The following is a 135,000-nucleotide window of genomic DNA, read 5'->3' as shown; positions in this document are numbered from 1 at the left end:
TAAACAAGAATGAACAATTACCACGCTGCGCTTTGGCCCTCGATCCTTCTAACTTCCCTCCTCAGACGAGGAGGAGACAAAAGCCGTTTCAATACACAAGTCATTTTTCAACAATTGTTTACAGACACAATTATTTCACTTATAATTCACTGTATCAAACAATTCCAGTGGGTCAGAAGTTTACATACACTAAGTTGACTGTGCCTTTAAAAAGCTTGGAAAATTCCCAAAGATTTGTCATGGCTTTAGAAGCTTCTGATAGGCTAATTGACATAATTTGAGTATTGAGATGACCTGTGATGTATTTCAAGCCTACCTTCAAACTCCAGTGCCTCTTTGCTTGACATCATAAGACATCAAAAAAATCAGCCAAGACCTCTGAAAAATAATTGTTAGACTCCACAAGTCTGGTTCATCTCCTGGGAGCAATTCCAAACGTCTGAAGTACCACGTTCATCTGTATACAACAATAGTACGCAAGTAAAACACAGTGGGACCACACAGCCGTCATAACCGCTCCAGAAAGGAGACCGTTCTGTCTCCTGAGAGATGAACGTACTTTGGTGCGAAAAGTGCAAATCAATCCCAGGCAACAGTAAAGGACCTTGTGAAGATGCTGGAGGAAACAAGTACAAAAGTATCTATATCCACAGTAAACGAGTCCTATATCGACATAATACTGAAGGTCTCAGCAAGGAAGCACATGCTCCAAAACGCCATAAAAAGCCAGACTACGGTTTGCAACTGCACATGGGGACAAAGAGTTACTTTTTGGAGAAATGTCCTCTGGTCTATGAAAACAAAAATAGAACTGTTTGGCCTAATGACCATCATTATTTTGAAGGAAAAGGGAGCTTTTGTAACCAATGTAAATGGGGTGAAGCGGGTGTGCGCTAATAGCGTTTCAATCTGTGACGACACTCACTCTGAGACTTTGAAGTAGTTGTTCCCTTGCTGCGGCGGCTATTGTGGAGCGAGGGTAACGATGCTTTTGTGTGTCAGTTGTTGATGTTGTGCAAGAGGTCCCTGGTTTGAGCCCAGGATGGGTGAGGAAAGGGACGGAAGCTAAAACTTTACATTGATGCTGTTGACCCGTATCACTGGTGCTGCAGAAAAGGAGGAGGTCAAAAGGGGGTGAGTGTAACAATGTGAAATGGCTAGCTAGTTAGATGGGTGTGCGCTAATAGCATTCAATCGGTGACGTCACTTGCTCTGAGGCCTTGAAGTAGTTGTTCCCCTTGCTCTGCCACCGCTTTGTTGGAGCGTTAAAAAAAAAAAAGAAAAAACAGAGTGCTATCACAGTGAAGCCCATGTCACTTTGCTTCATGTGTGCCGGACAGGGTCTCATCCAGAAACGTCCGCAGCCCTCGACCGCGCAGCGGCGAGCAATCACTTCCTACACTTCCGCCAGCACGTCCAACCGTGAAGCACGGGGGTGGCAGCATTATGTTGTGGGGGTGCTTTGCTGCAAGAGGGACCGGTGCACTTTACAAAATAGATCGCATCATGAGGGAGGAAAATGATGTSGATATATTGAAGCAACATCTCAAGACATCAGTCAGGAAGTTAAAGCTTGGTCGCAAATGGGTCTTCCAAATGGACAATGTACCCAAGCATACTTCCAAAGTTGTGGCAAATTGCTTAAGGACAACAAAGTAAAGGTATTGGAGTGGCCATCACAAAGCCCTTACCTCAATCCCATAAAAAATGTGTGGGCAGAACTGAAAAAGCATGTGCGAGCAAGGAGGCCTACAAGCCTGACTCGGTTACACCAGCTCTGTCAGGAGGAATGGGCCAAAATTCACCCAACTTACTGTGGGAAGCTTGTGGAAGGCTACCCGAAACATTTGACCCAAGTTAAACAATTGAAAGGCAATGCTACCAAATACTAATTTAGTGTACGTAAACCTCTTGACACACTGGGAATGTGATGAAAGAAATAAAAGCTGAAATAAATCATTCTCTCTACTATTATTCTGACATTTCACATTCTTAAAATAGAGTGGTGATCCTAACTGACCTAAGACAGGGAATTTTTACTAGGATCAAATGTCAGGAATTGTGAAAAACTGAGTTTAAATGTATTTGGCTAAGGTGCATGTAAACTTCCCACTTCAACTGTACCTTAAGATGAATGCACAAACTGTAAGTCTCTCTGGATAAGAGCGTCTGCTAAATGACTAAAAATGTAAATGTAAAACCAAAACAGTCAGCGTTAACAGACAAAGAAGAGAGAACCTTTGCTTGTCAATGACATATGTTTGCATTTCAACCCTCCTTACCTGCACTATAGAAGCCCCCTGAGAATGCTTGTCCTACTTAATATGGGCATCGTGCCCCTCTCCCATGTGTACATCCAAGAACCAGGCCATATAGCCTTCAATGGCTGCATATACACAGGCAGCCCAATTCAGATCTTTTTCAGAGCTGATTGGTCAAAAGATMAATTTGTGTAAAAAATATCAGAATTGGGCTGCCTGTGTAAATGCAGCCTATGTAGGGGAAAACATATGAGACCCACCCGATGTTCTTTCAGGTAATCATCTATGGTTAATCTTCAATTGCTCTATAATGAATGGTAAAACCTACATATTTGTTGGAGCATCATCAAACTCATAATAATGCATTGAAAYCACGCAGCAGTCTTCAGTACTATGGAGAGCTCCCAGATTCAGCAGATGACATTACTGTCTTTGTCAGTTAGGCCTCTAGTCACCAAAAAATGCTAATGCATTTATCAATCCATTGGCTGTATAGGCTTATGTCATTTTACATAGGCGTCACATGCTGTATAATAGAGTAATCCTGCATAAACTAGCATGGCATATCAATATTCATGATTTGCAGTTTCATTATAATCACTGCGTGGGAGAAAACTAACAGGGCTAAATAGTTTTCCTTCCTGACCCTTGGGAGTCATTTTTGCATAATCCAACTAGTTTTGGACGAACATTCTCTAAAATATGTGGGTGTTGAGTTATATGATCAATAAAATAGAGATTAAACAAGAGAGATGTGACTATTCGGGTCACAAAATTAAAATGATTTATTCTCTATCATGTTCACCACTTTACATCATCGCCACTGTATGCATCTGTGATATGACACAAATGACAGAAAGACATGAAGAGAGCTCGTTAACCTTGAATAAGTAGCTTTATGGCAACCTCATCATTAATCCTAGCTTTGATCGTGACTGCCATACCAATGCACAGCACCGTGACTGAAAATTACACACATTTTGCCCGGCTACCTGTAGACAATGTGGTGCATACAATAAGATACAGCTGCATTTCCGCTGTCAGCGACCGCATATTCATTCAAAACCATAGATATCCTATTAAATTATATTATTATTATAGTATTCTAATTCCTAATTGTATTAACTCACCTACCTCAACGAAATAGAAACATGGCAGCAAGGTAACGCTGTCTTTKGTCACCTTCCCTTTTAATCTCTCTTTTGCAGACATGATRAACCTCCTGTCTCTCCTTTGAGAGGCCGGAGACAGAGAGTTGTATTTAATTCCGCCCGTAATTTTGGCAATGTAAGAGATTACGCTTCTGTAGCTGGTGGTTTCAGCTCCATCGCCAAGTGTCGCGCTTGTGTTGAAGGAACCGCTCCACTGCAGCCAGTCACTCGCGCAAAAAATCACTGTATCGAAACCAGCCACAAAACCAAATGATAAAATTCAAAACATTGTGCGTAATTAGGTATCTAGAGGGGAGAAACATGTTCCAAATATTGCATTACATTCCTTGTGAGTATTTAGTATTTGCAGGTGACAACAACGATGTGGAACGACTCGAGAAGGAAAATGCTAAAAAGATCGATACAAGTGACGTCAGAACAAGTGTACTAAAAACCTATTTTTCGCACGGGTGGCGCGCATTAGAGTACGCGCATACCCGAATGAATACTGGGTGCATGACAAGTGTTTGTATGTGCTACACATATAACTATTGTAGGGTCGACCCTCTAGTGTTGCACCACTAATTGTTAATTTTCATGTCAACACAAAATCAATTTTGCCTTTGTAGCCTAGAGGGGTCTAGATCAGAGAGCTGCAGGCAGAGGAACAGACAGATGCACGCACACACACGCACACACGCAACACCACACACACACACACACACACCACAACACACACACACACCACACACACACACACACACACACACACACACCACACACACACACCACACACACACACCACACCACCACACACCACACACAATCACACACACACACACACACACACACCACACAACACACAACACCACACACACCACACACAAAATACCCACCTCCAACTTCATTTGCTGTACAACACAAACACATCCTCAACTTCCCTCTGGTTTTCCCCTTTTTACAGAATGCTTTCCAATCCAGTTTTGCTGGTTTTCTCTTGCTTTCTGTGTTATTCCACTCATGTCTTTAAGTGTGAGAATCCTGCCATCTTCCACTTCTTCTTATGACAACCTAGTGAATACTGAGACAGTTAGTTGAAATGTGCCACCCCATCTGGGATTGAAACTCTCAGCTCAACCACAGTGTCTGTTAACTCCTTCATGTGGTCAGTGAGTTCACTTCATGTTCTTATGTGGTGGTGGCAGTTGCATCATCATGGTATTGTGACTGTCATTTCAGCTTTATTCATTATCTGGAAGGCATTTGAGAATTTCAGAGCACACCATCAGTTGCCCTTTCCTTCCAATAAACACTGGACAGTCAGCTTATTTATAACCCACAATAGCTTCATGCAGACAGAAATGGAAACTCCACACGCKTTCATCTCCAGTTTAACTCTCTCTTGAATTACTTCAGATATGAGACAAAAAGGCGCTTGGGGATTAACCATAGCTGTAGTGTAGGCTGCAGAAAAGTTTGATGAGATGTGTTTCACCTCAGGTGTCCAGAAGTCAAAGCAGATAACTGCTGCCATCTAATGGTAGAGCTTTAATATTACAATAGAAGGGAAGACAGCATCCCAATTGTTTTGAAAAGCTTCCTTTCCTCTCTACCTTAGTACTGTACCTACCCTTGACGACCAATTATCTTCAAGGACCTGATTAAACAATCCCCTGAGCTCTTCTGAGACATGTGAGCTGACCAGAAAAACTGTCCTTGTGATAGATTACAACTACTGCTTAACACAGAGTTTTTCCTGGTCAAGTAACATGGTCAGGAAGAATCCAGGGGCTCTAACTGAAAGTATTATTGAAAAGATTCATTCCAGACATTTCAACTGTCAGTGATTAGCTAGGAAATAGTGCTATTATATAGTACTGGAATATTGCTAATGGTGCGCTATAAAACATGTAAGGTCCTTAAAACCCACAAACTCATAGCTCAGAATAACCACAGCAGGCAAGCAGGCAGGCAGGCAGGCAGGCAGGCAGGCAGACAGGCAGGCAGGCAGGCAGTCACACGTCTCTCATTTGAACTCCCCCATGGGGTCCAAATGGGTGCTAATGGTAGGTTTCTCCATGAACGAAAATGACCAAGCACTGCATAATGGTCATTTTATAAATAAAGGGGCCAATTAGTCAAATTTTCAAAATGGTTTGATATACATTTAAATATGATTTTCTTGCAGTTTCACATGTGTAGTTACAGTCTAGATAAGCACAATGAGACCATAGCAACAACAAAACATCGCCATGTCATTTGAAATGTTATACGGAACATGGACACTGCATGTTTCTTTGTCATGCCTAGTAGCCAGGTCTGTTTGTGCTTTAGTCAACTTCGCTATCATTTATAGCCATGTTTAACGTTCCAAAAGAATGAAAAAGAGAATTTCTATATTTTTTTATAGTTGATATAATAATTGAATACAATAATATAATACAATGGGTTCTGTCAACAAAATCATTGACAATAATAATAACCAATAACGGCATCATGATAATCAGGAAACTCTTCAAGCAGTATGTGTGTGTGTGTGTGTGTGTGTGTGTGTGTGTGTGTGTGTGTGTGTGTGTGTGTGTGTGTGTGTGTGTGTGTGTTGTGGTGTGTGTGTGTGTGTGTGTGTGTGTGTGTGTGTGTGTGTGTGTGTGTGTAAAAACTAGACATCACATTCTTTCTTTTTCTGTCCTTGTTTCCTCCACTCCTTGACTCTCCTTGAAAGTGCATTGGGGCCCGAGGGGAGGAACCTTCCCTCTTCTCCCCCAATGTGCTTTGAGAGGGAGGTGAGGAATGGAGGAAACAAGGGGAGAATCTCAATTGCATTTCCTTGATTATTTGCATCAAGGAGAGGGACCCCTGACCTTCTCATCCAATGGGTTATGAGAAGAAGAAGAGGAGATGAGGATGCAACGAATCAAGGAAATGTAATTGAGATAATCTTCCAAGKACAGAATAAGCAAGTATTTGACAGCTATTACATTTTTTGGGGTAGTGCCCAGACTGCCTGACTGGCTGAGCAATCACAATACACATGGCCTGTCCAGAAACAACCCCTAGTACTTACTGCCAAGAGTCTAGACATTTGTGGAGATCTGAGAGGAATTGATGGGTGGTGACATGGTGAGAGCTCCACCTTACCCTCTAATTCTCCGTGTACACTAGCACGCGGTGCCGCACAGTGAAACACCGATTCTCATTCATTTTCAATGGAAGGATAGCGGTGAGAAGCGGAGAGGGCGTGGGACCGTTGGGCGGTGCGAACGTGGGACGGCTCTTTTTTTTTTTTTATGTCCTCATTTACAACTGCGACCTGGCCAAGATAAAGCAAAKCAGTGTGACACAAACAACACAGAGTTACACATGAGATAAACAAACGTACAGTCAATAACACAATGGAGAAATCGACCCGTAGCACTCACGTCTGTAGCCATGAAGTGCTTTGAAAGGCTGGTCATGGCTCACATCAACACCATTATCCCAGAAACCCTAGACCCACTCCAATTCGCATACCGCCCTAACAGATCCACAGATGATGCAATCTCTATTGCACTCCACACTGCCCTTTCCCACCTGGACAAAAGGAACACCTATGTGAGAATGCTATTCAGTGACTACAGCTCAGCGTTCAACACCATAGTGCCCTCAAAGCTCATCGATAAGCTAAGGACCCTGGGACTAAACACCTCCCTCTGCAACTGGATCCTGAACTTCCTGACGGGCCGCCCCCCAGGTGGTAAGGATAGGTAACAACACATCCGCCACACTGATCCTCAACACAGGGGCCCCCCAGGGGTGCGTGCTCAGTCCCCTCCTGTACTCCCTGTTCACTCTTGACTGCACGGCCAGGAACGACTCCAACACCATCATTAAGTTTGCCGATGACACAACAGTGGTAGGCCTGATCACCAACAATGACGAGACAGCCTATAGGGAGGAGGTCAGAGACCTGGCCGTGTGGGTGGCCACAATTTCAGGGGGTCCGCTGAAGGGGGGGGGGGTTGCCCAGGAGCCATACAAGCTAGAACCGCCACTGTTCCTACAGATACCTTGTAACTGGAGATTCCTTCAAAACGATTGTCTACAGTTACCGTGTAGGGCACTGCAAGGTTTGGGTGACCAGGGCCATCTAGGACTGCTCTCCTGGGGAATTACAGGCGTGTGAAGGTTACCTTCAGCCACCCTAGTCAAATTACTGTTCTCTCTGCTACCGACGGCAAGCGGTACCGGAGCACCAAGTCTAGTCCAGAGGCTTCTAAACAGCTTCTACCCCCAAGCCATAAGACTCCTGAACACCTAATTAAATGGCTACCCAGACTATTTGCATTGCCAACCCCCCCCCTTTTTACACCGCTGCTACTCTCTGTTGTTATCATCTATGCATAGTCACTTTAATAACTCTACCTACATGCACATATTACCTCAACTAACCAGTGCCCCCGCACATTGACTCTGTACCGGTACCCCCCTGTATATAGTCTCGCTATTGTTATTTTACTGCTGCTCTTTAATTACTTAGTACATTTATTTCTTAATTCTTATCTGTATTTTTTTTTACTGCATTGTTGGTTAGGGGCTCGTAAGTAATCATTTCACTGTAAGGTCTGTACCTGTTGTATTTGGTGCATGTGACTAATACAATTTGATTTGATTTGATTTGAAACCGTGTCTGCATACAGTAACTTCATGAGGCTGGAAACGAGGACCAGGAGGGGATCTGCAGCTCGACGCCGTGTGCCAGAGGAGAAGTCTGCTGCTCTGCAGGATGTTTCAAGGATGGGGTCCAACAACGCAGCAAGAGAGGCAATCCGTGTACGGGAGATCTTCACCTCCTACTTCTTCGAAGATAATGCTGTTCCCTGGCAACACCATAGACTACACTATGCACAACCAAAGGCTCTTTTAAGAGCCATCCACATTGCAATAAGAGTATTCTTCCATTTACTTAGCTATGTCAACTGCAGTTATTCAATTTCCATTTTTTCTCCCTTTGATTTCTACTTCTCAGGTGAGGGTGTTGTGTAGGCTATTTTAACTCACCCATATTGAAACAATGTAGAACAATTAGACACCCTATAACCCACACCTACACACTCATGTATCAATCTGATTGACGGATTGTGTTGTGCAGTAAGCAGGCTCAGGTGTATAACTATGACTCCTTCCACCTTCAAAGAATAGCAAGAGTGCTAACCATGGAGAATAGTAAGACACTTCATTATTTCTATAACTACGCTATATTGCTTGTCCTTGTGTGTCTGTGCATGTTTTTCAGCATAAAGTACTCTGCAGCCATTTAGTGTGGACACCAGGTGAGGCCACACACACAGATTCATGTTGAACATTGTCTCTAACTACCTCATTTTCTCAATAACAGTCTCTATCCTTCACTTCATCTCTCTCTCCCCTTCTCCCTAAATCYTCTAGGTTATATCAGCTGTGTCGGTGAACCCCTCCCACATTTGAACTGGCTACATAGARGGCACAACATGATCAGAGGTGAGAGGTCACTTGGTCGGGTCAACAGGAAGTATTATTAAAGAGATGCTTTACATAGAAATAGAGATAGATAGAGATGTAGTAGTCTCAGAGTTAATGATCCAAGGTCAGTTTTGCATCTCACCTCCTGATGATTATGATGACTGACAGTGTTAGAATAAAAAAACACAAGGCTAAATCATGCTCTCTCTCTCTCTCTCCATCTGTCTCTCAACTGCAGGTATGTTTTGATGTAAGAGAGGATCCCAACCACTGACCAGCTATAGCTAGGGGATATCTCTAGTCTTTATTAGATTTTTTGGGGTGGGGTTATATGTTTTTGTWACTTTTTTACCCCTTGTTTCTCCAAAATTTCGTTATATCCAATTGCTAGTTACTGTAGTTGAGGACTTGGTGGACTGTATATTCTGTAGRGTTAGGTTTACTTGTTCTCTTCCAGGCGCTTGTAAGGGCACAGATGACAGACCGGTAGGAATCTAGTTGAGGTTGTTTAATGACGCTGATTCACATAGAGTAGTAATGGCACAGCACAGCACATTGTATGGCTTGACAATTGTGTTAACCAAGAGTGTGTGTGGTTCTGAAAAGGGAGAAATGAAATACAATAGTAAATGGAAGGTATAGGCTTAATACAACCTCCAATTACATAAGCTATAAATAATATGGCTACAATAGGTTATCTGCTGCACTGGGCAATACAACCTAACAACATGGCTGTGACTTCACTAATGAATGATCAGAGGAGTGAAACTACACAGCAGTACTGAGGAGCACCATCATCCTCACACAACTGCATGAATTTGAATTATAATGCATTCACAAGGTCATTGTTAACAAAATACCCACACAATCTATAAAGTATACATCCATACAACCACAGGGCATATACGACTAGACACTGAAATGCTAAATGTCTGAAATTGGATGACAGAAACAACAGGGTTAGCAAGCTTAGAGTTACTAGCTCGCGGTAAAAATGCAAATTAGCATAACTAAGGAGTGCATCCAYAACACATGATTTGTAAGAATATTAACTCACATTTATGAAGGACGCACACTGGCCTTGGCTAGGTAATCACATGAGATGGATGGAACTTATCAAGGCTTGTGTACTTTCTCTAGTTTCTTCCTTCTCATTAGTTAGAGATCGGGGAGAAAAAGGGATTAAAAAAAATATTACAAATATGCGTCCTCCGAAACATGACCCTGCCAAGCCGCACTGCTTCTTGACACACTGCTTGCTTAGGTCAGCCGACCAATGTGTCGGAGGAAACACTGCACAACCGTCAGCGTGCATGCACCCGGCTTGCCACAAGGAGTCACTAAAGCGCAATRGGACAAGGACATCCTGGCCAGCCAAACCCTCCCCTAACCCGGATGACACTGGGCCAATTGTGCGCCACCTCATGGGTTTTCCGGTCTTGGCCGGGATCGAATCCGGATCTGTAGTGACGCCTCAAGCACAGCGATGCAGTGCCTTCGACTGCTGTGTCACTCGGGAGGTCCCTGATATCTCTAGTCTAGCAATAGATGCTGTTGTTTTGTCTGTATAGCCTCATTTAATAAGATTATCAATAGTTAGCTAGGTAGCTAGGATATATCAGTCAGCTAACCATTGACAGAAACTGCAGTTCATTACTAAGTCAATTAGCACTAAAATTGAGAAATCTTACCTCATCTTGGAACTTTGACAATTAATTAAATGCCATGTTTCACAAAAAATATACTGTATATATATGAGTAGTCTGCACGTCCTGACCTGTTTCTTTGTCTTTTTGTATTTATTGGTCACGGGCCGTGGAGTGTTGGGTGGGCAGTCTATGTTCTATTTATGTTGAGGTTTTGCGTCTCGGACTCGGTTATGATCTCAATTAGAGAAGGGTGTTATGTTGTTCTGATTGGAAGTCTACTTTAAGGCAGCCAGTTTCAACTGGGTTTTGGTAGTGTTTGTTTCCTGTGCTTAGCGTCTTGGCCAACCAGGATGTGACAGGTGAGTCACGTTTGTTGGTTGTTTATTATAGATGTTTGTGTGAATGGTTTGCCATATAAATCCATGAATACCTTACTCCCTCTTGGTCCGATCATGCTCCTCTCCTATCTGAGGGCGAGAACGACTTTGACAGCCGTTACTGATGAGTGCAAAATATGTTATGCATCTGAATAAGTCACTTTTTTTTATAGCTTTACAGTTGAAGTCGGAAGTTTACATACACTTAGCCCAAATACATCTAAACTCAGTTTTTCACAATTCCTGACATTTAATCCTTGAAAAAATTCCTGTCCTAGCGTCAGTTAGGATCACCACTTATTATTTTAAGATGTGAATGTCAGATAGTTAGCAGAGAGAAATCGCTTTCAGCTTTATTTCTTTCATCACATTCCTCAGGGGTCATCCAATCCTTGACTTTGTTGTCCTTAAGCCATTTTTCCACAGCTTTGAAGTATGCTTGGGTCATTGGTATTTGGAAGACCATTGCGACCAAGCTTAACTTTCGTGACTGGATGTTTGAGATTTGCTTATATATCCACATATTTCCTTCGTCCGCCGACACCCCCACCGTTATGCCCATTCTATTTGTGAAGTGGCACTAGCTCTCTCGTGGCAGCGAAGCTACCCCACAACATGATGCTACACTCCCCAACGCTCACGGTTTGGGAAGGTTGTTCTTCGGCTTGCAAGCTCCCTCCCTCTATTTCCTCCAAACATACGGTGGTCATTATGGCCAAACCAGTTCATTTTGTCTTCATAGCCAGAGGACATTTCTCCAAAAAGTACGATCTTTGTCCATGTGCAATTGCAAACCGTAGTCTGGCTTTTTATGGAGGTTTTGGAGCAGTGGCCTCTTCCTTGCCTGAGTGTGCCTTTCCAGGTTATGTTGATATGGACTGGTTTTACTGTGGATATAGATACTTTTGTACCTGTTTCCTCCAACATCTTCACAAGGTCTTTTGCTGTTGTTCTGGGATTGATTTGCACTTTTCGCACCAAAGTACAGTTCATCTCTAGGAGACAGAACGCGTTCCTTCCCTGAGTGTTATGACGGCTGCGTCGGTCCCATTGTGTTTTTATACTTGCGTACTATTGTTTGTACAGAACATGACGAAACGTGGTACATTCAGGCATTTGGAAATTGCTCCAAGGATGACCAGACCTTGTGGAGGTCTACAATTATTTTTCTGAGGTCTTCGGCTGATTTCTTTTGATTGTCTTATGATGTCAAGCAAAGAAGGCACTGAGTTTGAAGGTGGGCCTTGAATACATCCACAGGTACACCTCCAATTGACTCAAATTATGTCAATTAGCCTTCTCAGAAGCTTCTAAAGCCTATGACTCTTTTCTGGAATTTTCCAAGCTGTTTATAGGCCCAGTCAACTTAGTGTATGTAAACTTCTGACCTACTGGAATTGTGATACAGTGAATTATAAGTGAAATAATCTTGTCTGTAAACAATTGTTGGAAAATTACTTGTGTCATGCACAAAGTAGATGTCCTAACCGACTTGCCAAAACTATAGTTTGTTAACAAGACATTTGTGGAGTGGTTGAAAAACGAGTTTTAATGATTCCAACCTAAGTGTATGTAAACTTCCGACTTCAACTGTACCTTTCATCATGTTCACTGGACATGATGCTGAACAATTCAACCATTTTGTTAGTGTCATTGATATATGGAAATTCACATACAAATATTCAGTTCATAAGCATTGACTGTAATACCTCTAGGGTCCTGTGGTGAAAGACTGCAGTGCAAGGTATTGGTCAATATCTGTTACAGTATGATATGTTGGATAAAGGAATAAAGACAGACACCAATGTCAAGTTCAATAGCCTTGTTAAGCATTGTACAAATCCATACACGCGGAGTCCAGGGMACAGTCCGGCTAGTCGATTACCTATCAACTAGACTCTGTAACATCATCATTTTCAATAGAAAGTGCAAACATAACAGCATAACGTTAAGTTCTTACCAGTCAAGTCATAACAATTGAAAAAGCATTACATTTTCTTTTTACTTCAGTTGTCATCTTCCTCTTTTTTWTWTTTTATTTTTTTATAAACAGAGGAGAAGTTAACGCAGTCTCTTGCTTACAGAGTAAGCCTGTCTGGGGGCTTGCACAGCCGACCCACCTGTGAATAAGTATTGGCTCTGACAGGGGTAGGATTAGGGCCACGAGCTGGAGCGCTTGGTGGGGTAGAAGCCTCACCTTCAGTTGGCTCATGTCTCAATTCTGCACCCCTTACCCTTAGGTCTGGACTGTGATCCAGCTCATCTAGGTGAGTGTATGGTGTGTTCTGATTTGTCTGCTCTGCTACGCGCAGATCCACCTGATTGCGRCGATAGAGGGAGCCACCAACATCCACCAGGTAAGAACGTGGTGCAACTCTCTGTAGGCACGTGCCCAGCCTCCAAAGTCCTGTGTGGTCTCCCGGCAGCGGTTTCATCCTTATCGTTTCACCCACCTCCAGCTCTGGTAGGTCTCGAGCAGTCCGGTCGTAGAAGYACTTAGCCAGTTGATTTCTGTGACGCAGTTTGTCCGTGACGCCAACCATGATGCAGGGCTCAAGTAGCTTGTTAGCTACGGGGATGGTAGTCTTCAGACGTCTGGACAGGCGTTGTGCTGGGCTGCTGTCCATGTTTTCGGTGGGTGTGTTCCTCCACTGTAAGATCGCTTTCCATGGGTCGTTGCTGTCACGCAAGGCCCTGCTTAACAGGTTTTTTGCAATCTTGACAGCTGACTCTGCCTTGCCATTTGCTTTTGGGTGTCTTGGAGAGGAGGTCACGTGGTCAAACTCCCATTCTGCGGCGAAACGCTTGAACTGTGCAGTGAATTGTGGGCCATTGTTCGTGATTACCTTGTCAGGCTGACCTTGCCTTGCAAACTGCGCCTTGCAGCACTTTATGACCGTCTCTGCAGACAAGTCAGGGAGCAGTTCAATTTCCCAAAAGTCAGAGTAATGATCAACGATGAGAAGATAGTCCTTTTGTCTGTGGCTGAATAAGTCCATGCTGACGATTTGCCAGGCCCTTGTGTGCAGTTCGTGTGACACCATGGTTTCCTTTTGCTGTTCATGAGCGTACTCGTTGCATGTGGTACAGCTGCTGACAAAGTCTTTAATTTCTGCTTGCATGTTTGGCCAGTATAATGTTTCACGAGCCTGACGGTAACATGCGTCACCTCCAACGTGACTGGAGTGTATGCGGGTAAGCATCTCTGTACGTAGTGATTTGGGAATAATGACCTTCTGACCTCTGAACAAGACGCCATTTTGTACGCTGATCTCATCTCGAAAGGTCCAGTATTCTCTCACTGTGAAAGGTGTCTCCTCTTTCAGGTATGGCCAACCTGCGAGAGCCATGGACTTCAGTGACTGTAGGTGTTCGTCCTTGTCAGTGTGTTGCCTGATCTGGGCTAGGCGGTGATCTGTGACGTTTAAGTAGTCTGCCTGATTGATCTGTTGAACATCTTGTTGTTCCTGCTGTAGCGAACAGATGGCATGCCGCTGATAGGCAGTGCCTCTGCCTGTACATTGTGCTGTTGCCCTGCTCAGTGTGTCGCTGATGTACATCTCTGGTTCTGGCTTGTAAATGATCTTCAGGCTGTAGTTTTGCAGAGTCAAGAGCATRCTTTGAAGCCTCTAGGGCGCATTGAGGAGAGGTTTACTGAATATGGCAATGAGTGGTTTGTGGTCAGTTTCACCGTTGACCAGCTCTCGACCATATAAGTAGTGATGGAAGTGCTGGCAGGAAAAGACAATGCTGAGGCACTCTTTCTCAATTTGTGCATAGTTTTGTTCGGTGGGGGTGAGTGTGCTTGAGGCAAACGCAACAGGCTGGCCTTCCTGCATAAGGCAGCATCCAAGTCCCCTTTGGCTGGAGTCACTCTGGATTGTGACAGGCTTCGTGATGTCATAGTAGCGCAACACTGGCATGGATGAAGCCAGAGATTTAAACTCCTGCACTGCGGCCTCGTGCTTGGGTAGCCAGTGCCATGGTGTGTCTTTGTCCAGCAACCGGCGCAGAGGCTTACAGACTGCTGATAGGTGTGGCATGAACTTTGCAAGATAGTTTGCAAAGCCAATGAGATGGTGTACTCCTTTTGCATCAGGGTTTGGCATGTCGAGGATCGCTCTGACCTTGTCTGGGTCCGGCTTCAGGCCTTTTGCCGAGAGAATGTGGCCATGGAAGTGGATGTCTTTCACCTTGAACTGCAGCTTCTTCAGGCCAAGACGAAGCTTAACTGATCGGCAGCGCTCCATCAGTGCCAGGAGCTTCACATCGTGGTCGCGTTCTGCTTCTTCGTCGTGTGACCACAGCCTACGATCAGGACATCATCAGCGATGGGTTCAATGCCCTTGAGCCCAACCAGTAACTCGTGCTGCTTGCGTTGGTATACCTCAGGCGCCACTGAGACACCAAACGGGAGCTTGAGCCAGTGTTTCCGACCCCAGGGGGTCCAGAAGGTAGTCATGAAGCTGCTTTCTTCGTTCAGCTTGCATTGAAGCTGAACGAAGCTGAACGATGCATTGAATGCATCTCGGGCATCCACCAAGGTGAAAATCCTGGCCTTGGGAAGCTCGTATAGAACATCCTCTAGTGTCGGCATGATGTAGTGGGATCGTTTCAGTGCTTGGTTCAGATGCTTTGGGTCGATGCAGACCCTCAGCTTCTCTTTTTTTCTTTCTCACTATGACCATATTGCTGGTCCAGTCAGTTGGTTCAGTCACAGATGTCATGTGGCCATCGGCCTCATACTTGTCCAGCTGGGCCTTCACAGCCACTTTCATTGCAATGGGCACATTGCGAGGAGCACACTGGACTGGAGTGATGCTCTCATCCAATTCAAAGTGTACCTCCCCAGGCACWGATTCAACGGGACTGTTGAATACATCGTCATATCTGCTGAGTAGTTGTTCTTTGGACAGGGGTCCATGCTGGACATGCTCCACAATGTACAGGTCATTTGGTACAGTGAACTGCATCAGTCCCAGGCGTTCACATGTAGAGCTTGAGAGGAGAGGATGTTGACGGGTTTTCACAATCTCAAACTCCAGCTTGTGTTTGCGTCCCCGGATAACACATTCGGTCTCAAAGGTGCCCATAGAGCTCATTAGCTCTCCTGAGTAGAGCTTTAGTCTAGTATCGCTGGGCAATAGTTGTGTGTCAGGTGCCAGATTGATTTTGTCTTTGTAGCTCATTACGTTGCATGTAGCACTGGAATCCAGTTGACATTGTTGTGTRATCGTAGTGTCACAAACCATTTCTTGAGTGTACAGCCCCAATGGATTCATGCATGTAAATGTCACTTTCACTGTTCTGCTCTGAACATTGAGTGACATCATCAACACAGTGAATCTTGCCCTCACTCACCCTTCTTTTGCGTTTGAGACACACTTTTGYAGTGATTATTAGTTCCACAAGCACTGCATGGTTTTCCGTAGGCATCGCAGTGCTCTTTGCCACGGGTGTGTGTATTCCCACAGTATTTACATGCGATGGGGCTCTCTGTGTTCACCGTTCGTGGTGAATTACTCTGCCTCGATTGGCTTTGTCTGAATGTCTGCCTGGCAACAGCGTGAACAGTATCAACGTCGGAGCGTGGGGTTTCGATTTCCATTGCTCTCCTTCTCATGTCAGGGACTTCAGCAGTGCGGCACATTTCAATGGCAGTTACTAATGTTAAGCCTCTCTCTCTCAGTAGACGCCGGCACGTATCCTCATTTGCAATTCCCAGTACTATTTTGTCACAAATCAATTCATCTTTCAATCCCCCRTATTCACAAGTGGTGGATTTTTGTCTCAAACGGGTTACAAAGTTGTGTACGGACTCACCCTCGTCCTGTTTGCAGCTCCCGAAAACGAACCACTCGTAAATGACGTKTCTGGCAGGTTTGAAGTAATTCTCCAATGCATCCAATATAGCCTTTGCATCACACTGTTGTCGTGCTGTGAGGGTGAGATTGTGCCGGTAGATATGCCTGCATTCRCTGGCCATTAAACTCCTCAGAGTTGCCGCTTGGACCTCGTTGGGTTTCTCATGTAGACCGGTCGCCAGCGCATATTCCTCGAATTCATCCCTGAAGTTGTCCCAATTAGTTGTCCCAATGGAACGTAACTGCGCCTATACTGTACTTAGCTACAAAAATAACAAACGTGGGGTTTTCGAGCCACTTCTGATACCATGTTTCAGTATGATATGTTGGATAAAGGAATAAAGACAGACACCAATGTCAAGTTCAATAGCCTTGTTCATGCATTGTACAAATCCCTACACGCGGAGTCCGGGGAACAGTCCGGCTAGTCGATTACCTATCAACTAGACTCCGTAACAATATCTTTCTTCCCGGACCCGCATTCACAAAGCACCTTGTGGACCCCCCTTTATCAATGTAATCATTCATTGTGATATAAAAGGCTAAACTGATCCTAAATCAGTACTCCTACTCTGAGATCTAACTCCCTCTTCATCTGAAATGCAACACCATAAATATGAATAACAATTAGTCTAGTCAGTCAGTAACTTAGTTAACTAATGAAACACTAATGTAAATGTGCACAAGCCTATTCAGCCAAATTATACCAAAACAACACAACTTAATTGCAGTGAAATCAAGAGGGGCATYTTTATTTTTCAGCCACCAGTGCTTCAATGAACAGGCAGGGGAATGAAGTAGTTTGACAAAAAGTGTTTACAATAGACAGTATTATAGCTAGCAAATATATCATTATTTTCTAGAAACCTAACTTCAGTCCACTTATCTAGCTACGGTGGTGAACTCAGACAGATGGTGGGAGTTAAGTAATGTTAGCTAACTTTCCCCCAGCATTTTCAATCTAGCTAGCTAATGGCATTTATTTTCTCAACTTTATCAATCAGATGGAAAGCAAATATAGCTATAGCTTCCTGATACAGCTTGCCAGTTGCTAGTAGATTGAATAAGTCAGAAGCCAGCTAGCAATGCCAACTACATGCTTTTTACCAACAAAAATCATGTACACGAATAAAAGAGACAATTACCTTCAAGCAGATAATGTTTTGTTTTATTCTAGGACTTCAGGCCGAGGAGTAAAAGCTACTTGTTTGTAGAACCGGTATCTTCACCAGATGTCCGGAGTCAGCTCCAGAGCCTTCAACTGAAAGAACGTCACAGGCAAAATCCCAGTCTGCGTCATGCACTTGAGGGGGCGTTGCTTACTAGGGCACGTGCTTCACAAAATGTTTTCTTTAGCAGCCCAAGGAAAAAAATGGCCTTTAATAGATAAAAAGGTTCATAAAATAGAGTTACTGAAATGTGTCTTCTGCATTTAACCCAACCCYGCTGAATCAGAGAGGTGCGGGGGGCTGCCTTAATCGGCATCCACGTCTTCAGCGCYCGGGGAACTGTGGGTAACCTGCCTTGCTCAGGAGCAGAACGGCAGATTTCTACCTTGTCAGCTCAGGGATTTGATCCAGCACCCTTCCGGTAACTAGCCCAACGCTCTAACCACTAGGCTACCTGCCGCCCCAGTTAGAAAGGTGACCTCCTACTTTGAAAGGACATGAAGTGTTGGCTGTGCGTTTGACCAGGCATTACACATTTAGCCCCACCTACATTTGAACATCGAAGTATCAAGTAGTTTTTCTTTTACATGCAAAAATGAAAACATTTAGAATTTTTTGTATTTCTCGATTTCTATTAAAAACGAATAACTGGACTGTTTTTACGTTCTCAATTGCCCACATCCAACAAGAACCCGAACAAAGAGCAGGCCAAACTATCCCCCTCAGCACTGCCTGGACTGCGCCAAAATGCAAATTCCTTCCGTTTGAGTTATGTTATATTAGATTTCTATTAAAAACGAATAACTGGACTGTTTTTATGTTCTCAATTGCTCCGTTTTAACTCTAGACAGACCGTAATCTTAACTCAGGAATGTTGATTTAATGTTGTCCAAGAAGTAGGCTAATTATCTTGACCTGGTAACACCATAGACACCAAAAATGTTCTGTCAATCCTCGAGATCAACTTTAATTCCCGCACTTTGGCTGTTGTTAAATCGCGTGCAATATCACACAGGCTCTTTATCACTTGACTGTCATTCAGAAAATTGTTTCCTGAATCAGTTGATGTTGCTAGGTAATGTCCCCACATAACTAAACACCTAGATATCAAACCACCTCAAACAACTATTATGCATAATTCACTAGTGACGACCTGTCATTCAGGGCAGGTGTATACATTTTATATATACAGTATACACTACCTTTCAAAAGTTTAGGGTCAGTTAGAAATGTCCTTGTTTTTGACAGAAATGCCAATTTTTTGCCCATAAAAATAACATCAAATTGATCACAAATACAGTGTAGAGATTGTTAATGTTGTAAATGACTATTGTAGCTGGAAACGGCAGATTTTTTATGGAATATCTACATAGGCATACCCATTATCTGCAACCATCACTCCTGTGTTCCAATGGCACGTTGTTAACACAGGAGTGATGGTTGCTGATATTCCATAAAAAAATCTGCCGTTTCCAGCTACAATAGTCATTTACAACATTAACAATGTCTATACTTTATTTCTGATCAATTTTATGTTATTTTAATWATTATTTTTTTTAAACAAGGAAACGTCTATGTTTCCCCAGACTTTTGAACGGTACTGTATATATATTTTGTTTTGCATGTTATTTTAGCATTAATATCAGTTTGCAAACAATGTAAAAAAATWAATATATATCATTCAGTTAATAAAACCGCATACAAACAGGCAGCTCCAAAATGGAGGTGTTTCACCCTAGCTCAGTGCTTTCTGTGGTGGTGGGGCAGGCCAGCAGAAAATAGGAGCATTGCACCATGATTGGCTCAGCATTGCACCGTGATTGGCTCAGTGTTATGTCACCTATGGGGACACTACGTCACCCGCCTTTAGTAAGGGTAGACATAAAAATGTGAGCCCTTTTGGTGCTGCCATAGAGTTACATTACAAGTTCCCTTCCAAGAAGGCTCAAGGTCATTGGCCACAGAAATTACATCAAATCACGTTATATGTACAGTAGCTTTGACTGGACTGATCATGTCAATATCTTACTTTCACAATCTTAGCTAGTAGTCATCATTATGAATCAAGTCTACTGGCAAATCCTTTTTAATCCTTGTCATATGAAGAGAAATAATGAAGAGAAAATATAGATAAAACATATCAGTGCTCATCGGCCATTGGACATAAACTTTACACAACAGTTTGGATATCGCAAATTCAACTGAGTGGTTTGTAATTAATCGGTGACAGTGGCTAACTGCAAGCATTGCAACTGGGAAGTCTGGAATAAACAGCTCAAACTGGGAAAATATGTTTTGAATGGTCATTCAACTCGGAATTGTAAATCCGGCATCTTTCTTTTTGATGACAAAATTTGCCCACGCAGGACCGCCGCGCCACTTTCCTGTTCAAGCACATCATAACAATGTGAGTCCAAATATGTCTTATGGTGCTTCATAAATTATGTAGGATGCCAGAGAGATATGTATACTGTAGCTAAGAAAATAATACTAAGTGTATGTTGTGTAGTAAACTGTTAGTAGCCCATGTGCCTCACCTTAATAATTTGGTCTATTTTTACCAACGCGGTATTGTAAACACATCATTCGCAGCCAGTATGTGCTCGTTTGMAAACTTTTTTTGTACAGCTTTGACAGTGCTACTGATAGTAATACACTGTAAGAACGGCCCATGTTTTGAATTCTGTTGCTTTACATTTCAAAATTGCTGAACAAATAGTTATATTGACTATGTCCGTTGTCGCTCGGTCATTAATGGCTTAATCGAAATTACAGATTGCCTCTTATCCGGATTGCCTCTTAAGCTGTTAGTAGCCCATGTGCCTCACCTTAATAATTTGGTCTATTTTTACCAACGCGGTATTGTAAACACATCGTTCGCGGCCAGTATGTGCTCGTTTGCAAACTTTTTTTGTACAGCTTTGACAGTGCTACTGATAGTAATACACTGTAAGAACGGCCCATGTTCTGAATTCTGTTTCTGTCGTCCCCTTATGCCGTAGTTTGTACGTCTCAATTGTCAGTAGAAACCACATTTGGTTAAGCAAGTCAGCCATATCAGCTMTGTTTTTTTTAAAGGCAATAAATTAGGCTAAATTAACTGTTTTGCTGCCAGACAAGGCTCCGCTGAAAGCCAAGTGTTGGGACTKCTGTTGGGACTCTGCTGTTGGGACAGATTTATGTAGGCCCTAACAGTTTGTTGGGCACTGTTTGTCACCAATATAATGCAATTCATGTATTGCTTAGTGTTGTGTTGTGTGGCTTTGCTGGCATGCATCCCACATTTTGTTTTGTTTGCCCAACCAAGATTTACATGTTAAAATCGCCACAGGTTTTCACACAAGAGGTTCACAGGATCAAGGTCAATGTGTAATTCAATTGTTAAATGCTTAGTATATGATTTAACAACAAACAACAGTATCATAAATGTAAAGAAAGAAAGTTAGTGTTTTAAGTCACACGATTTTTGCCAAATCTGTGAAGACTCAAAGCATGTGAAACGGTTTAAACAGGTTTTGATTCAACTCATGAATTATGTTGAATGTATCTACAGTATGTTCCCACTTTATATCTTAATGAATGTATTTACATGGGGCAAAAAAGCTAATTATTATTAATGATTTTGTAACAGCGTCAAACAGTTGTACACTACAAGAAATGCTCAAAGGGTACATCCTGTCCTGGACCATCTGCCAATATGGTGGCCTGGTACAATTCACACACAGGGGATCGTGTTGGGACAAACTGATGAGTAGGTAAAAGTTGCCCCTAACCACTCTCATAATTGTTATGATGCAACATTGTGTAGCAGTGAATCTCAACCAAGGGGACTAGGACCAGGACCCCAATATTTGGAAGTTATGGCTGGGATTTGTTTTTAAACAATGGAGAGGTCTATTTTCCTTTGGTTCCAATTTATTTTCCCTATTATTTAYAGTTCTAAAGTTTGGATTGAAAAAGTCAATATGGCTGCACAGGCAAGAAAATGTGAGTTCGTATAGGACAGCCTTCCCCTCACAGGATTTTGGGCTTCTTATGTTTTGGTTAGGCCTTCGTGATTCTCCAGTGTGAAGTGGCTGCTCCTGATAAGGTCGCTGTACAGTACACTGTCCTGTAGTAGTGAACTTTGGAGTTGTGATTCTGCCGTTGTCCGCCTCAGTCGTTCTGAATCGCAGATTGTCGCGGTTACACCTTGTTGATTTAACATCTGACCTTTTGCATTGTGACAACAAGGTGACCACAGGAGTGTCACTAAGTTGGTAAAGTTTGAGAACCCCTGAAAAAGAGAACATAATTAGCAGTAGGGAAGTGTCTGAAAATCCAATTTCACCACTGCGACCTTCTCAGTCGGTGTGTACACTGCAAGTCTAACCACACAGAAGGGTAGACGGAGGGATTGTGTAGTTCCCTTTGGTCTAGCTAACTCTAAGTCTATGTGAAGATGAAGAATAAGACTGTTGTGTCCTTTGGTTCCTTTGAGGAACAAACAATGTTTACTCTAGTTAAAGACCAGGCTAAACCTTAAACCAGTCCCATAGCTGCTAATCAGAAGTGTTTGCCTTCATATTAACACAACCTCATTTTTATGTAAAGGCTTCCTAGTTAAATGATTCATTATTTAGTAGGATGAGACCTTTAGGAAGAGAAAGGAGGAGAATGTGTTTGCTGTCTCTTCTTATTATTATATAGTTTTGTCAAATAAATTATTCACAGTTCTCTGTCCCTAAATTGTCTCAAATCCAGTCCTGTCTGGGCCACCACCTAAACATTAGTCACTAAGCAACCGCAATAAAACAAAGCAAAATAAATCATTATCACACCAAGAGTGTCCATAGAGGACAAATACAGTAACTGAACCAAGATGGCTGTTTAGTTTCGCTCGCTGACTGAGCTACCCTGCTTTATTTTAGGCACTGTGACAAATCCATTTGTAGGCTACTCTCTGTCTCAACTCCACATGCCTGATTAGGATGGCAAGTCTCACCATCTTATACTCAGATTTAGGTTACTCTGTCTCATTGCAAATGGCCTAGGGGGATTGTATGTATTTCTTTGTCTATTGCTGTTGTGCCGACCTGAGAAAGATTCATTTAGTAAAGATATTCAGGTGTATGGCAGTGGATCTTTACTGAAAAGGTGACATTGATTTGATGTTATGAAATAGGACTTGTTTGACTGGATATGAAAAAACAGCAGTTCATCTAGTGTGTCATTCAGTGACAACGAGGTCATCAGGTTGTTAGTACTAGGAGACAAATATTTTCCTGTTCATCATATTCCACTAGATGGTGCACGGACATGCCACAATATTGTTAAAATGAGGGAACTAAAACAAATCATGATTTATTATTGTTATCAAGAGGCAAATGTTCTTAGTTAACCATTTCTACAATATAAAGTGTTACTGAATGTCTTAGATCGCCCTTCTATTAAATCTACCTGATTATCAAGGTGATCTGAATTTGAGTAGTGTCAGCTTTTCTTGGTGAATACGACAGTAGTAAATACCAGTAAAACAAGACACCTTATCAGTCTTGATGTTACTGTAGCATACAGTATTTCATTCCTCATATACATTCAATTAATTCACAGTAAACACATTCCATATCCACTGTACAATGTTTCTGTGCTGTACCATCTAAGGGTGACCAGAAAAAGACAAGACAGTTTTATCATCACAAGAACCTTTTGATCTAGATGATGGGGTGAACGACATAACAGTATCAACATCTGATTTTCGTAATCCATAATCTGATATTCATAATCTACAAAAATATGTGGCTACTGTAGGATACTTCCAATCTGCTCCGTTTTACTTAGAAAGGGTGCCTTGTTTATTATGCAATATACCAAAAGATTAAAGAAATTCAGGGTTGCCACTCTAACAATACTTGGTTTCCTTTTAAATAATCATGAGGTTGCTGAATAAATTATGGAGCATCCACCTTGTTTAGCTGAGCCACAACTTTTAGAAAGAGGGATTGTGACAGTCACAGCACATTTAGCACATTTTAGGTTGGACTATTAGGAGCCAAACTCTCATCAGATCACCATCAGAAACCCTCTCTACATCAGTGGTTACAAGGGGAACACTGTTAAAGATGATGACATCAACAGGATTTATGAGGATGGTGAGGACAGTGGCGATAACAGTGACAACAGAAATGCTGCTGCTGCTGCTGCTGAAAAAGAAGAAGAAGACAGACAGACGGATGGACAAAACACAAGATTGGATACACAGTTGAAGTCGGAAGTTTACATACACTTAGGTTGTAGTCATTAAAGTTTTTCAACCACTCCACAAATGATGCGTCAGATCACACTGGGCAAACGTCGCCTTATTATTCTACAGACATCTTATTAGTGTAGGATTTGCATTCATTGAGCACTATTACAATGATTTTCATATTATCTCCCCACTGAGCTCTGTCTCTAATGATTTGCTGTCCATGGATGAAAAGGAAGGAAGTATGCTATTCGGAAGGAGTAACTACAGTCACATTTAGTCCTACCATTATTTTCTGAAATCGTTCTCTTTTCAAGATATCTGTAGTTATCTAGCTAGTAATCAAGTGGTTGAGCTTGAGGTTACATAGCAAACCAAAAGTGGTTCTGTCAACATTCCCAGAACATTCATTAGGTTGCCCCAAAATGTCTAATTACACAAAAACTGTCCAGTTGTGYTGATTCGCCTGATGTTGCGAGAACATTCACAGAACTCATTGTGTTATTACATTACCTGGAAACCTAATAAGAACCTTAGGGGAATGTTCTGTGGTGGTTGTTAAAGATGTTGTGCACAACATTTTAGTGAATTTTAGGAGAACATTTCAAGATTTTTTTGTTTTATCTGATTTTTTAATATTTTTTTTATCATGTTATCATCCTAATGTTAGATTAAACGATAACTAGAACTTAATGGGAATGTTAGCTAATGTCCTGGGAATGTTCCCGGTTTGCTCGACTCCAGATGACCAGGTGTGTGTGTGTGTGTGTGTGTGTGTGTGTGTGTGTGTGTGTGTGTGTGTGTGTGTGTGTGTGTGTGTGAAGGACATTCTCCATTTGATTTATTTTGGCTGACAGGATGATTTATCTAAGTCAAAGACCTCATGGCCTGAAATGTACAGTATAGTAGATCATAAACATCAGGACCTTTGGTCTAGCAAAACACTGACACACACACACACACACACACACACACACACACACACACACACACACACAGACACACTTGTAAATTACCTAGAGCATATCATAGCCTATTAACACCTGAAGAGCATGAGTCATTGGTGAGGATTTGGCTGCTACTGACCTGTATACTTTTTTGACATGCATAAAACATCAAACTGATGTCAAATAATATGATTTTTTTTCGAGAATTGTGTTAGTGACCCTTAGCCTAGTATTTCGCTCACACATTAACGTTAACAAGTGTTTGGGACTACAATAAACGCAATATTGGCTCATCGTTGGCCCGCGCTGTCCTTCATCATCGCTCGAGGCGGGAGGAGGGCTGCAAGCCACGCATATCTCTCGCGCCACCGAGTCCATTCCATTCAACGCGTGCATTTTCTACCCCCCTCCCCTCACTTTTTCGCGGAGCTATTGAGTGGTGTCATGACTGAAAGCTCGCCTGTTCACCCAACACAATGTTTTATGGATTATCTTCCCTTGTAGCAACGAGAGATAGATGTGGAAGGAACGCGGAGCGAGACGGAGCACTGCCCGGGTTACAGCAGTAGCCTAAAAACCGGGCGACTGGGGGGGTTCCATTCAACCGGGCTTTTCTAATGCCCGTCGATTTCGTGGGGCTCGGTTCGCTTCACTTCTGTGATCATGCTTTACTTCCAGCTGGTGATCATGGCAGGGACTGTCATGTTGGCTTACTACTTTGAGTACACCGACACTTTCAACGTGCACGTCCAAGGGTTTTTCTGCTATGACAATGCATACACGAAGCCCTACCTTGGACCCGAGACGTCCAGCGCTGTTCCTCCTGCCATACTCTATGCAGTGGTCTGCGGAGTGCCGTCGCTTCTGGTGAGTTTTGGGAAATGGACAAATGTATGGATAAGTAGGGCATAAGTTAATGGACACACCGATTGTATAGAGATGAACAACACAAATGTCATACTTTAGGTTACAGCAGTTGCACAGCTATCCCCTTGGAAAGAGGCACTCTAACCTCAATGAGGCTACGTTGGTAAAGAATCGATGGAGATTGGTTGTGCCAGCCATATATTATTGATAAGCCATTCAATATTTCCCCTTGCTCTTACACGTCTGATACTGTGGAGCAGTCATTACTGCACCGCTTTGACAGTCCCCATGGATGTATTCAGGTGTTTCATAATTTTGTAATTAATAAATAGATGTCTTTCTTCAAGCTGCTGATGCCTGACAGGAATGGTGAACTCACCATGCAGCCAACTAGAACCACGAGGTATAATGTCACTTTTAACATAGTCTTACAGGTGCTCTATTCTACTTGTATGGGTTTAGGCTTAAACAACAGCTAGATAGATGCATTGGGTTACAAGAAAACATAACAAGTTATTTTCCATTATGGGTACTTCCATTTGCCAAACCTATTTAGTTTATTTGTGCAAAACACAGCCAAAACCTGTCTGTGAATTGTTATAAACCCTTCTCTCTTCTCAGCTGTCAAGGTATGGTCCGTTTGTCGAGATGTCCTCATCTTTATTGGTCCTCAGAGCCTGTTAGTCTACAGTGATGTTACAGCAAAATGCATTCATTCAAATGTATTCATTCATTGTAGTCCTGCTGCCATTTTTAACTTCTGACATTGGAAATCATTAACAGTAAGAACACGCCTCAGGCTGCAACATGTTTCTCAAGGAGTCTGTGTGGGTGGGTGTATCTGTGTGCTTGTGTGTCCTCCTAGACTAAACAGCCTACACTCTTAGAAAAAAAGGTTCCAAAAGGGTTCCTCGACTGTCTCCATAGGAGAACCCTTTTGGGTTCCATGTAGAATCCTCTTTGGGAATTGTTCTACATTGAACCCAAAAGGGTTCTACCTGGAACCAAAAAGGTTCTACTTGGAAACAAAAAGTGTTCTTCAAACGGTTCTCCTATGGGGACAGCCAAAGAACCCTTTTTAGGTTCTAGATGGCACCCTTTTTTCTAAGAGTGTATAATAAAAACGTAGTAACAGAACTCTGAATTTATGATCGACTGAGTCAGGGCAGGCCTCATCTCCCCCATCCCAAACTGATTAAGTAACCGCTGCTATCCAACCTTCTCATTGCCATCCATTTCCCCAGAGTTGTTACCTTTGAGACTGGAGGTAAGATAGTGAAGAAAAAAAATCTAGCAATACCAACGTAGGACAAGTTTTTATTGCAGATAGATAGGGAACAGCTAGGAGGTTCATACAAAAATACCTTTTACTCAGCTGCTCTAAGACCGACCTGAGCTTTGGAAAAATTGCCAGAGCTAGAGAGCTAGATTAAAAAGCCTGACTTGACACCTCAGTGTACAGTCGTGGGCAAAAGTTTTGAGAATGACACAAATAATAATTTTCACAAAGTCTGCTGCCTCAGTTTGTATGATGGCAATTTGCATATACTCCAGAATGTTATGAAGAGTGATCAGATGAATTGCAATTAATTGCAAAGTCCCTATTTGCCATGCAAATGAACTGTATCCCCAAAAAACATTTCCACTGCATTTCTGCAGAAGGCTTCAGGGCGCCCAAGAAAGTCCAGCTAGCGCCAAGACCGTCTCCTAAAGTTGATTCAGCTGCGGGATCGGGGCACCACCAGTACAGAGCTTGCTCGGGAATGGCAGCAGGCAGGTGTGAGTGCATCTGCACGCACAGTGAGGCGAAGACTTTTGGAGGATGGCCTAGTGTCAAGAAGGGCAGCAAAGAAGCCACTTCTCTCCAGGACAAACATCAGGGACAGACTGATATTCTGCAAAAGGTACAGGGATTGGACTGCTGAGGACTGGGGTAAAGTCATTTTCTCTGATGAATCCCCTTTCCGATTGTTTGGGGCACTTGGAAAAAAGCTTGTCCGGATTAGACAAGGTGAGCGCTACCATCAGTCCTGTGTCATGCCAACAGTAAAGCATCCTGAGACCATTCATGTGTGGGGTTGCTTCTCAGCCAAGGGAGTGGGATCACTCACAATTTTGTCTAAGAACACAGCCATGACTAAAGAATGGTACCAACACACCCTCCGAGAGCAACTTCTCCCAACCATCCAGAAACAGTTTGGTGACGAACAATGCCTTTTCCAGTATGATGGAGCACCTTGCCATAAGGCAAAAGTGATAACTAAGTGGCTCGGGGAACAAAACATAGATATTTTGGGTCCATGGCCAGGAAACTCCCCAGACCTTAATCCCATTGAGAACGTGTGGTCAATCCTCAAGAGGCGGGTGGACAAACAAAAACCCACAAATTCTGACTAACTCCAAGCATTGATTATGCAAGAATGGGCTGCCATCAGTCAGGATGTGGCCAAGAAGTTAATTGACAGCATGCCAAGGCGGATTGCAGAGGTCTTGAAAAAGAAGGGTCAACACTGCAAATATTGACTCTTTGCATCAACTTCATGTAATTGTCAATAAAAGCCTTTGACACTTATGAAATGCTTGTAATTATACTTCAGTATTCCATAGTAACATCTGACAAAAATATCTAAAGACACTGAAGCATCAAACTTTGTGGAAATTAATATTTGTGTCATTCTCAAAACTTTTGGCCACGACTGTAATATTGCAGATGTTAACTAGCTAACTAGCTAGTGAGAGCTAGCCATGCTTGTTCAGTGACCTCACCTTTTTTTGAGACCTGAAGTACTGCCATGGTTTAGTAGGCTACCAGTTGTCAGTAGCTTTGTGGGTTTTATGTATTGTTGGGAATGCAAACCTTTTCAACCATGCGCCCAAAGGCGAATGTCTGAGGACCTTTGAGTTGGGTAGAGAAATCCTTGGCTCTGTCAGTTCCTGGCCTGTACAGGGATGAATTCCATTTTATCATTAGATGGGGTAAATATCTTACACAGTCCAACCCCAAATCCTGGGAAGATTAGAATCAGAAACATCCACTGAAGCTCTCCACCGGCTTAGCCTTGCCCTAGAGTTCCCTGGACCTCCCTTATGGCCCTATATAATGTTGAGGGGGAATTTGTGATGAGCGAGATATTGACGTACCAGCTATCAATAAAAGAGTAGCAGCAGAAGCATCACCATCGAGACACATGCACGCACGACACGCACGCACGCACGCACGCACGCACGCACGCACGCACGCACGCACGCACGCACGCACGCACGCACACACACACACACACACACACACACACACAACACACACACACACACACACACACACACACACACACACCACACACACACACACACACACAAAAACACAAAACAATTCAAACACTGACTTCTCAAGCTAAATCAAAGGAGATGGCACAGTTTTCCACTGTGCTGTCTCTAAATCAAATCAAAGTTTATTTGCCACATGCACAGGATACAGCAGGTGTAAACAGTACAGTGAAATGCTTACTTGCAAGCTCTTCCTCAGCAATGCAGTATTCCTTGTGGAATTGACAAGAGAGCAGGAACAGACTGGCACCCAGGCTAGGATGAGTTACCTTTATACACTATCTATGTTGTCAAGATTAGGGATGTCGCGGTGACCGTATTACCGTCAAACCGGCGGTCACCAGTCATGACCATTTAGTCACGGTAATTAGGCTTCTCCAAGCTCTGATGCTGCTGCTGGTCATTGGTAGCCTACCAAACTTTCTAACTGCCTGGTAATCAGCACTCTATTGTCCCTCTAATCACTCTGACATCAATGCAAATGTAATCAGAAATCTAAACAAACACTTCATGAGAGCCCATGAGCTCATGTTGCGCAACATTTCTATAGGCTATGCAGTTGCGTGAGAAAACATAGTGATGGCCTTTACTAAAAAGAGAAGGATCCCATCAGCTTTCTATAGGCTAGGCCTATTATATTTATTTCTCAACTTTCCTAATATTAAGCAAATTGATTATATTTACAACAGGAGTATAGCCTACCTGGCTGACATGAAAAGGAACCACGTGAAAAGCATCCTCCATCCGCTATTAAAGTGCATAGATGACATGTATTTTTTCCCACTGCTCCTGTTTCGAGACAGGTGCATCATAATGCTCCATTCTAAATCAAAACAAATTTCACACATATTATTTTGTATATGTAAAGACAAGATTAAATCAAGAATAGTCTGATGGGTGACAATATTAGCCTATCACTTGTGAATTATATATTATCACTTGTGATTGATGCCCAGCATAAGAAACAATGCCTTTTTTGCGACTTTTTCTAATCATAGTTGCACCCCTCATGTAGCCTAGCCCATACGCCTATATGTTTTGATACGGTTTGTATCACAACTAAAGTAGCCAAATCACTTCTTAAAATTAAGCACATTAATCCGCTTTACAATGGGTGTAGATCCTAACTGGCATACATAAGCAGTGCGTGAGTTTCAAGTTTGGGAAAGATAATTTTCACCATAAAAATGCACCTTTATAATAAATGCATTACATGCATAATTGCATTTGCGGTCATTTTTGATAATGGTGTTTTCTGCTAATGGAACATTCGTGCTGATAGCCTACTACCAGGTGCGCATTGCTGCGCTTATAATGTGAAGAAAAAGCCTAATAGTCGGTCAACATTTTAAGCTAAACGTTCTCATCTGTTGTGTCAGCCACATTGCGTAAAAAATCTAACGCATCCCACAACTGTCCCAGACTATGTTTGGAATATTTATTTCTCGCACAGAATAGAATAGGTAGGCTTCTGTACTATGAGGGATAGTAGATTGGCATAGGCTAGTGCTTTTGCTGTTCGTTATGTCTACTCATCTTCTTGGCTGACGAAAAGTAAATGTGGACAGTTCTTCCAATATCGTCAATATGTACCTTGGAATTGGATAAGGACGCACGCAGTTGCGTAAAAGGCATGGATTTTTTAGGGTGCGTTATGGCCACACAAGGGGATGCCACCGTGAAATTTTAGGCATTATCAAGAGCTTGTCAAATTGTGAATGAGTGACTGATGTAGTGTGTACAGCCTGCATGAAAAACAAAGCAGAGCTCATGCCTTTCAAGCAACTTTTTTCAAATCATCATTAGAGTCGCATAATGCAGCCTTTCAATGTATTAAAAATCAAAACACATAGCCCAACATTTGTAGTAGGGATGCATGATATATCGGTAAGCATGTCGGAATCGGACGATATAAAAATGCCAACATCGACATCGGCACGATGTCTAATTTAACGCCGTTGTGCAAAACCGATGTCAAGCTGATGTTTATACCTATATAACGTAGGTAGATGACTTAATGACGCCAGGAAAAATATAGCGCTACACGCACAACACAGCATTCCAAACTTAGCCCACAATGTCTGCTGTTTGGATCGAGCAGTCAACAAGTCGAGCTGTCATTTGAAAGAGTAAGAACATTTCAGCGAGACAACTCAAAGGCAAAATCTATTATCACCAAGATAATGGAATTCATTGCCCTTGACAATAAACCGTTCTCTGTCGTGGATGATGCTGGCTTTCGCCGACTGGTCGAGCACCTTGAGCCCCGGTACACTACCAAGGAGGCACTATTTTTCAGATGTTGCCCTACCGGAGTTACACAGTATTGTTGAAATGCACATCCATGAGCTACTTGCTATGGGCGTCACTGCTATTAGCTTCACGACTGACATATGGACCTGTGATGTCAGCCCCATGAGCATACTGAGTCTGACAGCATAGTGGGTCGATTTCGTACTGAGGAAAGCCGTATTGCATGCTTAAGAATGTGCTGGTTCTCATACCGCTGCTACCATTTCAATGGCATTTGACAACATGTTTGAAACTTGGAAACATGAACACAATCCTAGCTCCATTCGAACAACTGACTCGAGAAATAATCTCATCAACTGCGTCTGCAGCAGACGTGATASCCTCTGTCATGGCATTGAAACACCTGCTCAACAAAACTGCCGACACAGACCGTGGGGTTAATTTGGAAAAGTAGTCTACTAGAGGCTGTGAACAAGCGATTCGGTGGCATTCACTCTGAGCCTCTTTACTGTGTCGCCACCATGCTTGATGCTAGGTACAAGGACCGCTACTTCGATGCCGACAAGAAACAGGGTTTACATGAAACGTTACAGTGCGCACCGAGGAAGAGAGGCCACGGACAGACAGAGCTGAAACTTCACTGCTTGACATGTATGATGAAATCCTGGTTGAGAATGAAACGACTGAACAAATTAACAACGAAACATCACAGCAAGTAAGTGAAAGAAATAGGTTTTGATTATGTTTTACTGGTAATGGGGACATACGTAAATGTCAACAAAATAACTTTTTGGTCAGTGTGTGTGTGCGTGTACGTGTGTGTGCGTGTGTGTGTGTTTCAACTATTTAACTGTACTAGAAGGCCTAAAAGGCCGCGAAACAGTTTTATATTGGGTGTCGGTATCGGGTTTTTTGACAAGGAAAATATCGGTATGGCCAAAAATGTCATATTGGTGCATCCCTAGTTTGTAGAACAACTAAAGTTACATTAATAACTCTAAATTAAGCATATAGGAATACCTATTTCTTTATTAACTGCTCAACACAGAATAGCCGCATGTGCACACTCCCTCATTGTTTGGAGAAAATATCATTTCTATTTTATTCAGCTTTGTTCAATTCTATTCTTCATACTATAAAATAATGCCACGGAATTCTAAGCAAATCTTGTCCGCTAAAGATTTGCTAAATGAACTAGTGTAGCCCACAGCCATTTGGCATTGTCACGTTGTTCGTAATAATGGTGGTCGGACCAAGGCGCAGAGTGAATGTAGAGTTCCACATATTTATTAAAGAGTAAAGTGAAACTTTAGCAAAGACAAAACAAATAAAGAATAAACGAACCGTGACGACAATGCAGTGCTAACAGGCAACTAAACATAAACAATATCACATAACCCACAGGTGGAAAAATGCAACTTAAGTATGGTCCCAATTAGAGACAACGATTACCAGCTGCCTCTAATTGGGAATCATACACAAACCCCAACATAGAAAATGAAACCTAGACCCCCACATAGAAATAATAAACTAGACTAAAACCCCTAGTCACGCCCTGACCTACTCTACCATAGACAATACTGGCTTTCTATGGTCAGGACGTGACAGGCATAGCCAGATCAGGACCTAACATAACGACAACTCAGAGTATGCTATTCTGTTCTTCTGAAATAGACTACATTTTCTTCATATCATACTTCTTTAGACCTGTCTAAAATAAGTAATGGATTTATTGTAAAGGTGTAGGCTATATGACATGGATTTATTAGACTTTTTAAAATGTAGATGTTCCAAAGGTCTGTATCAGTGGCTTGTTGGAAGCCAGGAGATGCTAAATGTGTTTATGTTAATTAATGGTAAATTACCCTGAGACTGACAGTTATTCGCTTGACAATCACCGGCTGATGAAATTTCGTGACCGCCACAGCCCTAGTCAAGACTTCTATTTTTGACAACACATGTTACTAATGTGTACATTACTAACTTGATGCAGGAAAATTCTCAGCAACAAAAGATTGATCAAATTAACATTTTACTGCACTGGGCTGTATCAGGGTCACCCAGAGTGTTTCTTGGTAGTCTTAAACAAATCTACTTTGAAACAGAAGTATACACCTCACATACGTACATGCTATTCGCTTAAACAAAAGAAAACACCTGTACCATGTCAGATATACAGTTGAAATGTATTACATTTTGAGTTTGCAACCCAATATTACACTTAATATATATCACAGAAGACTGAAATAGAACAAAAGCGTTAGACTTTTTTATTTTTAAGTAATGTTTAGTAATGAAGAAATTCTGAAAAATATTAATAACATTCCACCCATGAGGCTACTAGTGGGCGATTTGGTCATTTGAATGCAGGAAAGGTCTACAATCATACATATATATATATATAGCCTCAAAACATGGTTAAAACTATAATTTTGATACCATGGAGGGTCAGTCCTTGCATCCATAGCTCGGTCAATGAATTTGAGAGGGGTTACATCTCTCCAGCCCCATCCCTCAGCTTTATACCGAAACAGGAACGGGGAGAACACTTTGTTGTTGTTTCAGCTGATGATCGCCACTTTTAGATTAATTAACATCAGGAAAGGTCAGCTCATAAACAGATATGTTTATGTTATGTATGAAAACTGTATACAGTTTCTATAGCTGTGTGTTACTATGTTTAGTAGCATCAAGCATCCTGATAGGTACCTCTCCCCAACTACCCAACTCCACAACCAATGTATTAGTTGAATCCACTGCTGCCATTGTTGGACTAGTAACCGAAAGGTTGCAAGATCGAATCCCCGAGCTAACAAGGTAAAAAGCTGTCGTTCTGCCCATGAACAAGGCAGTTAACCCACTGTTCCTAGGCCGTCATTGAAAATAAGAATTTGTTCTTAAACTGACTTGCCTAGTTAAATAAAGGTAAAATAAAAAATACAAATAAATAACAATAGTGATAGGACTAGGAACAACACAGGGCCTACCTAACCATTGTAATGGTCATTATTGATCAGTGATTTGACATCCTTATCCATCATCCACAATGTGAAATAGTCAATGCCTGCAATTTAATTATTGTCATGAGCTAGGTTTCCATCCAATTGGTGACAGATTTTCATGCAAATATTCAAAAATCTGCATACAAACATTTCCCCAACAGAGATGTTTCCATCAAATTGACTTGTTGTGGATAAAAATACAAAAGTTAAATTGGTTTCCGCCGCATTTTCAACTCTACCGATGATTTTGTGACAAACTGTTGCGTTAAATAGCAAATGTGCCCACACTGGTCTTGGTACGTGTGCTCCGTGTGCTCTAGCCAACAGCTTGCAGACATAGTGAGGATAGGCTAGCCTACATGATGAGATTATTATAGACAAGAGCAAGATTATTTTTATTTGTCAAATAGCAGCCAAGCATCACTCATCATGTCACCAGAATAAGACCCTGGATATTTATTGGAAAGGCGCATCAAGCTCATCACTGTGCACATTCACCACCCTATGAAGTTCATCATAACTTATTTCATCTGTAGCATAATAAACTGCATGCTTTCCCCAAGTCGTAGTGGGAAGACCACACAACATGTCATCGCGTGACTCCAACTTTACTACGATATAATGGTTATTATATCAGTATTTGCGCATAAAGGCATTTCCACTGCCATTTCTCGCATTAAACATTTTACAGACACAAAAACATTCCACCTTGTCCAGCGTATTTTGTTTTGTCAACATTTGGAAACTTAACCGACAAAGGCCTGTCGTGACTCGCATAAAAATGTTGGATGGAAACTTTATTTTCATACCATGACATACATTGCATCAATGTTCATCGGAAAGGACACATTAGCTCTATACATTGTGCACTGCTATTGACATTGCCTTAACCAGGAACTCATTCTCTCTCCATGTCCATTAGAGTAAGTCTACATTGATTTTAAACCGCCCATATAAAACACACGAACACATCCATGCATTCACACACACGTGCAGACACAATAATTTGGACACACACTTTTTACGCCCCTTGGTTGTTGGACAACAACAGCCTTTTTTCTTCTGATGGATGATTTCATTAAAACCGGAACTATGTGACCTGTCATTAGTAGTACAGTCGCCACACGTTTAGCGAACTTGCTTTTTCCTTTTCCTTCTGCTTCACTTATATCTTTTAAATCACTTCTGCCCCCTGCGATTGGATGTCAGGATGCTTAATGATAACACTGTTTGAGATCTAGGCCACTTATTAATCCATAGTGCTGTTTTGTGAGATGTTCCACTCAACGCTTGGCTTTAAATGAGATCATGAATAATTTGATTCCAGGAGGTAGACTCGGTGTGATTTTCACAAGTGAGTTTAGGGGGAGTTTCTCTCTCTCTAATCTCAAAACTGTTAAAGAGTGAGTTTGGGTCATTGGTAGTCACAGAACTTATTTTATTAAGTGGATATGTTTATTTGTGATTCGTGGAATGGATCAGCTATCTTTCTCCATAATTCTCCAAGGCATTAGATATTTATTTATTACTATAGTCATTCATTTAAAAAAAAAAAATCTTAGCAGTTGTATGCAGATTTGTCTTTCCGGCTTTCATGTCACTCTTCTGCTGCTTTGTTCAGTTCTTCAATGTCTTCACAAGTTACAAAATATACTGGTTAAGTTATACAGCAGTTGAGGATATTCCAAAATGTAAAGTTGTCCAACATGTCCTCTGTGCAGTATCATGCTAGCACATACTTTTCAGATGTAGCCTAGCTCTGAATGTCCAGTCCAGCTCCCATTGACCACTAGCCGCACAGTTTGAGTAACCTCTAACCAATAATCACCTCATTTCAATTTCATTTGACGCTTTAAATGAGCAAAGTTTAAAGTCATCTATGACGTACACGCAGAACCCTGCTGATCCCTTTTCATTTGGATGAGATAGATGATGAGATCACCCAATCAAATGTGTATTTGTGACCGACCGCCTCGATTCGGTCTTATGTAGCAAAATTTGAAATTGTTTTTTTACATTGGATAAAAGTAAAGACTCAGAGCTACAAAATGGTATATCCTACACTACAGTTGAGGAACAATGGGAAAGTAATTCTGCTTTGAAACTTGTAACCCCGCTTGAATGTTTTGGTACACCTACTGGAGAGCTTTTCTTTGTCTAAACCCATTCAGCATCATTACTTACTTACTTACTTTATTGTCCCCATGGGGAAATTTTGTTGCAGTGTCATGTACACATTTAAAGTGGCGTTAAATACAAAACAAGATTGACAATACAACTTTCAATAACAGTCACGCAYCAATAAATAAAATAAAATTTWAAATTTWAAATTTWAAAAAKAAGAAAAGACTARCCTRCTGGCCTTACGGGGTCAATGGGAACATTTGCCCGAGCTATTTAAGAGGGATATCACACCTGGCACAAATGATTGTCTCGTTCTATTTTTCCTGCTGAGGGGTGCCCTATACCTGCGCCCAGAGGGGAGTAATTCAAAGTCCAGGTACAGGGGGTGACTTGGGTCTAAAATGATTTTGTGAGCCTTACGGAGGGCCCTGACCTTAAAAATCTCATCCAGGCCTGTCTGTTTGACTCCAAGTACCTTGCTTGCTGTGCTAATAATCCTTCTCAGCATGTTTCTCTGACTGACAGTGGCATTGCCAAACCAACAAAGCCTCATTCACAGCCTCTTAAGCCTTAGCCCCACCCATCTCTTTATGGATTCACATGCCAGGCCATGTGGCAAACACACTATATCAAATAAGTTTTTCACATGCACAGGATACAGAAGGTGTATTTATTGTTGTTGTTTTATTTAACCTTTATTTAACTAGGCAAGTCAGTTAAGAACAAATTATTATTTACAATGACAGCCTAGGAACAGTGGGTTAACAGCCTTGTTCAGGGGCAGAACGACAGATTTTTACCTTGTCAGCTCGGGGATTCAATCTAGCAACCTTTTGGTTACTGGTCCAACACTCTAACCACTAGGCTGCCTGCCGCCCCAAAACGGTACAGTGAAGTGGTTACATGCATAGTAGCAATATCAAAAACAGAAATATTTTATAATTATTAGATGACGCTTACCTGACACACTTGTCTAAATTGATGAGTAACTTGAAGGAAATGTCACCCCCCCAGCCACATCTAGCTAAGTGGATGGGTCACTATTGTCTAGATATGTACACATGTTCATAAAATCAAATAGATAGCCGTAATCACCCCCAGACACACCTGGCTAATTTGATGGATTATGTAATAATCTGGCCGAAGTGGAGTCTTTTGTTTAGACATGTAGCTAGCTAGCTAAACAATTAACCCGGCATAATCCCAACTCATACTACTACCAATACAAACATTGTCATAGCTGTAATATGAATCTTCAGGTAGCTAAAGCTAATAAACTAGGTTCAATGTTAGCTAGCTAACATTAGGCTATAACTAGCAATGCAAATGGTTTTCTGATTCTAATAATATTACTGGATCATACACATAACGTTAGCTAGCGAGCCAGCAAGCTAACGTTTGCTAGATAACTAACAGTACACTTGAACTTGCAATAAAAACAACTTTTTGACAAAATGAGAAACGTATATCTGAAAATGTAGCTAGACTCTTACCCGTATACATGGATGAACGCTTCACAATTTAACTCCATTTTGTTTGTAGCTACATCTTGTTTGGCCAGCGTTGTGTCAAGTCACTCCGGTTCACACTGACACTTGTGCAGAAAGTAGCCCATCACTTTTCCCAACTGATCTGTTGATAGCACCTGCTAAATTCAGGGCATCAATGTTGTTGAGAAAAGTAGCAAAACGTTTGTAGTTCTCGATGGCTAACGTTATATATTTCAAAAACAGTGCGGTAGAAAGGACTGTCAACTCATACTGAACAGCTCACGTTATAGACAGAAGCATGCTACATGGCAGACCAATCCAAACTCATCTCCCAGCATGTCCAGCCCATTCCGTGGCTAAATCAACTAATTTAACAATTGTATGCGTATTGATGGACAAGTTTGTTATTAAGGCATGTTCCAGAAGGCGTTTCCCCCCCAAAAAATGTGATAAAAAATAAATGTTTGCGTTCAAATGCCGCTCTCATGAGACATATGCCTTGTTTCCTGAGACGAGCCACATTTATGAGAGACATATAGTGCAAGTATCAAATTCCACCCAAAGTTGTGCCCCATATRGGAATGATGTGTAATTTGTGACAAAGCCACAGGTAAGGGTTTGGTCTCATTACTCTAGACCAGGGGTTCTTAAACTTTTGCAGCCTTGGGACCCAAATTACAAATTCAGCATTTCCCTGGGACCCAAGCTCATGAAAACATATGTCCCCTAAGCGGGGTTTTGTTAGGAGACACCCCACCCCCCCAAAAAAAAAACATTTTTAGTGGCACCCCTCCTCACGATGGAGAGAAACATTTAAGTTTTAAAGTACATTTACTGCAATCCTACACATTTTGGGGTGTAGAGAATGTGTTATTGTTTTAAAACAAGTTTTCATGCCATGTGGTGGAGAGAAATCTTTGCAGTTTAAAGCAATTCTACACATTATGTCATGACTTATGTCATGTTAATATAATATCTGAGTGAGAGTGACTAATAAAATCAATGGCGGGGCCCTGGAGGTCTGGGCCCCTGGGCACGTGCCCTGCGTGCTCTGCCGTTATTTGGCCAAGAATAAAATAATTGCCTGCTGTAGTCCTTGTAAAGCGGCCAGAGGAACAGTCCCACTCATCAGGGTAATACTGTTTGACATTTATGGGCCAAAGATGGCATGATTGCTATTATTAGTGAGCAGTGAGTAAGGCTCGGGCTCGATCTTGTTCACAGTATAGGACCAGGGAATAGGGGATGGGTTTGCAGTGAGACGTGAATACACTGCACAGGGTTTAGGCCCCTGTGCTCTGTGAAGAGAAATGGGGAGCATATTAGAGTTTAATTAATGGCTATTAATAACTTCCTTTATGAACAATCGTTTATATGTTTTTTTATTGAAAAGACTGGTGATTTGTCATGAAGCAGATTGACCAACACTTGTCTTATTTACAGTAGGTTTCTAAAGCCTAAATAATGATTGCTTGACAACATTAAAAGAAAAGTGGGAATAGATTAAATGGATGGTTTGTTCATGGAAAGCAAGTCTTAGGCTACTGGGCACATCATGTCCAAAGGCTTGATTCAAGTAGGCTGACCATCACATTCAATGGTTTCCTTCATATCATTTTTTTATCAGCTGATATTAGTCATCACCATGTTTTGAACTGCTTCTCAATGGATTGGGGGCTTGGACTATTTGATAGAGATTTATTTTTCACATTATTTGTCTGTCTGTCTGTCTGTCTGTCTGTCTGTCTGTCTGTCTGTCTGTCTGTCTGTCTGTCTGTCTGTCTGTCTGTCTGTCTGTCTGTCTGTCTGTCTCTCTCACTCTCTCTCTCACTCTCTGAGCCAGTCAGGTGTTTGTTTGTAATTAGCACAACAGGAAGTGAGCTGGTGAGTCCACAGTGTTCTATATCTGTCACTGAGTGTCTGTTGTGCGGCGCACATGAGGTGATGAAGTTACACCTGTATGCAATTCACTACTTAATGTTTGCCATCAGATATCTTATGACTTTCTGCCAGAAGTCAAAGAGCTCTGGATGAGTTCTGTCCAGTTGCCATTTTTTCCCTGTGCTTCCTACTAGAGTTTTTTTCCTCCTCTGTTCTTGTCACCTCTGCTCCGTGTATACATGCTGCTCTTCCTTCAGAAAACATGCATCACAACATTTTTCATTTGCACAATTTATTTAGTTTACTTTTACTTATAAATGTCCACACTCACTGAAAATGACATTCAGTAGCTACTAGAAATGCTTGTATAACTTTATGAGCTGGATTTGCCTCTCTTTGCAATTCGTTTAAGTTCGGTTTCACTCGTTAGCATTTATGTGATTTCACTATTAGTTTGTGCAAATTTTATTAGCATTCTGGTTATAGAGGCCCAATGGGCTTTACTTGCGTTTTTAGTGCCCCCTTGTGTGCTATGCCGGTAATACCGTAAATCCCGGGATGAGAAAAGGATGGTATGACGATATGAAAATCTGGATACCGCCCAATCCTAGAAACAACGTTGATTCAACCAGTGGGTCTTTCTCGTTCTCTCCCACTTTCTCTCACTGGAATGTGAGGGCCAGCTGCAAAGAGTGCCAGTAGTAGAGAGAGAGAGATGGTCCCACTGATTTCTCATTGTAACGTCAGCTGCACTCATGCCTACTGTGCTGTACTTCGAAGACACCCTGGTTCGAGTGGATAGCTGTGTCACATTTTGTGGCCGAGTTCACAAGTTCGACCAGCCACTCCATGTGCTTTTTCACACTGTTACAAGACCAGAGACATGGGCGATAATGGAGGGGAAATCTGTTCGCACAAGGTCACACTGTCACAAGGAGAAACAGGGTGGCTAGAGAGAAGAATGCACAAAAAGAATAGTGGTTTGTTTGTGCTCCACAGCAGGCCTACCTATGAGAAGTGCCTAATGTTATGTTATGCATTGGGCTGAAGTGCTGATGGGTTAAAATATATATCTGATACATATTTGATCAAAGAGATAATGTTGCATTTATTAATAAGTAGATGTATTGAAGATGACAGATCAGAATGGAAGAGTAAAGGTAGCTGAAGTCACTTCTTTGAAGACAGGAATGCTCAAACAGTTTTATGCACAATTGATTTCATGAACTTGCCAAACCAAACACTTGTCAAACATTTACCTATGGAAAAGTTCTAGAACAAGACTATATAATTAAAAGTGACACAGTTAGGATGGCACACTCAAAATCATCAGACAGAAAATAAATAATGAAAGTAATCTGGCTTCATTCCAGATGGAAACAAAGGAAGTTATTACTGGATTTCTGTCCGTTTTTGTTTTGTGCTTCAGAACTGTGCCATTATGACTTGTAAAATGAATGTTAACAACTTACAAAGTCCTGAACATCTAAGTATTTAGAAGGCATAGGCCCAGTTGGCATACTTTTCTGCTGTGATTCCATCATGATTCTGTTTTTGATTGTTCCATACTCAATAGGTCTGGTAAGGATAGTGTCTAGGGACACTAGGGAGAAAGAAGAACAGAACCCAGTTTTGACTAAGAGATGTGCTGTTACAGAAGATTATGAACATGTCTGCTCTCTCTGCTGCATTATGAATGGTCCAACTGGTCTAGACTGCAGCTTTACTGTTCCACACTCTTAAAGCTGATGGCTTAAGTCACAAACCTATCATGATTGCCAACCACCGGTGTCACACACAATGGTTTAACGTTCTACCACCACAAAATGTTTAGTTCTCTGTTTCAGGAAATGATTGCACACATTATACTAGGCATCTGCACAGTTCCTTGTGTCTTTTTCTGAAGGCGCTTATCAGTGTTTCAACCCATTGACCTCTGGCGATTCAGCTAAACGGGCCAATCAAGGCCAACAGCTGTAGTGGAACACTGGCATTACAGCTGAACTGAATCAGAGCCCAAATCAACTCCATTGTTCATTGGTGCAGTATTCTTCCGCCTTAGGTTTATATACTGGACTCTATTCTTGGTTGCAGCGAGACAACAAGAATAGGTCTTAATTTGTGCCCTCAAGGGAATATTTGGTTCAAGTGGTACAAAGGCATCGCTATATCAGAGAAATGTCCCGAAAATCAGCTGCATTTGTTAGCATAACGGACCATGATTTCAATGAATGGCATTTTCTGCAAAATCAGGTCACAATATTCAGATCCTGTTATCAGTGATTAGAGTCTATCTCTCTCTCTCTCTCTGTATGTTAGATCACAGCGATTAGAGTCTCTCTCTCTCTCTCTCTGTATGTTAGATCACAGCGATAGAGTCGTTGTTGTTTCTGCTCCAGTATGTGTCAGAGGACCTGGACAATCGGGAGAAGATCATTGTCATGGGAGACTGCTGTTACCTCAACCCTCTGGTGCGCAGGACCTTCCGCTTCCTGGGTACGTATTTTGGCAGTAACCTACCTCCATACCATTTGCCGAATGCTTACTGTCCCCATGTAAAATGGCTGCCCTAACTTATGATGTGGTAGCACGTACCTTGTGCACAATATAATTTCAAAGGTCTGCACTTCAAATTCAACAACGATTGTTTCCTGTTCACCATAAGTGGTGAACAGGAAAGGTCTGACTCAAAATAAGATGATAAGTGATGCTTATCTATATTTAATGCTGCTAGTAAAATGCAATGTAGAAACATCTTCTAAGCTATCATCAGTGCCAACAAAGTTGAACCTATCCTATGTCTGGCTGCAGTCAACACTAAAGATGAATGGAATGTTTGTCTTTGCCGTGGGCTTGCTTGAAGCAATGCTCTGGGGTGTTTACCCTTGCTGTATGAAAATAAAATGACCAAATGCTCTAGAAATGGCATGGAGCGGAATTGATTGGATAAAATCATTTTGAGTAGCTGTACTATGGACTAGGACTGTCGCCGACAGCCAGTCGACAACCAGTCGATTGTTTGAAATGTTTCAACTTATTTTCCCATATGTAGACAGACAGTGTTTGAATAAAATCAACTACATATGCACTGAGCTTGTCTGATGCTTTAAGCATACAGTTTGATTAAATAATTAAGACACAAAAATGACTCAAGAAAGAGCCTGATGACAGCGAGTGCCTGTGTGACTGGCGCACGTTGTCTCTCTCTCCTCCCTACTGCAGTGAAAAGGCACCACAGCACAGTAAGTGTTTATTGCGTTATCCGTGCTGAAGCTGCAACATCATTACAGCCATTTAGTTTCTTACTTGTTTCTGACTGAAAAGTTCTGTTACTGAAATGCCTGGAGGTCAAGAAAAATGAGGTTATAGGAGCAAGCGTTGTGAGTGTATTATGTGTGACAAACAGTTGCTGTTAGATTTGAATAATATATTTTTTTCAGACCATTTTTAACAGTGTAAACAACACTAAATAAATGTGTGAATCAGAGAGTCTGTTCTAACAAAAAAAAAAAWATATATATATATATAAAGCAGTCTAAAAACAGTTGCATGCATTCATTAATTGCGGTTTATTTATTGTTTAGGCTAATTATTCAAGCTCCTTTTGTTATTTAATTTTATAACTAAAATGCTTGATTGCATTTCAAAGCATGAATGTCTCGTATGCTGTGTGATGGCATGAACGAATTAATGATTGGTTGACTGATACAGTAGCTTATTTATTGAAATATAGGCGTAAGTAGGTTATGGTATTAAGACTTAACAGGCCTACAGCTCGATGGTGGTTATACAAGGCTACTATACAAAACCTACTAATGATAACTACATTACTTATCATTATTATGATGATCATAATAATAATTGAAATAATAACAATAAGGAGGGTATAGGAGCTGTGTGCATAGACAGTAGGGGGGCTGCGTGCATAGACAGTAGGAGGGCTGCGTGCATAGACAGTAGGGGGGCTGCGTGCATAGACAGTGGGGGTGCCCTGCCATAGTAGACAGTTGAGGGGGCTGCCGTGCATAGACAGTAGGAGGGCTGCCTGCATTAGACAGTAGGAGGGCTGCGTGCATAGACAGTAGGGGGCTGCGTGCATAGACAGTAGGGGGCTGCCTGCATAGACAGTAGGAGGGTGCGTGCATAGACAGTAGGAGGGCTGCGTGCATAGACAGGGGGGGGCTGGCCTGCATAGACAGTAGGAGGGCTGCGTGCATAGACAGTAGGAGGGCTGCGTGCAAAGACAGTAGGAGGGTGCGTGCATAGACAGTAGGGGGGCTGCGTGCATAGACAGTAGGGGGCTGCGTGCATAGACAGTAGGGGGCTGCGTGCATAGACAGTAGGAGGGCTGCCTGCATAGACAGTAGGAGGGCTGCGTGCAATAGACAGTAGGAGGGCTGCGTGCATAGACAGTAGGGGGGCTGCGTGCATGACATAGGGGCTGCGTGCATAGCGTAGGGGGCTGCGTGCATAGACAGTAGGGGGCTGCCTGCATAGACAGTAGGGGGCTGCCTGCATAGACAGTAGGAGGGCTGCGTGAATAGACAGTAGGAGGGCTGCGTGCATAGACAGTAGGAGGGCTGTGCATAGACAGTAGGAGGGCTGCTGCATAGACAGTAGGAGGGCTGCGTGCATAGACAGTGGGGGGGCTGCGTGCATAGACAGTAGGAGGGCTGCCTGCATAGACAGTAGGAGGGCTGCCTGCATAGACAGTAGGAGGGCTGCCTGCATAGACAGTAGGAGGGCTGCCTGCATAGACAGTAGGAGGGCTGCCTGCATAGACAGTAGGGGGCTGCCTGCATAGACAGTAGGGGGGCTGCGTGCATAGACAGTAGGAGGGCTGCCTGCATAGAAAGTAGGGGGCTGCGTGCATAGACAGTAGGAGGGCTGCGTGCATAGACAGTAGGAGGGCTGCGTGCATAGACAGTAGGAGGGCTGCCTGCATAGACAGTAGGAGGGCTGCGTGCATAGACAGTAGGAGGGCTGCCTGCATAGACAGTAGGAGGGCTGCCTGCATAGACAGTAGGAGGCTGCCTGCATAGACAGTAGGAGGGCTGCCTGCATAGACAGTAGGAGGGCTGCGTGCATAGACAGTAGGAGGGCTGCCTGCATAGACAGTAGGGGGGCTGCGTGCATAGACAGTAGGAGGGCTGCGTGCATAGACAGTAGGGGGGCTGCGTGCATAGACAGTAGGGGGCTGCGTGCATAGACAGTAGGAGGGCTGCCTGCATAGACAGTAGGGGGCTGCGTGCATAGACAGTAGGAGGGCTGCCTGCATAGACAGTAGGGGGGCTGCGTGCATAGACAGTAGGAGGCTGCGTGCATAGACAGTAGGGGGGCTGCGTGCATAGACAGTAGGGGGGCTCGCGTGCATAGACAGTAGGAGGCTGCCTGCATAGACAGTAGGGGGCTGCGTGCATAGACAGTAGGGGGCTGCGTGCAAGACAGTAGGAGGGCTGCGTGCATAGACAGTAGGGGGCTGCGTGCATAGACAGTGGAGGGCTGCGTGCATAGACAGGTAGGAGGGCTGCGTGCATAGACAGTAGGAGGGCTGCCTGCATAGACAGTAGGGGGCTGCGTGGCATAGACATAGGGGGGCTGCGTGCATAGACAGTAGGAGGGCTGCGTGCATAGACAGTAGGAGGGCTGCCTGCATAGACAGTAGGAGGGCTGCGTGCATAGACAGTAGGAGGGCTGCCTGCATAGACAGTAGGGGGGCTGCGTGCATAGACAGTAGGAGGGCTGCGTGCATAGACAGTAGGAGGGCTGCGTGCATAGACAGTAGGAGGGCTGGCTGCATAGATAGTAGGAGGGCTGCCTGTATAGACAGTAGTAGGGCTGCCTGCATAGACAGTAGGAGGGCTGCCTGCATAGACAGTAGGGGGCTGCCTGCATAGACAGTAGGAGGGCTGCGTGCATAGACAGTAGGAGGGCTGCCTGCATAGACAGAGGGGCTGCGTGCTAGACCAGTAGGAGGGCTGCGTGCATAGACAGTAGGAGGGCTGCGTGCATAGACAGTAGGGGGCTGCGTGCATAGACAGTAGGGCGCTGCGTGCATAGACAGTAGAGGGCTGCGTGCATAGACAGTAGGAGGCTGCCTGCATAGACAGTAGGGGGGCTGCGTGCATAGACAGTAGGAGGGCTGCGTGCATAGACAGTAGGAGGGCTGCCTGCATAGACAGTAGGGGGCTGCGTCCATAGCAGTAGGGGGGCTGCGTGCATAGACAGTAGGAGGGCTGCGTGCATAGACAGTAGGGGGGTTGCCTGCATAGACAGTAGGGGGCTGCTGCATAGACAGTAGGAGGCTGCGTGCATAGACAGTAGGAGGCTGCCTGCATAGACAGTAGGGGGGCTGCGTGCATAGCAGAGGAGGGCTGCCTGCATAGACAGTAGGGAGGGATGCGTGCATAGACAGTAGGGGGGCTGCCTGCATAGACAGTAGGAGGGCTGCTCTGCATAGAGACAGTAGGGGGCTGCCTGCATAGACAGTAGGAGGGCTGCCTGCATAGACAGTAAGGCTGCCTGCATAGACAGTAGGAGGGCTGCGTGCATAGACAGTAGGAGGGCTGCGTGCATAGACAGTAGGGGGCTGCGTGCATAGACAGTAGGAGGGCTGCGCTAGACAGTAAGAGGGCTGCCTGCATAGACAGTAGGAGGGCTGCGTGCATAGACAGTAGGAGGGCTGCCTGCATAGACAGTAGGAGGCTGCCTGCATAACAGTAGGAGGGCTGCCTGCATAGACGTAGGAGGGCCTGCCTGCTATAGACAGTAGGAGGGCTGCGTGCATAGACAGTAGGAGGGCTGCGTGCATAGACAGTAGGGGGGCGCGTGCATAGACAGTAGGAGGGCTGCGCATAGACAGTAGGAGGGCTGCCTGCAATAGACAGAGAGGGCTGCTGCATAGACAGTAGGAGGGCTGCCTGCATAGACAGTAGGAGGGCCTGCTGCATAGACAGTAGGGGGCTGCGTGCATAGACAGTAGGAGGGCTGCCTGCATAGACAGTAGGAGGGCTGCGTGCATAGACAGTAGGAGGGCTGCGTGCATAGACAGTAGGAGGGCTGCGTGCATAGACAGTAGGGGGGCTGCTGCATAGACAGTAGGAGGCTGCCTGCATAGACAGTAGGAGGGCTGCGTGCATAGACAGTAGGAGGGCTGCCTGCATAGACAGTAGGGGGCTGCGTGCATAGACAGTAGGAGGGCTGCTGCATAGACAGTAGGAGGGATGCGTGCATAGACAGTAGGGGGGCTGCCTGCAAGCACAGTAGGAGGGCTGCTGCATAGACAGTAGGGGGGCTGCCTGCATAGACAGTAGGGAGGCTGCCTGCATAGACAGTAGGAGGCTGCCTGCATAGACAGTAGGAGGGCTGCGTGATAGACAGTAGGAGGGCTGCGTGCATAGACAGTAGGGGGGCTGCGTGCATAGACAGTAGGAGGGCTGCGTGCATAGAGAGTAGGAGGGCTGCCTGCATAGACAGTAGGAGGGCTGCGTGCATAGACAGTAGGAGGGCTGGCCTGCATAGACAGTAGAGGGCTGCCTGCATAGACAGTAGGAGGGCTGCTGCATAGACATAGGAGGCTGCCCTGCAAGACAGGCGGGCTGCGTGCATAGACAGTAGGAGGGCTGCGTGCATAGACAGTAGGGGGGCTGCCTGCATAGACAGTAGGAGGGCTGCGTGCATAGACTGAGACAGACGCAAATCAGACAGGTATCTTGTGCACCATGCAACAACAAAAAAAGATTGCGACTACTCGACGTAATAAATCTCGGTCGACCAACAGCCTATCGGCCAAACAATCGTCCAGTCAACTAAGTAGAGTCAACCCTAAAATGAACAGTAGTGTTATATTTTACCAGAGGATGCTGGTGGGTGGAGCTGTAGGAGGATGGGCTCGGACTCATTGTAATGGCTGGAATGTAATAATGGGAATTGAGTCAAACATGTGGATTCCATATGTTTGATGTGTTTGTTACTGTTTTTATTCCATTCCTAATGAGCCCATCCTCATATAGCTCCTCCTATCAGCCTCCTCTGGTTTTTGCAGTGACTGTGAGACTCTGAGTATTTCCTCAGAGAGACCCTGTAGTCTTGGCCAGTGGCAGCTTATAGGACAGGAAGCACATTTCCAGTGTAACCCTCTTGGCTTAAGTGTGTCCAACCTGATTTTCTTGCAATGACAGGCTTAGAAGTAAATGTGTCAGACCTAGTAGTAAATGGAAACCCACTACCATCCTGTCTTGTTCTTACCACTCATTTAGAGATTTTAAAGCTCTTTGGGTAGTTAAGTTAAATAGATTCTCAGCTCAATGACTAGTAGTTTGTCATCTCACTTTTGAGAATAATCATAAACTGCAGTCAAGCATTTAGCAATTGTTTGTTTATTTTATATGGATTAGTGTTGCACCATCAGCGCATCAAAGGACACATTCAAGGTGAAGGACTATAGTCTAGACAAGATAATTACATGGTGCTCATCAGTAGTCTGTGACTCATAAGACACAGTGGTTGATCACTCTGTCTCTTCACTTCCTCACCTCTGACCTTTGTTGATGTCCTCATCAATCTCCCTCTTTCTGCCCCTCCTTTCTCTCTGTCTCTCTCCCGCCTTTGTCTCTCTCTTTCTCTCGCTGTCTCTACCCCCGTTCTTTCTCTCTCTCTGTCGCTCTCTCTCGCTTTCTCTATTTCTCCCCCTCCCTCTCCAGGTGTGTACGCTTTTGGCCTTTTCTCCACTGACATATTTGTGAACGCGGGCCAAGTGGTGACGGGGAACCTGTCCCCCCACTTCCTGACGGTGTGTAAGCCCAACTACACGGCCCTGGGCTGCGTGCAGACCGCCCGCTTCGTCAACCAACAGGGGGCGTGCACGGGCAACGAGGATGACATCATGCACGCCCGCAAATCCTTCCCCTCCAAAGAGGCGGCGCTCAGTGTCTATGCCGCACTCTACACAGCGGTAAATCAGGGATGCAATTTGGAGAAGTCACCGTTTTTGTTTGTTTGTTATTAGGGATGATGTATGATAGTATTATTACACCACAGTTTGCTATTATACAGTACATAGTGTGAAGTGGGGGATGTCATGCTAACTATACGTTTCTCACCCTGCAGACTACGCCAAATGTACTACTAAACACAGTTTGTAGCCAATCTACACCGGCTCTCAATCTACACTGAGCACCGCATCCAGGACCTATATAATAGGCGGTGTCAGAGGAAAGCCTATAAAATTGTCAGACACCAGTCACCCAAGTTATAGACTGTTTTCTCTGCTACCGCACGGCAAGCGGTACTGGAGCGCCAAGTCTAGGAACAAAAGGCTCCTCAACAGCTTCTAACCCCAAGCCCAAGTCTAATGACTGCTGAGCAATTCATAAAAATCGCCACCGGACAATTTACATTAGCCTCGTTATTGTTATTCATATTGTGTTACTTTTTATTATTACTTTTTATTTTAGCCTACTTGGTAAATATTTTATTTTTCTTAAACTGCACTGTTGGTTAAGGGCTTGTAAGTAAGCATTTCACGGTGAAGTCTACACTTGTTGTATTCGGCGCATGTGGCAAAAAAATTAATTTGATTTGTTTAAAGGGGCTATTATACATAGTTAATTTATATTGGTGGTCCTACTTCAGTAGCTTGATGTTGACTCTGCTGGTACCTCTTTAACATTTGAGAATAGAAAATATTCCCTGATTTGACCAAAGCGAGCTCATTGCTATGAAATTCTGAATGGATTTCAGAATGTTAATGTTTGCCTATTAATTTGATGTTCATGAGACTGAGAAGTTCCATTGGAAAGATGTTTGACTTGACTACTTTTTGAACAGCTAAATTATGTTCATTTAAAGGGAGATCTGAGTAGACCGTTGTGCAATATCTCTGTGGTGACTACCTGTTTAGTTCAGATTTAGAACCTAATTGTATACAGTTGTTATTTAGAAAGGTAGGCCCATGGCTTTTCACCCCGGGCCTACATTGTACTGCTGCTATGATATTGAATGAAAGGTTGGATGTAGGCTGAGCAGAATGCTCTGCTTGGATTCTGCTCTGCTCAGAATGCCCTGTTGATGTTTTGAGGGGTTGCTGCTGTTGTTGATGTCACTGGTATTGAGCGCTTTGATCAAATTAGTTCTTATTGAAGAGCTTCCTCTCTGAAGACGGTGGGAGAAGGGTGCTGCAAAATCAGCAGCATCAGCACCCGGTCCTCTTCTGTGCTCCCTCATTTCCAAATTCAGCTCAAGTGGCGAGTTCTCTAAGATTTGGATGTTTCTAAGGAGGAAAAGAGTTCTCTCCTAGAAATGGATTGTATGTGAAGTCTGAGGGTAGAGGCTAGACACAGCAGTTTGGTGGGCATGCTTTTCAGAAACGATAACAGTTAATGATAATGGAACCTTGGAGGTTAGTGGAAAATGGTCTGATCTGTGTGGCTCAGTTGGTAAGAGTATGGCAATGGTGGTACTAGCAGACTAACATCAAGGTTTTGTTTTTTCCCCCCGCAGGAATCACAGCCACACACATAGCAAAAATGTATGCCCTCACTGTACTGTAAGTTTCTTGGGAAGTGTCATATTTAATTAGTCTCAGTTGGATAGACATGTTACTGTAGTGTTGCCACAATATACAGTGCATTCGGAAAGTATTCATACCCCTTGACTTTTTCCACATTTTGTTACGTTACAGCTTTATTATCAAATCTATACACAGTACCCCATAATGACAAAGCGAAAACAGGTTTTTTAAATTAAATAAAAATACCTTATTTATAGGGATGCACGATATATTGGTGAACATATCGGAATCTGACGATATTAGCTAAAATGCCAACATCGGGATCGGCCCGATGTCTAGTTTAAAGCCTATGTGCAAAAACGATATACCTATATAACGTAGGTACATGACGTAATGATGCCACATAAAATGTTGCGCCACACGTGCAACACAGCATTCCTAACCTAGCCCACAATGTCTGCTGTGTGGATCGAGCAGTCAACAAGTCGAGCAGTCATTTGAAGGAGTAAGAACATTTCAGCGAGACAACTCAATGGCGAAATCCATTAACGCCAAGATAATGGAATTCCTTGCCCTTGACAATCAACCGTTCTCTGTCGTGGGTGATGTTGGCTTTCACCGACTGGTCGAGCACCGGTACACACTACCAAGTGCTCTGTTTTTCAGATGTTGCCTTACCGGAGTTACACAGTAATAGCGTCACTGCTATTAGCTTCACGACATACTATGGGATGCCATTTGGGTCTTTGCGTTTCAAAAAATATACACGTCAAATAACACTATTTGACAATAACACTATTTGACACGTTAAATAAGCTTTTAATTTGACATGTAAAATAACACAGTTCTATTATAGAATGTTGTGTGTTCTGAATTTGCACGTGGAAGCCACCACTATCAGTAGCACTGTCAAAGCTGTACAAACTAGCAAACACTGGCCACAAATGATGTGTTTACAATACCGCGTTAGAAATTAAGCATTATTTGTTTGACGCAACTTCTGGGGTAGCTAGCTAGCTTTAGCTTGGTACCTAGCTAGCACCAATACAACCAGCCTGAAAACAATAACCAGTAGAAACTGCAGTCATGTTCATTATTCTTAGCAATGATTTATGAAGTATTGGCTAGGTAGCCACTTGTTGTTCGCCTATTGAAATTGAACTTCAGTTCATGAAAATAAATAGCTAGCCGGCTACTTAACCCTGTTGCCCAAAGCTAATGTTGTAAGCAGCCAGCTAGCTTCATCTGGCTAGTGAGGCTCGACCGGACCGTCTTATGTGTTGTGAAGCTAGCCACAATAAGGATTAGGCACAATAGTGGAATTGGCAGTTTGCCTTCAAAATGAAAGTACCTCTTTGAAAGTGATGCAGAAGGTTACAATTTGTGGAATCATGACATATTTAGACTAGATAATGTTAAACAAGGTTGGAATGTGAAGCAATGAAATGGGGTATCAGTCTATTCTGTGATACGCACATAACACGACTGTGAAGAGTTACGCAAATATTAGCGTTGTAGCTCTTATCACGGGACTGTGAAATCACCTCCCCAGTCAGCCTATGGTGTGTATTGACATTCATATTGCACTGTACAGCTTTACGTAAGGATTTGGGATCAATGAAATGGCATATCAGTCTACTCAATACCCAAGCTATTTTTTCCCAACGTCCTCCACAGAGTTATCAGACTCCAAAACATCCATGCAGAGTCCCACAATAAGAGCTACGACGAGCAATCGGGGGAGAAGTGTCTTGGTCAGGGAGGTCACGTCGTAGCTCTTATTGTGGGACTCTGAAACAACTGTGAATTGAGCCACATTTATTGTCAACCTATGTGTATTGAACACTATTCCAAAGGAAAAACAATACTGCATGGATGTTTTGGAGTCTGATAACTCTGTGGAGGACGTTGGGAAAAAATAGCTTGGGTATTGAGTAGACTGATATCCCATGTCATTGATCCACAATCCATACGTAAGGCTGTACAGTGAAATAAGTATGCCCCCAATGCAATTCTAAAGTCTAATACATCCAGTGTGATTTCAACAGATTTTTGTCAAATTAACAAATTATCGTCTTTTGTTGATTTTATATAACAACATTCCAACCTCGTTTAGCGTGATCTATTCAATTATGGCATAATTCTACTATTTGTATTCATTTGCATCACTGTCAATTACATACTTTTATTTCGAAGGCTAACTGCAAAGTCCACTATTGTGGCTAATCCTTATTGTGGCTAGCTTCACATAGATGGGTCCGACCACCATTAATCAAATAAGAACTGTCTTATAAATGAGGGTTATTTTAGATGATGACACCTAGCTATTTAGTTAGCTAGTTAACTATAGCTACTGAAACAGATTATGTCGTTTTGCTATGTTTTTGGGGAAGAACATTGTTTTCATCCATGACCAGCACTGTTTGTGCACTAGACGACTTTACCAGCATTATAGCATACGTATCGATGAATCGTTGTGACATATGAAATACGAGTGATAGTGTAATCAATGTGTAAAAACTACGTAAAAAATGTATGAACGCGTTAAATTATTATGTGACGTGCAGTCATATTCAGGTCCTGATTTATCTACAAGCTTATTTGACACGTCAAATAGTGTAATTTCACACGTATCTTTTTGACACACAAAGACCCAAACGGCATTCCATAGAAATCCTGGTTGAGAATGAAATGACTGAACAAATGAACAACGAAACAGCACAGTAAGTGAAAGAAATAGGTTTTGATTATGTTTTATTGGTAATGGGGACATGCGTAAATGCCAACAAAATAACTTTTTGGTCAGTGTGGTGTGTGCAACCTTTATTTATCTAGACAAGTCAGTTAAGAACAAATTCTTATTTACAATGACGGCCTACCCCGGCCAAACCCAGACGACGGTGGGCCAATTGTGCGCCACCCTATGGGACTCCCAATCACGGCCGGATGTGATACAGCCTGGATTGGAACCAGTGACACCTCATGCAGTGCCTTAGACCGCTGCGTCCATGTGTGTGTGTTAACTATTTAACTGTACTAGAATGCTTAAAAGGCTGCTAAAATTTTAAATATCGGTTATCTGTATCGGTATTTTTCGCAAGGAAAATATCGGATATTGGTATCGGCCAAAAATGTCATATCGGTGCATCACTGCTTATTTACATAGGTATTCAGACCCTTTACTATGAGACTCGAAATTGAGCTGAGGTGCATCCTGTTTCCTCTGATCATCCTTGCGGTGTTTCTACAACTTGATTGAAGCCCACCTGTGGTAAATTTAATTGATTGGACATGATTTGGAAAGGCACACCCCTGTTTATATAAGGTCCCACAGTTGACAGTGCACGTCAGAGCAAAAACCAATCCATGAGGTTGAAGGAATTGTCTGTAGAGCTCCGAGACAGGATTGTTTCGAGGCACAGATCTGGGGAAGGGTACCAAAACATTTCTGCAGCATTGAAGTTCCCCAAGAACACAGTGGCCTCCATCATTCTTAAATGGAAGAAGTTTGGAACCACCAAGACTCTTCCTAGAGCTATCCGCGCGGCCAAACTGAGCAATCGGGGGAGAAGAGTCTTGGTCAGGGAGGTCACCAAGAATCCGATGGTCACTCTGACAGAGCTCCAGAGTTCCTCTGTGGAGATGGGAGAACCTTCCAGAAGGACAACCATCTCTGCAGCACTCGACCAAAGGCCTTTATGGTAGAGTGGCCAGACGGAAGCCACTCCTCAGTAAAAGGCACACGACAGCCCGGTTGAAGTTTGCTAAAAGACGCCTAAACAATTCTCAGACCATGAGAAACAAGATTCTCTGGTCTGATGAAACCAAGATTGAACTGTTTGGCCTGAATGCCAAGCATCACGTCTGGAGAATACCGCGGCAGGGGTTGAGAGACTAGTCAGGATCTAGGGAAAGATGAATGGAGCAAAGTACAGGGAGATCCTTGATGAAAACCTGCTCCAGAGCCCTTAGGAACTCAGACTGGGGCAAAGGTTCACCTTCCAACAGGACAACGACCCTAAGCACACAGCAAAGAGTGGATTATTTTTTTTTTGCTTTGTCATTATGGGGTATTGTGTGTAAGTTGATGGGGTCGAAAAAAAACAATTTCATCCATTTTAGAATAAGGCTGTAATGTAACCAAATGTGTAAAAATTCAAGGGGTCTGAATACTTTCCGAATGCACGTTTCTCTCAAAGAAATTGGACCTCTATTTAACATGGGGCTTCGGGGCGAATTAACTTTAACTCTACCATAGATGAGTGGCTGATGTGTCCAGAATAACATTGGAATGCCTAGAAGACAGTATTTCTATTCGCTTAATTATTTCCAATGTTATCGCTAGAGTAGTGCTGGTTGCTAAAGGAGCGAAGGACTAGAGGTGAGCTGGAAAGGCAGAAACAATGATGCAGCAAGTCGTTTCCAAATGTTACTGGAGCAAAAGTTTCCTCTCATCTCCAACTAAATTGAAACTGCAAAATCATTTAAAATGTTAACCTTTAGTGGCAGATTCAGCAATAGTACCTTTCAGCAAATGAACTACAGAGACAATGGGCTTGTTCGACATTGCAGCCGGCATTGCAGGCGAGTCGCAACTGACTGATCAACAAATCACCTTGCTTCGTTAATAACTACTCATTATTATTTGTAGGTCAGTCACAATTTATCCACAATGCATCACTGATTTGAGGATCTTGAACGCGACCAATTATCTTATAGTTGAAAATTATAAGCCCTCCCAAAAATGTGATGAACTCTTAATAATTCATGCTTATTGCAAATTACCCTTGAGCATCTCCCCTTTACACACTGTCGTGTCTTTGGCTATGCCGGATTAAGTGATATGACATGCTATTCTATAAAATCATTTCTCTGTAATTAATATTACCTGATTAAGCTAATCAGGTGAACATAATTAACTAGAAAGTCGGTGCACCACAAAATAATGTTTATAGTGCTGTTATCTTCCGAATAAACTCTTAAAGACCTAGAAATCTTTTACATCAATAGCAGTCAATATTTAATCGTCACTTTATTCAGTCTCATCTGAAAGTTGTAAATTCTTGGTTATCTTCACGAACCCTGGCTGAAAAGTTGAATCAGCAATACAAAATTTGGTTTAATTATTTATTTACTAAATACCTAAATAATCACACAGAATAGATCATACATTGATTACAAATTATGTCATAAAGAAAACGTATCTGTTCCGTCCACCAGGTACAACGGCTGGTTACACAAAGAGAGGGGGTTGGGTTTGAGTGAAATAGCGGGAAGACTGAGTAACAAAGGGAGAAGCTATGCTACCGTAAATACAGAATCTTATGCATTCTAAATAACCGCCCATTTGAAAAAGGAGAATGCAATAAATATTTACTCTGAGCTGCGCTTCGGTAGATTGGTCGTCGATGGAAGGCCTGTTTGTACTTAATGGATCTCTGGTCCTCTGAAGAATGTCTAGTGGTGAATTGGAGCGTGGTAGAATGGATTACTTGGTAGTACCGTCGTCGTGTGGTAGAACAGTTACTCTGTCCGTCCTCTCCTAGCCCACGTCTACAGTTGCTGCGCTAACACGACGGCTAGGAGGTATCACTTCTTTAGTGAATAAGAGTTCAAAGTTCATACCAAGTTGCCATGCTATATGCTCATGCTATATTCTGGCTGGTATAGTCGAAATTCATCCTTCCGGCGTGTAGGTTGTCACCTTCACATTGAAATTCGATGCTAATTTCGTTAGATTCTTGCTGAGGTTGGCTTAGTTCTGTAGGTGGTCTTTGTCCTTTCAACGTGGGGACCTCAAGTCCACACGTCCTTGGAACAGGAAGTTACATTTTCGTCAAGGGCTTATATAGGAAGGGAGAGAAGGGCGTGTTTCATAGTTTATAACCAATGTCTGTTCACATGGGCAGGGCCACTGAGTTGAGCATAGTTCACTCATGAAAACCCAATTCTCTCATTTGGAAGCTAAAATTACATTTAAACTTTTCACAAATAGTTTCACATTTAAACATTTAAATTGCACAACAATTCCATGTGAATCTGATAACTATAATGTGTAGGCTTTCCAAGATACAGTTTATGTCGTCCTATCATCAGGAATAATGTCTCAGACGCCAACTGATCTGGCATCATATTCATTTAGTACCAACGATAATTGTCAGCTGGTTGGATTACCGAAATATGGTTCTGTTCCCATCTTTTGATGTCACCAGACTCTCTCTCAATGTTAACAAAGGGATTTTCAATAGTCACATCGGTAAAGTAGAGAGAGGAAAAGGGGGAAAGTTATTTATGGGGGTCGTAAAACCTCCCCCACTCAGGCCAACGTCATGACAACACTTAACATACTATCAAACTGAGTACTGTTGTGTGTGTGTTTGTCTCCCTGCTGCAGATGTACATCACGTTAAAAGTGAAGGCCAAGGGGACCAAGCTGGCCAAGCCACTCCTATCTCTGGGACTTATGTGTCTGGCCTTCCTCACAGGAATCAACAGGGTAGTGGAGTACCGCAACCACTGGTGTGACGTCATCGCCGGGTTCATCATCGGAGGGGCAATAGCAGTCTTCATGGTGAGTGAACCAATGTCTTTATACTAGAGACTTCTGTTTAAAGATAAAAGGATCAGTTCTATGAATGTGTTTGTTAAATCCTGTTACATGCTCATTACATACTCATGTTTATTACATGCTTATAACATACTTATTACATGTGTATTACTGTTTATTACATGTGTATTACATGTTTATTACATGTTTATTACATGTGTATTACTGTTTATTACATGTTTATTACATGTGTTTTACTGCTTATTACATGTGTATTACTGCTTATTACATGTTTATTACATGCTTATTACACATTTGTTCCATGCTTATAACATGCTTATTACAGTGAGGGAAAAAAGTATTTGATAATGATCAGTCTATAATTTTAATGGTAGGTTTATTTGAACAGTGAGAGACAGAATAACAACAAAAAAATCCAGAAAAACGCATGTCAAAAATGTTATAAATTTGATTTGCATTTTAAATGAGGGAAATAAACCTACCATTAAAATTATAGACTGATCATTTCTTTGTCAGTGGGAAAACGTACAAAATCAGCAGGGGATCAAATACTTTTTTCCCTCACTGTACATATTACGTTTTTTACACATACTCATCATGAGGCCCTCGCCATTTTCAAATGTATATGCTTGTTGTTTTAACTCTGTACAAGTGTTTGTTTTGTATTTGCTACATAAATCATTTTATAAATCATTTTATGCAGTCTCACTGTCAGCTCTTCAATTTCTTTCATTTTAATCTAAAATATGATCACGCCGTCATTACTTTTTTCTGGTCCAAGTCAAGTCATCTACATACTGTATATTCATTTGCATGAAAAAGTGAAGAGTAATTCTGTTCTTGAACTTACATTGGTGAGGCAATAGAAAAGAAGGCTCTATGAATATTTTATATTAGATGAATTGGATCTTGTTATCTCCCCTTTGACCGATAGACTTGTTTGGACCAGTGTTTTTCTCTGTGTGTTGTGAGGCCGTGTCAAATCTCTGTCCAAGTCTTTCAAAAGCTACAGACGGTGCAAAATCATTTTCCCATGCTGCCAACATCAAGGGAAAACTCATTTGGATAGATGATGGGGGCATCAGGTGTTTTCAATGTTGATATGTCGAACAACCACAACTACCAAACATCAGAGTACCGGTACATACCAGATGGATTTATGGAGTTTCATATTCAATCTGAAGAATCCAGAAGGGAACATAATGGAAAGATGTGCTTTATATTTTAGTCTTGATGAATTTATGAACTTTAATAGGTTCCCCAGGTATCACTGAGTCAGACAAGTATACGTGTGTATCTGCCTGGGGTGTATTCAATTTGAAACTAAATGAATATTACCCTGTGCTTGCCTGTGTCCCTTCTCTCTCACCATCTCCTAGGTGACACAGGTTACCCATGTTTCATATTGCCACAAGGCTCCTAATTTAGAGGAGAATGGCCAGGGATAACAACAAGATGTAGGATGAAGTTGCCCCTAAGCACTGATCTTGGCTATATTCATGAAAACAAAAATGAGCTTTTTGGTCTTCATTTAAGGTTAGGCATGAAGTTAGCATTGTGGTTAAGGTTATGGTTACAGTTAGGGTTATGTTAATAATCACATTTTAAGAAGAGAAATTATCGAAATAGTCAGGGTTTATGACTTTGTGGCTATGGTAGCTTGTGACGACCATCTGATCATGAATCTGCTACCGTGGTCCTTATTTAACTATCTAGATGTTGATGGAAACCCTGCATATCCCTGGCAAAGGCTCAGTCCTGCGAGGGTTTTCTTCCTCGTATGGCTGGCTAATTGGGTCAGATGAATGCAGTGGGGCCATGTGGAGCTGTTTAGGACAGTTCAAGTGAGCTCCTGTATGAGTGGATTCCTGTGATATCTCTGCAATACAATGTTATTCTATGGTGTGTTTCTTAATAGATTGAGTATGAACAAGCGTTTCTCAGATTTCAGAGCACTATTCTGTGGAGAAATCTAGCTGAACTGGTTGTGGATTACAAATTGGGTGTGGATACATTAGCGCTAGGTTGTTGCTCATACTGTAGCTAACATGTTTGTCCTCAACAACTCCATATTACTACTAGCACATACTTCTCTTCAAAGACTAGCAAATCATACAATTTTTCCAGCATGGATGGAGAGTTGTTGTGTAGTTTTTCCCTGGGTAGAAGAGAGGTGGAGGGTTGTGCTAGGTTCTGTCCCAAATGATAAACTACACTATGGGCCCTGGTCAGACGTAGTGCACAATGTAGAGCGTAGGGTTCCATTCGGGACACTAACCTAGTATGGCCTAGTTAACTAGACTGAATGGGGAAAGGGGATACGTGGCTATGGACCAGCATGGGATTTCTGAGACCAAATCACAGGCTAGCAGACGCATATCACGCATTATCAGGAAGAAAGCACAGGTGTGAAAACTTGAAAAAATAATAATATGGTTTTCGGGACACGTGTGAACAATTCCCATAAATGTTTTTGTGATTGAAAGTCAGACATTTTAAAAATGTTTTGATCCCTTGTTTATTTTCACCACTTCCAGCTACATCTGGTCTCCCATCTAGGGACTGACCAGGACCAACCCTGCTTAGCATCAGAGGTAAACCAGCAGTGGGATACAGGGTGCTATGCTGCTGGAATGAATGTGCCAAAACATGCAACTGGAAAAAAGACAGTGAAAGCAAAGCCCAGGGTAACATAACAAAAGAGAGTGAAAATTGCAGGAAAGAGGGAGGTGTTTTATATAATCACGTTATCAGATTTTTTTTTTCAGCTCAAAACTTTTTAAATTTAACCTGCTCTAAAACAATATATTCTCTCCTGTTGCGTGAATGTCCCGTAAAATCGTTCCCTTGTCCCGCATTTGGGATTTTTAGATGTGGTCACCCAAATTCCACCAGTAAAAACATTGCAACTGCAACATGTTAACACCATCTTTTCAAGTGTGGAGAATAACATTATTTCTACTCCATATGTGAACTTGCAATTCCACATGTGAAAGTGAGATTTTCTTACATATGGAAATGCAAATTAGAGTTTCACTTTTACATCTGGAATTGCAAGTTGTAGCGGAAGAATCAGAATTATTTGGGTAACATAGATAATTAAGATGTCTTATCTGCATAATATGCTTATGTGATATACTTGTTATTAGAATGTATCCCTTCGGACTACGGTGTTGGCAGTTGCACTTCTTCCCTCAGCTGGGGCTCAGTCACCTGGGGCCCAGAGAGGGGAGAGGTCAGGCTTGTCTTTCACATGTCCCTGGTGCTATGCAGAATATCAGAAAGGAAAGAGGACAGGAGGGAACATTGTCTTCATATGTGAATATATCTTTACCTATTCTTAAACCGTGAAGGGATGGTGTGATTAATGGGGAACCAATTACTTGTCTCCACAATGTCTGTACCAATGCCAGTCACTCCCTCCTTTGGCATTGGGGGATGTGTGTGGTAGTGTCTGGAACCATTGTATGTCATCTCTGATGTTGCACTTGTCCTGAGATAGTGTATGACCTAGAGGCTCACTACCCTCAGTGAGCTTGTCCAGGAGTGGGGTCAAGAAGGGGTTTAACCTTTCACGAGCCTCTACCCCGGGTCCGGGAGCACCCCCCACCCCCCCCACACACTAATTAGCATAGCTAGCATAGCTTCAAAAGTAGATAGTAGCATCTAAATATCATTAAATCACAAGTCCAAGACACCAGATGAAAGATACAGATCTTGTGAATAAGCCACTCATTCAGATTTTAAAATGTTTTACAGGGAAGACAAAATATGTAAATCTATTAGCTAAACACGTTAGCAAAATACACCACTATTCTAACTCCATCAGTTTCTTACTCCTTCAGGTGCTATCACCAATTCGGCTCAACTAAGATATTGATATCCACTAACAAGAAAAAACCTCTTCAGATGACAGTCTGATAACATATTCATGGTATAGGATAGTTTTTGTTAGAAAAAATGCATATTTCAGGTAGAAATCACAGTTTACAATTGCACCCACCATCACAAATCGACTAGAATTACTAGATAGAGCAACGTGTATGACCAATTTACTCATCATAAAACAAACTTCATAAAAATAGACAAAGCATAGCAATGGAAAGACCCAGTTCTTGTGATTTCAGACATATTTCAGATTTTCTAAGCGTTTTTCAGCGAAAAACACAATAAATCGATAATGTTAGCATACCACATGTGCAAATGTTACCAGAGCATCGATTCAGAAGAGCGCTATAACGTAATCACCGCCAAAATATATTAATTTTTTCACTAACCTTCTCCGAATTCTTCCGATGACACTCCTGTAACATCATTTTACAATATACATATACGTTTGTTCGAAAGGTGCATATTTAGCCATACAAACCGTGGTTACACAATAAAAATACTAGGAAATCAAGCCTCAATATGTCTGACGTCATCTTCAGAGTGATCTAGTTTAATTGAAAGCTAATCATAATTTGACTAAAAAATACAGGGTTGACAGCAATCGAAAGACAAATTAGTTTTAATGCAACGCTGATTTACATTTTTAAAATTATCCTTACTTTTCAATACAGGGTTGGCCAAGTGAAGCTATACCAAACAAAATGGCGAAATATGCGTTTAAAATATTTGACAGAAACACGATTATCAATATTAATATATGCTTACTTTGAGCTGTTCTTCCCTCAGATTCTTGGGCAAGTGTATCTTTCTATGTTATAAACGTCTTTTGGTCGATAGATGTCCTCTGTCCTTCGAAATGTCCACCGCCAACGACCGACACCCACTAAACGTGTCCAAACTTCTCAGAGCGCACAATCAAAGAAATTCCTCAACAATCGCACTAAACGGATATAAATTGATATAAAACGGCTCAATTAACTACATTATGATGTTTTTAACAACGATATAACGACTGAAAACATGCAGGAGAAATATTGCTGGTTAGAAAACGATTTGGACACGAGGCCAGGTCCGATGGCCTTGACGCTTCAGGCGCAACGGTTGAGAAAGGGAGGTCTCTGTACATTTGGTCTTTTGTAATCGGCTGTGAACGTCCCATCGATTTCATTGAAAACGTGATGACGTACAGACACCCAGAGGAAGACGTAGGCAGTGTCGGTTTCTCATAGCATTCACTGTCGCCTTATAAACAGCCCCAGATCAGAGTAACATAATTTCTGAATATCTGAACCCTGTCATGAAAGTGTGTGAAATTGTATCTGTACCACTCAGAGACAAAATTCCAATTCTATATGAAACTAGAAGGTGTTTTACTATCCAATGAATTAACAATAATATGCATATTGTACGATCAAGAATTTAGCACGAGGCAGTTTAATTTGGAGACACAAATATGCTAATGCGGAACAGCACCCCCTATAGTTGCAAGAAGTTAACTTGAGATGGGTGTATCTGGAGTTGACAATTGATTTATGCCATTGGATGAGTTGGTGTTTTTTTGCTATGAAGTACCAGGAACTAGATCGGAACCTCGTCTTAGGGGCCAAACTGAACGATAATTTATAGTGAATGCTATCTGGCTACGGGATACTCCTTTCTCATTTAAAAAGTCTCACCTTGTGACCCGTTCCAAACATCTGTGGTTTGTTATGTAGACTAGGGGGTGGATCTTTGCTATTAAAGATCTCAGTAGCCTTTGTGTTGTGGCTCTCAATGAATCATCTGAGGGTGATTTGTCGACCAGCCATCGCTATTGCAAAGCTCTCACTAATAAAGATTCAGTTTAAGTATAACTCTGACTTGTGTGATACGTTTGTCTCTCCTCATTTGATATTCATACAGAAATGAATCACCACAAAGTTAACGTGTAAAAAACAATCACAAGTGGAAGTTATTCACATGTGAAATTGTAAATGTGATTTTTACATGTGAGTGTTTTTCACATCTGTGGAGTTTTCTTACATGTGAACCTGTGAATTTGATTTTCAAATGTGATTGAATTTCACATGTGAACTTGCAATTCCACATGTGAAAGTGAGATTTTCACTTGTGTAACTTCATATCCGATTTCACGTGAATGTTTTTAACATGTAAAACTGCTAATTTCATATCTGAGGTGAAAATGTTATTCTTCTCCCATGTGAATAGGTGGCGTTAACATGTGAACTATAATTATGGTTTCACGTCTGAAATTTAAACTGAACATGTGAAAACAGCTATTTCACGTGAAAATTGGATTAGCAAATTTGATGTGTTTATATGTAGAATGTGTTCTTTCTGGGTGTGTACACAACATACTGTATGTATCTCACATTACCGCACACATGTCTTTTACCTCTGATGTGCACTATATTTGTTCACTGGCTATATGCTTGTACCCTGCTTGTGTTAATCCACTCTCACATGCAATGTTCAGTCACGCCTGTGTCTGGAGAATTTAGTGCCGTGGTGTGAGATCGCAATTTGCGCACAAACGGTTATTACCACATTTGAAGTTTTATAACATGCCATATCTCAAGCTGAGGCAGGTGTTTATGCTGCATRCTACAGCAACCTGCTGAGATAATGGAAGTGTGCTGAACACATACTGAAAATAACTACCACGTATACAGTATTATTTATTTATTTGGGATGTAATTCAACAAATGACTGCGGGGCTCTTTGGCCTGTAATGGTAATGGAAGAGTCCCTTTAGAGGAGAAATGCAACTCAGAGAACAATATCATCTGTCTGAACATTGCCTTAGATAGTAGTCAAATACAAAAAGCTTGTTTGGGCTCTGGTAATGGATGGAACTCCTTGAGGACACACACATGCATGCATGCACACACACACTCAGGCCCGGCCGACGATGCATTGCAAAACACCACACACACACACACACACACACACACACACACACACAACACACACACACACACACACCACACACACACACCCACACCACACACACACACACACACACACACACACACACACACACACACACACACAACACACACACACACACAGCTCTGATTGAATTTATATTTTTGGGCAAGTCATGCGAATCCTTTATCTTAGGAAAAAGGACTTATGTAACCCTTGTTACGAGAAGTGAAAGGAAATCTGCTCTGCAAAAAACGCCACAGGGTCTCTATCTCCATATCCGCCCAACTTACTTACAACTACAGATGTAGGAGCCAGTTTGCTACAGCAGGAAATAATCCTTCAGCATGCAGTAACAGCAAATGTGAATTAATGGACATTTTTGTAGGGGTTGATACATTTTTTGTAAGGGAAAATCAAGTCTGACATTTAAAATGGAAATTAAAACATCAGAAGCCTTTTTAAACCTCATACTACACGTAAGATATTCTGCAACAGGGTGATCAAATTAAGATCCTATATCTGTACAGTATCTCTTCCTTATCTCTTTGTCCTGTCTTTTTCTTTTTCTTTCCTGCTCTCTCTCTCGTCTCTCTCTCTGTCTCGGTCTCTATCTCTCTTTTGCTCTTTCCCTCGCTCTTCCTCACCTCTCTCTCACTCTCTTTCTTTCTCTCCTCTCTCTCTCTTCTCTCTCTCTCTCTCTCTTCTCTCTCTCTCTCTCTCTCTCTCTCTCTCCTCTCTCTCTCCTCTCTCTCCTCTCTCTCTCTCTCTCTCTCTCTCTCTCTCTCTCTTTTCTTTGTCTCTGCCGTGGCTGTAGTGTAGGTTCTGAGTGGGTGCAGAACTTCAAAGGGAAGAGCCTGCTGAATGAGATCCCGCCGGAGGAGAGTGTGGTCAGCAGTATTCCTATGATGGGCCAGCCCAGGATCATGGACAACACAATGGACAAGTATATAGCCTCACAGGTACTGGCAGACACATTAACTGTAGTAGGCTAATACAAACATACTGTGCTCCCGGCTCTGCTAGGTACACTTTCCTAGTGTACTTTGCATTTTAGCCTCAGCCAATTCTCCTGTGCCCACCATACAGAAAGACACATCAAATGTATCCTATCCTCCATTTCTCTGTATGAAAATATCAACATTTCCACCATTTCCGTGGTGTGAGGGTGTATGAAAATGGATATAAAAAATATACATATTGTTTGGAATACAAAGTACTGTGTCTAACTTGAGAGTCCTATATATTGTGCAGGTACAATTCTTTTAAGCTCTTTCAATGTCTCAGGCAAGAGTCCACAATCCCGGTGCCTGAGGGAGATAGTGCTCTGTCTAATGTCTAATTTCCTAAATAGTTTCATACAGTGATTAGCTACAGTATATACTGTACCACACACAGTGTTACTTTGGGATAAACCACACACAGTGTACTTTGGATAAACCACACACGGTTACATTTGGGATAAACCACACACGGTGTTACATTGGGATAAACCACACACGGTGTTACATTGGGATAAACCCACACACGGTGTTACATTGGAATAAACCACACACACGGTGTTACATTGGATAAACCACACACGGTGTATACATTGGGATAAACCACACACCGGTGTTACATTGATAAACCACACACGGTGTTACATTGGAATAAACCACACACGGTGTTACATTGGGATAAACCACACACGGTTTACATTGGATAAACCACACACAGTGTAAACAGATAAGGTAAGAAGAAAAACCTGTCTCTGTTACCTGTCTGTACAAAGTGTTTTGATAACTACAAAGCCATGCTGGTATAAACTGTGTGTGTGTGAGATAAAATTGGGCTAAGTTGCCCATTTGCGGTTTATTGATTTGAAGCTAGAGTAACCCTATAACTGACAGGAGATCACTGTTCAGACCATTGGAAGCTAGAATAACCCTATAACTGACAGATCACTGTTCAGACCATTGGAAGCTAGAATAACCCTATAACTGACAGGAGATCACTGTTCAGACCATTGGAAGCTAGAAAAAACCCTATAACTGACAGATACTGTTCAGACCATTGGAAGCTAGAGTAACCCTATAACTGACAGATCACTGTTCAGACCATTGGAAGCTAGAATAAACCCTATAACTGGCAGGAGATCACTGTTCAGACCATTGGATGCTAGAGTAACCCTATAACTGGCAGGAGATCACTTTCAGACCATTGGAAGCTAGAGGAACCCTATAACTGCAGGAGATCACTGTTCAGACCATTGGAAGCTAGAATAACCCTATAACTGACAGAGATCACTGTTCAGACGCATTGGACGCTAGAGTAACCCTATAACTGGCAGGAGATCACTGTTCAGACCATTTGGAAGCTAGAGTAACCTATAACTGACAGATCACTGTTCAGACCATTGGAAGCTAGAATACCCTATAACTGACAGATCACTGTTCAGACCATTGGAAGCTAGAATAACCCTATAACTGACAGATCACTGTTCAGTCCATTGGAAGCTAGAATAACCCATAACGACAGGAGATTGAGCTGTTCAGACCATTGGAAGCTAGAATAACCCTATAACTGGCAGGAGATCACTGTTCAGACCATTGGACGCTAGAATAACCCTATAACTGGCAGGAGATCACTGTTCAGTCCATTGGACGCTAGAATAACCCTATAACTGGCAGGAGATCACTGTTCAGACCATTGGACGCTAGAATAACCCTATAACTGACAGGAGAGAAGAACACTACTGGAATACACAGTGTTTGTCGATGGATGGGGATACATGTTTCACAACATCAAGTTTTTGTCTAATGACATAATTCTGTTTTGTTTATTGTTTTCAGTTGAATTCATGTATCCCATATGCAACGATAGTTTCATCCGGGAAAAACTGTAATGCCCTTTAAAATACTAATTTTGCCCTTTCAATATTATTATTACTTTTTGTATTAGTAGTAAGACATGATATCCTTCATTACTAACAACTGGCTTGATTATGGGATGTTTATTAATGAACTCTGTTCAAATCTCTGAATGCTGTAGCAGGCAGCCAGGACGTCAGGCAGCCAGGATGTCAGGCAGCCAGGCAGTCAGGCAGTCTGGGGAGCAGTGAGCCTGTCTCTAAAGGGTTTTCTAAAACATCCTAATGTGTCAGATGTATTTGGGTCACCTTCTGTCCTCTGTTTCCAGATGGCCTATGGCCATGGTGATGTTGAGTGTGGCAATGCATTCAGTGTGGAAATGCATTTAGATATATCCTCCTTGCTGCAACGCTACATTGTACACTGAGTGAAAGGGCTTTCCATTGGATGTTTGATTCCTATAGTACACCTAAAGTACATCTTGTCTCTCAAACCTAACCTACTACAAATTTGATCATTCTTGCCATTAAGGCTTTGTTCATCGTACGCATGCACGCACACACACACACCTCTTCACATATCCACCTCCTTATTCACCTCACATATCTCATGTTAGCGAGATGAGGGCATCCTCTTTTGCTTTGACGAATGGCCCAATGTAACTTCCCCTGGGCTCATTGTGGATTCATATAGGTGGAGCACCTGGTCTCCACAAGGCACTTCATCAAGATTACCATGGAGGTCAGCGACATTATTTCCCTGCAATGCATGGCCTAGCATTCCCTACCACTATAGGGCCTCCAAAGACTAAATCATTCATCTCCAGGAGCTTTGCTATATGCTTAGAGGCAAACCAGAAGCTGTACAGTGTGTTAGCTTCAACTTCATGCAGGCCCTGTGTGTGTGTCAGAGGGACCGGGAAGATTTTAATTTACTGGCCATTTGAGAAATTTTACGGACCCATATGCATTGGGTGCATGATAATGCATCTTAACAGAACATGCAACTAATTGCCAAAATGTAATTCACAGGAAAACACCATTCTTAACAGTGCACCTTATAGCGGTTCCATATGTGACAGAGATAAAAATGTCTGCTTGAAACTTAGAAAGAGGGGAAATCTAAAGATGCAACAACTACGATGGGTTGCTAATATGACTAGGATTTCGCCTTTGGCTTCCAGACAACTAAAGAAAGTTGATATGAAAACCAATAGAACAGGAAAGAAATGGCATAGCGGTGGGTCCAATAGGGAAGTAAATGAAAATACAGTGCCTTCAGAAAGTATTCACACCCCTTGACTTTATTCACATGTTATTGTGTTACAGTCTGAATTTAATATTGATTAAATTTAGATTTTTGTGTCACTGGCCTACACACACTACCCCATAGTGTCAAAGTGAAATAATGCTTTATTTTATTTTTTATAAAAAATTAAAAACAGAAATGTCAAGAGTCAGTAAGAAGTCAACCCCTTTGTTATGGCAAGCCTAAATAAGTTCAGGAGTAAAAATGTGCTTAACAAGTCACATAATAAGTTACATGGACTCACTCTGTGTGCAATAATAGTGTTTAACGTTCTTTTTTATTGACTAAATAATCTCTGTACCCCACACATCTGTAAGGTCCCTCAGTCGAGCAGTGAATTTCAAACACAGATTAAATCATAGAGATTTTCCAATGCCTTGCAAAGAAGGGCACCTATTGGTAAATGGGTAAAAAAAATTAAGCAGACATTGATATCCCTTTCAGCATGGTGAAGTTATTAATTTCACCTTGGATGGTGTAACCCAGTCACTACAAAGATACAGGCATTCTTCCTAACTCAGTTGCCGGTGAGGAAGGAAACCGCTCAGGGATTTCACCATGAGGCCAATAGTGACCTCAAAACAGTTAATGGCTGTGATAGAACACTGAGGATGGATAAGCAATATTGTAGTTATTCCACAATACTAACATCACTGACAGAGTGAAAAGAAGTATAGAATAAATATTCCAAAACATGCATCCTGTTTGCAACAAGGCACTAAAGTAATACTGCAAAAAATGTGGCAAAGAAATTCACTTTTTGTCTTGAATACAACATTTTATGTTTGGGGCAAATGCAATACAATGTGTTACTGAGTACCACTCTCCATATTTTCAAGTGGTGGCTGCGTCATGTTTTGTGTATGCTTGTAATAGTTAAGGACTTGGGAGCTTTTCAGGATAAAAAAATAAACGGAATGGTACTAAGCACAGGCAAAGTCCTAGAGGAATACCTGGTTCAGTCTGGTTTCCACCAGACACTGGGAGATGAATCTTTCAGCAGGACAATAACCTAAAACACAAGGCCAAATCTACACTGGAGTTGCTTACCAAGAAGACAGTGAATGTTCCTGAGTTGATGAGTTACAGTTTTGACTTAAATATGCTAGAAAATCTATGGTGAAGTTTGAAAATGGTTGTCTAGCAATGATCAACATCCAATTTGACAGAGCTTGAGGAATTCTGAAACGAATAATGGGCACATATTGTACAATCCAGGCATGTAAACCTATTTGAGACTTTTTTTTGTAAACCCAGAAAGCCTCACAGATTTAATCCCTGTCAAAGGTGATTCTAACATGTATTGACTCAGGGGTTTGAATAATTATGTAAATTAGATATTTCTGTATTTCATTTTCAATACATTTTCAAACATTTCTAAAAGCATGTTTTCACTTTTTCATTATGGGGTGTTTTGTGTAGATGGATGAGAAACTAAATCAATTTAATCAATTTTTAATTCAGGCTGCAACATAACAAAATGTGGAATATGTCAAGGGGTCAGAATACTTTTTAAAGGCACTGTAAATTTGCCAAAATTATTTAATTACTCCTGTCTATAGGGAAATAAAATCATTAAAAATAGCTCACCAGAAAGCATGACAGCCACAGAATAATCGAGGATCATTAACGTATTTTAAATTGCTGTGAATTGTTTCAAATCACAAGCTCCTAGGTTGATGCCTATTTGTTGAGTCCTCAATTTGGGTAGCGCACCTGGCAATAGACCTAGCTAATTATTGGGTTGCAGCTGTCAGTGAAAAGCATCTAAAATATGTGTGAAAATGTGTCTTGAGTATAATTTAAAATGTTGAGACCAGAAAGGGAGGGGTAAGTGACGAAGGTGTTATGCTGGTGAATRAGGACCCAAAAGCGACTTAACAGAAACAGAGTCTTTATTCTAGTCTATAACAAAAACGATAATCCTGGATATAATCACAGGTAGAGTCAAACAGGAAAACTGAAATCCTCTAGGCAGTAGAGGGGAACAACTGGATACGCGACCACAGACTGCAGGTCGCTTCGGGAAGGCGCAGGCCGTAGCTGATATAGATACCTGCTCACACGCAGCATCTGAAGAAGGCGGAAACACGACAGGGCGGAACAAGGACACAGAACAGCAAACATCAAACAAGGATCCGACAAGGACAGAAGCGGAAAACAGAGGGAGAAATAGGGACTCTAATCAGAGGGCAAAATAGGGGACAGGTGTGAAAGAGTCAATGAGGTAGTTAGGAGAATGAGGAACAGCTGGGAGCAGGAACGGAACGATAGAGAGAGAGAGCGAGAGAGGGAGAGAGGAAGGGGGAGAGAGAGGGATAGAAAGAGGGAAAGAACCTAATAAGACCAGCAGAGGGAAACGAATAGAAGGGGAAGCACAGGGACAAGACATGATAATCAATGACAAAACATGACAGAAGGTATAGTCAAGTCTGTCTCCTGCCGATTCTTGCGCATTCATAGTTAAAAAAATAAAAATAATTTAACCCCTTTTTCTCCCCAATTTCGTGATTACGATCTTGTCTCATCGCTGCACCTGCTCTTGTCTCATCGCTCTTAACACCTGCTCGCTTAACCCGGAAGCCAGCTGCACCAATGTGTCTGAGGAAACACCGTTCAACTGACGACTGATGTCAGCCAGCAGGTGCCCGGCCCACCACAAGGAGTCGCTAGAGCGCGATGAGCCAAGTAAAGCCTCCCTGGCCAAACCCTCCTCTAACCCGGATGAGGCTGGGATAGTTGTGCGCCGCCATGTAGTGACGCCGCAACACTGCAATGCAGTGCTTTAGACCGATGTGCCACTCGGGAGATTCATTGTTTTATTGTGTGTATTATTTGCCCTTTATGCATTTTTTAAAATAAATTCCCCATTACATATGTCACCGGTAGTAAATGTACCATTAATCCCCGTTATTTGGTTACATTCATTTCTGTTAATGCATGTATTAATTACAGTCGTTTACCGTTCTCATTCTTGGAGTGGAAATATTGTTTGCAGAGTTCACAACCTGCTAGACTTGTGAGAAACATGTTTTGGTTTATTTCATAACCATCATTTACGAGTTTTGTAAAATGTTTTCTTTGTTTGTTTGGAGTGCTACGTGTGAGCAATGAGCATGTGTCTGGTTTCTCTGTCCTGATAATGTTGAAGGAGCGCTCACGCCTGAGCATGCATAGAAGTACTTGGCCTGCTGCGCAGAAATGCAGGAAATAGTATATTTTTTTACATCCATTTCGAATGATAGTATATTAAAACTAATACATCCTCACAGTAGGCTATTTGAAAATCTTTCCAACCATCTCCCCCTCGATAATCACCAATCCTCGATGTGAAATAGCAATGGAAGTTATTGGCCTACTATTGCATTGCCCTATAGGTTATATGTTCCATGCGCTCATTTCTTTAGCCACCAATGGAATCACGGTGTATCAATGTCTCCATGTGGCAGAGGCTGGCGATCTCGCATGTTTTGATTAGTATCATTTTAATTCTTATGATTAACCACATTACAATGATTTTGAGAAACTAAAACATTTATTGAAATGAAACTGTTCCATAAAATTGTGCATATGAAAATCATAACTGGCACTCAGAACAGAAGAAATGGTATGATAAATTGTAAGCTACCCCAGACTTGAAACTCTCGCTGCCTATAAAGTCTTTATAAAATAATTGCCTTCATGTTTCCATGGTCCCATTTAGCCTATAGGCTACTTTGAAGAAAGGTAAAACTCATAATTCCTCATAATATGAAATAAAACATTCAGGTTTCAAACAATTAAGTATGTTTTCAAAATGCATACTGCCTTCAGCTCACATTGTAAAGTGGTGGGTGACGCGCTGATATCCTGTTGCCTGCACTTGAATGGTGAATGGGAGGCGCGCTTCAATTACCAGTTGAGAAATAAAATAGTAGCTCTTTTTAATCGTGCACCAAAACAGTTTTAACACAGGATTGTATTTAGAATTGTTGCGAAATGAATGGGCTTATAAAAGCATGTTTTACTCCAGCAGCAACCAGCTGAGTAGCAGCAGGAGAAATCCCGCTCAAGATAGCTGTATGCTGTGCGCATGTGGTAGTTGTGTTGGATAAATAAGATGCATGATGACTAACGCAAATATACACAGGCCAAGTTAATTCCACTAAATGATGGTAATGAACTGATAGACAAATGAGCATGACGGTCAAATGTATTTCCATCGACTGGTATTTTCATCAATGATAAAAAGCATTATTTTGTCTTTTTTTTTCTCCTAGTCATTTTGGCCAGCAACAGTTTTATTTATCGGCTTTAAATGTTTTTAATCAGCCAAAAGCCGGCAATTGCTTAACGGAAACCCTGGTGTGTGTTTGCGTGCGTGTCTACGTGTGTGCGTGTGTTTGTGTGTGGACAGCCAGCCCTACAAGCACCTCAGCTGGTCAAATAAAAGCAACTGACTCATTAGCTGATGGTTATGTAAGGGTTATTACATAATTGAAGAAAGGAAAGGTGGAGATGTTGGGGATGAAGATATAATTGGACCGATACTATGCTGTATCTTGTTAGATGTTTTTTTTTACTTTGTAGTAAATTGACCAAAAATATAAGCAATATTCTTCTTCCGTTAAATCGAGACCGCAATTATCATCATGATACCAAGTAGCCTACTGTTTGATCTGTCTGAATCAGTATACTTAATAAATGCTTCAGTATGGCATTTCTGGTCTAATCCTGGAATGTGTTTAATCATTGAAGATATTTCGCTGTTCTTTACATTTTTTTCTTCTTTTCTCTTTAGAATCCTATTACTTTTGCCGAGGTTACATGACAATGAATGTGTCACATGACACACATTGTTTGGACGTGGTTGCTGCTCGCTTATCAGTCATCATGGTCGCCGGAGGGAGGGTCACGCAGATCCTGATGTTGACGTGTATCTATACTAGGGTTGGGGATCAATTACATTTCAATTCAGGCATAAAACTGAAATTCCTATTCAATTATTTACTTCTCAATAAACTGAAAACCTTTTCAGTTTTTGAATTGTATATTTAAATAACTTCCAGAATTAACTGAGTGACTTTAATTATAATTGACCCCAACCCTGATCTATACAGTATGACACTATTTCCAATCAAACATTATGTTCACCCTGATCATTCCAAAGGAATTGTAGATATTTCTGTAGCTTTACCAGTTTATTTTATTATTTCCAACCAATCATAATTTTCTCTCCTTCTTTCTTCTTCTTCATTACTCTCTCCTGTTGCAGTTTGACGTTTATTGTCATGAATCTTTCCCTGGCGGCAGAAGTGAGTGCAGCTGGCCCATCTAGTTGAAATCAATGTCACAATTGGCTATTTCGTAAAAATTTATGGAAACAAACATTTGATTTTTGGTCTTAATTTAAGGTTAAGGTTAGGCATTAGGGTTAGCAGTGTGGTTAACATTATTGTTAAGTTTAGGTTTCAAATCAGATTGTTTGACTTTGTGACTGTGCCAGCAAGTGAGCACTCTGCAGAGCTGCCTCCAGAACACGAGTCATCCCAATAAAATGCCAAGCTGCTCTTCTGTTCTGCTGATTATTGGCGTTCATTGAATTCCCCAAAAGTATTCCTTATTTTATATACTGTATCAAACAAACATAATACTGCTGTATATGCATTTTTATTTCCTCAAAGATTACGAATCCYAAAGCCCAACTGTGTAAACCTGTATTATGTTTATTTCTTATTATGTTATATGTGTTGGCTTGACAGTATGATGTATGTATTGTAACCAGTGCAATCCAAACTATGTTGTCAGAGCCACTCTGTGGGTTTATTTTCCCAACCTGAGAGAACGAAGATCCAAAGATCACTGACATTTTAGTATAGTCTTTATTGGTCGTTTTCAGAGGAATCCCTCTTGCGATTAGCTAGAAATACGTGGGTGTGCGACTGTGTGTACGTGTGCGAATGGATCCGTACATGTGTGTGCATGTGTACTGTAGGTGTGCTTGGTAAACGTTTCAACATAATTTTCTCTTGTGGATTGAAGGATGTTGCTTAGGGCTTGCCAGACAATCAACAAGCATAATATTGCCACGGTCAGGCAACAGAGCTATTATGGAAATATAAAGATGTTTTTTAAGAGGGTGTGTTTTTATTCCTCAGTTCTATTTTAATGTGTTGCGAAAGCATTGATCTTTTTGTATATTTTCAACATTTCATTAAATTGATATGCTATATGTTTTGTGTATTGATTCATACTGTATGTTGATATGGCAGATACTTGTTTAGTACAATATGGAGTATTGTTTTAAACTCACAGGCCAGCAATGAGATTCATAGTTGATGTACAGCTAGACGTCAGTTTCCCGAATGCATTGTGGTTGAAGTTGTTTTTATACCACCACAGTTTGATGAAATCTCCTSTTGTATGTTCTTCTCCATGATTACATTTTTACACCATTTTTATACCCTTATACTGTATGTGACTGTACTGTTTACCTAAATGTCTTACTGTATGTCCGCTCAATGTCTCATAGATATCATCTGAACATTGAGAGTTTCGGTATTCATGAGGCGTTAGAAAAAGGTTTCTATCCATGTAGAGTTTGATTATATGGTTTTTATGCATTTAACATTTTTTTAAATTAATTCCTTTCATACTTTGTTCTAGTTTTTCTAGAAATGTATGGGACATTTGAATGATTCTGGAGATGTTCACTGTCAACCATTATGGTACTTTCAAAAAGATGTAAAGATATATATCATATCAAATATATCATATTAAAGTTGGATTTGTGTATTGTTTTGATTTTAGTTTCTGAGTGTTGGTTTTTTCCTTTGTACAGCTTGTGTTACTATTCTAACCTCTATGACTCTTCTGTTTTGTTACTATTAACTTCTGTTTTGATATTGTCTCATTCTACCCGATCTTTGTTTATTGATCTTGTCACTATGAGTAACAGTAGCCCAGCAGCAGCACCTCTTACACTGTAGAAACATGTAAAAGAACCAAACCGTGAGAAAGTTGCGGGGTGAAATGTATTTGAATATAATCTAAATAAATATGTTCTACTCAGGCATGTTTGTTGTGTTGAATATGTATCAGACTGGTGATGATGACAGAGCAAAACATATATTGGAAAGAAAAGGTGTAGGGCCAAGTACTGCACAACCCAAAAGGTTAGGCCAATTTAATTCACAACCAAATGGTTACTGGTTAATATCCTATATGTGGGCTATACAGCAGTGGAACAAATGCCCTTGACAAAGAACATGTACAGTTACCTAMATTGAAACTACTGTGGATGTGGCTAATAATTGTGTTTTGGCATCCCGTACTAGTGATACGGAATCCATATTAGGACTTCATATATAAAGCAAAACTATCTGATGACTTCCTAATATGGATTCCGTTAAAACAACTTTATATCTTGTATGTAAAATATAGGCCGACTAYTCCAAATCATCTAGGATTTCTGGGAAGAAAGTAGGTGGCATAGTAAATAGAAAGTGTGTTCAATATTTCAAATTAATATTCAAYGAGACATTTACTTTGCAGCTTTGCACGATTTGTTACCATGGCAGCTCCGGTTTATATTGATTAGCTGTAATGAAGCTTCTTTTTATCTGCTCCTAGCAACTGACTGGGAGACATGTAGCATTTCCTTCACTGCTTCTCATCATGGGCTGCTGTGTCATGTTTGGAAAAGGGTATGATGGTTAGTGAGAAATATTTGACTGCTGCTTTAGTTAAATKCTAAAAGTGAAGTTGAATTTGTAATTATTGGACAGAATTATGTATTTTTTATACTTTATATTAACATTTTAGTATTTTTGTTAACACACATTGAGGAAGGTAGGTTTTTGTGTGTTAGTGCTGAGCGATTAGTGCTTTTTGAAGTCCGTTCAGTTTCGGTTTGATTATGAAAAAATAATCACAGCTTTCGGTTTCGATTCTTTCTTTTTTACATGAAATGCACTATGYATTATATGTGTGGAATGCTGTAGCAACACAGAATTATAAATTAATAGAAGTCTCATGATGGTAGTGACTGCCCATTAACCATCATTTAGTCACATTACTTTAATAAAATATTTGATGTGTTTATTTTTTCCTTCCAAGTCATCATCTCATCTCTATAGAGCTGCTGCATACTGTATGCTGTCTGACAAAATCACTATTTTAGTAGTTCTTCAAAGTAAATAAGGCATACTTTTATGACTACTGAATACCAACTATCAAGATCACTATCAAGATTTTGAGGCTCGCGTAGCAACTGCTTTCTATCCCTCTCGATTGTGTGTTCTCTCTTCTCTCAGTCTCCTTGTCCACACAGAACAGAGAAGTTTAAGTGGGTACGCAATGGATTATGGTAATTGTAGTTAGTTTAATGCAGAAAATGAGTAAAATTATGTAGAATATTAACCTTTTGGAAACTACAACTCCCTACTACATTGCACAGTTCAGGCTTGATCTGGTTTATCTCTACAGAAACTGCACATCGAGCTTACAGAAGAAAAAAAATAACTAAATGGAATTCAAAKAATTGAACCAACGTCGGTCAATTAGTTGTTTAAAAAACGAAAAMTRGCCAACATTTTGGTTAATCGCTCAGCACTAGTGTGTGTGTGCAAATGTGTGCATGGTTGTGTCTGCCTGTTTCTCTCTGTTTCTCTCTCTGCACAGAACAGTGAGCAGGGTTTTCTCTCAGGTGGTGGGTTTGGACTGGCGGTTTTGCTGTTGTTAGAGATCAGGCCAGGCCACAGATGCTCCCAGCCCTGCTCTGCTCTCTTCTCTGTGTTCCTGTACAGATGTCTCCGTCTCCCTCAGAGCCCTCTGCTCTCATCTCCACTGCTAATGGACAGACTCCTGCTGCAGTCTTGTCAGTCAGCCAACACATCCTACTTTCATCTTTTCTTTTAGGTTTGCTCTTTGGATGGATATGTTGTGGTGTGTGTGTGTGTGTGTGTGTGTGTGTGTGTGGTCATGCAGTGTATGGCATATACAATATAATAGCCAATCGAGAAGACAACTTTGACCGTATGACACATACATGACACACATGTCCCTATGTAGGCAATTCTGCCTGGATATTATAGTCTTCTCATTATTGTTTACTGAGGCTTTCTCTCCTATTATTCTCTGTCCATTAGTTCCTACTGGTCTCCACTTTACAATGGAACTGTATCTAATCACATCAAAATGTATTGGTTATAGATAGATAGGTTTATTTGATCAATTAAAACACAATACGAAACATTTTGAAAACGTATTTCAGGTTACACAGTAGGCCTAGGTTACACAGTAGGCCTAGGTTACACAGTAGGCCTATGTTACACAGTAGGCCTAGGTTACACAGTAAGTCTAGGTTACACAGTAGGCCTAGGTTACACAGTAAGCCTAGGTTACACAGTAGGCCTAGGTTACGCAGTAGACCTAGCCTACTAGGCATACTTGGGTTACTCATATAATAATAATGAATACATTTTTGAACTTGTATAGCGGTTTTCAAAGAATCTCAAAGCACATCAAAAGTAAAACAACAAACACTTTTTTTTATGAGAGAGATTGAAGGTCTCAGTCAGCTTGGGATGGAATTGATCCAGTTTGGACTGGAAAGGCAGTGTAGGTTCAGTGGAGGGGGCATTGATGGGACAGCCAAGGAGAAACAACAGTGCACCGCACCTGCTTCTCTGAATGGTCAGTCACTCCACTGAAGCCGCTGTGTTGGTACTGGTGCTCAATTGCCAGGAATGTAGCACCCAGCTTTGGTGATGCCACGGCTGCTGAAAAGCGCATGAAAAGCCACCACATCTTGGCAGCGGTTAGGAGCATTCACTGAACGGTMCCTGGACTGACTCTGCTACCTCTGGACACAGCATGCAGTCCTTGGTGTAATACTTACAAACAGATTATTTGAATCCAAACAGCCAGCTAGCTGCTAGCTAGCTATCAAGCCAAAAGATAGACTTTCAATCACAACCCTGCAACTCTGACAGTCAAGACCACAGGACATACAGTAGTGATCAAATCCTAGAGCAGCCAAAACCCTAAAATCTGCTTAACCTGTTGCATACACAGTTTAGCAGATGTTATAGCAGGTGCAGTGAAAGTATTATGTTTCTAGCTCTTTACAATACAGTAAAATGACAAACAAGAACACAAATAATTAAAATGTACAAAAAGTACAACAAAAAAACAAGAAATCAAGAACATCGGGATTAATCCAATTAACAAAGCAAATAGGAACCCAACTATGTTGTTGTTAATTGTACAGTGTTTGTTCAGGTCATGTTGCCAGACCAGTGGTGGATGTATGACCATGTTGCCAGACCAGTGGTGGATGTATGACCATGTTGCCAGACCAGTGGTGGATGTATGACCATGTTGCCAGACCAGTGGTGGATGTATGACCATGTTGCCAGACCAGTGGTGGATGTATGACCATGTTGCCAGACCAGTGGTGGATGTATGACCATGTTGCCARACCAGTGGTGGATGTATGACCATGTTGCCAGACCAGTGGTGGATGTATGACCATGTTGCCAKACCAGTGGTGGATGTATGACCATGTTGCCAGACCAGTGGTGGGTATAAAGATGGTGCCGATAGAGATGGTAGCTCCGCTTCAAGTCCTTAGGAAACTCTGCAGTATTTAGTTTTTTATGTATTATTTCTTACTTTGTTAGCCCAGAAAAGTGTTATTACATATAGCCGAGAAGAACTATTGGATATCAGAGAGACGTCAACTTACCAGCACTACGACCAGGAATACGACTTTCCCAAAGCGGATCCTTTGTCTGCACTTCCCAGGGCATTTGAACTGATTCCAGAGGCCGACCCAAAACAACGCCTTCGGAGGAGAGGTGCCAGAGCGGTCTTCTATATTACTCGCTTATGTCCAGTCCCTAGTTAACAAAGTCAACGAAATTAGGGCAAGAGTTGCTTTCCAAAGAGATATCCGGGATTGTAACATACTCTGTTTCACAGACACATGGCTAGCTGGGAACATGCTGTCGGAGTGCGTACAGCCAACAGGATTTTCAGTGCATCGCGCCGACAAGTACAAACATCTCTCTGGTAAGAAGAAGGTCGGGGGTGTATGTTTCATGATTAACGACTCATGGTGTAATTGTAACAACATACAACAACTCAAGTCCTTTTGTTCACCTGACCTAGAATTCCTCACAATCAAATGCCGACCATATTATCTCCCAAGGGAACTCTCCTCAGTTATCGTCACARCCGTGTATATCCCCCTGCAAGCGGATACCAAGACGGCCATCAAGGAACTTCWCTGGACTTTATGCAAATTGGAAACCATATATCCTGAGGCTGCATTTATTGTAGCTGGAGATTTTAACAAAGCTAATCTGAGAACAAGGCTACCTAAATTCTATCAGCATATCGATTGCAGTACACGAGCGAGTAACACACTCGACCACTGCTACTCTAACTTCTGCAATGCATACAAGGCACTCCCCCGCCYTCCTTTTGGCAAATCTGACCATGACTCCATCTTGTTGCTCCCCTCCTATAGGCAGCAACTAAAACAGGAAGCGCCCGTGCTTAGGTCTATGCAACGCTGGTCTGACCAATCGGATTTCACACTTCAACATTGCTTYGCTCACGTGGACTGGGATATGTTCCCGGTAGCCTCAGACAATAACATTGACGTATACGCTGACTCGGTGAGCGAGTTTATTAGCAAGTGTATAGGAGATGTTGTACYCACTGTRACTGTTAAAACCTTCCCTAACCAGAAACCGTGGATTGATGGCAGCATTCGCGCAAAACTGAAAGCACGTACCACTGCATTTAATCATGGCAAGGCGACGGGAAACATGACAGAATACAAACAGTGTAGTTATTCCCTCCGTAAGGCAATCAAACAAGCAAAGCGTCAGTATAGAGACCAAGTGGAGTCGCAATTCAACGGCTCGAACACGAGACGTATRTGGCAGGGTCTACAGACAATCACGAATTATAAAAAGAAAGAAAACCAGCCCCGTCGCAGACATCAACGTCTTGCTCCCAGACAAATTAAACAACTTCTTTGCACGCTTTGAGRACAATACAGTGCCACCGACAAGGCTTGCTACCAAAAACTGTGGGCTCTCCTTCTCWATGGCCGACGTGAGTAAAACATTTAAACATGTTAACACTCGCAAGGCTCAGGATGCCCAGGTGGCATCCCTAGCCACGTCCTCAGAGCATACACAGACCAGCTGGCTGGTGTGTTTACGGACATATTCAATCAATCCCAGGCAATCCCACATGCTTCAAGATGGCCACYATTGTTCAGGTTCCCAAGAAAGCTAAGGTAACTGAACTAAATGACTATCGCCCCGTAGCACTCACTTCTGTCATCATGAAGTGCTTTGAGAGACTASTCAAGCATCATATCACCTCCACCCTACCTGTTACCCTAGACCCACTTCAATTTGCTTACCRCCCCAATAGGTCCACAGACRATGCAATCGCCATCACACTGCACACTGCCCTATCCCACCTGGACAAGAGGAATGCCTATGTAAGAATGCTGTTCATTGACTACAGCTCAGCATTTAACACCATAGTACCCTCCATACTCGTCATTAAGCTCAAGACCCTGGGTCTCGACCCCGCCCTGTGCAACTGGGTCCTGGACTTCCTGACGGGCCACTCCCAGGTGGTGAAAGTAGGAAACAACATCTCCACTCCGCTGATCCTCAACACTGGGGCCCCACAAGGGTGCGTTCTCAGCCCTCTCCTGTACTCCCTGTTCACCCACGACTGCGTGGCCATGCACGCCTCCAACTCAATCATCAAGTTTGCAGACGACACTACAGTGGTAGGCTTGGTTACCAACAACGACGAGACAGCCTACAGGGAGGAGGCGAGGGCCCTCGGAGTGTGGTGTCAGGAAAATAACCTCTCACTCAATGTCAGCAAAACAAAGGAGATGATTGTGGACTTCAGGAAACAGCAGAGGGAGCACCCCCCTATCCACATCMACAGGACAGCAGTGGAGAAGGTGGAAAGTTTTAWGTTCCTCAGTGTACATAACACAGACAAACTGAAATGGTCCACGCACACAGACAGTGTGGTGAAGAAGACACAACAGAGCCTCTTCAACCTCAGTAGGCTGAAAAAATCTGTCTTGTCACCGAAAACCCTCACTAACTTTTACAGGTGCACAATTGAGAGCATCCCGTCGGGCTGTATCACCGCCTGGTACGGCAACTGTACCACCCACAACCGCAGGGTTCTCCAGAGGTTGGTGCGATCTGCACAACGCATCACCGGGGGCAGGACACCTACAACACCCGGTGTCACAGGAAGGCAAAAAAGATCATCAAGGACAATAACCACCCGAGCCACTACCTGTTCTCCCTGATTCCATCCAGAAGGCGAGGTCAGTACAGGTGCATCAAAGCTGAGACAGAGAGATTGAAAAACAGCTTCTATCTCAAGGCCATCAGATTGTTAAACAGCCACCACTAGCACAGAGAGGCGGCTGCCTACCTACAGACTTGATATCATTGGCCACTTTAATAAATGGAACACTAGTCACTTTAATAATGCCACTTTAAAAATGTTTACATATTTCACATTAGTCATCTCATATGAATGTACTGTATACTCTATCCTTCATATCTATTCTTTACTATCTATTGCATCTTAGYCTCTTTGTCACTGCTCATTCATATATTTTATACTTATACTGTATATTCTCATCCCATTCCTTTACTAGATTGTGTGTATTAGGTTTTGTTGTGGAAGTTGTTAGATATTAGGTTTTGTTGTGGAATTGTTAGATATTACCTGTTAGATCAGTGGTCACCAACCTTTTCTGAGTCMAGATCACTTTCACAGTCAAAAAGCAAGCTGAGATCTAYYGCTCWGATTTTTTTAACATTAACCTCACACAAAGTTTTGTAGGAATGAGGTTTGGGCAGAAGGCCTAATACATTATCACAGCATATTGGCTATATGATTGGCCTCCCAATATTGTTAATCAGACCATATTATATTTCAAACTCTGAGCTTTGATAACAAAATAGATCAGCTGGTTTAGCACTTGTGAGGCACTGTGGAGCATGAATTTAAATAATTAGCTTTTTTATTTTACTGGACTGATGGTACTTGCATCGGATGGTCAATGAGGTCAAATCACGACGTCAGTGATCTTCAGGTCGAAAAGTCGGCGCTCTAGAAAGATGCCCGAGTTTCCGACTTGGAATTCTGAGTTGGATGACCATTCAAAACTATGTTTCCCAACCTTCTCTCATGGTCCCTGCTTTCTTTCCTCCGATGAGACTGACCAGAGAGAAGGGGACACCGTCTTCTTCTGCCTCATGCACAAATTCATGTTATTCCCACGACCAGAGAAAGTTAAATATTCCTTAATGTTAAAATCGACACGACGAGCTGCTAATAATAATAAAACGCAGGGTTATCGATACTTGGCTACTCATTCATTGCAGCTGCAGCCCGAGCGGAAGTACGGAGAAGCGCGTTTTGTAATAGTGTTGAATAAAAACAGTGACAGTGCTGAATATAAACTTAAACATGAACTCACTCATAAAAACAGCAGCTCTTTGCTGTATTCGTTGACAGTCTGGTAATTCAACCATGATTATAGCTAAATTTAGACAGCTGGTCACTAGTAACTGCACAAACAGTAACAGTAACTTACTGTACCAATCTAAAAAATGTCATGGGCTAATTGAGTGACTATSAGTGACTGATAATACAACTGCTGATGCACAACCAAAATGTCAAAACTAAGGAGTTATGTTTTTCCTGGTTTAGAATTGATCCAGTTTTTTTGACTGTCAATGTTACAATTATTTATAGAGACAACAACAATTTATGTTTTAAGTCCATGTCAATGCTTTAATCACATCAGAAGAAGAAAAAAATAGGTCTGAAAAAAATTACGTAAATGTTTCTTTTTGACTGTAATTCTTCTTTAATTGCACATCTAGCAAGAGAATAATGTATTGGTGTAGTGATGTTTCTGCTCTTAGGCCTACATCTGTTGCACATGTCATGGCAGAGTTTGCAAAACAATCAACACCCAATTGATACAAATAATCATGATATAGCTCTGTCAGGATTACATTTAATTGAGAATATTTTKGGGGAAAGTCTTTCCGTCTACCAGCAAGACGGTTATCATTAGCATCGCTAACTGGCTACATAGACAGTGATAGACAAACACCAAACAGACAGACAGGGGCAATATTGCTGGAAATGAATTGGCCGAAATTGTCTTACTTTTGGCTTTTTAAATCAATAGTTGCCAACCGGGGTGGGATACTGTCAATGTGGCTTTGATTGTAGCCGGGAGATTTAAGTTTATGACAGTTTGCAATGGAACACATTAAAAAATGCATGTCTTTTCAGAATTGATTGCCGATCTAATCTAGCTGTTGGAGASCCTAGCTCTAGGGGAAAGCATTAAAGACACAGTGCAGTCAAAAACGTGATTTCCTGTGTTTTTATATATTTCCACACTATGAGGTTGGAATAATACAGTGAAAATGATGATAATGCCATTTTAGTGTAAGAGCTGTTTGAAAAGACTGCCTGAAATTTAAGCCTGTTTTCATTGGATGGAGTTTTGGCCTTCCATGGTGACATCGCAATTCAATAAATTAGTTAATAGACTAATAAGAAAGAGAGTTCCAAACCTCTCTGCCAAAACCAGCAGAWTTTCAGTTTTCCACTCGCCAATCAGACCATTCCTAGACAGTCTAATAAAATTCCTGCTTGAGAAATTTGCTAAGAAGCTATTATTTATTTATTTTTAAACATTTKAATTGAAAACAATCACAGTAAGGTACTTAATTGTTGCCCAGAAATGATTTGATATTGAGATAGTCGGAAGTTTACATACACCTTAGCCAAGTCGGAAGTTTACATACACCTTAGCCAAATACATTTAAACTCAGTTTTTCACAATTCCTGACATTTAATCCTAGTAAAAATTCCCTGTCTTAGGTCAGTTAGGGTCACCACTTTATTTTTAGAATGTGAAATGTCAGAATAATAGTAAAGAGAATGATTTATTTCAGCTTTAATTTCTTTCATCACATTCCCAGTGGGTCAGAAGTTTGCATACACTCAATTAGTATTTGGTAGCACTTGCCTAAATTATTTAACTTGGGTCAATCATTTCGGGTAGCCTTCCACAAGCTTCACACAGTAAGTTGGGTGGATTTTGCCCCATTCCTCCTGACAGAGCTGGTGTTACTGAGTCAGGCTTGTAGGCCTCCTTGTTTGCACACGCTTTTTCAGTTCTGCCCACAAATTTTCTATAGGAATGAGGTCAGGGCTTTGTGATGGCCACTCCAATACCTTGACTTTGTTGTCCTTAAGCCATTTTGCCACAACTTTGGAAGTATGCTTGTGTAACAGTATAACTTTATGTCGTCCCTCGCCCCGACACGGCGCGAACCAGGGACCCTCTGCACACATCAACAACTGACACACCACGAAGCGTCGTTACCCATCGCTCCCAAAAAGCCACGGCCCTTGCAGAGCATGGGGAAACCCTACTTAAGTCTCAGAGCAAGTGACGTAACTGATTGAAATGCTAGTAGCGCGTACCGCTAACTAGCTAGCCATTTCACATCCGTTACACTCACCCCCCTTTCAACCTCCTCCTTTTCCGCAGCAACCAGTGATCCGGGTCAACAGCATCAATGTAACAGTATAACTTTAAACCGTCCCCTCGCCCGAAACGGCGCGAACCAGGACCCTCGACACATCAACAACAGTCACCCTCGAAGTATCGTTACCCATCGCTCCACAAAAGCAGAGCAAGGGGAAACCCTACTTAAGTCTCAGAGCAAGTGACGTAACTGATTGAAATGCTAGTAGCGCGTACCCGCTAACTAGCTAGCCATTTCACATCCGTTACACTTGGGGTCACTGTCCATTAGGGAAGACCATTTGCCACCAGCTTTAACTTCCTGACTGATGTCTTGAGATGTTGCTTCAATATATCCACATAATTTTCAATTCCTCATGATGCCATGTATTTTGTGAAGTGCACCAGTCCCTCCTGCAGCAAAGCACCCCCACACGTGATGCTGCCACCCCGTGCTTCACGGTTGGGATGGTGTTCTTGGCTTGCAAGCCTCCCCTTTTTCCTCCAAACATAACGATGGTCATTATGGCCAAACAGTTCTATTTTTGTTCATCAGACCATAGGACATTCTCCAAAAAGTACGATCTTTGTCCCCATGTGCAGTTGCAAACCGTAGTCTGGCTATTTTATGACGGTTTTGGAGCAGTGGCTTCTTCCTTGCTGAGCGGCCTTTCAGATTATGTCGATATAGGACTCGTTTTACTGTGGATATGATACTTTTGTACCTGTTTCCTCCAGCATCTTCACAAGGTCCTTTGCTGTTGTTCTGGTTGATTTGCACTTTTGCACTAAATTAAGTTCATCTCTAGGAGACAGAATGCGTCTCCTTCCTGGCGGGTATGACGGCTGTGTGGTCCCATGTGTTTATACTTGCGTACTATTGTTTACAGATGGACGTGATACTTCAGGCGTTTGGAAATTGCTCCCAGGATGAACCAGACTTGTGGAAGTCTACAATTTTATTTCTGAGGTCTTGGCTGATTTCTTTTGATTTTCCCATGATGTCAAGCAAAGAGGCACTGATTTTGAAGGGTAGGCCTTGAAATACGTCCACAGGTACACCTCCAATTGACTCAAATTATGTCAATTAGCCTATCAGAAGCTTCTAAAGCCATGACATCATTTTCTGGAAATTTCCAAGCTGTTTATGGGCACAGTCAACTTAGTGTATGTAAACTTCTGACCCACTGGAATTGTGATACAGTGAATTATATGTGAAATAATCTGTCTGTAAACAATTGTTGGAAAAATGACTTGTGCCATGCACAAAGTAGATGTCCTAACCGACTTGCCAAAACTATAGTTTGTTAACAAGACATTTGTGGAGTGGTTGAAAAACTAGTTTTAATGACTCCAACCTAAGTGTATTTAAACKTCCAACTTCAACTGTAAGTGTTGGTATTACAGCAGTCAAAAAGTCCATTTTCATTTGGAGCATGTCCATGTCACATAGCCTAAACAACGACAGCTGTTGATTGCTTTGCTGATTTGATTTCTTGCTTGAGATGTACTGTAGGGCCTGCTCCCTCATTGATGACATTTTGTACTGATAATAGCCCATAGATTTCTCATTGGCTTGTTCTATTCCAAAGGTGCCATGCTCTCTCCTGTCTCACCATTTCATTTGGTGGTGGAGGGCACCTGCTCAGTGCGCACAGTTCTGGCTTTTTTGCACTTAGGCCTCAGAGGTGTAGGTTCAGGTTGAGGCTCAGAATCAGAAGAATACATTTCAGATTCTTCATCATGACTCATTTCTTCCCCACCATCGGAGTCGTATTTRTTCAAATTTTGTAGTAACGCTCCATTCGTCTTGGTCTTCTTGCCATTGTAAATGACGCACGCTCTCACTGTGTACTCCAAGATGGCCAGAGTAGACTGATAGAATACATAACATTTTGAGATTATAATTAGAATAGATCAGTACAATAGAATGGCCTACCCTGTTCTTCATTCACAATGGGTGATTACATAACTATGCATCCTTCGCTTCCCCTCGCTCATCAATTCAGTCATTTCCCCCATCATACACTGAACAAAAATATAAACGCACATTTTCTCCACAGATTTGTTTACATTGCTGATAGTGAACATTTCTCCTTTGCCAGGATAATCCATCCACCTGTCAGGTGTAGCATATCAGGAAGCTGAACAGAGTGGTTATAGTATGTGCAGGTATAAGCTATGGACAACGAACACAATTGCAATTCATCGATGGGAATTTGAATGCACAGAGATTCCGTGACGTGATGCTCAGGCTCATTGTCGTGTCATTCATCCTTCACCATCACCTCATGTTTCAGATTCCTGAAAATGTCTCAGTTCTTCAATGGCCTGCATACTCACCAGACATGTCACTCATTGAGCATGTTTGGGATGCTCTGGATCGACGTGTACAACAGCATGTTCCGGTTTCCGCCAATATCCAGCAACTTCGCACAGCCATTGAAGAGGAGTGAGACAACATTCCACAGGCCACAATCAACAGCCTGATCAACTCTATGYGAAGAATATGTGTTACATGAGGCAAATGGTGGTCACACCAGATACTGACTGGTTTTCTGATCCACACCTCTACTTTTTTTTAGGGACAGTATCTGTGACCCACAGATTCATATCTGTATTCCCAGTCATGTGAAATCCATAGATTAGGGCTTAATGAATTMATTTAATTTKACTGATTTCCTTATTTGAACTGTAACAGTAAAATCTTTGAAATTGTTGCATGTTGCATTTATATTTTGGTTCAGTATACTTTCGTCTCCTTCATTTATTTAATATTTTATTGTATGTGTGAAATTAGTTGCTGTATAGTTTAGGTAAACCTTTGAGGCAATTATCACGTTGATTTTCAACTGGGAATGGCAGCTTCAACTATCGGGAGAAGGAGGGGAGCAGGCCCTACTATCGAGAGGGGCAAAGGGGAAATCCATATTAAAATGACATGTCCTTCTAAAACTGTCTGTAACACCAGTTCTGTTTATGATATTAAGATTTTAACATTAACAGTGTATTGTATAGACTTATTTAGGAAAAGTCAAAGACGGGGGGGGGTGGCATGACTTAAAAATGGCAAAGTTATACATTTTTTAAATTCATGAGCMGTCCAAATGACTGCTTTAGTGGTTTTATTATGGATTTTATAATAACAACATTTAATTTAACAGTAACAATGTATTAGCCTAGATTTTAATGTGGCATGAACACAACCAGTCATGATGTTTGTAAAATAAATCACTTTAAAAAGTAGGTTACATTCACGGCTTCTAGGAGTAGTGGGTTTGGAGTCAGGCGCAGAGAGCAGAGGGTTTAGGACAATCGTATTTATTCTGGTACAGAAACGGTCACGCCAAAAACACCAGGCGCATACTACCGACCGGCCCAAAAACAGGACCCAAACAGTCCGGAGAAAATAAGATAAACATGCACATCCACAAACTAACAGAGGAACAAGCCCGCACAAAAGCAGGCGGGCATAACCGGCTTAAATAGCCCTAACCAAAACTCAAACAAGAAACAGGTGTAACCAATAAGACAAAACCAACAGAAAAGGAAAAGGGGATCGGTGGCAGCTAGTAGACCGGTGACGAYGACAGCCGAGCACCGCCCGAACAGGAAGAGAAGCTACCTTCGGTGGGAGTCGTGACAGTTACCTTTGCACATTAGTCCAAAATAGCATCCAATCGGCTGAAACAGTACTCTTCTGTCTTACAATATGACCCCATGTCCCTGATGTGGTCTGGCAAAAAAAAGATGTCATGCCGTATTATTTTAGTCCAGATAGCATCAGATACATGGGCTACACATACTGAGACACGGATGCTTTATCTGACAATGATGGGTCTTACTGTAAGCGTGTGTTTCGGTCAAAGAAATGATCAATATTTAAATATTTTATTTGGATGAGCAAGGAGGTACGTTAGGGTGGGCTAGGCCCCCTAAGGTCTGCCCATACCGCCGGCCCTGGTTGACAGTCTTGTCTCATACCCTCTGACCCTGTGAATAGGCTCAGCCAAACGAAGAAGGGAAAAACGATTTAATTTCTCCAGTGGCAAGAAGGATGATGATATGCGTATTCATTTTCCAGCTGTTGATCTGACTCTATTAATCCTTTAGCTCCAGCCTCTGCCACTCTGCCCAAGGAGAATACATTTCCATGAATTTATTCATATACTGGGTAGGGTACGTATTAATGCTGGGACTCCAGCACAGCAAGTCTGCTGGTAAGAACTCCACATTCATCTATTGGAGATAGTGGCGGAATACACCATGTCTGACTACACCACATTCTGAGAGACAAATTGACAATGTAAGCTAAGAAGTAAACAACGGGGGCTATCAAACTTCATATAGAGTCTAGCTCCAAACGAATGCCATGTTAAGACTGGAATATCTCTGTTAAGACGCGTCAGATATTCCTCCTGATTAAGTGACCTGACAAGGAAAACTCTGGGCCCTAGTATCATACAGGTCACAAGCTGATGATGATGATGATGATGATGATGATGATGATGATGGTACAGTAAGTATGATAAATAGGGCTATGATTTTCCCTGACCACCTGGCCTGATCGGGAAAAACTCCAGGTCCTAGATAAAGATTTATTTGAAGTGCATGACCTTGAATAACCAAACCTAATGACCTTGAACAAAGAAAGTAATTCCATTTCAGGATTTTAAATTCATCCCAACTCAGAGGGAGATGACTGAGTTAACACTGCATTTTACTTCAGGGAAATTCCACGGTATCAGTGTGATGCTGAGACGATTTTTCACTTTAAAATGTATGCCAAACAAAAACCATACAATTCAATGCACAAGGACTACTTTTAAAAAACTCCACAGAAAATGTTACAACAGAATGACGGTACCAACAGCACAAACAGTCATTCTGTTACCAAACTTTGCATCTGCACTGTGTTTTTGTAAAATGTTCAGTGCAAATTGTTAGAAGTTGTCCTTGTGCAATAGAGTGGTATGGTTTGTTTAACTTTGCAATCATTGCTTTTTGTTTGGCATACATCTTAAAGTGAAAAAATTCAGAGTCTCAGCATCACTCTGTTACCGTGGAATTAGAAGCTTCTGAAAAGGAGAGTGACGACATTAAGAATTGGGTCACTGAGTTTACAAATGGCTGCAATAATGACATTAGGTATAAAAATAGCGCTTTGGAGCTCTGACACAGTGTCTATATTTAATTCTAGATCTTATCAGAGCCAGCCGTCTGACCACGTTGTCCTGCTAGCTGAATGATACAGAGTAGAAGGTCACATTCAGGCCTGTCTTTTGTTATGTGAAGGGTTAGGCACAATATACAGTATATTCCATGGTCCATCACATTACTTTATTCAAGGAAATAATGATTGATTATAATGGTATAATGAAATCACTGCGGTTTTCTATCAAATGATTTTCACCGGTAATGTAATATGACGAAGGTTCTGTTGATGATCAAAAGGTACGTTGTTATATTATTTGCATATGGTCTGTGGAGAAAGTGTTTTTATAGACGCTGTCTGTAGGCTATGGCATGATGGCATCGATGATGTCAACCCCTTACACCCCAAAAAAGGGAGAGTAGAATAATTATGTTTATGAAAGGCAATAAAAGACTCAGCATGCAGGAAGAGAAACGGACATTCTTAACTTTTCTAGTCCCTCGTCTAACAACAAGGCGTATAAATCCATCCTCTTAATCCAAAAGGTGAAAACGAAGGATATTTAATTCTAGGAATATTCTGTATAGAATATTCTACAGCACGTCCCAACGTCCTCGATGCCATCATGCCATAGCCTACAGACAGCGTCTATAAAATCCAGAACAACATGACTGTTGAGCCACCTTCATCGCCACTGCACCACTTCGTCTCCGCTCCCTCTCTGTGTCGCAGTGTCCTTCTGACAGCAACCAAAAAAGCCTCCTGTATGATCGATATTGACAGCCAATAGGACTGACTGACATCACGTTTGACTCCGTCCCCTGTTAGTGTTATCAGTTTCAGAGGGTATACAGTTTAGCTGGGCTCCATGCGCCAGGGAAGGGCCAGGGGGAGGTGTGTGTCTGTTACGTGACAGAGATGGAGCTATCAGACAATGGATCTGGACAGAACTGTTGTCTGTTCTCTCTCCCTGTCCTTCCAGACCACCTGGGATAATCTAAAAGCAAAGCTGTTTTAATTTAGGRGCTATGATTGCTCAGAGGGATTGTTGTTTAGCTGCTTCTGGTCGTGATAGCAACAGGTCAACATGTAATTGATTCTGCAAGTAAAGTTCCCTGCTCCAATCCAGGATTCCAAGAATCATGTTCCAGTGTATTTATTGGCCAGAAAACCTGTTGGTGGTAATATTGCCATTGTATCGTATTATTAAATGGTTTAACCATATCAGTTGCTACTGTCAACCACACTTGACAGGCTGCTTGTAAATGCACATTAGAGTGTTAAATGATTAACTCAGTAATTCACTTGTGTCAATCAATATGAAATGGTGTTTTGTCATTTACTGTCATTCTGGAAAACAGACAGATATCTGACACAAACAGATCAAAGACACTGAAATCCCTATCTTTTCTCCCTATTTTTCTCAGAAAGCTATATCATTTTTCATTTGATTAAGCCAACTCGTTAACTTAGAATGTGATCACACAGCCATATCACAGATTCCTTTATGTGTGCATTATAAACATACACTAGATTAAAATAAAAAGGAACCTTTAGCTGTTTGCACACACACGCACAAAGTAAACACCATTAAAATACATTTTGAAAGGAGTACAGTTTGCTAGTTAGGGTTTTCTTTCCTCTAGCCTCTAGCTTGGATGTTTACTATGGCATGGATCGCTTTTGAAGCACTAATTTAACACCATAGTACCCTCCAAACTCGTCATTAAGCTCGAGACCCCAGGTCTTGACCCCGCCATGTGCAACTGGGTCCTGGACTTCCTGACTGGCCGCCCCCTGGTGGTGATGGTAGGAAACAACATCTCCACCCCGCTGATCCTCAACACTAGGGCCCCACAAGGGTGCGTTCTCAGTCCTCTCCTGTACTCCCTGTTCACCCATGACTGTGTGGCCATGCACGCCTCCAACTCAATCATCGAGTTTGCAGACAACGCTATAGTGGTAGGCTTGATTACCAACAACAACGAGACGGCCTACAGGGAGGAGGTGAGGGCCCTCGGAGTGTGGTGTCAGGAAAATAACCTCACACTCAATGTCAAAAAAACAAAGGAGATGATTGTGGACTTCAGGAAACAGCAGAGGGAGCAGCCCCCTATCTACATCGACGGAACAGTAGTGGAGAAGGTGGAAAGTTTTAAGTTCCTCGGCGTACACATCACGGACAAACTGAAATGGTACACGCACACAGACAGCGTGGTGAAGAAGGTGCAGCAGAGCCTCTTCAACCTCAGGAGGCTGAAGAAATTCGGCTTGTCACCGAAAACCCTCACTAACTTTTGCAGATGCACAATCGAGGGCATCCTGTCGGGCTGTATCACCGCCTGGTACGGCAACTGCTCCGCCCACAACCGTAAGGCTCTCCAGAGGGTAGTGAGGTCTGCACAACGCATCACCGGTGGCAAACTACCTGCCCTCCAGGACACCTACACCACCCGATGTCACAGGAAGGCCAAAAAGATCATCAAGGACAACAACCACCCGAGCCACTGCCTGTTCACCAGAAGGCGAGGCCAACATCATACAGGTGCATCAAAGCTGGAACCAAGAGACTGAAAAACAGCTTCTATCTCAAGGCCATCAGACTGTTAAACAGCCATCACTAACATTGAGTGGCTGCTGCCAACATTCTGACTCAAATCTCTAACCACTTTGATAATCTAAAATTGGATGTAATAAATGTATCACTGGCCACTTTAAACAATGCCACTTTATGTAATGTTTACATACCCTACATTACTCATCTCATATGTATATACTGTACCTTATACCATCTACTGCATCTTGCCTATGCCGTTCGGCCATCGCTCATCCATATATTTTTATGTACATATTCTTATTCATTCCTTTACACTCGTGTGTATAAGGTAGTTGTTGTGAAATTGTTAGATCACTTGTTAGATATTACTGCATGGTCGAAACTAGAAGCACAAGCATTTCGCTACACTTGCATTAACATCTGCTAACCATGTGTATGTGACHAATAAAATTTGATTTGATTTGATTTGAATGCGACTTGACATTGGAAAGGCACGAATTCATACTCAAACACAGGATCAGGCAACCACAGTAACATACATTAAAAACATTTCCAGACATAGTGTAGGCCTATCTGTACAATCCATCTGCAACAGAAACAGTGGCACCATATTGATCATGTTGTTTTAAGATATCAAAGATCTAGAGAGAGATAATAGCCTTTATCGATAAAGCGATGTTTAGCAACAAAGATTGTCTAATGTGGATGTATTACTGTGTGTTATCCTCCTCCTCTGTTTTCACGAAGGCCTGCCTGATCTGTCCTAGACCAATATGTCACAGCCCAGCCCGAGGGCAATTCCACCCACTCACCTGTGATTCCTTCATACAGACGACTCTGTACGGTCCTTTCTATTCTTATTCTGCCTCCACTCACAACAACAAACGGTGAGTGACACAACTCACTGGGCACAGACATCAATTTAACGTCTATTCCATGTTGGTTCAATGAAATTTCATTGAAATGATGTGGAAACAACGTTGATTCAACCACAGTGTGTGCCCAGTGGGATGAGACTGTGCAATCTGCTAGAGGTCTGGATGTCAGGTTAACATCAAGTCCCTGGTGTTGTAGGGAATGCATACAACACCATGAGTTATAGAGGTCCTAACACTTGAATCAGCCATAATTGTTTGTCTTTACACGGTTGTAACAAGTAATGGTAAATAGAGAGCTCATCTGATCACATTTCTGATGAGGATAAAGTACCTGTAGATCATATCGGATACATTCGAATTTTTACACATTCTAGTTGTTACAATGGTAAATGTCATAAAGACCATGCAGATCACCTCATGTAAGCCATAAGAAGCTCCATGCGCACCCTTTTAAAGACTATCCATTGGCTTGCATCAGACAGTGACTGACAGCATACCAGAGACTCACATCCTCTGGTGCAAAACTGTCTAAATGACTGAAGCTATGCAGATACTGACGGTATCACCAATTCTATGTATAAACTCTTTGAATTGTCGCAAAATGGTCTCATTAGAATATGTCAAAATAGTGATATTTAACCATTGTAGTTTTGTCACATGTTGTATGGTCACATATAGGGTGCGTTTACACATGCATTCCAATTCTGATCTCAATAGCTGACCAATTAGTGAAAAGACCAATTAGAGAACAATTAGACCAATTAGTGACACACATATCAGAAATGGGCTGCCTGTGTAAACACAGCCATAGAAACATATTACTTACAGTTAGATCTAGCCTAGTTAAGCTCAAGGTGAACACTCCTGTCCCCCCGTTGGTATAGGTTTGACCCAGGCCCAGAGGCCCATGCAGTGAGGGACAGCTCCCTGTCAGAGGAGGTTAGTTCATGTGAGGACTCTGTTGTTCTGTTTCCCCATGACCTTTAGAAAACTGCCTCTCTCAGACAGCCATCCCCACTGTCCAGCATTGGGAGTAACCAAGACTGCAGGATGTAGGATGACACACTGGCTGATACAATGGCTGATACACTGGTTAGCGCAGTGGTCTAAGGCACTGCATCTTGGTGCTAGAGGCGTCTCTACAGACCCTGGTTCGATTCCAACCGGCCGTGATTGGGAGTCCCAAAGGGCGGCGCACAATTGGCCCATTGTCGTCCGGGTTAGGGTTTGGCCGGGGTAGGCCGTCATTGTCAATAAAAATGTGTTCTTAATAACTGACTTACCTACAGTTGAATTCGGAAGTTTACATACACTTAGGTTGAAGTCATTAAAACTCGTTTTTCAACCACTCCACAAATTTCTTGTAAACAAACTATAGTTTTGGCAAGTCGGTTAGGACATCTACTTTGTGCATGACACAAGTCATTTTTCCAACAACTGTTTACAGACAGATTATTTCATTTATAATCCACTGTATCACAATTCCAGTGGGTCAGAAGTTTACATACACTAAGTTGACTGGGCCTATAAACAGCTTGGAAATTTCCATAAAATTATGTCATGGCTTTAGAAGCTTCTGATAGGCTAATTGACATCATTTGAGTCAATTGGAAGTGTACCTGTGGATGTATTCCAAGGCCTACCTTCAAACTCAGTGATCTTTGCTTGACATCATGGGAAAATCAAAAGAAATCAGCCAAGACCTCAGAAATAAAATTGTAGACCTCCACAGTCTGGTTCATCCTTGGCAGCAATTTCCAACCGCCTGAAAGTACCACTGAACAAGCAATAGTACGCAAGAATAAACACCATGGGACCACGTAGCCGTCATACCGCTCAGGAAGGAGACGCGTTCTGTCTCCTAGAGATGAACGTACTTTGGTGCGAAAAGTGCAAATCAATCCCAGAACAACAGCAAAGGACCTTGTGAAGATGCTGGAGGAAACAGGTACAAAAGTATCTATATCCACAGTAAAACGAGCCCTATATCGACATAACCTGAAAGGCCGCTCAGCAAGGAAGAAGCCACTGCTCCAAAACCGCCATAAAATAGCCAGACTACGGTTTGCAACTGCACATGGGGACAAAGATCTTACTTTTTGGAGAAATGTCCTCTGGTCTGATGAAACAAAAATATAACTGTTTGGCCATAATGACCATTATTATGTTTGGAGGAAAAAGGGGGATGCTTGCAAGCCGAAGAACACCATCCCAACTGTGAAGCACGGGGGTGGCAGCATCATGTTGTGGGGGTGCTTCGCTGCAGGAGGGACTGGTGCACTTCACAAAATCGATGGCATTATGAGGAATTGAAAATTATGTGGAAATATTGAAGCAACRTCTCAAGACATCAGTCAGGAAGTTAAAGCTTGGTTGCAATGGGTCTTCCAAATGGACAATGACCCCAAGCATACTTCCAAAGTTGTGGAAAAATGGCTTAAGGACAACAAAGTCAAGGTATTGGAGTGGCCATCACAAAGCCCTGACCTCATTCCTATAGAACATTTGTGGGCAGAACTGAAAAAGCGTGTGCGAGCAAGGAGGCCTACAAACCTGACTCAGTTACACCAGCTCTGTCAGGAGGAATGGGCCAAAATCACCCAACTTATTGTGGGAAGCTTGTGGAAGGCTACCCGAAACGTTTGACCCAAGTTAAACAATTTAAAGGCAATGCTACCAAATATTAATTCAGTGTATGTAAACTTCTGACCCACTGGGAATGTGATGAAATAAATAAGAGCTGAAATAAATCATTCTCTCTACTATTATTCTGACATTTCACATTCTTAAAATAAAGTGGTGATCCTAACTGACCTAAAACAGGGAATTTTTCCTAGTATTAAATGTCAGGAATTGCGAAAAACTGAGTTTAGATGCTGGTTGATACGCTGGCTCTGCTAATGGCTGAGCTATGTCATCCCCTGATGACTAATACACGGGTTGGTGAATGGAGCCACTGTTAAAATGGATGGATAATTTTTCTCACCAATGTTAATGTTGGGTAATGTATGGTTGTACAGACCTACGACTGCATTAGCAGTTAAACAGGTGTAAAATAGAGTGTGTCTATATTAGGAAGACCACCTGGTAGACACATAGCACTTGGGTAAACAACATTAGCATTCAATAGGTGTAGGAGTAGGAGTGTCTCCGTTATTAATGTTATTTTTCATGGCAATACTTTTTGTACCCTTCACCTTAAAAGTCGCCGGATGTACTTTTGAATAAGTCCTCTGACTCCCAAGCATTTGAAAGGATTTGGATGTGCTAATACGCTAAATCAATGTCTTGAATCTGAAAACAGACTATAGAGATCATTGGTGCAGACCTTGTTCTTCCATCTCTTTAAGTAATAATCCTTGTTGCCATGGCATCACCATGGCAATCCCCTGAAAGTTGCAGTAGCCAAAAGTTACTAACAGTGCTGTTTATGAAAAATGAGAGAAAAACATATTTTCATTGTACTGTATATCTTCTCCAGGCACCACCCACCTGCCACCACCGATAGACTCAGTGGGAGTGAAATGAATAATATTTCAAAAGTGTTTTTTAGATATGAGCGACAGTCGTCTTGGGTCATTCACAACATTAAGAAAAACAGCGAGAAAAAGACAAGTGCTATTCCCTTCAGTGAAAAGCACTGACAGTCAGGCAATCCCATCTTGACATCTTCAATGAAATACACCACTCAGTCCTTTCCTAGAAAACACTTCCATGACTGTATATGGCGAGAGACCAAAGATAAAGCTGACACTGGAGACCGTATTACTCCCAATGCAGTGTAGTCAGAACTGTATTTTGTTATAACAGGGGTCTGATAGGACAGCCATAGCTCAGAGGAATTTGTGCAACTCTTCTTCTCTCCATCCTTAAATGTGTCTTCAATTTGCATTACTATGCTKGCGCAGTGGCGGAGGAATGAGGCTGACCCCAAAGTGCCGCTCTGCCACTGCCTTTCTCGTCACGCTCACAGGGCTGCATTATCGCACTGACAGTGACACTGCCAAGAGAGAGTGAGGGAGAGGAATAGAGAGAGACTCCGTGTCCCCACAACCCACAACGTCACAACATCCATAAATGTCCCCATAAACCACAATGAATGAACACACCCCATACGGTTCCATATATCGCCGCTCACACATTCACCTCAATCACTCAGTTAACATCTGCCAGGAAGGCTCTGGAACAAAAACAAACCAAGCAACAGCKTAGAAAATGGGATGGGGAAGAAAACTCCCATCCTGGAGCGTCACTTGGCTCKTCTGTTCACGACCCTGGAATCAACACTAATTATCACGCATTAGTGACAATTCACACAGCTGCGAGTGCTGCCGCTTCACCACATCTGTGATCACACAAGGCTTTCAAAGCAGGGGCCGCTTTATTAATAAGACAAGGGGCTGCACTTCCTGTAACGAGGGGCTGCACTTCCCCGACAAGGGGCTGCACTTTCCCGAAGACAGCAGTGAAAACGCAAGGAAGCGTCGGGGGTGGAGGGCGGCCATGTTTGTTTGTTTGAAGAGGAAGACTTGAAGAGGAAGAAAAACATCACAGTGGTAATGAATGGGTAGGATAAGGATAGGAGCCATGATCATGGCCTTGTTCTACCATGAAGATTGATTGGTTCAACTGATTCCATGAATCTGTTTTGTGCTCCATTGTTGCAGAAAACTGCTCCAGTTACATATAGTGTCATGTTTACCAGTTCAACATGTCTGGAAGCTCATAGAGGCTTTCTGGAGAGGTGTGTGTTGAGAAAATACTGCATCCCAAAGTGAGGACAGCCTTGAGCACTTGATGAACTCTCTGAAATGTTAATGGATGCAGCTATAGCTACAGAGGTCTCTTGTGAGGATTCATTGACAGGTAGGCCTATTCCATTACTTACTGCTGGCCCTCTCTTGCACAAAATTAGCTCCAGCCTCCATGAATAAAGTAATGCAACTGAAAAACATCATTTACAATTTGGGTTTGATCCAATGTTTCCAACAGCACCAAAATGATGTCGCTCCAATTAGCCAAAGAGTACACTTCTGATGAGAAAGCTTGATGAAAGATATTTATAGGCTCGTTCTGAAGTGTTGGAACCATATTGAAATTAGCCTCTTGCATATCATAAGGGCTCTTTGGCTGCCTGTAATCAAGCGTTTTGTTCCTGGTGAATGAGAGTAGCTCTTAGCCTCTGCTTTCTCTCATCCAGAGTGGTCCTTAATCAGAGAGACAATATGGTACTCTCATAATATAGTGTGTGTACGTGCGTATGTGTATGCCAGTATTTGTGCGTGCATACGTGTCTTTCTGTGTCTCACAGGTATGCTCATACGAATGCTTGCATGAGGACATTTCCATATGTGTGTGTACACAGTATAATGTATTGTTCAGTTTAGATGTGTGTATGGTATCCATATTAGGAAGTCTCTTAGTTGTCAGATGAAATTAAGGGACTTCCTAATATGGATGCCGTATTAGTGTACACTTTGAATCCTTTGACTATCTTTGCTGTGCTGTGTACATGGCTGTTCCAGCCCATGGCCCAAACAGAATGAGACTCCACTGAACACAGCTGGGGCACTGACGTCTTCATCTCAGTTCTCAAGTGTCCGACCGGATGCGGAGGCCTGTTGGGTTCTGTTTTGTGTTCTGCGTACTATGTGTTCAATGTTCTTGTTATATATTCAGGCTTCCCTGCTGTTCATTGTTTAAGTATTCTCTATTCTGTGTTCTGTATTTCATGTACCGTATATCACTCTGTTCTGTGTCCAGTGATCTATGTTCTATGGTCATTATTCTTTGTAGAGTAAAAATGTGCTGGTTTTCAGTACAAACTATTCTGTGTTTTGTATTTCTGTGTTTTATGAGCAAAGTGCTGTCTTTAATGTAGCACGTTCTGTTTGTCTGTGCACTTTGTTTTGTTCCATAGTTCTGGAGTTTGCATCAGGGACAGACTGGGAAATCAAGAAATCAGCTCGGGCATTTCCAACACATCGGCCCATTTCGTCTTTGAGGCACACACACTGGCTATTTTCTTCCCCCAAGGCCCCCGTTATGCGCCACTAAAATCATAATTCAGACAGGCTCACTGGACTAAAAATGGACCAGCCCATCTGGCATTCGCTTGAACTGCCCTATGGCCAGTCTGTTTCTGGTTTGCATTGTGTCTTCAGTGTTCTCTGTTCTATGTTCGATATTCTATGCACTTTGTGCTGTTTTCAGCTTTCTATTTTCTGCATTCTGTTCTCAGATCTCTGTGGTCTGTATTCTGTACAGTCTCTCTCTCTCTCTCTCTCTCTCTCTCTCTCTCTCTCTCTCTCTCGTCTCTCTCTCTCTCTCTCTCTCTCTCTCTCTTCTCTCTCTGCTTCTCTCTCTCTCTCTCACTCTCTAGGTCATCTCATTAGTCACAATGACTAAGCCTGCTGTTAAAACAACATGGTGAACCTTCTTATACAGTGGCTTGTGAAAGTATTTACCCCTCTTGGCATTTTTCCTATTTTGTTGCCTTACAACCTGGAATTAAAATAAATTTTGTTTGGGGGGGGGGGTTGTATCATTTGATTTACACAACATGCCTACCACTTTGAAGATGCAAAATATGCTTTATTGTGAAACAAACAAGAAATAAGACAAAAAACAGAAAACTTGACCGTGCATAACTATTCACCCCCCCAAAGTCAATACTTTGTACAGCCACCTTTTGCAGCAATTACAGCTGCAAGTCTCTTGRGGATATGTCTCTATAAGCTTGGCACATCTAGCCACTGGGATTTTTGCCCATTCTTCAAGACAAAACTGCTCCAGCTCCTTCAAGTTGGATGGGTTCCGCTGGTGTACAGCAGTCTTGAAGACATACCACAGATTCTCAATTGGGTTGAGGTTTGGGCTTTGACTAGGCCATTCCAAGACATTTAAATGTTTCCCCTTAAACCACTTGAGTGTTGCTTTAGCAGTATGCTTAGGGTCATTGTCCTGCTGGAAGGTGAACCTCCGTCCCAGTCTCAAATCTCTGGAAGACTGAAACAGGTTTCCCTCAAGAATTTCCCTGTATTTAGCACCATCCATCATTCCTTCAATTCGGACCAGTTTCCCAGTCCCTGCCGATGAAAAATGGATGGTGTTCTCAGGGTGATGAGAGGTGTTGGGTTTGCGCTAGACATAGCGTTTTCCGTGATGGCCTAAAAGCTCAATTTTAGTCTCATCTGACCAGAGTACCTTCTTCCATATGTTTGGAGAGTCTCCCACATGCCTTTTGGCGAACACCAAACGTGTTTGCTTATTTTTTCTTTAAGCAATGGCTTTTTTTCTGGCCACTCTTCTGTATAGCCCAGGTCTGTGGAGTGTACGGCTTAAAGTGGTCCTATGGACAGATACTACAATCTCCGCTGTGGAGCTTTGCAGCTCCTTCAGGGTTATCTTTGGTCTCTTTGTTGCCTCTCTGATTAATGCCTCCTTGCCTGGTCCGTGAGTTTTGGTAGGGGGCCCTCTCTTGGTAGGTTTGCTGTGGTGCCATATTCTTTCAATTTTTTAATAATGGATTTAATGGTGCTCCGTGGGATGTTCAAAGTCAGATATTTTTTTATAACCCAACCCTGATCTGTACTTCTCCACAACTTTGTCCCTGACCTGTTTGGAGAGCGCCTTGGTCTTCATGGTGCTGCTTGCTTGGTGGTGCCCCTTGCTTAGTGGTGTTGCAGACTCTGGGGCCTTTCAGAACAGGTGTATGTATACTGAGATTATATGACAGATCATGTGACACTTAGATTGTACACAGGTGGACTTTATTTAACTAATTATGTGACTTCTGAAGTTAATTGGTTGCACCAGATCTTATTTAGGSGCTTCATAGCAAAGGGGGTGAATACATATGCACGCACCACYTTTCCGGATTTTATTTTTTTGAATTTTTTGAAACAAGTTATTTTTTAAATTTCACTTCACCAATTTGGACTATTTTGTGTATGTCCATTACATGAAATCCAAATAAAAATCAATTTAAATTACAGGTTGTAATGCAACAAAATTGGAGAAAAAAAACGCCAGGGGGGTGAATACTTTTGCAAGGCACTGTATTATAAGGCTGATTACAGAATTCATATTAGGAAGTTTTGAGTTATCAGACAAAAAACTCCTTCAGTGGGGTTATAACATTATATTGATTGTTAGCTAAAATATACTGTGGAATTTGCTCATTAATGCTAACATTTCTGCTTTGCTTAGGTAGACAAGGAACAGAGCAGGATGTTTTTTCTGTTTTTTCTTAGCTATTGCAATGCCCCCACCTACTGTATAAAAGCTGTTRGTGCATCCAGTTGGACAGTTGTGGTTCTCCAAATGCAGCTAAACTTCCAACATTTTGTACGAAATGCCACAGGTCTCCAATACCCAATATTATGGTTACAAGCTCAATATTTTGGGATATTACGATAACAATTGAAAAGGTGAGTTAATTCCCAGGAACATTTTTCAAAAAATTTGATTACATGCATTATGAAATATTTAAAGGGTATGAATGAGTAACTATAATATACATTTATTTTAAATTAAATTAAATTGACATCAAACAATCTGTAGTCCCTTTGTTTAATACAGGGAAACACGGTGAGGTAAGACTACACAATATATGAGCTAATCCAATGAGGAATGTAGAAGCTAATGAACCCAGTGCTTTCTATGAGTTTCATCGTCACCTTTCTGCCTTCTATTGATTTTTCTCACCTACTTTTTATCAGTTCAAAGCTGACGGCAACTCAGTTCAGCTCAACACTTCACAAGAATAGCAGAGTAGATGAGATCTTTAAGGTAGAAATATGCTGTCAAATTCAAATAAATATAGTATGACATACGATAGACAAAGATCCTCCACAAATATTCTTAAAGGTTTGTATACATGATTCATGTAAATTTGAACTCTAAATCCTGTATATGTAATTTTTTTWATTTTTTATTCTGAACAAGTAGAAACAGCTCTGAGAATGAGAGAGCCAACTCCTCGATGCTGAGTTCCTCTTGTATTATCCTATAATGTAACAAGCCCTCTGTGGAATTAGGACAATGATTATAACACCAGTAGAGAAATCCACTTTCACAAAAAAGTTGAGGAGATGATTTAATAAGGAACTAACTCCAAAGGGACTACAACCCCATTGGGTGAATGAGTGACTCTAATGAGAGATAAAGTAGAGAGGCTTTTGTCAGACTGCTGACTTTTCCAGCTGTCTTAGGCCTCTCCATCCAGCACAGACAGGTACAGTCTAGGACTGGCCTCCTCTCACAGAGAGGAACAGGGCTCACATGTGCCCCTCTGAAACACCTCCACGGAAACAGCTCCACTCCACTCCTAATTGGAATTATTTTAAGAGGAATGAAGTGAACTCCAAGACTTTTACCACATGAACCCTGAAATCCCATTTTTAAGCACAGTTGGTCTAAGTACTTTCATGAGGCTTTTGCAAGAAATGTGTCTTTCCATTTATATAAGATGAAGGTGGATAACCAGGCTGAATCACATCCGGCCGTGATTGGGAATCCCATAGTTCGGCGCACAATTGGCCCAGCCTCGTCCGGGTTTGGCCGGGGTAGGCCGCCATTGTAAATAACAATTTGTTGTTGACTGACTTGCCTAGTTAAATAAAGTTAAAATAAAATATAAATATTACCATCAGAAGACTGGTGAAACAGTTTAGAATAGAGGTATACGCAGAATACTTTACCTGTGTTTCCATAGCATTACTGTATATACAATAATTGATCATCAATCATTTGGTTTGGAGACCATACTTAACCTACTTGACAAGACCAAAAATATAAAACATCGGAGATCCAATATCCATTTGGCCTGTCTGTAAACGCTGCAGACTGATCCTTGATCATTGGTCAGGTGACGTCGGCCCAATCTCTGTGTCTCTATGTGTTTTATCCAAGAGGTGTCACTGTTGTTCTGGGAGTGTCTTGATGCTTCTGCCGAGACGTGTCATTCCATAAGGGAAAMCCTTTCTTGAATCTTTTCAAAATAATCCAGTTGATATTTTTAACCCGCATTGCCAATCATTTGACTTAATATCCATATGTACTGCAGTAATTTGAGTATCTTGATTATGAACTTCATATGATCCCATGTTTTCCTATACACAGATTTTTTTAAATGTCCAATGGTCTATTGAGGGTAAGGTACAGTAAGGTCAAAGTATGAATGCAACACCTCTGCCAGGTTTAGTCAATATAGTAAAGGCTCCACCTTGCCCTTAATAGACCAGGTAGAATCGTTCCTGACCCACTGTGCATAGAGAATAGGGGACAGGGCAGAGGGGCTAAGGTTTGGTCGGGGACGTGTGTTGTAGCCAGTGATTGCTTTCATTATCACTGTCAAATTTCTGTAACATTTTAGGCAAGCTATAGGGAAGTGAGTTGTGCCTCACCCTCAGACTCGGTGATATCAGGGCATTTTGACAAAGGTCAGCCCTGAGACTAGTGGGATACCAGCCTGCTGTGTTGCAACAGACTCAGAAAAGGTCAAGCGAGCCAGACCCTATTCATCTAACTAACTTCATAATGGCCTTTTCCCTTTATCAGATTATATCAGATTAATTCAAACCCCATTCATTTCATTCCGAAACGTATTTCAAGATAAAAGCATTTCACATGAAAATAGAAATCTGAAACCACGAAAAAAACGTAATTACACAGAGAGAAATAAATCAATGATTCTAACATGACAACCGTCGTACATTGATTAAAGATCGACTTTGATGGCATCAGCACTGTGTATAAATGGATTGCATAAAAGCAGAAGAACACAAGCCTGGCTGGGTCTAATACGTTTAGAGATGATGGAGGTCTGGTCTGCCAGCTAGACAACATGGGGACACGACGCTATAACAAATGCATGCTGGGAAACCTCATAACCCCATTAAGATGAATGTCTCTTTAGCTTCTCTCCAGCCTCTGCCGGCAGTGGGAAGGAAGGCCATGCATCCTGACCTGAATCTGGGGCTGGTGAGGCTGACGTGGCTGTCCCAGACCTCGTCAGAGTGGGGATGAGTGGGGACGGGTGACCGGTGCTGTTCCATCACTGCCAGCTGGTAATCGGATCATGCCTAATGCTATCGCTATCGCTAGCCTAGCCACCCATACATCATGTCTAAAGCTATGGCTATCGCTAACCTTGCTGCCTACTCAGCAGAAGGTTCCATAGATCAGCCTACTCTAACGTCACGTCCTATCTCCCTCACGGTGGATACATTAGCATCATGGGTCAGGCTAGCTGCTGGCTAGCTGCTGTAAAGGCTCCTCAARATGTCCTGTCTGGATATAATGGTATTACAACAGGAGAAAGGGTTGGTCAGAGAATGGATGTGAATTGATAGCTATTGCTATTATCGATTATGTCAAGGATTCCCCAAGATCTATGTAGCTACATGTCTTGTAAATGGTGATGGTGGGTGTGGATGTGCAATAGTCTGTATTAGAATAGCCTATGCACCAGAGATGACCATATCTGGCTGAGAAGAGCATATTCATCCAGCCATTAGAATTACAGCCTGTTGGACTGTTACTGGGCTGTAGAAGAAGATGGCCTCTTCAAAAGCCCCTTAGGGCTCAGACACACCAGTAGCGTTTCCAGGCCCAGAGTGCTTAGAACCTCTGAACATAATTTGCGAACCGGTTTTACATGTAGAATCACATGAAGAATGTCGGCAGTCCCCTTGTCTACAGAGGGTATCCCTAAAACACTGAGTGCTGAACAATCAGCAGATCCGCATTCATGTGTGCAAGCCTTAAGTGTAGATGTACACTCATTAAATAAAACGTGCAATCTAAAAGGGTTCTCAGCTGACCTCATAGGACAGGGTTTCCCTAACTCTCTCCTGGGGACCMCAAGCAGTGCACATTTTGGTTTTTGCACATGCACTACACAGCTGATTTAAATTATTTCCCAGGACAGAGTTTGGGAAACGAGAAGCTTTTGCAATACAAGAACCTTTTGAAGAACCCTTTCTGGTTTCAGGTAGTACCCTTCTRGTTAGAACCATTTTCGGTTCCATGCAGAACCCTTTCCACAGAAGGTTCCCCAAGGGTTCTACCTGGAACCAAACTGTTTCTCTACCTGGAACCCAAAAAGATTTTTTAAAGGGGAACCAAAAAGTGTTCTACCTGCAACCAAAAAGGGTTCTCCTTTGCGGACAGCCAAACTCTAAGAGTTTAGGTGGATATTATCATGTTATTTCTCTCTGTAGCAGGAGGTCATGGCATTTCTTAGAGTTTGGTAGACGTGTACCCAAGATTGGGCTGTAAGGACTTCAAAGGTGCCCTTGAGTGTGATGTAAGTTAGGGTAAACAGCTGACAACACGGATTGGAATCAATCACAGCAAGGACACATGCACGGACACACACACACACACACCACACACAACACAACACCACACACACACACACACACACACACACACACACACACACACACACACACACACACACACACACACACACACACACAACACCACACACACACACACACACACACACATACTATAGTCTGTAGTGTAATGTTGGGCATGTTGCCTCTTTCATCCTCCTGTGTTTTCTGTATCTCTCTCTCTCTCTGTAGTCTGACTGTCTCTTCCTCAGATCTCTCAGATCTCTACTTCACTTCCTCTCATCATATTCTGCTCATCTCCTCTGCTCCTCAGTTCTCTCTCTCTCTCTCTCTTTCTTCCTCCACTGGAGTCACACTAAGACCAAATCTTAGTCCAGTGAGCTCATAATTTAATACAGTGAGAATATGTTGCAGGACACTGGATATTACAGGGGTCAGTTGGGGTTCGGCTGTCTTGCAGAAGCAGAGGTGAAGTGAGGTACAATCTATTAATTGTAGAACAATTTAGAAACACACACACATGYAAGCACAGAGAAACACCAGTGAACTCTCTGACACAGTGCTGATGGAAACGGGTCTGGACGTGACATCTCAGCAGAAGTGGTTGTCAGCAATGTGCCACACTGATTTCCCCAGCATCTGAAACAGAGGATATTGCACCTGTATTATTGTAAACAAGCACGGATGTCGTTCCAATAACGAAGAAATCATATACAAGGTAAGAAAGAGACGTAAAGGAAGTCAGAGACAACATACTCTTTTACCAAGCATTTGCATCACGTTTGATCAAATTGTGATGATAATAGAACCCAAAATATGTGTATTTATTCTAACTACATGGCACGGAGAACAGGGGAGCATAGAAGGGAACATTGCGATAGAGACAGAGACAGACAGAAGGACAGAGAGGGGGAGGGAGGTGGGGATGGAGACAGAGACAGACAGAAGGATAGAGAGAGAAAGAGAGAGAGAGTATAGTACACACATACAGTACATACCGTAAAGAGAGAGTGAGAGAGACAGACCTAAAGAGAGAAAGAAGTGTGTTTCCAATCGAAGAGCAGCCACACGTTGGTACAGGGGAGACTGAGCCTGTTTCAATAATTAGGCTTATGGCAGCTTCATTCTCCCACTCGCCCCATTATTTTCTGACCTTATGCCAAATACCTCAGTCAACACTTCTGGTGTTGTAGGTTCTGCATGCATTCAGAATTCAGCTAGTTTAGGCTGTTAAGGCTGACCATCTTGACCGTTTTTAGCAATTGTATTTGACATGCGGAAATGCATTTACATAGACAGAGATATACACATATTCATTCACATTCTTCTTACATACAATCACAAATGCTGTAAAACAGGTCACACAATTCACTATGAACAGAACCGATGTAATGTGAACCCACTTCCCCCTCTATTTCCAATCTCCATAATGTCTTCATTCAACCCTTATCAAAGACCCCTCATGCAGTGAGGATTTGCTCTATCCTCCACAACACCTCTCCACTGCGTCCTCCACAACACCTCTCCACTGCATCCTCCACAACACCTCTCCACTGCGTCCTCCACAACACCTCTCCACTGCGTCCTCCACAACACCTCTCCACTGCATCCTCCACAACACCTCTCCACTGCATCCTCCACAACACCCGTCTCCACTGCGTCCTCCACAACTATCCACTGCATCCTCCACAACACCTCTCCACTGCACCTCCACACACACCTCTCCACTGCATCTCCAGCACACAACCACTCTCCACTGCATCCTCACAACACCTCTCCACTGCATCCTCACAACACCTCTCCACTGCATCCTCCACAACACCTCTCCACTGCGTCCCAAACACTCTCCACTGCATCCTCCACAACGACCTCTCCACTGATCCTCCACAACACCTCTCCATGCTCTCCAACATTCCGCTCCTCCACAACACCTCTCCTATGCATCCTCCACAACACCTCTCCACTGCATCCTCCACAACACTCTTCCACTGCATCCTCCACAACACCTCTCCACTGCATTCCCACACACTACCTCTCCACTGCATCCTCCACAACAGACCTCTCCACTCGCTCCTCCACAACACCTCTCCACTGCATCCTCCACAACACCTCTCCACTGCATCTCCACACACTCTCACTGTATCTTTCCACAACAACCCTCTCCACTGCCGTCCTCCACAACACCTCTGCACTGCGTCCTCCACAACACCTCTCCATCTGCGCCTCCACAACACCTCTCACATCATGGATTGTGGGGAATGAACATAGGTTGATAGGTGTGTGTGTGTGTGTGTGTGTGTGTGTGTGTGTGTGTGTGTGTGTGTGTAGGCTGCTATAGATTCCAGTGAAGACAGCCTGCAGTAACCTAAGGCTTTAATGAGCCAATTGTGAGGGAGCAGTGATTTGACCATGTTTCAGGGCTCTTCTGCCCTCCTTCCGCTCACTGGTATTGATTTAGACTTCTCATTAGCATATGTCAGAGAGCACTGTTAGCACAGGCTGCCCATTTGCACCGGCTTAGCCAATCAGGGATGCTAAGCTCTGTTTTCAGTGCCACCAATGACCAGCTGGTCTGTATGTGAGCTTTACATGCATAATATGTAGGATTTAGGACAGTTAGCTATCTAGCCATGTGTGTTTGGGTTGTCTGGGGTTCTTATGACAGTGCTATGACAGTGTTAGGCCAATGCTATGACAGTGATATAACATGTTATAACTCTATTACGTCTCCCATACACATCATATAAAGAATTTCTACTCTGCTTCCAGTTGAGTCATTTCATGTGTATTACATTTCATGTGTATTACATTTCATGTGTATTACATTAACTTTACATTAAATGTGTATTGATACCATTGGTATTCCAAGAGGAGAGGTAATTGTCATATTTGAAATTCCAAACAAAAACAATACAAACCACTCATTTACTCTTGTCTCCGCAGTTTTTTGCTGTTTACAGTCACTGTGGTAATATGCCAGTAATCAAATAGTTGGTTGGATAGTGTGAATAACCAGTCTTTTATATCTGCAATTATCCTGAGAAGTCCCCTAAAAACAGGGTATAGTATTTGTGACAGTATCAAAGCATCCCTCTCCAGACAATCCTCTTAAAAAATACAACAACCCTAAATAGGAAACCAAGACAACGTTCGATACATACCGGTCTTGAATAAAAAATAGTTGTGGATCTGTCTGTGGCTTATTTATCGAGTGTTTCAAAGGCTATAAAAACATACCCTCTACTGTGGAATACATGGGACTGTGGAACAGCGAAGAGCTGATAGTTAACGCAGATATTGAGCTTTGATTTGACATGCTGCCCGTGTGCTAAGAGATGTGCATAAAGCCATGCTGTTTTGTCAGGATGTGTGTGTGTGTGTGTGTGTGTGTGTGTGTGTGTGTGTGTGTGTGTGTGTGTGTGTGTGTGTGTGTGTGTGTGTGTGTGTGTGTGTGTGTGTGTGTGTGTGTGTGTGTGTGTGTGTGTGTGTGTGTGTGTGTGTGTTGGGGGGAGGGAGGTATTTGTACATCACAATATAGACATAAATGAAATATTTATACATTCTGATACATCCTGCAGTTTTTGAAGTAAAATGTATTGTCTCTTATGGGCATATGTAAACAATACACACACAAATCACAGCTTTTCTGAAAACCTGAATGCAACAGCTGTAGAGCTGCACAGCGTAACAGCAGCGGCTTGGCCTGTGAATAAAATATACACCATGAATATTTCATCCCCAGTTGAAACAAAAACCTGTGCTTTTATTTACCGCAGCAGAGTGCAGTGGATGGGGGGACTGATACAATGCCTCTGGCTATGGGGAGTGAAATGAAGATGCCTACCCCTGAGTGTAGATTGGGACAAGGGGACAATATTAGGCCTATACACAGGAGATTAGGCTTAAACTGGGCGCACATTGCTCCAGTTTAGAAATGGCACGGTCGCACTAGTGTAGTGGCGGCCTAGCCCCCGACCTGACTCTGAAGACACTGTATGCCTGGACGCTTCTGTCTTATATCTGCTGCTAGAGAGTTCGGAAGTAAACTCAAATGTTTTATCCAAACAGTCAAAAAGGGTCTTATCCAAAAGTGTCAGATAAATTCGTCTTTATCTTTTGTTCTTTACCTACACTGTCTCTCTCTCTCCTCCCCATGGAATCTTGGGGCATGGCCCATCAGGCCATGAACTCTCTTTCTCTGATCATGCATAGATGGTGAATGCTTTGTTAATGCCCATATTGTAACTTATGGTTATGCTTTGTATGTGAATTCATTATTAAATACTGCCTTTGATATTCAATTCTCCGACCAGTCCTTGCTAGTCAACCGTAAATCAAATCAAAGTTTATTGGGCACGTACACCTTTTTGCAGATGTTATCGCAGGTGCAGCGAAATGCTTTTGTTTCTAGCTCCTACAATGCAGCAATGTCTAGAAATACAATACAATAACAATACAATAAAAATACAATAACTACAATAAAAATACGTTAACATTACAAGAACAATAAAATAAAAATAGAATAACTACAACAAAAATACAGATATAATCCAAAAATTACAAAAAGACATATCAGAATGAGCAATGTCAGAGTCCAGAAAATAAATATATATATATACAGTTTAMACTGTATACACTACCGTTCAAAAGTTTGGGGTCACTTAGAAATGTCCTTGTTTTTGAAAGAAAAGCTATTTTTTGTCCTTTAAAATAACATCAAATTGATCAGAAATACAGTGTAGACATTGTTAATGTTGTAAATGACTATTGTAGCTGGAAACGGCAGATTTTTTATGGAATATCTACATAGGCGTACAGAGGCCCATTATCAGCAACCATCACTCCTGTATTCCAATGGCAGCTAATCCAAGGTTAGCTAATCCAAGTTTATCATTTTAAAAGGCTAATTGATCATTAGAAAACCCTTTTGCAATTATGTTAGCGCACCTGAAAACTGTTGTACTGATTAAACAAGCAATAAAACTGGCCTTCCTTAGACTAGTTGAGTATCTGGAGCATCAGCACTGGAGCATCACACAATACCCCATAATGACAAAGCCAAAACAGGTTTTCAGACATTTTTGGAAAAGTCTAAGCGTGCTATCATGTGCATTTTCCTGAGGAGTGGCTTCTGTCTGGCCACTCTACCATAAATGCCTGATTGGTGGAGTGCTGCAGAGATGGTTGTCTTCTGGAAGGTYCTCCCGTATCAACAAAAAGGAACTCTGGAGCTCTGTCAGAGTGATCATCAGGTTCTTGTTCACCTCCCTGACCAAGGCCCTTCTCCCCTGATTGCTCAGTTCAGCCGGGCGGCCAGCTCTAGGAAGAGTGCAGCTGGTTCCAAACTTCTTCCATGTAAGAATGATGGAGGTCACTGTGTTCTTGGGGACCTTCAATGCTGCAGATATTTTTTRAWACCCTTCCCCAGATCTGTGCCTCGACACAATCCTGTCTCGGAGCTCTACGGACAATTCCTTCAACCTCATGGCTTGGTTTTTGCTGGGATCTTATATAGACAGATGTGTGCCTTTCCAAATCATGTCCAATCAATTGAATTTACCGCAGGTGGACTCCAATCAAGTTGTAGAAACGTCTCAAGGATGATCAATGGTAACAGGATGCACCTGATCTCAATTTCGAGACTCAAAGCAAAGGATCTGAATACATATGTATAAGGTATTTCTGTTTTTTATTTTCTAAAAACCTGTTTTCGCTTTGTCATTATGGGGTATTGTGTGTGTATTGATGAAGATTTTTTAAATTTAATATATATTTTAGAATGAGATTGTAACGTAACGTAACAAAATGTGGGAAAAGTGAAAGCACTGAATCTGTAAGAAATATTCCAGCACTACAACAAGACACTTGAGAAGGATATCACATTATCTAAACAATTTTGCAACACAGTATTGAACATTATGTGGAATATAATTAATTTGTTGACATTGTACAGCCATTGTATAACCTTAGTTTAGCCAGGTAGCTAAGTCATTCTCTTTTACAATAACAACCATGTCCTGAAGAACTCTCGACTACATTTAAAAGGCATTGCAGGTCTTTATTTTGCTCTACGCTCATTGGACGTTTGAGCATAGGAAGACAGCATTAGCCATGTCAAAATGCAGTAAATTAGCTTAAAGGTGTAAAAAAATAAATATCTCAGCTCCATGGCAAAATGTATAGAATTGCAGGAAATGGCTTTAAAACTGCTAAATTCTCTTTCATTCCATAGCAAAATGTATAGAATTGCAGGAAATTGGCTTTAAAACTGCTAAATTCTCTTTCAGTTCATCAAAATGTATAAATTGCAGGAAATTGCTTTAAAACTGCTAAATTCTCTTTCAGTTCCATAGCAAAATGTATAGAATTGCAGGAAATTGGCTTTAAAACTGCTAAATTCTCTTTCAGTTCCATAGCAAAATGTGTAGAATTGCAGGAAATTGGTTTTAAAACTTGTCCAGGGCCCAGGGCCCAGACAGAATTCAAGCCATTGCCAGATAGATTCAGCCCATCCACCACTCAACCCTTATGGTGGGTTGCGWCTCAAAACACAGCTCAATTGGTGGCTCACGAAGCAAAATAGTTTTGGAACCCCTGCAGTAGTTAACAGTGACAGCTTCAAAGCGAAGAGTGTGTTTCTATTGAGCTGCCAACTGCTCCTGTATGCGGCAGCCTCCGTTGATCTCCACCTGGTCTGTCACATCAGTGTTCACTTTTAATGACTCCCCTTCAAAGCGCTACATTAAACTTTGAGCAGCAACAAGGGTGCCATTGTTTTATGTCAGAGGGAACACGTGGCCAAACGCGCAGTGTTTGTGTGTGTATGTGCCTCCCTAGATAGCTCCCGAGGTCCTTTGTGTACCATTACCCCCTGCCACCCCCTCTACCTGCCTTCAATTACCCTCCTCCTCTCATCCCAGACCAGATCAGTGGAGGGGGGAGTGTTTTGAAGCTGCTGTGCAGGTCTGCACTGATCTGAGGTCTGTCATCTGACGGGACACATCAGCTTGGCTTGTTCCTGTTCCTTCGTAAGGCTACATACTAAACTGCCTAACCCAGCTCTTGTTACTGAATTTAGTCAGTAGTAATGTCAGTACTCATCATTACACTTTCCCTTACACAAACATGCCCTGTTCCTCAGCTCTCTTGMACAAAATCAGCCTATAGAAGCATGTCAGAAGAGCTCCAGGGTCCTAACTTACCTCTGATATGGACATCTGGTTTCAGCTAGAGGTTTCTGCTGGTGTCTTTAGTATGGCTGAGCAGCCCATTACTATATAGCATCCATAAAATATATATAGTGATCATTACTCTACTTACTACACAACAAGAAGGTACTGTAGATAGAACACTATGATAATAACAGATTTAGGCAACAGACATCTGCTCTTTATTTACAATCAAGATATGTATCAACCACTAGTCTAATGATCCTGACTCTGACTGACGTCATGATGGGCTGTGAATGTGTGGCTATAATGAGCAACAAGCAACAGTATGATGGTCCCCTGTGAGCAACAACAATGGTCTGTTTCATCCAAATATACCCTCAGTACCAGCACGAAGTGCGTCCTCCCCCAAAACATTTGGAGGTCCATCTGTGAGTGTGAAAAAGAGAGAGGGAGAGAGAGAGAGAGAGTGAGAGAAATAAAAACGGACTTCTGCCATTCGCTCATCTCTGGGTCCCATCACATATTCCCATTACAGAGTCTGATATGACTTCCCCAACAGTCAACCAAGCATATCTGGCCAACTCTCCCTCTTTCCCTCTCTCTCCCTCTCTCCATTTTTCTCACATCTTCATAAGGAGCAGTGCAGGGAAAAAATCTAATGCCAACATTTTTGAAGCTGGACTTTGATTCTATTTCCAAATCCCCCGGCTCCCTGGGTTTTTATCAGCTTCCCCACAGGCTATGTGTTACAGTCCACTGTACTTGGCAGGATGCGGAAGCACTGGGCCGTTTGGAGAACATTAATGATTCTAAACAGCCAGGAGAGGAGACTGAGCTCAGTGCCAAGCAGTTCAGGGTGCAGGGAAAGTACATACACACAGACAGGAAGGAACGCACACACACAAATGTGCAGACACACAAACACACCCTTACAAAAATAAAAATATWAAAAAATCACATGAAAACAACAAGTGAGTGCAGAGTTTTCTTACATGTTAAACTGCAAATTGATTTTCATGTGGATATGAGATTTTAACATGAGAAAGTTTTTCACTTGTGAAACTACAATTCACATGTGAGGTGAAAACACATTTCTCTTCATGTGAAACCATGTGAAAAGGTGTTAACATGTGGACTCTAAATGTAATATACGTGAAGATATGGGTTCACGTGAAATTTAAGCTCAACATGTGAAAACTGCTATTTCACAAGTGAAAATGTGATTTTCACATGTGAAACTGCAAATTTGACATGTGTTTTTTTTGTAAGGGCACAAACACAAACCCACACATCTCAACCCTCCCATCCCCTATCCCTATCCCTACCCCCACCACACACACACACACACATAGTCCACAGCCCAGGACACAACCAAAACGGATTCAGGCCACATAGTGGGGAAACCTGCTGACTACAGAGCCTTGCAGGAACAGTGGGATTTGATAGGATGCATGCCACACATCCCCGCTCCCAACCACACAACATTTTGTCCTGAATAAAATGTTCTCACTGTATGAGTCATATTATGACGATAGGTGGTGATTTGGTGGGGAAGACTTAATTGGACAGTGTGTACCGGTGTGTACGGTGTGTGTCTGCATACCAGATATTCATGAGGACACTGTATTCGATGCCCAGTTTGTTAAATGATTCAAACGTATCAGAATAGCACTGTGAATTATTTACAGCAGATACAGGCAAGAGGAAAATGATTCAAGCTTCTCTGTTTTTATAATTTATGATTCGCCCAGGATGAACGGTGAATCTACTCCGGTTTTGAACAGGAGATTCAACATATATAATAATATATGGCAATAAAATGTAACAGACTCTGTTGTTGAATGTCTCTGTTGTTGAATGTCTCTGTTCTCTTGGCATTTCCAGAAGAGCAGTTTTCCTCATGTGTGCTTTATGGAGTACATCATAGTGAATAGTTAACATCAACGAACTGGCTTTTCATTTGTACTTCAAATCCATGCATTTCAATGTATTTTATAGCTAATTGTTGCAACATTTCGACTTGCTTCATGAAGGCAAACTTTGTCACCATCTGGTTTACAAATGACTGTAAATGGCTATTGACACTGTTACTACAGCAGCCAAGAAAATACAAATCACAGGACGCGTGGTCGGTTAGTGGTCGATACTGCTGATCCATGGTCACAGAAGAGTTATTACTCGTTATTAACTACGGGAGACGTCGTCGTGGTGTCCGAACATCCCCACCTCATATCCGTAATCAAACATGATGTTCTTTTTGCTGGAGACATGGCTATTTGCTAATGCACCCAGTCAGTCCAACGGTGAATGTTGTTTATTTTGTGAGGCTTAGGACTGAGTAGTCTTTAAAATGCTTTCAGAAATCAATTATTATGAGGCAAGACAGGACTATTCAAGCAGATAACAGAGCGCCTATCAAGAGTGGACACGCTTGTAAAATTGAATGGTTGTCAATGAACAACAATCATGATTTTTTTAAATTTTATTTGATAATATAGTTACTTTTTTATATCATTTTGAAAAATGTAACACCCTTTTTTTCTCCCAATTTCAATTCCGATCATGTCTCATCAATGCAACTCCCAAACGGACTCGAGATAGGCGAAGTCATGCATCCTCCGAAACATGACCCGCCTAACCACGCTCCTTAACACCTACCAGCTTAACCCAGAAGCACCAATGTGTTGGAGGAAACACTGTTCAACTGGCAACCGGGGCCAGCCTGCAGGCACCCATCATGCCACAAGGAGTCACTAGTGCACGATGAGCCAAGTAAAGTTGGGCCAATTGACGAAGCTGGGCCAATTGTGCATCGTCCAATGGGAATGAACCCGGATCTGTGGTAACGACCCTAGTACTGCGATGCAGTGCCTTAGACCTCTGCACCATTCGGGAGGCCCCAAGATAGTTACTTTTAAAGAATGACAAGCACTTAGTGTGAAAGTGTCATTCATTCTGCATGAACGCAGCAACAATTAGAAATAACTAGTAAAACAACAAAACTCACCATTGACCAGCGAGGATATTATTAATGTCAAATGTGTTCTGTGTCAATTCAAATGACTATAGAAACGTGCTTCTGCAGTTACAACTGGAACCAACGGGGTGAATCATTAGCCTGATGACTCACACTAAATTCTTCCGCTGCTCTGTCATTCGCTGCATACTTCCATCATTGAAGTCGTTTGTGGTGATGAGGGGCACGATTGGATCGTTTCTAACCAATCAGAGTATCAAAGCCGATGAAGAATTTTCTAGCGGCCACTTCACCCACGTGTATTCTGGCTCTGGCCCAACCCTTCGGTAGTTTGTTTATTTGTATATTTGGATCCCGATTAGCCTACAGTATGCAGAAGCAGCAGCTATTTGTCACGCCCTGACCTTAGAGATCCTTTTTATGTCTCTATTTGGTTTGGTCAGTGTGTGATTTGGGGTGGGTATTCTATGTTCTATTATTTGTATTTCTATGTTTTGGCCGGGTAGGGTTCGCAATCAGGGACAGCTGTCTATCGTTGTCTCTGATTGAGAACCATACTTAGGTAGCCCTTTTTCCCACCTGTCTTTGTGGGAAGTTAACTTTGTTTGTGGCACTTAGCCTTAAGCTTCACGGTTTGTTTTGGATTGTTTATTGTTTTTGTCGGCGTCATAATAATAAAGTAATATGTACGTTCACCACGCTGCACCTTGGTCTACTTCATTCAACAGCCGTGACACTATTCTTCCTGGGGTTCACAAAAAAACACAACAATTACAAATAACAAAACACTGATACACTGATAGACAAGGACAGTCACACAAATGTAAATTACAACAATATACAAGCGATAAAAAAAACAATTATACAAACAATGGAAAAACGAAATAATGTGTGCATGTGTATGTGTGTGTCTCCTCACAGTTCCCCGTTCCATGAGGTGTTTAATCCTTTTTTTAAAGGTAATTTTGAAGTTTTCTTGAATAATTGGAGATGGAAGGGAGTTCCATGCAATCATGCGATCATTTCTGGACCAATCAGCTTCGTATGTATTCACATTCGGTAAAGGGTCGGGGAGGTACTCAGATCCAGACTGATTGCAGAGAAGGAACTAACGTCCGTGGGAGTGGCATAGCATTTGGCCGGATCAAGGAGTCTGTGTAGCCAGGCAAGTGAATCACAACCCTAAAGATAAACCTAAAGATAAATGTAAACATGTTGATACAGCCCGGCATCCGGCACTCGGTGGGCTGATGTGGGTGAGACAATAAGAGGAGATTAGGTGTTAACCTTTGCTGCTCTGACATTTGTCCATTTTACTTAATTAACGCCAAAGCAGCCACTCCTGTGACCTTTGGTTATGCAGCCTGTCATTGTGAAAGAAAAAGGACAGAGAAAGGTTCCAGGGTGGTTGTGGGAGAAGATGATTGGTTAGGATAATCAGGCAGCATCATGTTTGCCTAGTGATGGTAGAAGATTGTGGCTGAACTTTAAGTGAAAATCACTTAATGGCCTTGCCAGAAAGGACAAAATTGACTATATATCGTCAAAACAGATGAGGAAGTACTATACATTAGCTATTTGTTGGTAGTTTAGGGTTAGTGGTTAATAAAAACATTGTCAGGAAATGTATGTCTTTACATTCTACCATCATCAGAGAGTGACATTAAATCCGATTGGCAGTTCATTAAGGTTCGGAGGTGTGGGGTTTTCTAATGTCCTACAGTTCTTAGTCATTGGTCTTTGGACCGTCCTGATTGGTCCTGAGGTCATGAATGACAGGTATTTAGTAGCTTGGAGCAATGGTAACTGGTTTGTCTCTGGTTCCATGGTGGGAAATGCTCATTAATSTAAATAGTGATGTTCAGTGATTGCCTTGAATGCTGTCATCTTGTACATATTGATGTATTGAATGGTGGTGCTCTATAGGGGATTCTATACTAGCCTACTGCCAGTGCCACACCCCTGCTTAGTGATGAGCATTTAGAAAAGGACATTAACAGATGATCAGTTTAAATTGACATATAGTATTTAGTATTACACATGTAATGTTACATATATATTACATATATTCTGTCATCTATCCATGCAATACTACACTTTATAATCCACAGTAGGCCTAGCTATATCAGAGTTAGAGAAAAGGTTATGGACTAGAAATACATGTTGCAGACAAGTGATTGTACCCTGGAATCAGCACAACAGACAGACAAGTTGAACTTGCAGTCTCCACCCCAATATATGTGATTTATAATAGCCATTTATGAATCATTGTATATTGGCCTTGAATTGAAAAGCTGTCTTGCCTCCATTGGATGCATGGTGTTTGTAAAATATCATGCTTGACAATGAATAATGGAAGCGGGTTAGACCATGTCCACTATTGATTTGAATTACACTGTACGAGTTGCTGGCATTTTCTTTGATATTTTTTAAGATATACAGATCTAGGATCTTAATTTGACCTATAATGTCACAGCAAAATAATCCTGCAGCAACATTATTTGAACGTTTGGTCCATAATGTTGCTTGATCAGTGGTTAGGCTATTAGCTGGCCAAAAGTAGCCTACATGGAAAGTGCAATACTGTTAATATAACTGTGTGTTAGTGTGGCTTTTCAGTGAAATTATGTAAATCATGAAGCTCATCTGCATTTTCTGTGGTACTAGCAACAAAAAAGCAACAAAAAAGTGATCAAATTCAGATCCCAAACTCTAGGGCAGCATGGCAGTTGGTACACAAAAGGCATGAGAAGTTGATAATAGATGTCGACAGTGCCAAACAGCAGTGTACAGTATGTGGAATATGAATGGTATTAATGTACCTATGTAGTGTATGAGGTGGGTTACTCTGCTGCATCAGTGTGCAGTGTTTACGCTCCCTGCAGCCCTCTCCCATTTCCCTCACCCTCTTTTCTCTCAATAATCTCACCAATATAAATGATCAAGTCAGCAGTGATATTGTAAATGAGACGTTTTATCCCATTTACTCATTACACTGTTCTGTTTATTGCCACTAACAGAGATTTCTCAGCGTTTGGGACTGAGATTGTGAGGAAATTGAATTTGGTGATGGGAAGAAGCCTGTGGGTGTGAATCTTTAATTAGAGATGATAAAACAAAGTGGATCAATCACCGCCCGGCGCCCTATCTGCCACTGGTGGGGAAACCTGGTCCCAGAGCATTTCTGATTATTTTTTACCTAAATCCTATTCACTTAGCATACACATTTTAACTACAGTTGAAGTCAGAAGTTTATATACACCTTAGCACAATTCCTGACATTTAATCCTAGTAAAAATCCCCTGTCTTAGGTCAGTTAGGATCACCACTTTATTTTAAGAACGTGAAATGTCAGAATAATAATAGAGAAAATGACTTATTTCAGCTTTTATTTATTTCCTCACGTACCCAGTGGTTCAGAAGTTTACATACACTCAATTAGTATTCGGTAGTACTGCCTTTAAATTGTTTAACTTGGGTCAAACGTTTTGGGTAGCCTTCCACAAGCTTCCCACAATAAGTTGGGTGAATTTTGGCCCATTCCTCCTGACAGAGCTGGTGTAACTGAGTCAGGTTTGTAGGCCTCCTTGCGTGCACATGCTTTTCCAGTTCTGCCCACAAATGTTCTACAGGATTGAGGTCAGGGCTTTGTGATGGCCACTCCAATACCTTGACTTTGTTGTCSTTAAGCCATTTTTCCACGACTTTGGAAGTATGCTTGGGGTCATTGTCCATTTGGAAGACCCATTTGTGACCAAGCTTTAACTTCCTGACTGATGTCTTGAGATGTTGCTTCAATATATCCACAATTATTTTTCAATTCCTCATGATGCGATCTATTTTGTGCACCAGTCCCTCCTGCAGCAAAGCACCCCCACGCTTCACGGTTGGAATAATGCCTGTCTCTTATACACATCTAGATGTGTATAAGAGACAGTCTCCAAAAAGTACGATATTTGTCCCCATGTGCAGTTGCAAACCGTAGTCTGGCTTTTTTATGACGCTTTTGGAGCAGTGGCTTCTTCCTTGCTGAGCGGCCTTTCAGGTTATGTTGATATAGGACTCGTTTTACTGTGGATATAGATACTTTTGTACCTGTTTCCTCCAGCATCGTCACAAGGTCCTTTGCTGTTGTTCTGGGATTGATTTGCACTTTTTGCACCAAAATACATTCATCTCTTGGAGACAAAATGCGTCTCATTCCTGAGCGGTATGGCGGCTGCRTGGTCCCATCGTGTTTATACTTGCGTACTATTGCTTGTACAGATGAACGTGGTACCTTCAGGCATTTGGAAATTGCTCCAAAGGATGAACCAGACTTGTGGAGGTCTACAATTCTTTTTTTCTGAGGTCTTGGCAGATTTATTTTGATTTTCCCATGATGTCAAGCAAAGAGGCACTGAGTTTGAAGGTAGGCCTTGAAATACATCTACAGGTACACCTCCAATTGACTCAAATGTTGTCAATTAGCCTATCAGAAGCTTCTAAAGCCATGACATCATTTTCTGGAATTTTCCAAGCTGTTTATTGGCACAGTCAACTTAGTGCACGTAAACTTCTGACCCACTGGAATTGTGATACAGTGAATTATAGGTGAAATAATCTGTTTTTTAACAAGAAATTTGTGGAGTGGTTGAACAACTAGTTTTAATGACTCCAACCTAAGTGCTTGTAAACTTCCGACTTCAACTGTACATGGTACTTTTATATACATCAATCACATAACAACAATAAATGACTGAACATAAACTCCTTAATCCCATCCCTCAGCCACTCTCAGCCCATCCCACGTATCACCATGGTGTACCGCTAGTATAAAGGATTTGAAGACAGGCACAGGAATACATCTAGGTTTTTGATACACCCAAAACAAACACGTATACAAAACACTGGGATGTACCCAAACAATGGAGCGAGGGCAAACCTCGGAGAAAGACACAGGAAGAGACCCATAATACACAATGCACAAAACACGCAGCACATGCTGCGACATCGCATAGGTACTCACACGACCAACGGACATGGGAACAATAAACGACATCCCAATGAGGAAACAAAGGGCACATTTATACAAATACAATCAGTGAGGAATTRGAACCAGGTGTGCGTAATGACACAGTTCAGTGCAGCCTAGAAGGTGACATCGACCTCCGGAACTGGTGAACAGAATGAGCAGCAGTACCGGGGGGATCCGTGACACATAGACCTTGGTTTCCATGTGCCATATATTTTTAAATTGTGCTGTGATGTTTTGCATACATTTTGAAACTTTCTAATTGTATAATTGTATAGTATCCACAGATTGAGAACCAAAGATGAAAACCTTTCCTATGACTATGGCTTTCTAAATTGCCCAACACTGCTATTTGTAAGGTTCATTTTAGGTGAATGTTGTGATTTTTTAACCATTCCTGAACCTGTGACTAAAAACAAGCTACATAGGGGCAATACCAGAATAAATKATCTAGTGATTCTGTTTCTTCGCTGCAAAGAGACAGAAGGGCCAGCAGGCTAGTCTCTTTTTATTGGTATGTAACTGTTCTGAAAGTTGTATTGTGAATTTGTTTTGTATTTAAACGCCACTTGTTATATGCCCCATATATATAGCATTCTGTTGGTGGCAAGATTTTTGTATAATAATTTAAATTGAAAAACTTGAAGTGTCAAAGTGTTGTTTTTTGTATCAGTTCATAAACCACGTGCCATGGAATCGGTACATAAAAAACCTGTATGGCGCAGCTGTCAACATTTTTGTTCTCCAATGAAACTGATATATTTTTATATTTATGCCAATTCTTTTCAGCCAATTTGTATCTTTAATATATGGCAGACAGACAAGTTCGCCTACTTCTCCCTCTTCCACTTCCTCCTCCATTTTTTKTGGTAATGCTGCAATCAGTTAGTTTTAAGTTTGGATTGAGTTTGGATCATTCCCATATATTTTTGATAGCTACATATGTGACCTAACTCCAAMATTTCTATTCATAATATCATTGATAAATATAATAACATTTTAAAAAATCCAGAAATAATGTTTTTTTAATTAATCAGTATATTTGAGTTTAACCATACTATTTGTTGTAATATTTGTTCTATCTTTTCTGGAGGATAAAACTGAAATTGTAACCATCTTTGCATGGCTTGTTTAAGAAAGGGCGATACTTTAAAGAAAATTTAATTTTCAATTAGTCGGAAAGGAGAAGCTGTAATCTGTATAACGGCAAAAAGGCAAAGGAGGAAACTTTGAACAAAGGAGGAAACTTTCTTAATAATCTACTGTAGAACCATTTTGGGTTTAAGTATAACTTATGTATGAGTGAAGCTTTTAGTGAAAGGTTTAAAGCTTTAATGTTTAATAATTTTAACCCCCCAAACTCATATTCATTATATAAATAGGCACATAAAAATTTTCTGGCTTAGCATTCCAAATATAATGAAATAGTTTTTTGTTTATATGATTTAAAAACTAGTTGTCTGGAGTAGGCAGCGCCATTAGTAAGTAAGTAAACTGTGATAGGACCAAAGAGTTAATCAATGTGATTTTTCCATAAATAGACAAGTATTTACTTCTCCATGGTTGCAGAATCTTATCTATTTTAGCAAACTTTCTTTTGAAATTGATTGTGGTATGTTCATTTATATTTTTGAGATATGAATACCAAGTATGTCTACTTCACCATCAGCCTATTTTATTGGTAAACTACAAGGTAGTGTAAACACTGTGTCTTTTAACGATCCAGTACGTAATATGGTACACTAATGTGGTTTTATTCCAGAGAGGCTAGAAAAGTAATCAAGATCTTCAATGAGACTGTGCAGGGATCCAGATTGCGGACTTAAGAAAATAGCTTGAGTCATCGTCATACATTGACACTTTTGTTTTTATCCCCTGGATTTCTAACCCCTTCATGTTCTTGTTGGATCTAATTTTAATAGCTAGCATCTCAATGGTCATAATAAATAGATATGAAGACATTGGACAGCGTTGTTTTACTCCTTTTAAAAGCTCAATACTTTCTGAGAAGTAACCATTATTTACTATCTTACATCTGGGGTTGCTGTACATAACTTTAACTCATTGTATAAGAGGTTCACCAAAATGTAAGTAATCTAGGCATTTATATATAAATTCTAGTCGTACTTTATCAAATGCATTTTCAAGATCTGCTACGAAGACCAGGTCTGGTATCTTTGATGTTTCATAATGTTAAATTGTTTCAAGTAATTGAAGTATATTATCTCCAATATATCGTCCATGTAAAAAACTAGTCTGATTAGGATGAACAATATCTGGTAAAACCTTTTTTATTCTATGTGCTATGGATTTCGCCAGGATTTTCACATCACAACATTGAAGTGTAAGAGGCCAGCAGTTTTTTAAATGGACTGGAACTTTATACTTACCACCTGGGTCCTGTTCCAGTAGTAATGGAATCAGACCTCCTTGTTGAGTACCTGAAAGTCTACCATTTTTATAGGAGTAATTAAAACATTCTAAAAATGGATCTTTGAGTACATCAAAAAAGTTATGATATACGTCTACTGGTATACCATCAAGCCCTGGTGTTTTTCCAGACTGAAAATATTTAATTACCTCAAAAAGTTCCTCCTTTGTAAGTTGGTCTTTACACAGGTCTTTCTGTAAATGTGTTAATTTTACATTCTTTTTTATCATTTACTATGTTACGTCTAGTCTATGAGACCAGGCTGGGTGGGGAGCTCCTATCTGTTCCTGCTGAGTGGGCAGAGTACTGGCACAGTCTGGCAGACATGGGTTGTTTCTGTCTTCCATCCAGGCCATTGGTCTATAGTAAAGGTTTGGTAGCATTATCTATCATGGAAATAGCCTTTGTACCGCAAGTACACCATTTGTTGAGAACTGCTTAGATAAATCAACATTCAAAAGACATGCTTTATTATCAGTGTGCAAATAATCACCATCCACACTCTATTTGTCTCTGCCTCTGCCTCTGCCTCTGCCTCTGCTACCTCGTGTCTGATCGCTCTCTATTTTCGTCTTTGTCTTAAATCTCTCTATTTAAATTTTCCTAATTCTGTCCCTCCCTCCCTCCCTCCCGCCCCCCCCCTCCCTCCCTCCCTCCCTCCCTCCCTCCCTCCCTCCCTCCCTCCCCCCTCCCTCCCTCCTCCTCCCTCCCTCCCTCCCTCCCTCCCTCCATCTTCCATGCTCTACCCTCTCCCTCCCCTCTCCCCTCCCTTCTCCCTCCGCCTCCTCTCTCTCCCTCCTTCCCTTATTCCCCCTTCTACCTCTCTCTACCCTCTGTCCTTCCCCCTCTCTCCCTCCTCCCATCTCTCTCTCCCAACTGTAACAAATCATTCAGCCACCAGCAACCGCTTCCTCATCAATAATTCCTGTTCAGGTCTAAAATAGCCTTTTTTCAACCGTATTGGTATTTTTGCTCAATGACCCTTACCTTCTCGGGGTCGATAGAGAAATCAATCTCATTGGAAATAATAGTTTAATGATGGGTTATGTAGCCATTTACAGGGACAGTCCTAATAAAGCATTATTTGATTTTGGTCCAAGGGAAATCACTCCAAATGCCAGCAGGTTGAGGGGGCCATATTACGGAGATGTACCTACACTATTGGTTGAAATCTAGCCTGGCTGGAGTCCAATCCAACATACTGCCCAGGGCCTGATTAATGCAGGGCCTGTGGCAGGTAGCCTAGTGGTTAAGAGCATTGGGTCAGTAACTGAACGGTCGCTGGTTCGAATCGCTGATTAGGTGAAACATCTGCCAATGTGCCCTTGAGCAAGGCACTTAACTGTAATTGCTCTGGATAAGAGTGTCTACTAAAATGTAAGCCCCCAAGCCTGTAGGGGGCGCTTGAGGCAGAGAAAAATGGAAATGTATATATTTGTTATTTTTATACTGCAATCGCCAACCACAGAAGCCTGCTCTCAATGAGTGTAGATAGCCTGCTGCCGCTCTGCTAATCATCAAATGGGGGAAGGAGAGGAGGTAGGGAGCCCATGTGGGTAACCGGGGGGCCCTGTCCTGGTTGGGTAACTGATTCAGGGCCAGCCCTAGCCCTTTGGGAGCCCTATTTTTGTAGTTTTAAAGCTAATTACCTGCAATTCTACACATTTTGCCATGACTTATGCCATGCCATGTTAATGATATCTGAGTGAGTGTGACTAACAAAGTCAATGGAGGGGCCCCCTGGGCACATGCCCTGCATGCAAGGTCGGTATACAGCCATGATTACTATTCACACATTAAGTTTAGATAACTGGCTAAATAACTTACAAATCAAAAAATTGTTAGCTGACATGGCTAATTGAGTGACTGTCAGTGACTGACATAACAAGAGAAAAACTGCTGATGCACAACAACATTTCGAAATTGCAACAACTGTAAGTTGCAAAAACAGTAAGTTGCAAACCTGACTGAGTTCCCCAAAAAATAAATGATTTGTTCATCCAGCCCTGACACTGCCTCTTGGTCATTACTGTGCTTACTGACAAAATGTATCGCCAAAGCCATTTGAGTTTCACTAGAGTAGGCTAAAGGGAGGGGGTGGACTGAATAGGATGAAATATGAACGGTAGCATTATTTCAGGATAGTTCTGTACTGTCTGTGCTTTGCTGATTTTCCGAAAGTATTACCTCCCAAAATAATAATCTTTGGTTATAGTTACAGTCATGTATATTCCCCTCAAGCCGATACCACGRCGGCCCTCAAGGAACTACACTGGACTTTATGCAAACTGGAAAGCACATATTCTGAGGCCGCATTTATTGCAGCTGGGGATTTTAACAAAGCAAATTTGAGGAAAACACTACTGAACTTCTATCAACACATTGACTGTAGTACTCACAGGAAAAACACTAGACCACTGCTACTCGCCTTTCGAGATGCCTACAAGGCACTCCCATGCCCTCCCTTCTGCAAATCAGATCACGACTCCATTTTGCTCCTCCCTTCTTATAGGCAGAAACTCAAACAGGAAGTACCCGTGCTAAGGTCTACTCAACACTGGTCTGACCAATCGGAATCCATGCTTCAAGATTGTTTTGATTATGCGGACTGGGATATGTTCCGGGTAGCCTCCGAGAATAACATTGACGTATACATGGACATGGTGACTGAGTTCATCAGGAAGTGTTTAAGGGATGTTGTTCCCACGGTGACTATTAAAACCTACACAAACCAGAAACCGTGGATAGATTCAGGCAAAACTGAAAGTGCGAACCGCGGCATTTAACCATGGCAAGGTGACTGGGAATATGGCCGAATACAAACAGTGTTGTTATTCCCGCCGTAAGGCAATCAAACAGGCAAAACATCAGCACAGAGACAAAGTGGAGTCGCAATTCAACGACTCAGACACAAGATGTATGTGGCAGGGTCTACAGACAATCACGGATAACAAAGGGAAAACGAGCCACATCGCGGACACCAACGTCTTGCTCCCAGACAAACTAAACACCTTCTTCGCAAGCTTTGAGGAAAACACAGTGCCACCGACACGGCCCACTCCCAAGGACTGTGGCCTCTCGTTCTTTGTGGCCAACGTGAGTAAGACATGTAAGAGTGTTAAACCCTCTCAAGACTGCCGGCCCAGACGGCATCCCTAGCCACGTCCTCAGAGCATGCGCAGACCAGGTGGCTGGAGTGTTTACGGACATATTCAATCACTCCCTATCCCAGTCTGCTGTCCCCACTTGCTTCAAGATGTCCACCATTGTTCCTCTACCCAAGAAAGCAAAGGTAACAGAACTAAATGTCTTTCATTCCGTAGCACTCACTTCTGTCATCATGAAGTGCTTTGAGAGGCTAGTTAAGGATCACATCACCTCTACCTTACTTGACACCATAGACCCGCCCCAATAGATCAATAGACGATGCAATCGCCATCGCACTGCACACTGCCCTATCCCATCTGGACAAGAGGAATACCTACATCAGAATGCTGTTCATTGACTATAGCTCAGCATTCAACACCATAGTACCCTCCAAGCTCATCATTAAGCTTTGGGCCCTGGGTCTGAACCCCGCCCTGTGCAACTGGGTTGTGGACTCCCTGATGGGCCACACCTAGGTGGTGAAGGTAGGAAACAACACCTCCACTTCACAGGCAGTGTGGCCCCGGTGATGCGTTGGGCAGACTGCCACCAGAGGGTGGTGCGGTCTGCCCAACGCATCACCGGGGGCACACTGCCTGCTCTCCAGGACAGCTACAGCACCCGATTACACAGGAAGGCCAAAAAGATCATCAAGGACATCAGCCACCCGAGCCACGGCCTGTTCACTAAATTATTATCAGAAGTCGAGGTCAGTACAGGTGCATCAAAACTGTGACCGAAAGACTGAAAAACAGCTTCTATCTCAAGGCCATCAGACTTTAAAATAGCCATCACTAGCCGGCTACCACCCGGTTACTCAAACCTGCACCTTGGAGGTTTTTGCCCTATATACATAGACATGGAATCACTGGCCACTTTAATAATGGAACACTAGTCACTTTAATCATGTTTACATACTGCTTTACTCACCTMAGATTTATATACTGTATTCTATTCTACTGTATTTTAGTTAATGCCACTCCGTCATTGCTCGTCCTAATATTACATGTTTCTTAATTCCATTGTTTTGCTTTTAGATTTGTGTATTGTTGTGAGTTGTTAGATACTACTGTACTGTTTGAGCTAGGAAGAGAAGCATTTATTTGAAAACTGCACATTTTGTTCTCTGCCCCATGGTAAAATGTGTAACATTGCAGGAAGTAAGTTGCTTTGGAGCATCCACATTTCTACAGGCCCACCCACCAACACATTTCTGGCTATGCCAGTGTGGCGGGGCTGGGCCGCAGAGGGTCAGAAAGCGACATGAGCTTGATATAATGAGAACTTGTCAACAGCCCATCAGCTACTGTCTGCTAGCGCACCGCCACCCCGCCGCTGGGGAGCTCATGCTGAAGTGATGCCCAATCAAGAGCTCATATTTTTAACATTATTTGGTACATCGGCACACACTCTTTCAGCTTGACTAGGCCTGTTTGTGCTGCAATGCAATGCAGATTAATTGTAAGTGTGGATTGTAAAGTGTGTCTGTGGGGAGTGCTACTGGAGTCTTTTATCAATCACTTTCAACATTGATAAGGAGGTTAATTCATGGGATGTTGCCTGAGAGAAACATTTCAGACATTAAACCCCATTGACAGCTTGATGAAAAAACCTCCACACTAGAATAAGAGTAAATTATACTGTGTTCACAGTGTGTGTTGTGTGTGTTGTGTGTGTGTGTGTGTGTCTGTACGTGAGTGTGTGTTGTGATAGGAAATAGTCATGACTGTACACTACTGCTCAAAAGTTTAAGAACACGTTTTAGAACATGCCAAAAGTGTGCAAAGCTGTCATCAAGGCAAAAAGTGGCTATTTGAAGAATCTCGAATACAAAATATATTTTGATTTGTTTAACACTTTTTTGGTTACTAAATGATTCTATATGTGTTATTTCATCATTTTGATGTCTTCACTATTATTCTACAATGTAGAAATAGTCAAAATAAAGAAAAACCCTTGAATGAGTAGGTGTTCTAAAATGTTTGACCGGTGGTGTATGTATTGATCAGATCCACAGTCCATTGCCCCATTTACAGTCTTTCAGATCTGCTTCTTGTCACTGAAGGACTTGATCAGAGGTCTGATTAATAAAGGCTAGGTACCTCCTGAATACATGTTAATAAGCATCAGGTCTCTGCACCACGACAGTGTAGGACCAAAACGTACCGTGAGGAATGGCCCATAGAGGTTAAAGATGCATTCTGGGATCTTAAGCACAGCACACTCTTAAACATATTGCACGAATTGGATTCGTAACATATTACACGGAATGGATGACATAGTACACAAGTGGAWGATGTAGTATACAAAAAACGGGGACCCGTTTTGGTTAATGAGCACCACTTAATGAGCACSACTTTCAAAACTGAAATTATACAGAAGTTCAAGAGGGCTTCTTTAAGTAAGGGCCAAGAGATACAGATACAGTTCCACAACATGTGGCCTAAAACCATTCACACCAACGTTGGTGTATTTCTTTGGTGTTTTGGCAACAAAAAAATGCTAATGGTAAAAAGCAGGAGAGTCCTGACAAAAACAGCTACATTATAGACAAAGAACAGTATTGGGGACAAAGGCAGTGACACTTTCTCTGAGAATTGGTGAATACTTTATTTGAGAATGTTCCTACTTTGTTTTAGCACGATATCAAACAGAACATTCTCAGTGTATTCAAGGCCTGATTCTCTGTTAGGTTTATGTTTGTGTTTGCGTGTGTGTTTGTGAGTGTATGCATGTACTCGTGCGTATGCGTGTGTATGATGTGTGCGTGTGTGTGTGCGTACATGCATGTGTGTGAGTGTTTACGATTCAACTCGTGTGTTTAATTTGCTCCCTCATGTCAACCAATCCCCATTGCTCTGTTAGACTATACAAAAACAGAGCTGTCCCAGCGGCAGCAGCCACATGCCCCTCTCCAAACTATCTGGTGATTTGCATGAGAGAGAGCATCATTAGCATGTATAGCTGGGTAATGAAAAGGGAAAAGGGGGAGAGAGATGTKGAAAAGCTTCCCGTTCCCTTCCGACTCCCTTTAATCTGACAGGTTGGGCCATTTCCAGGACCTCCTCTCCACACCCACTGTGTCAGCTAGAGGGTGGGTGGGTGGTGAGATAGAGAGGAAGATTGAGAGAGAGAGAAAGGGGAGTGGGTGAGAGAAGGGGAGGAAGAGAGAGACAGTGTTTATTTTATACCTCAGCCATTTTCCCTATAATTCTGTCAGAAATCTTTATACACTAGTAGTATCATGAACCATTCTCCTTTAGTCAGCTGTAGTCAGCTATGGTCAGCTGTAGTCCGCTATGGTCAGCTGTAGTCCGCTGTAGTCAGCTATGGTCAGCTGTAGTCAGCTGTAAGTTCAGCTATGGTCAGCTTGTAGTCAGCTGTAGTCAGCTTATGGCAGCTGCAGTCACGCTGTAGTCAGCTATGGTCAGCTAATGGTCAGCTGTAGTCGCGCTGTAGTCAGCTATGGTCAGCTGTAGGTCCGCTGTAGTCAGGCTATGGTCAGCTGTAGTCCGCGATGTAGTCAGCTTGATGGTCAGCTGTAGTCAGTATAATTTGTGTTTTATTATTATGGCAAGGCTACAAACACTACTTCTTAATATAATAAAATGTTATTTGTCACATATTTTGTTAGACAACAGTGTAGACTACAGTGAAATGCTTACTTGCGGGTCCAATTCCAACAATGCAGAGTTAAAGATAAGATAAAAAATGGAAATAGTGCCGAGTAATAGAATATACACAGTGAATAATGAATACAAATAAAGAGTAAAAATAACATGGCTATATACAGGGAGTACCCAGTACCGAGTTGATGTGCAGGGGTATGAGGTAACTGAGGTAGCTATGTACAGTACATATAGGTAGGGGTAAAGTGATTAGGCAACAGGATAGATAATAGACAGTAGCAGCAGCATATGTGGTGAGTGTTTGGTGGCTGGCCATTCTTAATTCATAATGGAGTGCTTTACTGTGCTATATAAATTATAAGATATACAAATATGTAACTTTATTGGGGTAAAAGTAAATGAAATCAATTTGACGTTGTCTTTCATATGGTCATCATTACAATGTCTTACTTCCCCAATCAATGATCTTCTAATGAGGATGAAGTACCTATGGAACCGACCAATAGGGGTCAGTAGATTTCCACCCAACAGGAAACAAGTTTCTCCCCCTTTGTCTTCTCTGAGCGCCACCACTACGTTTGTTTTATTATTTACTATTTATCATGGAAGTTGTCAGAGTTAAAACACTGCTTTGGTGCAGCGATCTGCCTCTATCAGATTACAAGGAATGTCTTCTTTTTTTTAATAAGAATTTAACCAAAAAGTAAAAAAGATTATTCCACATAAAGTGAGAGCACACGCCTTTGACATTTATTTGCTCATGTAGCTCCCGACCTCCCCTGAGATATGGGTTTAGTAAAGCTTTATTAAATATTTCAATGATTTATTCAAACAATAGCTCTTTTATGTGTAAAGATGTGACTCTTGAAATATCACTGTAGAGTACATGGAAATATTGCAGCAGTAGAAGTGTACCAATAACAATAAAAATAAGTTTTGTAATATGATCAGGAGCCACTTTAGTCAAGGTAATCTATCTCCTTTGGGCCGCAAGGTGTTTGAATCATTTTTGCTTGCTTTGCGGTGGATATTGGGAGTTCAACTGTACGTCAAATCAATTCAAGAGAAATGCAAGAAATTCTTGCATTTAATATGGAGCCATTGTAAATGTAAAGGGTCATGTTTCATATATTAATACAAATGCTTTGTAGCCTAAACTGTATGTACATTTGATACAGGGAGCACCTCTTTACATTAACAATCTTACATCTAACAATGAACCTACAGTTTTGAATTATTTCAAACTGGAATGATAGAGAATGTCAGCCTTTGAAAGTCACTCTCACCGAATGGAGTTCAAATTACTTTTGAAATGACAATGTCTTCACATCCACCCAACATAAATTATATCACAGCTTTCTACTAGTAATTACATGTTCCCTTAATATCCCTCATATCTTAGGTGAATGTCAACTTGACTCTTACACGAGGTGGCAGTTCCCAGAGTGGTGTGGCAGGTAAAAAAAATGTTTCTCCTGATCTGGTAACCTAACAAGGTAAAACTCCGGACCTTATATGCTATGACGTGAAAAGGTTTAATATGGGCTATGGTGGGACCAGAGTTTTTCTAATCAGGTCACATGGTTAAAAACAAATCCTGGCCTCAAACTGCAGCAACCCTGTATTTGTTCATATGAATTCTATTTTAAAGAAGGACTAGGGGGGGGGGGGTTCCTATACACTAGAGGAGGCTTGTGGGAGGGGCTATAGGAGGATGGGGTCATCGTAATGGCTGGAATGGAATAGAAACACCAAACACATCAAACACATGGAAACAATGTATTTGACTCCATTCCACTGCATCCATTCCAGCCATTTAAAGTATCCCGTCCTCCTCCCACCAGCCTCCTCTGACATACACAAAGAAATCAACATTTGGACAATATAACTCAGAGGCCTGAGCTTGCTTTATGCAGGTTGGCATGGTGTAGTCCTGCCCTATGCAACTGTAGGCCTGATACAAATTAAAGACATGCTCCAGAAGTTTGGTGACTACTAAGTACTTTTTAAACCTCCCGTTTTGGGCTGGATGTGTCAATGTATCTATAAGTAGAATTACTGTCTCAATTATCTCAATTATCTCAATTATCCACAAAATTCCTAGTTTGAAAGCATATGTTTTCTTGAAGCTTTGCTGTGCCATTTTCCCTACATTTCCACCCACGTGGGCCAGCCCCTTAGCAATCTAGCCAATGACCTACAGCTACTCGCATTTGAGTGTTCAGCGTTATCCAATGAGGTTGCAGGGCCCAACAGCTTAGTGGTTCACAGCAGAAAGAGAGAGAGCAATGACGTGGTGCACATATCTGCACTTTTGTGACGTAGTATACAATTTCCGAGGACTACTTTTGGCTCGTGAGTTCTACTTTCAGAACTACTGGCTAAAAAGTATACAAAAGTACCGGATAATCTCTTTAACTCCAAGTCTATGTCAGCTGTTGTGTTTATTGATTAATTCCAGTTAATAATTTTGGATTGCAAAAGTCCAGGTAGCCTAGTCAGCCCAAGTTTGAATAGAACCCAACTTTGATCCCATTCAACTTTGATCCCATTCATATTTTCTCACAAAACAAATGGGCTATAAATACACAATGTTACYGCTTCCTTTACCCTGGCCAGACAGACAGGGCGCATGGTAGGCTAGGCTATGCAGCTGCTGTTATTAGCCTAMAGTTGATCAGACTGAACAATAGTATTGTTTCCATGCAATGCAGCATGTAAGATGGCTAATGTTAAGGTGTATAGGCTGCTACATTTTTGCTTGTGTCTGTCAGGAGTGATGTGTTACCAAGCTTGCTAAATAAATACCGGATGAAAGTGGAGAGGTTGCCTTGAGCTTTGTGCTTTGTGCCCGGCCTGCTCAACCTGTGATTTCCGTGAATCTGATTGGTCAAGACATGCAAAGAGCCTGCAGCAGCACACCGATGTGAAGGACAGAGATAGTGTCCATGAGTTGACAAATCTTGAGGCAAATCGGTCTAAAAAACAGGACTTGCACCTGTTGTAAACGCTTTACGTCAAAATATTTTATTAAACTAAATCAAAGGTGCTGTGGCAAATGCCACACGTTTCCCTGGTCTCACAAGTCTCGATATATCAGGGGTGTCAAGCTAATTTTCCCCGCGGGCCACATTCGGTCTTCACCGAGGAACCTAAAAAATAGTTCTCCATCCATCGCTTTTGAAATTTCCGATGCTCCCTGACTGTCTATCTTTCGTTTCAATGACTGTTAGCAAACTGTGCAGAGTGAAGAGAGCATAAATGTACGTCCATTATCATTTCTGAACAGTTTCCATTTGGTTTCAGTCATTTAAAATGTCGACTGAGATCGATTGTTTTTTTTGTTTTTACTCCAACCACTTGCAGGATGGATTGAATGGACTATTTAGCGTCATACACTCTGCATCACTTCAAAGATGGGTTACTCTCAGTTGCTATTGAATGAGATATCACATCGATCTATTTGCCTTCAGTCCACCAATACTGTTGACCAGGACCTTGCACAAATCTTTGGAGGGGGAGATGCTAAAAGTGAACCTCCCGAGCTACCTAGCCTACTGCTTACAGAAAGGGGGAAATTGGGGAGGGCTAACAGCTGATCAAAGCGAATGTAAATTATGTAACTGTTAGCTATGCTGTAACAATGTAACTAGTCTTTACCTGTGATTAGAGTTCTGCTGCTAATATCTGCTTTGTAGGCCTACTAAAAACTGTCCAATTGAACCCTTCCCTGTCCCTGACCAGGAGAGATGACATGCAACTCAAAAAGTAGCCAGTAGCCACTACTCATAATATCGCTAGACGTGGTAGCTTCTGCTTGTGCAGCGCTCGCTTGGGGGCAGAGGAGTGGAGGAGGGGGAATTGTCCAATTGTCCAAAATAAGAAATACGGTAGTTGTTGATGGACAATTCTTTACTGAACAGGAGCTCAAAATAAAATATATGAATAAAAAAATGCTACCAATCTGAAAGAGCATGTTTCTCATAGGAGGGCAAATAGGCAGGTGCTCAGGCACCCCCAGAGGCCTATCTGTGTACGTGCCTGCCGTGAACATGTAGCCACTCCCCTGGGTTGTGTATTAGCCCTGGTCTCCAGAGCGCCTTGGTCTCCCTGATGGGATGTCACCAATGCAAAACTGCAAGGCGGACACGTCAGATCTCCCTCAATTAATACACCATTAGATGCCACCGATTCAACACTCACTGCGGTGCTGCTCAAATCTAAGTACTCTCTTCTCCACTCCTCCTCTTTTTTCTCTCTCTCTTCTCTCTTCTCTCTCTCTCTCTCTCTCTCTTTCTCCTCCTCTCTCTCTCTCTCTCATCTCTCTCTCTCTCTCTCTCTCTCTCTCTCTCTCTCTCTCTCTCGCTCCCTCTCTTCTCAGAACAAATGACAGTCCTCTGCTCCTAGAAGCCCTATGGTTGGACGTTTTATTGCTCTCTCTCTCTTGCTCTCCTGCTCTCTCTCCTGCTCTCCTCCTCTCTCGCTGACTCTCCTTCAGTCTCTCAGTCCCTCTCCATCCGCCCGTGAGTTTGTTTGCCTTGGCGAGTACAACAACGGGCTCCGATCAGTGGCTTTCCTATCTTCCTTTTTTACTTCTTTTTTTTTCTCAACGAGTGAGCTGTGCCTCCATTCTCTACCACCTGGAAGAATGCATCTCCAGGACTGGAAGGACTGGCTGGCTGGCTGGTCGGTTGGCTTTATGACTGTTTGACTGAAAGACTCTGTGAGTCTTTAGTACTTTTGGGGCTGTGGCGTCCAGCACAGAGGCTGAGGGTGAAGGTATACGGGGGGGGGGGGGGGGGTAACGGCTGTTTCACTTGCAACCGGCGACGGCAGTAGCAGCACTATTTCCTTGTGCTCTCTCCTCAGTGCTCCCTGCTCTCACTAGCACAGTAACCCACATTAATCAAGCATTGACCGGGACAGCATGGCAG

At 41.9% G+C, this 135,000-nt stretch overlaps 2 protein-coding genes and 1 long non-coding RNA gene across 3 annotated transcripts in view; 2 read left to right on the top strand and 1 right to left on the bottom strand.

Moving 5' to 3' along the window:
• The window catches only part of plppr4a (phospholipid phosphatase related 4a), a 33,621-nt gene extending 29,938 nt beyond the window's left edge, over positions 1-3,683 (bottom strand). Inside the window, exon 1 of the mRNA XM_024009193.2 lies at positions 3,396-3,683. Coding sequence (XP_023864961.1) covers positions 3,396-3,473 — 78 coding nt within the window. The 5' untranslated portion in view covers positions 3,474-3,683. The remainder of the gene's footprint in view (positions 1-3,395) is intronic.
• Positions 3,684-25,426: 21,743 nt separating this feature from the next.
• plppr5a (phospholipid phosphatase related 5a) lies at positions 25,427-75,172 on the top strand. Its single transcript, XM_024009102.2, has 7 exons — positions 25,427-25,989; positions 42,427-42,559; positions 48,766-49,016; positions 56,968-57,148; positions 63,358-63,362; positions 64,791-64,922; positions 72,901-75,172. The coding sequence occupies exons 1-7, from the start codon at positions 25,786-25,788 to the stop codon at positions 72,928-72,930; spliced, it is 936 nt and encodes a 311-aa protein (XP_023864870.1). The 5' UTR covers positions 25,427-25,785; the 3' UTR covers positions 72,931-75,172.
• A 59,722-nt stretch (positions 75,173-134,894) lies between these two features.
• LOC111978939 (uncharacterized) overlaps positions 134,895-135,000 on the top strand; it is a 5,452-nt gene continuing 5,346 nt past the window's right edge. Inside the window, exon 1 of the long non-coding RNA XR_002879253.2 lies at positions 134,895-135,000. This exon is cut by the window's right edge and continues 132 nt beyond it. This is a non-coding gene — a long non-coding RNA (uncharacterized lncRNA).

This window comes from Salvelinus sp. IW2-2015, linkage group LG19 (genome assembly GCF_002910315.2).
Source record: "Salvelinus sp. IW2-2015 linkage group LG19, ASM291031v2, whole genome shotgun sequence".
NCBI lineage: Eukaryota > Metazoa > Chordata > Actinopteri > Salmoniformes > Salmonidae > Salvelinus > Salvelinus sp. IW2-2015.
The sequence above is the reverse complement of the archived record's forward strand: the minus strand, read 5'-3'. Positions and strand labels throughout refer to the sequence as shown.

Excerpts from the sequence above, each read along its gene's own strand:
- plppr5a (XM_024009102.2), top strand. The coding sequence starts at position 25,786 with ATGCTTTACTTCCAGCTGGTGATCATGGCAGGGACTGTCATGTTGGCT. Across the intron at positions 49,017-56,967 it reads ATGCCGCACTCTACACAGCG|ATGTACATCACGTTAAAAGT; the intron begins GTAAATCAGGGA and ends TCCCTGCTGCAG. Across the intron at positions 64,923-72,900 it reads ACAAGTATATAGCCTCACAG|AATCCTATTACTTTTGCCGA; the intron begins GTACTGGCAGAC and ends TTTTCTCTTTAG.